Source organism: Medicago sativa, chromosome 4, assembly GCF_051527215.1.
Source record: "Medicago sativa cultivar Bolivia chromosome 4, Bolivia_mono, whole genome shotgun sequence".
Classification (NCBI taxonomy): Eukaryota; Viridiplantae; Streptophyta; class Magnoliopsida; order Fabales; family Fabaceae; genus Medicago; species Medicago sativa.
In genome coordinates this window covers 75590060-75711957 of record NC_140752.1, presented here as the reverse complement: position 1 = coordinate 75711957, position 121898 = coordinate 75590060, and the positions used below count along the sequence as shown (strand labels likewise).

Here is a 121898-nt window from a genome sequence, read left to right as displayed (position 1 = left end):
TAATACACCTGGTCTTCCAAATCACAAACTCAGGTTAAAGGTTGGTGTTCCAGTGATGTGGTTAAGGAATACAGATCAAAGATCAGGATTATGCAATGGCACAAGACTAATCATAACTAAAATGGGTAAATTTGTGCCTGAAGGAAAGGTCATATTTCGAAGCAATATATGCAAGAAAATTTTTTATACCAAGATTATCTCTTACTCCTTCTGATGTCATGATACCTTTCAAATTTCAACGGAGACAGTTTCCGATAGTTGTTTCTTTCGCAATGACTATTAACAAAAGTCAAGAACAATCTCTGAAGAAAGTTGAGATATATTTGCCAAGTCATGTGTTTTCACATGGTCAGTTATATGTTTCAATATCAAGAGTTACCTCCAGAGATGGATTGAAGATGCTTACAATGGATGAAAATGTTCAAGATGCCAATGTGACTTCAAATGTAGTATATCCAAAAGTATTTCGTAATGTAAGATAAGTTGTGCTAAAAATCAATGATTTTTGTACGATATTTTGATTTATTGCATTCCAATGGTAGCAACAAATTATATTACTAAAGTCACCATTATGCGACTAATATTTATCGTAATTGGAATTTTATAAAATATTACTTACATATTGATTCAGTTATAACCAATTAATATAGGAAGAGACTAATAATCGTAACTTCAAACGCGCATGTGTAAGCTGGTAGGACCCGTGCGGAGCACGGGTCGATGGTCTAGTAAAGAAAATTACAAGTCAGTGAGGCAAATTCCCCCCAAATATCCCCAATATAGAAGATTTTTCCATGGCCATAAAAATGACTACGAGCCACGTTGCGTGGTGTTTCTCATACGGCACAAAATTCCGAGGGACCTAGACTGATAAAGAAACTCCAACGTTCATTCATCTTGATTGAATAATTCTTAGGGGAGGCAAGTCACTCTAATTCAAAGGAAGTTGTCCAACCAAAGTTCTCCATCATATCATCAAGAATAATATTGGCATTAATTTTATTTGGAAAATCAGTCAGCAATACCACCAAACTCTTCGGCGAGAATCTAATCACGACTAGTGTCGACTAGCATGAAAAAAGAATCTGATCACGACAAATGTTTCTAAAAAACAACAATAAAGTAGTGTTTATGGTGATGTAATCATGTAACCAACATTTTACATACAAAAAGAGACTACTAATATCTATGATGGGAATATAAACTAGGTGTTTTTTTCTTCTTCTTTCTAAGCTTCTAACAAATAAAAATGAGGTGTTTATACTTGACAAAAAAAACAGGTGTTTATAACTTCAAATTGAATTAAATTTTAAAAATAAACCAATGAGGTTGATTCTAATAATAGAAGTTAGATTTTTATAACATGACGAACAAACTTTTAAATCCCGACTAAAGAAGATATCTTTCTATAATTTATTGTTTAACACACTTCGATGGCCTTTCATGGATGGAACTTGCAAAAAAAGAAACTGCGGATGAAAATTTATTTTTAACGATTAATCAATAGTATATATATAAAGTAAGGTTTTTTATGCCACATGTCACTTCCACATTCATTCTCAATATTTTTATTATTTTTTCTATTTTATTTAACATAAATATCTCAACAAACTACACATCAATCAATCAATAGTATATATATAAAGTAAGGTTTTTTATGCCACGTGTCACTTCCACATTCATTCTCAATATTTTTATTATTTTTCATATTTTATTTAACATAAATATCTCAACAAACTTTTGATCTTATGCACTCAGTATTTTTTATCTCAACAAACTACACATCAATCAATCAATATCAATAGTATATATATAAAGTAAGGTTTTTTATGCCACATGTCACTTCCACATTCATTCTCAATATTTTTATTATTTTTTCTATTTTATTTAGCATAAATATCTCAACAAACTTTTGATCTTATGCACTCAGTATTTTTTATCTCAACAAACTACACATCAATCAATCAATCAATAGTATATATATAAAGTAAGGTTTTTTATGCCACGTGTCGCTTCCACGTTTATTCTCAATATTTTTATATTTTTTCTATATTTTATTTGGCATCTTATTTGACATAAAAATCTCAGCAAACTTTTGATCTTATCCACTAAATATTTTATTTAATTTTATATTTAATTCCTAATATTTTGTGTAGCCAAAATATCTCAACAAACTATATATAATACTTTCAATACTATCCATTAAATCTCCCTTTATTTTTTTCTTTCTTTTTTTTAGGAAAAGAAGTTTCAATTAGTTTTTTTCATTGAGGAAAAAAAGACTTCGATTTGTTTTTTTTTAACTATAAATAAAGGAGAATTTTTTAATCACGTAAACACATATTTTGAGCAGAAACTGAAACTCAAACCTTCTTTTGATCTAAGCTTTTTCTTTCTTCAAGTTTGACAAACACCTATACTATTGTTTCTTTTACTTTCTTCAAGTTTGACAAACACCTATACTATTGTTTCTTTTACTTATGCTTAGATTTTTATTTTTATATATAATATGAGAGGGAACTAACACTTACGAGTGAGTTTACCGATTGTTTTTTTCTTTCAGGTCTTTAAACTATTGTTGCTGGCATACATTACAAACACCTACGAGTTTCAGGTCCTTGAACTAACATCTATACTATTGTTTTGTTTCAAGTCCTTGAACTAACACCTATACTATTTTTTTTTCCTTTTCGTTTCAACAGTAGCGTTTTAATATTATTAATCACCTATACTATTATCACCTATACTATTTTTTCAGGTCCTTTTCGTTTTAATATTATTAATCAGTAAAGTTTTGATTTTAATAATAATATTTCAGGACCTGAAATATTTTTATTTAATTTTATATTTAATTCCTAATATTTTATGTAGCCAAAATGTCTCAACAAACTATATATAATACTTTCAATACTATCCGTTAAATATTTCTTTTTTTTTTTTAGGAAAAGAAGTTTCAATTAGTTACTATCTCTTTTAGCACCATATTATTCAATTAGTTTTTTCCATTGAGGAAAAAAAGGCTTCGGTTTGTTTTTTTTAACTATAAATAAAGAAGAATTTTTTAATCACATAATCACATATTTTGAGCAGAAACTGAAACTCAAACATTCTTTTGATCTAAGCTTTTTCTTTCTTCAGGTTTGTCAAACACCTATACTATTGTTTCTTTTACTTTTACTTATGCTTAGATTTTTATTTTTATATATATAATATAAGAGGGAACTAACACCTACGATTGAGTTTACTGATTGTTTTTTTTCTTCTTCAAGTCATTGAACTATTGTTGTTGGCATCCATTACAAACACCTATGAGTTTCAGGTGCTTGAACTAGCACATATACTATTGTTTCTGTTTCACGTCCTTGAACTAACACCTATACTATTTTTTTTCTCTTTTCGATTCAACAGTAGTGTTTTAATATTTTTAATCACATATACTATTATCACATATACTATTTTTTCAAGTCCTTTTCATTTCAATATTATTAATCAGTAGCGTTTTGATTTTAATAATAATATTTCAGGTCCTAAAATATTATCATTTCACCAGTAGTGTTTTAATATTATTAATCACCTATAGTATCATTTTATGATAACACCTATACTATTATTTCAGGTCCTTATTTCTAAATAATTATTATATACTTATATCAACCACTTTTTAATCCTGCTTTTTAATATAACATGTTTCATCTTTTTGTTATTTTTATTTTTTGATTTTTGTAGACGAATTTTTAAATAGCATTTTAAAAATTTCTAATCATGTTTACGCGCACTTGCAATACCTTCATTCAAATTTGATTCCTATTTAACCAATAAATTTCATCAGTTTGGTTTCTAATTTTCTTTTTCAGAAATTATGGCTGCAAAATTTGACATCATTGATAGCATAACAATCAATAATAAGTGCAGAGTATGGAGATTCAAGATTAGGATCATTAGAATGTGGAGAATGCCAAACTTTAATGATAGAGACCAGGTTGATTTAATCGATATGGTTTTCATGGATGAAAAAGTATGCATCGGTTCTTTTTCCTTATTAACTTTTACAAACTAACATGATTTTACATGATTTAAAGTTATTTTTTATATTATCATTATCTTTACTGGTTTTATTTGTTTTGTTTTATTATTGTTTTATTATTCACAATTTTTGTTGACTTTTGTTCTTTCTAATATTCCAGGGGAGCAAGATTCAATGTACTGTGTGGAGTGACAAAGTTGCAAAATATCAATCTATGTTGGTTGAGGGAATGTGTTAAGAGATAACAAATATCTCAGTTTCTAAGAACAACTATGAATTTAAACCAACTTGCCATGACTATAGACTATTTTTTAAGGATATGACGACCGTCGAGCCGGTTGATGACTCAATTGTTCCTTTTTATGCATTCAAGATCACATCATATGATGAAATTTTTAAGGCTAGGAATGAAGATTCACAACTAATTGGTATTTTTTAATGATTTAATTCTTTTTTTTTAAGAAGCTAAATAGCCCACCTAAATTGGCACCGGAGATAATCGAACCTGAGACCTTGCGGAGGAGCACACTCCCAAGACCCAAGCCAATACCACCAGACCAACCCAAGTGGGTTTTTTAATGATTTAATTCTTATATTTATTGCATATTAATTTGTTATAGTTTTGTTTTTTTATTGCGTTGGATATTAACTTCACCTTTCACATTTTTGTAAGATATTATTGGAGTATTAGCTGCAAAGGGGGAACTCACAGAATACAAAAGTCGTGTTCAATCAACCAATTTTTTGCCTCTGGAGTTGGATGATCTTGAGTAAATATTATTTAATGTTTTTGTTCCACGTTGATAAACTTCTGTGATTTATAATTTAATTTATTTGCAGAGGAGGGGAGAAACTCAGGTGCACTTATTATATTTTATTTTTGCATACTACACTTATTAATTACTACTTTTTTATTCCAAGATTAGATAGCTTATTTTATGTTCGTTAATAATTTTTATTTCTAAATTTAAATCATTTCAATTTTTTTCATGTATGTGTCCATGAACATAACCTTATTTAATATTTTCTATGACTATTCCGGGCAACGCCGGGTCACTACACTAGTGTTAATATGTTTATGTATATTTCAAATTTATAATGTGAATCTGGCCAAAGCACACAACTTTCTGTCGCTTTATTTCTTAAGTTATCACTATACCAACCAAGTCAACATTATATCTCATGTGGATCTATCAATTTTAATACTTTCAAACCCGTTGTCTAAAAGATTTTTACTTCACATGCATTGTTTTTTTAAAAAATAATTCACAATTTCATATAAATTGTTAGTACTTTATATTGTCTATCAAATATAATCGTCAATCATAAATTTAAACTATCAGGTAGAACAACATAAACATTTATCATTTGATGGCCATATTGTTCTCCTTAAGTTTATCCTGATTTCTCTCCCTATCTATGCTCTTTCCTTCTTCAAGGTTCACTTAGGTATCATTTTCTTTATTGAATCTATTTTAATTATTTTTTGTAAGCGAGGATCTTAGGAAATTTTCTTTGGTTGATTTGGACTTTATCTGTTTGGATAAAGAGCGTGGGGGTTTGGGGATTCGAAGGATCGTGGAGTTTGTTGGGGTAGGTGGTTGGAGGATGGTGACTAATAGGGGTGGTTTGTAGTTTAGGGTGTTGTCGGCGAGATATGGAGTCGAGGGAGGTCGTTTGAAGGAGGGAGGAAGGGAGGGGTCGGTTATGTGGAGGGAGTTGGTTAGAATCTACGACAGAGTTGATTTTGAGGAGGCGGGTCTGTTTGATGAGAATTTATGGAGTAAGGTTGGTAACAGAGATAATACTTTTTCTGGACGGATAGGTGGTTAGGGGACATGCCTTTACGTGATGGGTTTCGTAGACTGTTTGATTTTGCTACAAGTTAGTGGACGACAGTTAAGGATATGTTTGATTTAGGTTGGGTGATGGAGGTGAGACTTAGAAGTGACGGCGAAGATTGTTGGAGTGTGAGGAGGCAGGGGAGTGTATGACTCTACTTTCTCACTGTGACTTTGTATGTTGATATCCAGGATAACTGACTTTGGATTCCATAACCAGACGATGGTTATACTGTTCGCGGCGCATATCGTTTGCTTACTATTGTGGTTCCTCGTCATTTTGCTCAAGCGTCCAAATATGGCATAAAGATGCTTCCTTGAAGGTGTCTTTGTTTGCTTGGTGCCTTATTTGTAATAAACTCCCCACAAAGGACAATTTATTACTAAGAGAAATTATCCCGCAAGACTCTTACATTTGTGTTAGTGACTAAGACATTCGGAATCAACAAATCACTTGTTTTTTGTTCTTTGTGGTATCTTGGGTGACGTTGGCTAGGATTTTCTTCGGTCGCTCATGCTTGTATTTTTGATCAGTTATTACAGTTTGGCAACTTTGCATGTGTTTCAAAAGTAAGGCGCTCCATTATGCTTATGATCTTGCTTGGGTTATTTGGAAGTAAATGAACAACAATAATTTTAATAACAACACAAGCTCAACTCTTAAACTTTTAGATACTATTAAGCTTCTTTATTCTTGGTGGCTAAGGGCAAAGTTTGCTAATGTTGCTTTTAGTTACCATAGTCGGTGGCTTAACCCTATTATGTGTTAGGGTATTGACTGATTGTTGTGTTTCCTTTGTTTCGTTCGTTTGTCCAAATTATTGATGTTTCTGTAACTTTTGCTTTCTTCTCTGGTTCGCCTTATGCGGGAAAGAATGCATTTTGGTAGTAATATAATTTATTTTGGTTCATTAAAAAAATCCTTAATCATAAAAATTATTTGATTTTAATTATAATTACTTCTAAAGTCACACATATAATAAAACTAATTGTGATTTATGGTGTAAAACTCTCTACACTAACAGTGTATTAAAAAATGAAATCCTTGTTTGAAATATTTATATTTTTCCATTAAATTCATATACATGGTGGATTCAAAAACTTTTTTACACTATCCGTTAATCATAATTGTCATATCAATAAACTAGTGAAAGATTTTCTAACGTAGTTATGGATAATAATTTTTTTTTTATTTTGACACCAAAAAATATAAAAGATATATTTAAAACTTTCAAGTTAAAAGATCATGGTGTAGCTTTGCATAATTTTTTACATTAATTTCTATACACTATAATATAAAATGTTTTATGTCGTAACTCGTAAGTAAATTATAATTTATGATATGTGTGACCTTAAAACCGTTTTTAACCCTTATATCACGGGTTATTAAAAAATGATTTTGATATTCAAAATCAAAAGTAAAGTTGATTTTATTTATTTATTTTATTAAAAGAATCAGTTATAAAAAATGATCTTGGGAGAGCCTTGGATTCTTAATCGTGAGGAGAAAGTCTATCATGGTCACAAATATAAATGTACAGTGTTTAGGCACACACACATAAAAATATTTTTTCTAATAATAAAAAAGAACTTGATAATAAAATGATTTAGTCTTTTGAGAAAAAGGTTTTTGATGTGTGTGTGACCAAATACTATGCATTTATATTTGTGTCCATGCAAGAATGCCTCAATGGTGAGTGTATTGATATTAATATTGAGGGTGCACAGTTAGTGACGTGACAATTGACAATTTGATGCTGCCACATGAGAAGAGATGGAATGAGAACATTATTAGACAGGTTTTCAGTGTCGACTTAGCATATAAAATTATAAGCATGCCTCTTGTTGCTCAAGTACAATCTGACCGGCTGATATGGAAAGCTGAAAAGCACAGAAAGTATTATGTGAAAAGTGCTTATCGTTTGTGTGTCGAAGAACTTATTGATTCATCTCATCTTCATCGTCCTGGTCGTTGGTCGTGCATTTGGAAACTTAAAGTACCCCCTAAAATCCGAAACTTAATTTGGCGGATGTGTAGAGGTTGCTTACCTACCCGAATTCGCCTTCATGATAAAGGAGTACAATGTCCTACGAATTGTGTGAGTTGTGAGTCCAATTATGAGGACTTGGAACACTTATTCCTCGCGTGTCCTTTTGCTATACAAGTCTGGAGGTCCTCAGGACTTTGGACTCAAGTTCATAACGCAATTGTGGACAATGCTAATTTGTCCACAATTGTTAGATTACACGTCGTGATTATAATTTGAACTCTGACTCATTCACTTACGTGTGCATGGGTTAATAATGACTTTAACATTTGCTCTACATTTATCTGTTGTTTTTGAAAGAAATTAATTTATCTTATGTAACGTTTTTTTGATCAAAGCACTAAAATATAAAAGAGGAGATGCCTGGACCAATACAAGAGTCACATCGCGGAGAACTTATGAAAAGAAAAACCAGATCTATCCTTAGAAAGGAAAGATCCTAAAAAACTAGGCAGTTTATGACCATAATGCCACAACAACTGCTACAAGACTACCATCCCTCTGAAAAATTATATAAAATAAATGACATTTCTAGCTATTCTATTGCAATAAAACCAGTTATTCCGTAGTTGCCAAGTCTATTTTGAATGTACCCTTTTGGGCACGGGTCCTCATGCCGGTTGAGTTAAAGCTAGCAGGCTTCACTTTGCTCGCATGTTTCTTCTTCTTTTTCTCTGCTTTAGTGCTCTCCGATAGGCTGGGATAGTGATGCTCAAAGTCTGATACAATGGCTTCATCGTTGTCCTCTTCTACATCACCCTCTTCTACCTCATCCCCCCAAAATCTGGAAAAAATCTGCACACTTTTTTTGGCTGCAGCAGAAAGGGGTTTGGAAGCAGGGTTAAAGGTTTGACTTGAAGGGAGCTTTGTCACTAGTTAAACTAGCAAATTTGGTGGTTATACGTTAATTTGTCTTTTGCTTAAAATTGTTGTGAGACTAAAAATTGTTAGGATCAAATTTAGAACTATACCTCCAACAAAAAAAAATTGTAGGACTAATTTAGTCATTAACAAAAACAAAATCTAAATTCACCTCCAAAAATAAAATAAGATCTAAATTAGTCTCTTTTTTTTTTGACAAAAAAATCTAAATTAGTCTTAACATTAACCCTACTAATGGGTTTTATGTGTTTGTGAGAAACTTAAATTGATCTCACCAAAATCGTGAAGAATCAAAAGTGAATTTTATTTTTGTGTTTATTGACAATTGTTAAGACTTTTCTTTTGGTGGTGAAAATTAAACATACAATTGTTAAGACTTAAATCAACCTGAACGAAACAGCCACCGAGAGCAGAGTGTATCAGAAATGGCAGAGACAGATTCGTCGCCATCTTCTATCGGAGAAGAATCATCATCCTCACCGGCACCGACACCGACACCCGCATCGCCAGTGTCGATGGCAGAGATGTATTCGTTGCCTTCTATTAACGGAGAAGACACTTCATCCTCCCCTCCACCTCCCTCCGCATCACTGGCGTCGATGGCAGAGAATTTTCAGCGTTCCGCAATTGAATCTGCTCGTACTATGCAACACAACTCTACCACCCATTTTCGTACCTTTCAGGTTTCCTCTCCTTTTCCTTTTCCTTTTCCCTGATTCTTCATATTCGTTTCGCCATAGATTATACCAGATAGCTTTATTTTTTCTATTTCATTGATTAATTTCATTTTAATTTGGTAAAAAATGTTAATGTTAATTTTCACTGGTTTTAATTGAAAGATGGTTGGGACATTGACATAGTTTAAGAAGGATATCGTCACTGATCGATCATCACTACTGTTACCATCTTTGCCACTCTCAATACCATCACCAGCATTATGTTAGGGGACCCCGATAGAGGCAGTTAGTAATGTAGGGGGTTGGGGGTAGCTCAACCGGTTAGAGCTAAGGGATTAAAGTAGTTTAAGAGTGAAAGGTCCAGGTCCAAGTCTTGGCAATGAGGAAATACACTAACATAACAATTAACATATTAATATTTGTCGTAAAAAAAAGAAAGAGGTTGTTAGTAAGAGACGGAGAGAGGGAAAAATAGGATATAATAAGCAATAAGAGGAAAGATAGAGGGGAAGATTTGTTCAACCGAGTGTTTTGGGGACTTTGGGTGGGGAGGAACAGATTCCCGAAGTTTTACAATATTCTGATCTTTGTAATTGGGGAGTTTGTCTCCATTTCTTGGAACGATATACTTTGCTTCTATCAACTGTTATCGAAGTTACGATATTGACGCTGTGGGCATTGAATCTTGAAGATGATTCCTCCAATATTTGATGCTTTGATGGAGAGGATGCTTATTGGACGGCTTACCAATTGTGGAGTAGTATCTTGTGAGGCCATTGGAATACTTCAGGAGGATAATATATCAAGTTCAATGGCTGTGAAGGCTTTAAGAAATGGTGCTATCAATTTGTTGTTATGCTAGAAATAGGGCAACTGGAATGTGATGTTGTGTGGACTCTGGAAGCAATTCCTGTGTGAATACGACGCACACCTTCCGGTGCCTGTTTGGGACGAGGAAACAGAAAGTGAATTGGAATCAGAAGTATTGCATTTCAAGATGAGAATAAGGAATCAGAAGCCAAGCGCCCATAATCATCTATAAAAAAGGATGAAGAGCCCTGCGAGCTAGAAATCCTGGAAGTGGAGAGGCAAAGACAACCCAGGTTTGGGGCAACAAAAGCAACAAATCCACAGTTTGGATCAAGGAGCAGAAAAGAAGAAGCAAATACGATGGGATGAAGAGGGGAACCAAAAACCATAATGGTGGAGAAACACAAAAGAATGACTGAAGGGCTAATGCAGTTAGGATGGAACTGGAAACCCCCACTCCCTATACTACAGAATGACCCTTGTTTTAGGGACGTTTGACTCCAAAAACCTATACACGATTGTTCTGTAGGCAAAAGGACAAAAAATAGGGGGGCGCGATCTAATGTGACTTGTCGGAACCGCTAGAGTAGTCTAGCCTGCCACCACTGCCAAAGCAATAAAATTAGAACTAATTATAATTGAGAGCAAGTTAGAATTGAAATTATAATTTTTATGCACGACTTTCACTTTTGTTATCCAAATATATTTGACCAGATTCAATCCAGGAGCCTAAGTTATACTAGATCAAATTTGATCCAGAAATAACATGTCATATTGGTTTTCAGTTTCATTTTTTTTTTTGAGATGTTGTCCCCTGGTTCAACCTGCAAAATTTGTCTATAGTTATGAAGCTTGATTAGTTTGGGATTGTTTCTCTTTTATATCATAGAAGGCCAATGCTAACAGTTATTGATATATAAGAAAATAGTAAACATAGTCAAACCATTATAAAGATTGAAGCAAAGTTATTTTCATGATATCTTTGAATATTGTAAATAAATATAAGGTGCTATTTTGCATTTCCTTTTATTAACTGGTTGGTGAGGTTCTTGCATTTACTTTCCTACTCATTTATCATAGCTTCTTTTCACGCTCTCTTATTTTTATTCTTTCCATGTTCTGTTTTGTCTTGTTTAATATACTGGAAATTCCTGACCATGTGTAATCCCTTTTCTATCTCAATAAAATATGATTGGCTCCAAAGCTCATGTAGATTATGTCTGATTCTTTGCAGAACTTTTTACCAGGAGCAGTGTCACAGTATAGAACTTATGAAGATGCTTTCTTCAATAAAATTAAAGGTGATTAGAATTTACATAGTTTCAAACTTATGAGCTGTGGATTTGTTCTTCAACTTTAAAGCACCTTTTAATGGTTTGGCAAAAATATGGTTGAACTTTTGTGGCCATGTATAATGTATGCATTTATTAAAATTTGGTTGGAGAAAATTGCTTTCATAGGGTTATATATATTTGTGGCCTCTATTTGGTGTTCAAACTATAGTTGTTTATTCAATGGTTTTTTGACACTGATATGCGGAGAGATTGCATGGTTTTCACCCTACTTGTGAAGGACTCTAGCATTTGGAGGATATCTCTAATTTGTTTGCAATTGAAAAAGCAAAGTTTTTCCTGGGCTGTGCGGTGGATGATCTTTTATGTATGTAGAAGCACGACCAATTTATGATCTTAATCCTTTTGCAGATGGAGTGATGGTAGCAAGGGAGAATCCGGCTATAGGCATTGGTCTTGCTGTTTCTACTGCCCTTCTTGTTATGAGAGGTATTTTCCCATCTTTTGCACAGACAAGTAATGAGTTTTCCTACATTATACCACTTAAAAAATTTTCTTCAAATGTTCAATTAACAACTTTTTCATCTTTAACTTTATATTGTCAGAAGGTATTACATTGTGGCGAAATTGGGTAAACTTATGCAGGATCAATGCTGATTTCTTTGTATTTGTGTATGCTTTCCTTTTTTTTTTTTTTTTTTTTTTTTTTTTGTGTTTGATGTAGTTTTTATTTTATTAAAGAGTCACATGACTAGCATCTATCCTTTAAAGGACTGGATAGCCAAGTTTGACTATATATATTTTGGGATGGCCTCAGTAATATACAGTATTACAGATAACCTGGTATAATAGCCCCTGGAACTTGTATTAAGCTTTCATATGATATATACTCCCAGATTTTAACCACGAGTCTATTAAGAAGCTGTTGTTCCTGTGTTCCTTGCAGCGAGTGATATTAAAAGTTAAAACCATGGTGAGGATTATTAGAGTAGAATTAGATTTGTTGTGATGTACTGTTATAGCAGAAGAGACTGGATAATTAGCTTGGGATCGTTGCAGCAATTAGCAAGTTAGTAGGGGGAACAAGTTCCACAATAAATAGTGAGATGCAAGGGTAGAGTAGAAGGATCGTTGAGATTTGTTAACATCTCTGTAGCATGGGTGCTTGTAAAACGGTGAAGCACTCATATTGGGTACGTACCAGGTACTGGTACGCGTATGGTACTTGTTCGGTACTCCATTTTTTCTTGTTATTTTGTTTAGAGTGAAATTTGTGTTTTTCTCATATATTAATATAATAATGCAATATTACTTGTATATTTGAGTTTCTTTGTAACCAAACACAGTTTTTGACTTTTTAAACTTTTACAGTTTACTATGATGTTTTTGTTGTGAATTAAACAATTTAGGTCTTCCATGTTATATCATAACAAAACTCGTGCTTTTTATTGACGTACCCGTACCTTATTTATTATTTTTTTAAAATAACCGTATTCTCATACCTGTACCCATATCATACCGAGTGGCGAGTACCGTATCCGTACCTATGCAACATATGTTAACATTGAGCAAACAGTAAAGTCACCCTTTTCCTTTTTCTATTTTCCACTGTGGGTTCCTAACACATGTTATTGAAGATTTGTCATGTTTAAACACGCTTTGAAGTCCTTTCAGAAGGGGAAAAAATTGCTTTGAAGTAGCATGGCAAGCATCGTGTTGAGAGAGCCTGCCTAAAACATAAAAAGGCAACCTTGACCTTATAGGCAATTTGGAAAGTAGTCTTAAGTAAGATAGCATTGTAGAAAGGACTTTTAAACTGATCTATGATATCCAGATGAATTATGGATCCTTAAAAGGAACCTGATTAATCACATCAATAGTTCAGCCAATAAATGCATTTTTCATTGATCCAATCAAGAAAACACTCTACAAGTGGAAGATAACATGCCATATCAATGGCTCCAGAAAATTGTTCATAATATAATCCTGCAAATTTAAGAGGAGAATACAAATTTTTGGATCCATACCTTTTAAAATTTTCGGAGTTAGAAAATTTTGATTTTACTTTATTCAGTCAGATATGCTTCATTTGATACTTTCAACAACTGATTGATCAAGCTAGTATGGAAAGGATCCTGATTTCTCAAAATTCAGAGAAGAAGTCAGGAAATAATTCTAAGATTTTTCAAATATTCATGTTCATTATTGAATATTTATCAAATTTTCATTAAATATTTAATTTTGGAGTGGAAGATTTCATGATTGAGCTGAAAACTTTAGGACAGGTTTCTTTTAAGGTGAAGAGGATGTGATTGCGAGACAATGGGGATCAATTAAAATTAACAGGGGAAGACCTATTAAAACTTTAGAATAGTCGAATTCTCCATTTGGTAAACGTAAATTTCATTGTAAATCCTTGCTGAGGTTGGTGGTTCTCCATAATTTTACATGGGTGTGTGCCTCCCCTAGTCTAAGTTTTCTCATTAATAAAAACTTTAGAATAAACCAATAAAAAAGACCTTGCTCAAATTGGCCTTTGATAATGGCATTGATTGATCCATGCAGCCGATCCCACTTGGTGAGGTATAACCTGGTTGTTGCTGTTAATGCATATCTTGGGAAATGTGATCATTACGACTCTTGTACTATAATATTGCATTATGATTCAAACCAGTCTTACCGTGTGTGTGTGTGTGTGTATTTCTGTCTCAAGTCAGATGAATTTGTAATTTTCTTGTATGTTATTTTATTTTAAAGTACTTAATCTTCTTGCAGGTCCGAGAAGATTTCTGTTCCGCCACACATTGGGTCGATTTCAAAGTGAGGAGGTATTATTCAGTTGAACAATCAAGATGAATCCCTAACCTACGTTCTTACATCTCTTCATCTGTGATATAAATCTTAATATGCTTTTTCATTATATTGTAGCTTAATATTTAGGACATTCTATCTTGAGATCTTAGACAGTTGTGTCTTAAAATTCTGTTTTTTGTTTCACCTTTTTGCATTAATACCTGTGAAGGCACGGTATGCAAGTGCAGAGAAGAATGTGAAGGACTTGAACCTTTCAGTAGATTTGTTGAAGAAGGAGAGCATAAAATTGCTTCAAAGGACAGCTCTTGCTGAGAAGGAAATGAAATATGGGCACAGCGAACTAATGTATGTATTATTAGTCAGTCAATGAAAGGACGTATGAGTTACTTGATTATAGTTGACGTATGCCTGAATGTTTTACTCCAATGATTCGTAGGAACACTGGAGCCCAATTACAACGCCTGGCAAAATCATCATACAAGGCTGAAGCCCGAGCTACTGGTATGCTATATAGAAACAAACTTAATTAATTTCATCTCTCCTTTTGTGCGATCAGATGTTTTTTTCCTTATAAAAAGCAGGGGCTCCTTTTATGATTATTTTATCCCTTTCATATTTGCTTTGGGGATGTGTCATGATATTTAATAATAAGCCCGAGCTACTGCTGCTTTGAAATTTACACTCAATTATCATGCTGTAGATTTAATAGACAGGCTGCGGGATATACCTAGTCGTGAAGCCCTGACACTTCGAGCTGAGGCAAGTCTATGACTCTGTATTCTTTGTTTTCCAAACGTGCTGTAACTTGAAATTACTTATTGTTTCTTGTCCACCACAAAAACATAACTAGGTTGCGTCTTTGGCTTCAAGTTTGAAGCGGCAGAGATCTGTGCTGGACAAACGGATAATGAAGATCTCCGAGTTAGGGATTTCTGTGTGAATCAGTGGACAAGTTTTGGTCCTTCCCTTAATGCACACCCATGCCAATCATTGCATTTTATTTTAGATAAATTCTCCAAAGAGTGGATAGCTTTACTTATGATGCAGACCCATCCATTGGGGCATCTATTTTTTGTTTGGTCAATTCAATGAATAGGTAGATGGGGTCTTAATAAAAAGGTGTGTGACTGAAAAATTATCTTTGGATATTACAGCTTTAAAGCAGTTCAAATTGAAAGTGACCTTGGAGTCTATTTGTTCAAGTTTTAGGCTGCCGCTATTGTGGAACATCATTATAGGTGGTCTAAGATTGATCACATTTTAATTTTGCAAGTCTATCAGATCTTATAATGCTGCATCTATGTAAAATTTCCCCTATTTTCTTTACCCATTTCCGTCTCTTTCATTATCTCCACTTCAGATGCTATCAATGAAGTCGGTGAGGAGCGTATTTCTTCAATCTCTCCTCATAATTGTTCTCCGTCATTTCCATGGTCATCACAGATGACGGCACAAAACTAACAAAATAATAGACTCAAGAATTTTCCAACTAAAAAACCGCACCCTTATTTTCTAAAAAAACCCAACGATTGTTACATGCCATGTATTCTCTGGAAATTTGAAGGTGCTTCTTGGATTGATATTGACTGAGACACCACCTTTGGTACTTCCTTTATCCCTAAGTTTTGAATTTCCTAGCTAGTTTTTGAACAGATGGCATTTCGGTCTTTGTTTTTACAATCAAACTTTGAATTTTTTGGGGCTTGATATTGGATCTTATATAATAATACTAGATAGAGCTAAAGGTATAGATGAATTTGAGGATTGAACTTTCATATGAAACTTGCATACTCAACTAAGAAGAGTGAAATTTGGAGGTGTAGCCGTGTAGGAACTCTTGTTGAAAAATTGGAAATTATTAAGCGTCATTAACTATTCTTTCAAAGAAGCCACATTTTGTACCTATAAATAGAGAGACTTGTGAGGAAATTCATCTAACAAACAAATTCATCTCTAAAGAATGTAGGATCTCTTCTTGAAAAATTGGAAATTATTAAGCGTCTGTTAACCATTCTTTCCAAGAAGTCACATTTTGTACCTATAAAGCGAGTTCTAGTGATATTCTTCAAGAGAGTTGTATATCGCGAACCGTCTTTAAGAAGGTGGAGTTAAATGAAGTTCTCGTGTATCAAAAGAAAATCATTGTAATCATACTTTCAATGCTGGTGAAATTGCTTTTGGGACTAGGTTTCATGATTTTCATTTCAACATTTACACACACAAGAAAGCTTTGATTACTTATTTTCCAACAAGTGGCGTTAGAGCTCGATTGGGGTGGTATCATCCAAAGTGGTTTAGGATGGAGGGCAGGCTCCAGGTTTAGGATATATATAACTCTCTTGAACTTGTCAAAAAAAAAAATATAACTCTCTTGAAGAATATACATGTAATATAGAAGCAATTCACTTATTCAGTTACTAAGATGGGAATTGACATGTGCATTTAGGATGAAGACGTATGCTATGTTCTTACCAAGTTTGTCTGGTTTTCCCCCACTTTGTTCTGTAGAGATGGGGAAGTCTTGAGCCTCTATAATGCCTTAACTTGAGTGGTTGACCTTCATGTGACAATATGAATTTCATTCGTGACTTTAGGAAGGTCGTAGACTAATTTAGTGTATGGCAGCAAAAATACCATTGGATTTGGTTGTATTATGAATGCCCGTAAACAATTATTTATTATTAAATTTTAAAGTTTTTATGTCGAGTTTAGTCAAATGCAAATTAATGAGGTCTCTCACACCTTAACGAAAGTAGTCCAATTTTATACTAGCTCTCACATATTTCCTGATGTGCCGTTGTGTAGTTGTACCTCGATTTTTAATGAAATGTTATAAGTTTGCTCATTTCAAAAATAAAAAATATTCAAAATTAACCGATTAATTAAAGAAGAAAAGTTTTTACTATATTTGTATTTGTCAACTGAACAAGTAGTATCAAATATAAAAGCATAAAGGTTAACATACCAATAAGCTTATAAAATTGAAATTTAACACTAAAGGAATAAATCATAACCTTTACGTTATAATTTTCTTGCTCCCCAATATATCTTCCAAAAGTAAGAGATTAATCGTTGAGATACAATACAATAATTAGTTAATTACACTCCCCTCCCCTCAAAGATGCTTGAATTACACTCCCCTTCCCTCTTATGTTAAAATATACACTCCTCTCCCTTGAAAATTAAAATATATACTCCTCTCCCCTATAAGATGCTTGAATTACAATCTCCTCCCTTAATAAATAAATATGAACTACATTTTAATCTATTTTAACATAAATACATATTTTTATGATATATACTAATTTTGAAACACTATTTAAGAACATAAAATTTAAATGTCAATGATAATTAAATTTAAATATTTTGCTATTAATTTTATAATTTAGAACATAAAATCAACTTTAAGATAACCGTAATTTATTGTCTTTATAAATTTTTCAAATATTTTAATTTTATTTTGGCTTGTTTCATATTTTATAATAGGGGTTAAGACTATATGTTAATGAAATTTTGAATAAAAAGTAGCAAAAAATATGTATTCAAATTTTGATTATATTAAAATAGACTCGCAATATTATTTTTTTCCGAAGTGTGTTAGATTAATATTATTTTGCTAGATTATTAGAAATAAAAAAAATATAATGAGGGAGTAAAGTGTAGATTTTAACATAAGAGGTGAGAGGAATGTAATTCATGTTTCTCTTAGGGGAAGAGACTGAAATATTTTCTAATATATTTTGAATAAGAGGGGAGGAGAGTGTATATTTTAATATAAGAGGGGAGGGGAGTGCAATTCAAGCATCTTTGAGGGGAGAAGAGTGTAATTTACTCTACAATAATCTATTTAGATATAATAATTTATTTAAGGGGATGTATGAGAATGAAAAGTATAATTTTTAATTTTGACAATAAATAGTATCCGAAAGTAATTTTATAAACTTGTACTAAAGTGTAAAAAGATATATTTTCTAAAAAAAATATATTTATACAACCATTTTCTGACAACTCTTTCTTTAAGAGAAATGATATTACTTTCTTTCATCTCTTTCTTTATTGTTTTTAACTAATAAAAAAAATTTGAAAAATTATTATAAAATAATTATACAAAGGAAAATCCTAACAAATGGCCTTAAGACATTATTTGAACATTTAAAAGTAATAATTTTTACGTTAGAAATTACATAGTTATGAATTTTACATGAGTTTGATTTATTTTTCAAGATAAAGTTTCTTTTTACAGATTTCTTAAACAATGTATTTAGAGTACTTTTTTTTTGTTTTGTTTTGAGGGAGTATTTAGAGTACTTGATTAGCAAGACTTTGTACAAATATACTCGTATCACATAGAGTTACACTTACATGCTGAGATGTGAAAAACAATTTTAGTAAAAAGTTTACTCCAGGTTATTTATTGATTTGATTTATTACAGTAGTAGGAATTAGGAGCAGTGTCACTGTGTTTGACAGGTACTACAAAAGGAGTAAATTACCGATTCTTACAAAATTGACTTATTGAGGTTAAAACAAAGATTCACTCATTCATTCATTCATTCATTCATGAGATGGATCTACAAACGACATCGTGAATGACGTCCTTGTAGTTGTAGCTCCACCCACCCAACAAAAGCCACTTCACACTCCACTCTCCACATCTCATCCCAATTTCATTGCACCTTCCCAACCCTAAACTCAGATCTGTTTCGTCTTTATTCAATTTCATCAATTTTCTGATTCCGTAATTGGATATTGGCATAGATGGAGGGAAGCTCCGGGGGTGGTGGTGGCGGCGGTGGTGGTAGCAGCGGTGGAGGTGGTGGTGGTGGTGCTGACGTGGAGCTTCTTTGTAAGACGTTACAAGTGGAACACAAGCTATTTTACTTCGATCTGAAAGAGAATCCTCGTGGTCGTTACCTTAAGATTTCTGAAAAAACCTCTGCTACTAGGTCTACCATCATCGTTCCTTTCTCCGGCATTTCCTGGTTTCTTGATCTCTTCAATTATTATGTTAATTCTGAGGATCAAGAACTTTTCAGCAAGGAATTGCAGCTTGATACCAAGGTACTCATAATTCACTTCACTTGGTGCGTGTTTGGTATGTCAGAATCATGGTGATCCACCGTGATTTTGCAGAAGCTAGAGTGTAATTTTTGGAAAATCACTGTGGGTCACTCTGATTGTGATTATGGCATACTCAGGGTGATACCAAACATACACTTAAACTAATTTCTTCCCCTCCTTTTTCTCACATGATTACTAGAGTGTAATTATTGTTTTATGTTTCAGGTTTTCTACTTTGACATTGGAGAGAATAGAAGAGGCCGTTTCTTAAAGGTACTTACTTTTCACACTCTCTTTCGCTCGAATTGGAATTTTGCTGTTGTATCAACTGATTCTATTTATGGCAATATTTTTCTATATTTGTGATGCAATGAAATTCAAAGCAACTAGGCTTTGTGGGGTTTTCAATTGGCAATTTTAGCTTGCAAATGTGTTTCTTTCTCTCCCATGAGGTATAAGGAAATTGAGTTATTATGCGGGTTCAATCTCTGGCCCCGCCTTTTACCGCAATGAAGAATATTTTTAACTAACTATTTACCATTTCACAACTTGTTTGTTTGCGAGAAATGGAAATTTTATTTGGATTTTGCAGTAAATGCTGGGTATCTTGTTAGACATTCCTAACGTGGTTGCTTGAAATGCATAATACTACTGTAAGATCTAGGAATTCTAATTTCACATCATTCCTGGTCATCATGGTGGGTAGATAGAGAGTAAATTGTGCTTTGAAGTGTTTGAGACTTATTTTGGTGCCGGTGGAGATCAAACCCCTGCATATCATCATGTTCTCGATTTGTATCGCCTGAATTTTGCAACTGCAAGTAAAACCCCTGTTTATGATGAGAAATTAAAATGCATCATGTTGAAGTCCTTCCGTGGTGGAATTTCTGATTTATCTTAGGCATTGACTTCTGAAGCTTAGTTTAGTTGTCTGTTTGATGATGATATGCTTAAAGGCCATAAATCTTCAACAACTTCGCTTTCTTCTGAAGACTTCACTTAACCTTCAACATGTATAAATCACACCACAATACTAATGTCATACCTATTACCTACACAATTGATTAATCTTCAACTTTTATGTTCAATACATTGATCTTTTATTCCTTCCTCCTCCTCCTCCTCCAAACCCCGTTTCCCACTTAATTTCTCTTCTGACTCCTAGATAGAGCCTGGATTTTTTATTTTTTTTTGAAGTTCCCCCTTTATTGCACAGTACATAATATATGGACCTTCTATTTTCTCTGTTTAAAATATTTTACGTTGAGTATTTTAGGGGTATCTTCAATATCTCCTTTTATATTCATGTTGCCAGATTATTGTTCCTATCCGATGCTTGCCCTTCAATGTGGGTTTGAAGGTAGGAAAGGGGAGGGGGTGAAAGGCGTTGAAAACCAGGTGATCATTTTGTATTAGAAGTTTAGGGATGTTGCCATTATTGGCCGCTTTCTGTTGTTTTTGCATGTGCTGTTACACAAGGGAAAACTCTTCTATTTTTGGTGCAACAACATTTATTAGTCTTGTCCTAGAATTGAACAAAATCAAGCTTTAACACAATGTAAGACTCTACGTAGACTCGCGAAGGGTCCTTAAACTTGAGACTCGTAAGAGTTTATGGAAAATAAAAAATGACCCAAAAAACATAACATAAAAATTACTATTTCAAACGGTAACAAAACAAAGGGACATTTTAAGACATGCACAAATGGGACAAACTGTAACAAAACAAAGGGGCAGAATGCTTCAAGAAAACAGAGCATAAAAAAAAACAGTAAAAAAAATGCTATTTTTGGAGAATGGAAATAACTTTTATGTTTCAACTTTCAAGGCATGCTTCAAACAGTAAAAATGACTCGCGAGTTTGACAAGCATGCTTCAAGGCATGTATCACACTGGAACATAAGAACAATAAAACCGGTCTGCTTTACAAGGAACTAGCTATGCAGTCAACTGTTATATTCTGTAATTCCTTAATATTCTATATAGGTGTCTGTTAATAAAGTGGCATTTGAATTTTGTGACGGGTGACACTAGGTAACATCTGCAAAAACGTTTGCAATCAACTCCGGTATTGGTGTTTCCAATTAACCTAAACATGGTAGTCAAAATCCCGATTTTAATCCCAAAATCCTAGGATTTTGTGATTATTCTTGCCCTCACCAAGTACGAGTATACACAAAATCCCAATTTGGTGGAATCCTGTATAATCCACTTTTCTGTGAAATGATTCTACGATTATGGTCGCGGTGGTGGAACTACAAAAGGCAGTTTTAGTTGCTGTTTTGTTAGAGACTTATGACTTCGATTTAATGTATTAATTACATAAGTATTTCAAGGGTTATATTGTTGATATTTTAGTGTTAGTGTCTTAATTACAGAAGTATTTTAAGTGTTAATTGTGTAAGTGTTATGCAACTATGCTATTATGTGAGTTATGCTTATGAATTTAAATTTATACGAGTATTTCAAGTGTAATTATAGGTTTTTTTATCTTATCCATGCTATTTTATATGCATGTATTTGAGTTTTATGAATTTTGTATAATCCTACGATTAATTTAACGATTCTACGATTTTACACCCCCTTACCAATTATACGTAAAATCCTGATTTTGACTACCTTGAACCTAAATTGTTTTAATGAGGCTACATGTAGTCCCTCCCTCATAAAAAGTTGTTATCTTGTTTTGCATCCTTTTAGGCTTACGTATTATGTGTATTTGGGAATTTCTATCTAATGGACTATATTACATCTATCATGTATGCTTATTTTATTTCAATTTAATGACTCTACTTTTTTTTTTGCGAAGGTGTCTGAAGCTTCTGTCAGCAGGAACCGTAGCACTATAATTGTTCCTGCAGGAAGTTCCAGGGATGAAGGGTGGGCAGCATTCAGGAACATTCTGGCAGAGATTAATGAAGCCTCGAGGCTTTTCCTTCTTCCGAATCAGGTTTCATTCTTTTGCTAGTAGACAGTTTTTTTTCCCCCTGCTTAGGCACCAAAACTTTCCAAGTTATCTTTTTTGATGTGTTAAAACTCATCTGTTTGTCTATATTTTGCAACAGCAAAATTCTGAATCCTCGGAGCGACTACTTTCAGATGATGTTGGTGCTGGCTTCATATCTGGTCATAATACTACACCTGCCACCTCTTCTGAATTGAATGTGGACAGGTCGGTTGATTTGCCAGCTCAGGATGAAATTGGGAACTTGGGGGTCTCCAAAGTGATCAGAGCTGATCAAAAAAGATTTTTCTTTGATCTTGGGAACAACAATAGGGGCCATTTTCTAAGAATATCTGAGGTGTGTTGCCATTATGTTTTTATTGTCCTTCTTCCTTTATTTTGTTGTAGTTTGGGTATAAGATTTTCTGCTGTAAATTTTTGTTATTTCATTGCAGGTTGCAGGTTCTGATCGATCCTCAATCATTCTTCCATTGTCGGGGCTCAAGCAGTTTCATGAGATTGTTGGTCACTTTGTGGAAATCACCAAGGACCGAATTGAGGGTATGTCAGTTGCTAATGTCCGCACAATTGATCCCCCTCAAAGATGAATGCTAAATTGGGGCTTGTGGTGACAATAAGTAGTCCCCCTCTGCCAAGGTTTCGTCAGGGATATAAATGGGTGTTGTCTTTGAATCTGATCTGTGCTATTTTATTTATATTTCTGTAGCCTCTTCCTTTTTCTCATATTGTTCTGCAATTAATGCTTTTAAAATAAACCAAACACTTGTTGGTCAGCATAATAATGGGAATATATGTACAAGGTTAATTTAAATAGGTAATAACAGAGGAAAAAGGGACCAGAGACTTGTACTTGATTGGATAGTTTGGCGATGGGGCTATACTTTGTAATAATGATTGTTTATTTTGCTTTGCTGCACATATTTCACATGGATTTAATTTTAATCTTGCTAACAAGTACCCTAGTTAAGAAAACAAAAAGTAGAAACTTTACATTGAAAACAACTTTTAAACATTCAAAAAGTTGAATATACACTGTTTATATGAGGAATGCTAAGCACAACCGCTTAGACACTCGCTATTGGATACTTGCTTTATTATTGGTCCAAGTCACTATTATTAAAATGGTCTGCAACAGGCAACCGGCTAAGTTGGTAAAGAGAGAACACCAGTAATAAATTAAGTGGTCCAAAGGTCAGATCTTGTTTTTTAGGATATAATCTTGTTTTAGCAACTCTTAAAGGTCAGATCTGGGCGCAAAGAAGGACATGGATGCTGTTTTTTTTTTTTTTTTTTTTTTTTAAGTTTGAATGGAAGAAAGATAGTGAGCGTTTGTAAACCAGCAGTCCAGGTTAACAGGTAATTGGTTTAAAAAATTTAATGACGTGGACCAATGGATGAGGGAGTGTCTGAGAGAGAGTGTAAGAGAGATTGCACATAGCATTCCTCCTGTTTATAATGTCCCAAAAGAATATCTCTATTTTAATTTTCTTAACAAATGCTCTAAAGCACTCTTTTAACATTTCCTTTTAAGTTTTTCATACACGCCATGGTATCAACCATGTATTCAGATCATACTTCAGGTTTTACTATTATTTACCTATTTTGTAGAGTTATTTTGTTATTTCCCATCCGCATGAAATGAATGTTGTTCTTTTCTTTGTTGAAAGGTGTGGAAGTTGAATCCACAATCTTTTCAGGGGAATCGGGGAAACTAGGAGTAATTTAAATTTTTTTAACATGTCAAAACACAAGAAATACTAAAAAGATGTCCAAAAACAAGAAGAATGTTTTTAGAGGACATAACCCCTTGAGATCACCAAATACAACAAGGATGCTAAAGAGCTCCTAAAGGGATATCGAATCTCGAACACCAATATAAGCCCCCATTCGAACAAGTTGCCAAAAATTGCTTGGGAATCGAATCGAATTAAAAGAGATTCCTTAGGTACTCGCTCCAAGCCACTAACGAGCTACCGAAAAACCGTAGACAATGCAAGGAATATCAACTACTACTCCGGAGCCAAACATACAAGGATTTTAAGATACAACCAAGAAAGCTTTTAACACGTGATCCCTTAATACAACCAAAAATCACCCTTCTCAATTTTTAAAAATGAATTTACCACCGAGATCACTTATGCACTTATGCTGCTGCCAATTAAGTGAACAGCAATGCCTCCTATTCTGCATGACAAAGAGAAGCATCTTTTCTTCATTAAAATTTGCTCTATCAATCTGATGCCTTCTCATGCCTTTATCTGCACTCAAAATGAAATGAAACATAATTCCCTGCTGCCCTACAATACACACTTGCGCCTGATTACAGAAAAAAACACTATCAAATACCAAAATTAGCATTCATGCTAAAACTGCCGCCTCCTCTTGCTGCCCAATTCTAACAGACTTAATTATGGCTACACTTAGCACCACTATACTCCCTCTACTTCCGAGCATAAACCCGATACGCTGAGAAAATCTCCACTGCATCAGATCAATAACCATCACAACCAACATCAGCTAGAAAACGCCTCAAACAGACCCCGCCGCAACTAAACTGAAATTGACTCCTGACTGAATTTGTAAAGGATTAACGGCATGTTGGGATTGTCCTCAAGAATGTTCACAACTGGAATTAGTTTCGACCTTTTTGACTATTTTTTTCTTTCCATTTTTTGTTCACAACTGGAATTAGTTTCGACCTTTTTGACTATTTTTTTCTTTCCATTTTTTGAATACATTAAAAATATCCAAAGAAGAGCAAGGGAAAATAGTTTTTACGTTTTATTTGTTTTTAATTAATAAATTATTTAGAGGGAAACTGTATAGAACTATTTTGGAAGAATTAAAGTTTGAGATGAATCAAAGGATTAAAGATTATAATCCACTTAAATTGGGTTAATGGTGTTGACTTGAGACATTGAAGTGTGCTTCTCTTAAGGTCTTAAATTCGATTTTCCTCCTGTGTCAATTTTGGTACACTAGTCCATACGGAGTTTTGCTTTAGCTTTAAATGGTGCTTCCACAAGTGAACAGTGAGACTAAACTCCTCGAATTAGTCGGTCAAATCCTTGGACCACATACCAAGTTTTTCTTTTATTAAAGAGAAGAATAAAGGTTATGAGTGCACTTCATTTAGTTGTTTGGGAAATTAAGAGCTTGTTTTGGGCAATGGTTTTTCGGGGAAAAGAAAGAGTTTTTATGTTTGTATCATGAGTAGGGGTGGGAATAGGCCAGGCCGTCCGACAGGGGCCTACGGCCTAGCCTATTTAAAGCCTAGCTCGGCCCAGCTCGTTTATTAACAAGGTCAGACTCAAGCTTTTTATAAGGCCTATTTAATTAAATAGGCCAGGCTAAGGCTTGCAAAAAAGCCTATTAAGCCCATCGAGCCGGCCTATTAAGCTTTTCATATATAATATATCTTCCATTATTGATATTTTTGAAGTTTTTTTTCCATAAACACAAGCCTTCATATGATTGGTTATTTAGTAGCTGATATATTGATGTGATTAGACCTTCGTAAGAATTCATTATTTAGTAGCAAACATATTTGTGTGCTTTAGGCCTTAATAAGTTTTGGCCTATTTAGGAGTAGGCTTACATGTGTTGCCAGACCTTAGCATGAAATAGGCTTTTAAATAGGCTTTCAGGCTTCATCAGGCCTTTAAAAAGGCCAGGTCAGGCCTCGAAAATGAGCCTATGACGGGTAATAGGTCAGGCTCAGGCCTAGCATTTTTGAAGTAGGCCAGGCTTAGGCCTTACAAAGCCCGGCCCGGCCTAGCCCATTTCCACCCCTAATCATGAGTGGTTTGTTAACCCTCAACCTCAAGATTGTATTTTGAGGTAGATTTTTTTGGCTCTTGTTAGGGGGTGGTCTTTAGATTTTTTCCTCTCTTCTCTTAGTTGAGTTGAGTACTAATTGTTTTTTTTTAAGAAGCTAAAATGGAATATATTACCAACAAAAAGTGTCCTTCTTAGCATAAGGTGCACTTAGGAAGAAACAACAAGGTCCAAACAATATTTACAAGAGAAACAGTTTACAAAAAAAGCTAGACCAGCGATAACTATTAGCTTATGCCCAGCATGGTGAACGGACTAAGCCACCAACCATGAAAATTGAAGGGAAGAGTGGTAAACTTCGCCTTCAACCACATAAAAGTGAGGGACTTAATCTTGTCAACCACCTGAATTACCGAACATGTTTTGTCTGTAAAAGCCTGTTATTTCTTTCTTTCCATATTTCCGGGACGGGTATAGCAAACCATATAACCTGTAAAATGGACTGACAAACCTTTGATGAACCACCAATATAACTGAATTGAATAAAATGATCCGGCAAATACTGAGGAGCAATCGCAGAAATTCCCAACCAATTATATATTAGATGTCAGACAGACCTAAAAACATTACAGTGTAATAATAAGTGAACCGACGACTCAGCCTAGCCACAGGCAGCCACGCACTCCAAGGAATTTTGATCAAGAACACCACGACGAAATAGGTTGTCATTTGTGGACAACCTATATCGGAACAACCGTCAAGCAAACAACACAACTTTTAACGGGACATCCTTGTACCAAAGAGATGAAACGAGCACCAAAGTATCAGTAGCAAGTTGAGCTGTTATATAATTGTAGACACTACGAACCGAAAATGATTTAGAAATTTCCAAAGTTCATAACCATCGATCATCCTTATTAACCTGCATTGTAACGTCAAGAAGCAGTAACATAAGTTCCCCCACCAACTCCTCCTCCCACGCAAACAACCTCCGCCTCCAACTCCACGCCCCTCCATCCTCCCCCAACCTAACTGACTCATATCAAAAACCGACTCCACCTTAAATACCGTCAAGTCATATAACCTGCTGAACCTGAAACTAAACGACACTCCACCAAGCCACACACATCCGTCCAAAAACGAGTATGTTTTCCGTCCCCATCAAGTTGAGTACTAATTTCACTTTACGACATTGGTAGATTTAGTACCATTTGTTGTTATCATCACCTAATAAATAAAATTTTGTTTGACGTTATAGAAAAGGATCCAAACATGAAAATATTATTAATAGATAAAAATATTGTATTTTTTTTTTGAAAGAAAGAAATATGCTTATAACATTTCATTAATAATAAGAGATTCAATACAATCGGGTATGTTAAAATAAACAACGGGACTAGCTAGAAATGTGGCTTCTCTTGCAAGCACATGAGCAACCACATTTGCTTGTCGCCTAGCAAACTCCACCCTAGAGTTGGTAAAAGAAGAGCTGAAAAGAGATCGACAAGAAGAAATAATTCACCCAAATTCAGAAATGTCGTAATCTAAAAGTTTGGGATGATGTCACGGAGGTAAGTGCCACGGTTGTTGAGCGTGCAAAGAATTTGGTCGACGATTGGCATATTGCAAACACCTCTAGCATAGCTGCTCCCGCAACTCAACAGCAAACGCAACAGCGTCATGGTGGGGAGCATTCGGCCGTAACTTTGGATACAGGTAGCAGTACGACACCTGTGGTTTCCAATTGCTGGCAACATCCTTTGTCAGGAAGGTATAAGTGTAACATCGATGCTGCATTCTCATCTCGTCTTAACCGAACTGGAATTGGCATTTGTGTTCGGGATTCTGAAGGTACGTTTGTCTTGGCAAAAGCTGTCAGTTTTCCATGTATTTACTCGGTTGATGTTGGTGAAGCATTTTGGGGTTACATAGTGCTATGCAATGGTTGAGTGATATGCAATTTGACAATGTTGATTTTGAAACCGACTCCAAAAATATTGTATAATAAGTAAAGGTTACACATATTTTTCATCGCTATAAAATTAACATTTTTTATTCCCTATAGATATTTTTTTCAAACATTGGTAAGCCAAAATGTTTCTGGCAACAAATTTAGTTTTTAACGTTTATCTTGTGTGAAGAAAACTTAGAATTCACAATTCATTAAGTATTTTAATTAATATCAATTACATATTTCTAAGAAAATAAATTAATTTAAATTGAAAAGTTGTAGCAACTTATTTTTCTCATAAACTAAAAGTTTATTTTTTTTTCTCATAAACTAAATTGGGTCTTGTAAATTTTCTCTGAGACCAAAATGAGTCTTGACTCTATTATTGATTATTAAATTGAAAAAAAATCTTTGATTTTTATATAATAATAGATTTTACCTTTTTATTTTATTTTGTTTATTTTTTATTTTATGTTTAGGAATTTTCAATATTTTTACCAAGCGAAAACAATAGTAACTTAGGAATTTTATTTTGAACGGAACCTATTATAGTAACTGAGTCTGAACCACAAAGTTTCTTGCCGTAAACAATCTCGATTGTTGATTTTATATTGGACAATTTAGATTGCACAATTAAATTTTACATAGGCAGCTGATATCAGCCGTTGATTCAGATTGAACGGCCAAGATACAATACTTTATGTGACACATTATTGCATCCAATTCAAATCCATAATTTTTTATGCTGTATTTTTTCTTTTTAGGGAAAAAAATATAGATTGATAAATGTAGAGAGCTAAATAAAGTAAATACGTTTTTTCTCCGTGTTTTTCTAAAATCAAAACAAGAAATAACAAACAATAAAAGAAAAAGTATAAATAAGAGACGAAAATAGAAATTCAAAGAGAGAAACATAAATGGTGGAGAGACATATAAGGTACACCAAAGATGAAGTGTGGTTGAGAGACAAGTTCGATGTCACCAAATTATTTGTGGTAAAAATAGGTTTGGCAAAGGCATATATAAAGGAAGGATTATGTTTGAGTAAAAACACAGAAGAAGAAACATCTATCTTCTTCCAATCATAATTGAAAGGAAGGAGATAGGAAAGGGTTGAATAAAGTTTACAATATATATTCATAACAAAAAAAAATTGTTTTTGTTGTCTTTAGAAAAAAAACACAAAAAATAAACATGACTCGTGGGGCTATTATAGCTTTGATGGTTTGCCTTATGGCAACAGCAGTGAGGTCTGAAGATCCTTATGTGTATTATACATGGAAGGTTACCTACGGTAACATTGCACCTTTGGGTACACCCCAAAAGGGTATTCTCATCAATGGTCAATTCCCGGGACCTGAGATTAACGGTACCAGCAACAACAACATTGTAGTTAACGTTTTCAACAACCTTGATGAGCCACTCCTTTTCACATGGAGCGGTATTCAACAAAGGAAAAACTCGTGGGCCGATGGAACACCGGGAGTCCAATGTCCTATTGCCCCGGGAACCAACTACACCTACAAATTCCAGGTTAAGGATCAAATCGGTAGTTACTTTTACTACCCTACCACCGGTCTCATGAGAGCTGCTGGTGGTATCGGTGGAATTAGAGTCTACAGCCGATTGTTGATCCCTGTCCCGTATGCTGATCCCGCTGACGAATATTGGGTTCTTATGGGTGATTGGTATGGAAAGAGTCACACTCAATTGCAAAAGTTTCTTGACAGTGGCCGATCCATGGGAAGACCTGATGGAGTCCACATCATGGGAAAATCCAACAGTGCTGAGCCACTCTACAAAATGGAGCCAGGAAAGACCTACAAGTACAGACTCTGCAACGTTGGTCTCAAGAATTCTCTTAACTTCAGAATCCAAGATCACCCAATGAAGCTCGTTGAAATGGAAGGTTCCCACACCGTTCAAAACGTTTATGATTCCCTTGACGTTCACGTAGGACAGTGCTTCTCTGTCCTCGTGACCGCTGACAAGGAACCCAAACAATACAAAATGGTCGCTTCCACACGTTTCACCAAGACCGTTCTTACCACAACTGCTGTTATCTCTTACACTAACGGTAATGGCCCTGCCTCGCCTGTTCTCCCACCTGCGCCAGTTGGTTGGGCTTGGTCTTTGAACCAGGTTCGTTCTTTCCGTTGGAACTTGACCGCAAGTGCTGCTAGGCCCAATCCTCAAGGTTCTTACCATTACGGTCAGATCAACATCACCCGTACCATCAAGCTCATTAACAGTCCTTATGGAAAGCTTCGTTATGCTATTAACGGAGTTTCCCACGTGGACGGTGAAACCCCACTCAAGCTTGCTGAATACTACGGTGTTGCTAACAAGGTTTTCCAATACGACCTCATCTCTGATAATCCCCCTGCTGTCAACGGTAACTTCAGACAGGAAGCTAATGTCCTCAACATCACTTTCCGCACCTTCGTTGAGATCATCTTCGAGAACCCCACAAAGGTCATCCAGTCTTACAATTTGGATGGTTACTCTTTCTTTCCCGTCGCTGTTGAGCCAGGCAAATGGACACCAGAGAAGAGAAAGAACTACAACCTTTTGGATGCAGTGAGCAGGCACACAGTGCAAGTGTTCCCCAAGTCATGGGCCGCAATTATGTTGACATTCGACAACGCTGGTATGTGGAACTTGAGATCAGAAATGGCTGAGAACAGGTACCTTGGCCAACAAATGTACATCAGTGTGTTGTCCCCTGAAAAATCCAACAGGGATGAGTACAATCTTCCAGATACTCATCAAGTTTGCGGCATCGTCAAGGATATGCCAAGGCCTGCACTACAATACACTTAATTTCATCATTCAAAGATGCATATATGGGCTGGTTTTCTTTGATTTTTATTCTTATTGCATGTTAGTTGATGTATAAATCAACCCTTTCCTATATATGTACTACGATTTTACCCACAATATGTACCCATGAGAAACATATCAATGTAAAATTGGATCTCCTTCCAATTTTCTTTCTATTCTTTGTTTCTTTCATTTAAGTTATGAAAATTTATTAATTATTTTAAGAGCTAAACTTCCATTTCCTCTAATTCTTAAGATGAAATTACACTAACTCTAACATATTTGTTTCACTTCAAAGATTTTTTTAAGCAAACATTTAGAAACTTCATTGATAAAAAAAGAGAGAATAACAAAAACAAAATGGAGTAAACATGAATATGAACATTAAAAAATATGGGATGACAATACAAAAACTCATGGTAAACAAATTTAAGAACATCTCTAACTTGGGAGTTGTATAACTGTGCTTTTAGAGAAAACTTCAAATGTTTCCTCAATTTATATGTTTTTTATTTCGATGCTACAACAACAAATTGTATTTTAGCTGCAATATCCTCAACATAAATTGAGTCGTTGTCAAAATAAACTTTATCCTTAGCTTTAGAATATTTGACTAGTATTTCCAAATCATGAATAACTTTGGAATTTGAATTTTTAAAATCAACCGAAATTAAATACGAGTGATTTCCAAAATAATAAAATCACATGAGACTCTTTGGAAGATCCAAAATCAAGCATATGATGCAACAACGTAAAGAAATAAAAAAAAAGTACAACACAAAGGGCTTGAAAATAGGCGACATGTGCCCAATCTTGGTTTGAGGCGCTAAGCGACCTGGCTCTGCAGAAGGAGGGTTCTAAGCGCTGCCTTGGGTGCTAGGCTCCTGGCCTACGTGAAGCATCCAACACTAGGTAGTCAAAATCTTGTGCTTTTGCGGTTGTCTCATGTCTTTGGGTCCGAATGTTATATATATTCATATATCTGATTAAGATGTGTTGTTTCATGATCATTACTTGACTGAAAGTGAACATGAACAACTTTTAATTCAAAAATCTGAATTACTTATGATTCTGACTCTTGGTGAAAGGTTGCTTTTCATATGTGACATGGTGTGTCTTCCATTATTAATGCATGGTTCTTGCACATCATTAAAGGTATGAATTTGGATTTTAATCTCAGCCAATTCTCCATCATTTTCAATATCTAAATTAACATTCTCTTCTATGATGCATCATCAACAACACTCAATTAAGTTTCAATCCTTCAATTACGGATGCCTACGTTTGGCCGCAAAATAAGAATGGAATTTACACTTCAAAAAGTGGATATAATTGGTTGCTTTCCCTTCATGAAGCTGACAATCATTCTAGTGTTTATTGGATTTAGATTTGAAGATTAAAAGTCCCTGAGAAAATAAAATTTTTAATTTGGCTGGCTTGTCATGATGCTACTCCCACTTTAGCATTGCTTAATCACAGGAACATGGTAAACTCGACTATTTGCTCAAGATGCGGTGACCAAGATGAAACTTTCCTTCATTGCCTGAGAGATTGTAATTTTTCCATCATTATTTGGCAGAGAATCGGCTTTGCATCTCAGCCTTTCTTCTTTTCCAACTCGGTTACTGACTGGTTACAAGAAGGTGCTAAATGCTCCTGAACATCTGTTTTCTTTGCGACTTTTTGGTGGCTTTGGAAACACTGTAACCTTATGTGCCTCAGCAATGAAACCATGTCTGTTACTCGCTTATGTTGTAATATTTTTAGTTATGCAGAATCCATCAGCACTAGCCTGCGCAATCCTTCAAGCGCTCATGCCCCTGCAAGACTCATTCGATGGAACAGTAACAACCATATGTGCACAATATTGAACGTGGATGGTAGCTTCAATGGTGATCCTATCCGCACAGGTTTCGGAGGAGTTATTCGCAACAACTCGGGAAATTACATATCTGGGTTTTCAGGCTTCATCAACAATTCTCAAGACATCATCTTCGCTGAACATACGACACTCCATCAAGGTCCAATTTTGGCTATCAGATTAAATTGCAGTATCTGGCTTGCTATTCTGACTCCCTACTCACAGCCAACCTCATCAAGGATGATCTTCCTTAGTATCATGTTTATGTTGTTCTTATCCAGAACATTAAGGACCTACTCAACTCTAGAAACTACTCTCTCCAGCATTTGCGTAGAGAAGGCAACCAGTGTGCGGACTTCATGGCCATCCTTGGAGCTTCGACTGATGACATTTTTCTATCCATTCCTCCCCTCCTGAGGGTCTGCAACCGCTGCTAAGGATGGATGAATTATGATCTCTTTTTGTTAGGCAATAGTTGCCTTTCTGTTTCCTATTTTTTTGTTTCTTTTTACTATTTCTTTGATTAGCCTTATAACCAAAAAAAAAAAAAAAAGAGTGTATGATACATTATTGGTTTAAATAGGTCTTTCGTCCCTGCAAATATAGACCATTTGAGTTTTCGTCCCTGAAGTTACTAATCCTTCCAATCTGCCACTGCAAATATTAATCATTTGAAAAATGGTCCTAATTACATCTGATTAGTAACTTCAGGGACGAAAATTCAAATGACCTATATTAGCAGGGACGAAAGACCTATTTAAGCCAACCACCTCGTCCAATCATCACTTGCCACATGTGCACCACGTCGCTAATGACAGCCCACCTCAGCAAAAAAACCTAATTAGGACCAAAAGTCAAATGATTAATATTTACAGTGGCAGATTGGAAGGATTAGTAACTTCAGCGACGAAAATTCAAATGACTTATATTTACAGGGATGAAAGACTTTTTTAGAAGGGATTTTCTATCGTGAGATATGTTTGGTGTGTTTGCAAAAGCACGTCAAGGTTACTAAAAAGAATCTTAGAAGGGATTTTCTAGTCATTCAATATACTCATATTGGTGGGAGCAAATCGAATCTCAAAGTTGATGTGGAAGCACACACTTTGGTATTCCCAAGTACAGTCTACATCAGTATCTTCATTGTTTGTGTGTTCCAGCATCTTTTTCAACAATAATTTTTTGACAATTTTTAAGTTCAATTATTGTTTAATCAACGATAGTATCTTTAAAAAAACTGACTTCTAGGTTTGTGAAATTGGAGAAATTTGATGGAGACATCTTTACCTGCTAGCAGTTTTTTTTTCTCACAAGAATCACTTTAATTCCGACCTATAAGAACAATATGGATATACAACTCTTTTCAAAGATATACAAAATTGTGCAAATTATTGGGAGATTAAAATTACGAGTCAAACCATGAAGTTATGAAAAAGGCTAATCAAACGAAAATTAAAAATAGAGACTAAAGTTACTGATGTTGTACTCGACATGGTGTTGGGCTCTAACGAACCAACGTGAAATTAAGCTAAGTGTAGTATAGATGTGAATATTATGTTGGAAGTGTGATAAGACTAAATATGATATGACTAGAAATTACAATATTAAAGAGAGAGCTAAGATAACACCTATAATATCTAGAAAAGCTGGTGGGAATTTGGTTTAAATGTTTTGAGCATGTAGAGATAATACTTTCTGTAGCAAGAAGAGTAGACCAGATGAAGTTGATTCAAATCACTAGAAGAAAGATCATGAGATTATCAAAACCTTTAAAAAACATAGATCTTGAAATTAATGAGTAGAATATAAATATGTTATTTGGTATAACATTATGATATTGTGTGATCAATGTAGTCGATCTCATTTATGGGATAAGAGTTTTTTTAATGTAGTTTACCCTCAAGTTCTCAGGGGAATAAGGCCTTAATAATTCGGTGTTTGATCTAGAGGTAAGTAAAGCCTAGCGTAAAATTGTTTCACCTAAGAATTAAACTCATTTTCTCTTGAATAATTTTGTTTTGGGAGTTCATTAACCATTTAATTTTTATGGGATACAATTTGATTTTAGTTGTTGCATTTATTTTAATATTTTTGTATATAATTACAATATAAAGGTAGGTATTATAGATTTATTTTACCACGTTTAAACTAATAATATTTTTTGATGGTTTTAAACTAAAAATATGATATTTATTTTTGTTAAAAAAATGAACAATTTGGACAAAAACAACTTAAATTTTAAAATTATAAAATTTATTCATAAGAATAGTAATGTAAAATTATACTTTATCTTAATAATATTACATATAAAAATAATATTTTTCTTATATTCAAATTTATTTGTGAATAACAAAGTTAATATTCTCTTTATCACACTCATTCAAATGTCTGAGTTTATCCACTTGAGCTTCGTCTTGGAGACTAACATAACATGCTAACAATTAACATTTATCTATAAAAACCACAACCGCAATACATGCAATCGTAGTTTCACCCCACAATCACATATGCGACCGCAACTTTAAATCATCAAGCTAACCATATTCGTCCATGCGTTAAAATTTAGCTAGCACCATGAAGTCGACAAATACTTCTGCTTCATGTGCAAAATGAGCTTGAACTTCTCCTAAACCTCAACTGGTAAAACTTGGTTTATAGATCAAACTTTAAAGTGGTGGACAACTTTAACCGAGGTGTGTAAGAAAGCGTTGTTTCGATCTCAACCAAGGAAGAGACAAACCATATCTTTGCAAATCTTATTTTGACATAAATTGATCTTATTTTTTTTTTTGAAATATATATTTATTTGTCAAAAATTTATAATGAGTTTTTACCCTGTGTAATGCACGAGCTGCTACACTAGGGCCCGTTTGAATAGGCTTATTTTGAGCTTATGTGGGCTTATCTACTCCCATAAGCCTTTTTAAAGGTGTTTGGGTAAATAAATAAAAATAGCTTATCATAGTTTCATAAGCTGCTTATGCCATATTTTAATAAGCCTAAATTTTCAGTCTACCCTCCAGCTTAACAAGGAGCTTATGAATTTATGCAACCTCCTTCGATTCTCTCTGGATCCACTTTTTCGAAACATATATTTTAATTATAATGTTAGTTATCTTTGGCGGTGCTTGAGTAACAAAATTGCTATATACTTATCTTAAGTAACACATGTAACTAAGATTTTTATTATTTTTTTTAAGGAAGATTTTTATTATTTTTTTGTTACGTAACAAAATGAAACTGAATAAAAAAACAAACTTAACTTGTCTTTTTTTGGTAACAAACTGTACACTAATATCTATATATATGGTAAGTTTATTTACACCTCTAATGATATTTTTTTGGGTTAAATATGTTTTTAATCCCTGTAAATATGTCAACTTTTTGTTTTAGTCCCTCTAAAATTTTCCTTCAACTTTTAGTCCCTATAAAATTTTCAATTTTCACTTTTGGTCCCTCTTTTAAAGTAAACTCATATGTAGAATTCATATTTTTTAATAAAATTTTCCAGAAAAATTCAAAATATTATAAGAATCACGACAAAAAAAATTTGTCCTCGTGAACTTAGCTCAGTTGGTATGGACAATGCATAAAATATGCAAGGTCTGGGGTTCAAACCCTGGCCACCACCAAAAAAATCACGACAAAAAAAATTTAGAATTTTTTAACAAAACATGAATTTAATATGAATTTTTATATTTTTTACGGTTAAAAATTCATATTTAATTTGTACTTTGTTAAAAAATTCTAATTTTTTTAAGAATATTTTACACATTTATGCACAATTTTATTAAAAAATACAAAAATTAAATTAAAAATAGGGACCAAAAGTAGTGATTGAAAATTTTATAGGGACTAAAAATTGAAGGAAAATTTTAGAGGGACTAAAACGAAAAGCTGACATATTTATAGGGACAAAAAACATATTTAACCCTTTTTTTTAAGGACGAATATTGATTATATTATATATATAATTATAATTAATATATTATAATATTGTTTTTTACATCTTGATTAATTTTATCAAAAAAATCTTGATAATTGTGCTTCGATTCTTTGATTTTTTTGTTAAATTAAAAATATTTAAAATTTCGATAATTGCTTATGTAACGTCACATCCAAACACTTCAATTTATGTAAGTACTTTTTAGTGTACATATCCAAATATAAATTGCTTATCAAGTATAAGATCTTATGATGTAAGCTCTAATGTTATAAGCCCTAATGCTATAAGCATCTATATAAACTGTTTATCCAAATGGGGTGTAGTTGTAATTGATAACAAAAATCTACAATATCAAACTTTTATTTGGAGTCATATTAGGATTTGTTCGGAAATGGTGAGGCTGTGTTTTAAATGGTCTTATTTCAAACTTTTATTTGAAGTTATATTAGGATTTGTTCGAAATGGTGAGGATGTGTTGTAAGTGGTCTTATTTAGAGTGTTATTTAAGTAGTAGTGGTTAAAACATTAATACAGTAGAAACTCTTTAATTTAATACTCGGTAAATTAATAAACTCTCTAAAATAATAAATTTGTCCGGTCCCGACTTGGGCCAATGTAAAAAATTGAAAAACTCGATAAAATAATAAGATAATAATTTTTCGGGAGATCCCTTTATAATTTTCGGTCCCAAGAAAATCATAAATTAATAATTCATAGAAACTGAAAAAGATATATTAAGAATACATTGAACACATTTGTTCCTTTTGTTTACATTTACTGTACTTCAAAAGTCATTATTGATTTCCAATGCATATAAACACAGTAGTTACTAATTTACGTTGAGTCACAAGGTTCGCTGCAACGTAATTCTAAGAGGCATAGACTAATTTGCCTTTTTGTTTGGTATGTACAATATAATTACTTAAAAACTCTTTAAATTAATAATTATTAATTTATCGATAAATTAATAACTCTTTAAATTAATAAATTTCTCCGGTCCTGACATTATTAATTTATAGAGTTTTAACTGTATTTACGCATTCAATGTCATTTCGTATAATTTTTCAACGCGTGTAGGTGAGAAACTTTTGAAAATCATAATTGTAATTGTTATTTTATTTAAAGTCTTGGGTGATATTTTCTTCTCGAGTTTGAATCTATTAATATTACATATTATGGTTAATTATCTTGCATCTCTGGATTCCAAAACAATGTTTTACTTAAGTGGCAAATTATCTCAGTTTTTCAAATAAAATAATCACTTGTTCTTGTGAGCTTAGCTCAGTCGGTGTGGACAATGCATAAAATATGCAAGGTTTGGATTTCGAACCCCGGCCACCACAAAAAAAAAAAAAAACTTGTTTGGTAACACAAAAAAGCTAGCTTATAACTTGTTGGACTAGCTTATAAGCTTGTTGGATGAAAACGTGATGTGTTTGGTAACAAGCTTTTCTCACGAGCTTATAGCTTTTTTTGAGAAGCTATTTCAAGTAGCTTTTTAGCTTATAGCTGATAGCTTTTCACATTTTCTTCCATTTATACCCTTTAATATTATTTTTTATTGAAAAAAACTACCCACGATAAAGAAAAAAACTTCCCACGTTGTGTTAATGTTTTTTTACGGTTGCCTTATAAATTGCGTTCAATTTGAATTTTTATTTATTGTTTGGTTGGAAATATGGTTCTTAGGTTATTGTTTTTAATTTTTTATACGGTCTCATGTTGCTTTCTATTTGAATTTTTTATTTATTTTTTTAGATGGTTCAAAATATCGTTCTTAGAATCTTATATTTTGGGCAACCATCCCCTTGCATTATCCATATGTACCACTCATGTTGTAGTTTTTTTTTTATATATTTTCTTTGTTCACTTTTTTTTTACGTTGCTTTTAATTCATATAATATAATATATAATTTTAAAAAAAAATCTACAATAAATAGTGAAGTCATTTTAGTTAAATACAAAATATTAATTGAATTCATAAAACACATTTATCATTTTAGAGATGAAATTAATTTGAAATGAATTTAAATATTTAAAAAGAATTGAAAAAGTAAAAAATTTATTAAATAAATAAACAAACAAACATGTCCTTTTATGTCATTTTATATTAATTAGTCACTTCAACAACTAATTTTATCAAACACATTATTTTTAATAAGCGAGCTTTTCAGCTATAAGCTATCAGCTATCAGTCATCAGCTATCAGCTAGCTTATAACTAATTTTTACCAAACAGAGCCTTTGTCGCTCATTATAATTCAATTCAGTCAAATAAAACGTGAACATAAAACGTGCATTGAATATAAATCGTCCAATTAATTTAAATTATTTGTCCACTTAATGTAAAATATTACATATTTTATTGGCCCTTTTTCGTGATTTCTAATTCGAACAACTAAATTAAATAATCAAATTTATTTTAATTAAATAATAAATTTCATATTTTATTGAATAAAATCTTATCATACAAGGCACACATTAATAGAGAATTTCACTCCCCTAATATTAAAAATAGCGACTTAAAATGGCCAAATAAAAAGGAAGATGTCACAATTTTATAATCCAGGAGATTACTACGAAAATATATTGCTCGTTAAATTATACCTCTCTTAAACAGTCTCAATACTTTAAAACATCTATCTATGATTACTCTTCTTTTTTCTATGACAGTGGTGGTCAGATTATTGATATGAAGTAAATATAATATTGATTGATGGTGGTTGGCGGTTGTCAAAGTGGTATTCAATAGTGGTCATGTAGAAGATTGGAGGTGGATGTAGAGGTGGTGGTCAGAGTGGTGACCTATGGTGATAAGAATGATGGTTGGAGTAGTGGTCTGTCGAGGGTGATGTGTTAGCATTAAAATGAAAACGGAAATTACAAAATATAGTTTTGTGGTTTTGAGATTTAAGTGAAAACTGTTTTCAAATTTAGTAAAAGAAAATCAGAGTTAGAATCCTTTCCATTACTAAAGTTTTTAAAACGTAAAGTAACGTTTTGGACCAACTTGAAACTTTTAAAACGTAAAGGACCAACTTGAAACGTTTAAAACATAAGGGACCAATTTGAAAACTAAAATAAACATAAGGGATCAAACATGTAATTAAGCCTAAATATTTTGAGGTGTATAAAAAAGGAGTCAGGGTATGCTCCATTTACTATATGCTTAATTTACCCCATTTAGGGTTTTGAATGAATGACATGTGGCTAAAAAATATTCAAGAGTTGAGATTTAAAATTAAAAAATAAGTTTTATTTAATAAAAAATAACGTGAATTATGCTTTCTCTCATCGGAAATCTTCACCCTCTTCCTCTCATAAGCCTTTCATCACTGTTATTTGCACAAACCAATTCCTATTCACAATTTAACAGGTTATGAGTTCATACTGCTACATCTATTTGATTTAATGATGTTTTTGAACATAATTTCCAAATCAATTGTAAATCCAAGGTTGCTCAAATTATTACAAAGGATTGTATCAAATTTTAATGGTTTGGTAACACACACGGTGGAGGTTAGAACAGCGGCGTTCAAAGCATAATAGAATTTACCAGGAGAACAGTAACAACAACATCAACAATGGGTCAATTTTTGACGGCGATGGCGAGACAACGATGGGATGATAAAAGTGATGACGCGAGCAAAAACCAGAGGAAGGGGAAGAGATGGGCGTTGTGATTGACGGTGGTGGACGGAAGTTGATGCGGCAGCGACGTTGAGAGGAAGAGGGAAAAATAGTCGTGCGTACAGAGAAAGAGGGAACAAGAGGACATAATTTTTTTATTTATTAAATTAGGCTTAAATGCATTTTTCACCCCCGATTTTCAAAAAGTTGCGATTTTGGCCCCCTATAAAAAAATGGATATTTTGACCCCCTAACTTTTGGCCTTCTTTTGATTAGCTGATTTTGATGGAGATTATCACAATTTCTCAGTCTCTGATGGTGTAAACTGGCATGGGGATAGAAGGATGCTGATAAGTGGAGTCCAAACTGGCAAGGTGTAACTTTTGGCCCCCCTAAAGAAGGATCCACTTATCAGTTTGGACTCCACTTATCATGTCAGTTTGGACACCATGCAAGTTTGGACTCCACTTATCAGCATCCTTCTATCCTCATGTCAGTTTACACCATCAGAGACTGAGAAATTGGTATAAAATCAACTAATCAAAAGAGGACCAAAAGTTAGGGGTCAAAATATCCATTTTTTATAGGGGGCCAAAATCGCAACTTTTTGAAACATAAAGGTGAAAAGGGCATTTAAGCCTAAAACTTATTTTTTAATTTTAAATCTCAACTCTTGAATATTTTTTAGCCACTTGTCATTCATCCAAGACCCTAAATTAGGTAAATGGAGCATACCCGAACTCAAAAAAAAGATTTGGACTCATTTTTGGTCCCTAAAATGTTTAAGAAAAATGACACAGGGACTAAAAAATGTGATTTTATTTTGTAGGAACTAAAAACAAAATTCTGAATATTTATAAGGACCATTTACTTAATTAACCTATTATTTAATACTAGCTCCGTCCCTATATGTAAGCACCCTTTTATTAGAGGCAAAAGGTGCTTACATATAGGGACGGAGGAAGTATACACTTTAAAACTATAATAATGGAGAGGAGAAATTGAGAGGATTCTATCTGTATACACTTTTGTATTTATATTTCCAAAATTATAGTGATGGAGGAGATGAAAAGAATAGCCTACAACGAAGAATTTGAATTACCTTATAAAATTATAGAAATTTCTCATCTTAACACTTTATTTGGTTCTTCATGAACGCTAACTTCGATCTCAGGACTAGTAGAAGGTTGAAAGAGCATAGGTCTAAACCAATCATTCATTAGTTGAAATCGGCCTCTCATACAATCTTACAGAGCAATTTTGTAGACAATGTTTATTGAAGTAAGAATTTGAAATATACACACACATCACACATGAGTTAGGATCAAATGACATCTTGATGTCAAAATTAGTTTGACACCCTTAAAAAAAAAATTAGTTTGACATTAAATCTCATCTATCCTTATTATCTAAGGGCTTTTCTAACCTATGCAACATTGCATAGGATAAGGTGCAATAAATGTACCTCTTTTTTCAACAAAAACTATCATATTAATTATCCTTTTCTTGAAAAATGATAATTTTCTCTATCATATTAATCATTCACTATTTTATTTTTATAACTATTTTTTTAAGTGCATGGAAATTATCCATGAATTAAATGGAACGCTAACTGCATAGATAAAATTTATTTAGATATAGAAGCCAGAAAAAAGAAGAAAAAAAACGCAGAAGATTATGAAAGCAACAAATTATGGAAGGACTTAGATAGCAAAGACCAAATTTAACTCTGAAAATTTAGATAGTAGCAACAAATTCAAGGACTAACCATTCCTTAAAAAAAAAAAAAAAAATCAAGGACTAACCATGACCACTCTTTTTTGTTGTAGTTTCATGATACAACTCCAAAACTAAGACTTTAAATATAAAATAGGATTTAAATTTTGTTGTGCTTGAGCTTCATTCTTCCTCTTTTTGATGGTTGATGACGGAACATAACCTTCTTTGTCCGGACAAGTTGTAACATTGTGACCACTTCTATTGCAAAAGCTACAACTTCTTGCTTTCCTTGACAATTCGATTCCACCTTTTGATCGTTTTGTTTTGGGACGACCTTTTGTTATTGAACGTGGAGGATTGCTAATAAACTCTACTGCATTCTCCACATTCTCAATATATGGACCCTTGCCTTTATGTCCTACTTCACTAAGCATGACATTTACTTCGACTGGTCTTTGAAATTCATCACGACACCAACGTAATGGCAGATACCTTGTTGGAATTTGAAAGCAATCTTTATGAAGAAATATTGTCAACACATGACGACAAAGAATACCCCAAAACTCAAAATGCTTACAACTACAACCAACAACATCACCATCCCATAAGACTTTATGCTTTTGTGAATGTTGCTCCTTGTAATATTTCACAGTAAATTCTACATGCTTTTCTTCACAAATCTTGTATTGAGTTGCCCTCTCAAACTCCTCCTGGAACTTCTTAAACGCAAAATTTGTGAAAATACTTTGAACTTGCTCCTCTATAGGGGATAATGATCGAAGTGAAGATCCCCTATATGTATCCAACATGGTGTGATGTAGTTGTTGTTTCCCAATGTCCTCAATGGCAAGATCAACCTAAAATATTAGATAAAAAAATTAAACATGCCATTAGTTATTAAAGTATCATTTTCTACATTTTTTTAATCAACAAAATTTTATTCATGCATAGCTTGAAGATGATGCACCTAACAGATGCATAAACCACACTTGTGAAGAGCAAAATATCTAACAGAGACATAAAACATGCTAGCCAACTCCTAACAGATGCATACTACACGTGCTCCTATTGTCCAAAACTATCCTCCAAAACATAGTATAAACACAGGGAGGTTTTTACTCTACTCAAACACCAAGGTGAAAACATTAACAAGGTGACTAAGCTAAATTAGCATATAAATACTTACTTGTTTGAAAAGTTGAAATAAACTTGAATGAGATGAAGTAAAGCGTTTCACCAACCCATTTATACTCTCTGATCTTCCTGTTGTTGTCATACCCCCAAAGAAATGTCCACGAAGATAAGCCGGTACCCAATGTTGCTTAAGTTCATACAAGCCTATTATGTGTTTGTTTTGCTTCTAGATTGTACTTGGAAACAATTATAAACCATTCTTCTTCAAAATCGTCAACGTTGTCAAGCTTGTAAAGTTTATAAAAATCAGCACACCATGAAAAATATTGATTTCGAAGAATTGAAGTAAACCAACCACTAAATTTAGCAGTAATATGCCATATACAAAAGGCATGTTTTGTGGATGGCATTTCAAAAGCAATTGCCTGAGTCATCCATGGATCTTGATCGGTAATGATTGTCTTTGGAGACTTCTTCATGAGAGTAACAAAAGTCTGAAGAAAAAAAAACAAATAGAAAATACATGGGGATACTATTAGAAAAGATGAAAGAAAAAGTTTACCAAAGTTAATAGAAAAAAAAGATGTATATGAACTAACTTTCATTAACCATCGAAATGTAGACACAGTTTCATTTCGAATGAGCGCGCAACCAAACAATATTGTCCTTCCGTGATTGTCGATTCCAACAAAAATGCCAAAAGGCATATTATAAGAATTCACCTTGTAGGTAGTATCAAATGCAACGACATCTCCATACTCTTGGTACAACTCAAAGCAATGAGGTGGAGACCAAAATATATTCTCTAGTCTTTTTTCTTTATCAACAGTGAATGCAAATTGGAAGCAAGAGTTTTCATCCTTGGCACACTTACAAAATTGTAAAAGATCATCAGCATCACCATCCAATTTACCTTGGTGAATCTTATTGAAGAAATTATGAATATCTTTCCGAAGAAATGGAAGATCACCATACTTAACATTTTTCTCAAGCTCCATAACACGCATTATTTGCTTGACTGAAAGATCAGCTTCTTTTAATAACGAAATTCGCTTCTCATCTTCCTCAGAAATGTTGCGGTAAGATGCAAGGAAGCGCACTTGATCTGGAGGTAGTAAATCATGATTATGATTGGATATAAGTTCAATAACTTGCCATTCTTTTGGAAAAATCTCAAAGGATTTCTTCAATTTGATTGTCATGCCCGCTTTGCATCCACACCTTGAAGATTGTCTATTTCGTTGTTCTTTAGATGGATCATGATATTTTTTTTCTGGAAATCCTTCTCGGTGACAGAAAAAATCCCTCCTATGTATCATCCCATTTTTTTTAAGAAATCGACCTTTCCGGATTGAGAACCCACTCCTTTTGGCATAATTCTCATAAAATCCGAAAGCTTCTTCCTCACTTAGAAAACATTTTCCAATAAAAGGTTCAAAACAATTTTTGATAGTAATTGTTTCCTGCTCGTCGTTGCTCAAATCAATTACTTCATTTTCTGAATTATCACATGGTTCATTATTTGGAACATTGTTCAAATCAATTAAATATGTGACTCCTAACCTACACAAATAAATTCATATTACTACTACATAGCTAAAAAGTAAAATGATAACACTATTATTTATCCACAAAATATTATTGTTGAATTCGTATATAAGGAATTAGGGGTGAAATAATTACAGAGCAATAATATGCATTTGTGACATAAAGAATTAGTTGAGAACAATATAAGAAAACGGTGAAAAAATTGAAAGAAAGTAATTATACTACTTACTGTGCTATAGCTGCCACATGAGAACAATTGATTGAGTTCTGAGCACTTGCCATATCCATGAGAAAAAATGTAACGCAGAAGGAGGGAATAGTGGAGGGAAAAAATGTAACAATTGAGGAGAGAATACCGTAAATTAAGGAGGGAATACACATTCAGTGGTATTTAGAATGTGACTATTTAGTTTTTCACAAATTACAATAAATAGAGTGGTTAATAGTGGAGAGAGATGGAGGGAAAATAAAATTATCATTTTTCAAGAAAAGGATAATTAATATGATAGTTTTTGTTGAAAAAAGAGGTACATTTATTGTACCTTATCCTATGCAATGTTGCATAGGTTAGAAAAACCCATTATCTAATCCTAATGTACAATGTAAACAACTAATGCAAACCCTAATCCTAGATTATGGGCGGGAAAATTTTCCTATAACTACATTTAATGTTAAATTCAAATTTCAAATCCCTTCCGCTCTTAACTAGGTATTACAGTAAGTGTAGACTCTTCCTATTCATATACCACCAGTAATGAATGTTTTCATTTTTCCAATGTTTCAAATAAGGAAAGCCATTTAATGTTTTCATTTTCCTATCTCTCATTTTTTTGTCTACTTTAATTTACTTCTTAAAAATATGATCATAAGGAAAGCCATTTCTATTTCCTAGGCGTGCCGCTTTGAGAGGAAGGTAAGGCTAAGGACAGAAACACAGTGAATGAATGCTCTTCCCTCATCAGCACGATTGCATTTATTATGATTATATCACATCAATCTAATATACACCTGGTGGTGCTGCTATTGCAAAATGTTTAGTTCTTTGGATATGTACTAAGTAATAATATGGCGGTCCTATCTATTGGTTGACAAGCTGCCACTACTATAGGATACAAGCAATCTCCATTCATTTTTTCCTTCCATGATTGTAAAAGTAGCTGTAAGTTATAACAAAAGTTGACATTTTTCTTACTTTCTTTGGGTTGAGGCTGAAAGGATATTGGGATAAGCGCTATTGTTTCATAGCTTTTGCCACCAATATGATCATATGAGAATTGGTGGCTGAACTATTGGGTAATCGTATAGTATTCAAACTATTGTCTTTTAATTTTTATCGGAATGAATGACACTGGAGTGATTAGTTTTACTTTTGTATGCTATGAGCTAAGTCTCTCTAACACTTGACAAAATTCTATATTTTGGTGGCTGAACTATTAGGTAATTAAATGGTATTGTATATTTTGTAGTCTTTTAAATGGGGATAGAGCAATTAGTTCTACATTTAGTATTGAAAGAATTAGTATGGTCTTATTAGTTAAGTTAGTTCCGGATTCTATATTTTTTTGGCTGATTTCTTGATCTGCAGACCATGCTTCGGTTCCTGTTGGATCCATCTCATATGATTGGGTGTGGTCCTTTTGCTTTTGCTTTTGCTTTAGTCTGTTAGTGTGTTCCAGTTTTAACAATTTTGATATATCCATATTGTTTTAGGATTTTGGAAGCTATATCTTGAGTAGGAAGCTGCAATATCACTATCAGCAGAGATGCAGCTTGCATACCGTCCATTTCATGATGTTTTTATGCTCACCACATTCATTTGGACTTGCTATACTTTGTGAGAGGTGCCTTATAAATGTGGATGCTTCTACCAACTGCTGGCCTATTGTAATTGAGCTATATAATATCATTGTACTTTTCTCTTTTGTTAAAATTAGATTGCTGCTCAATGTAACTAAAAATATTTTATAATTTTTGTATCTTTGTTTAAGTGATCTATAATATATAATTTTTCAATGTAATTGACTCTCGAGAAAAAGAGATGTGTGTAGTGTTTTTGGTAAAATCTCTTTTGTTATTAAATTATAGATTGCTGCTCAATGTCACTAAAAATATTTTGAATAAATTATACAATTTCCTTTTATAGTTGTATTTAAAATTATGGCATTAAAATTATATGTTGGGACTGTACTATAAAATTTTTCTTTTGTCTACTACATTTACAATGTATATGACCCGTACGGCAGCACGGATGCAAGATCTAGTTCGTTTCATTTAATCAAATGGCTTAAAACTATCACTAAGTTAATTAACATACATCAAATATATCCCTATCACCTAATTAAAAACATATTTACCATCATCAATTCATAATTAATCATTCCCTTTTTATTTTCCACTAATTTATTTATTTCCGTAAGCACATACTCAAACTTTTTTTAATTTTTACAAAAAGCATGATAAAGCTCATACTTATTTCATAACCATAATTTTTTTATAATAAAAATAAATTATATTAAGAAAAGCAAACAAGCTCGGCTAAATCATTAGCAGAAACAACAACTACTATCAAAACATCCAAATGATTCTTGAGTTCTTCGTACTAATTAGATTATTTTGTCACTCATCGTATCTTATGTTTAACAATATTTAGCTTTATCATGTTTTTCATAAAAATTAATAAAAGATTGAGTTTGTGCTTATGGCCGCAAGAAATAAATTCGGGAGAGGGGGGGGGGGGGGGGGGGGGGGGGGGGGGGGGGTAAAAAGGGAATATTTGAATCTTACCGAAGATAAAAAGGGAGTGCTTGATTATGAATTAATGATGATAAATGTGTTTCTTAATTACGTGATAGAGAGAGTATTTAGTGCATGTGAAATAATTTGGTGATAGTTTTAACTTTGAAGCCTTGATATGCTGTAATTTGATCCTTTCTCTATGTATGGTTGATATAATGTCTATTGGAAGTATAAATTTGTCTTTTCAATGTATGAGTAATAACTCCATGAATTTTAACAAAAAAAAATATATGGATGCTATATATTGAGATAAAACAAAGTACGAGTGACACACGATACATGGGAAGGGTGGTTTTATATTTTTAAGGTAAATAAAAGTAAAAAAAATTTTAATCTAAAGCTTATCCTACGGTTTACGTCAATTCGTTGTTTTTCGTGGGCTAAGCTATCGCACTAACAAGCTTTTCCCGAAAGAAAAAAAAAAGAGCATATGTGAACCGTGTATTTCTTTTTTAACGAGGTCTAAAAATAAATACTATAACAAAAAACAATTGGTCAAGAAATATTGAAAGCATTGATGGAGTTTGAATGGCCATGAATGGATCTGATGGTTAGTTAATTTGGTTGTTTTATTCAAATGTCAACATTCTAACTATAGACATGGTGAATGGGTTAAACACATTAACCAAACTATTTGTGGTAAAAATAGGTTTGGCAAAAGCATATTTAAAGGAAGGATTATGTTTGAGTAAAAACACAGAAGAAGAAACATCTATCTTCTTCTAATCATAATTGAAAGGAAGGAGATAGGAAATGGTTGAATAAAGTTTAGAACATATATTCATAACAAAAAAAATTGTTTTTGTTTTCTTTAGAAAAAAACACAAAAAATAAACATGACTCGTGGGGCTATTATAGCTTTGATGGTTTGCCTTATGGCAACAGCAGTGAGGTCTGAAGATCCTTATGTGTATTATACATGGAAGGTTACCTACGGTAACATTGCACCTTTGGGTACACCCCAAAAGGGTATTCTCATCAATGGTCAATTCCCGGGACCTGAGATTAACGGTACCAGCAACAACAACATTGTAGTTAACGTTTTCAACAACCTTGATGAGCCACTCCTTTTCACATGGAGCGGTATTCAACAAAGGAAAAACTCGTGGGCCGATGGAACACCGGGAGTCCAATGTCCAATTGCCCCGGGAACCAACTACACCTACAAATTCCAGGTTAAGGATCAAATCGGTAGTTATTTTTACTACCCTACCACCGGTCTCATGAGAGCTGCTGGTGGTATCGGTGGAATTAGAGTCTACAGCCGATTGTTGATCCCTGTCCCGTATGCTGATCCCGCTGACGAATATTGGGTTCTTATGGGTGATTGGTATGGAAAGAGTCACACTCAATTGCAAAAGTTTCTTGACAGTGGCCGATCCATGGGAAGACCTGATGGAGTCCACATCATGGGAAAATCCAACAGTGCTGAGCCACTCTACAAAATGGAGCCAGGAAAGACCTACAAGTACAGACTCTGCAACGTTGGTCTCAAGAATTCTCTTAACTTCAGAATCCAAGATCACCCAATGAAGCTCGTTGAAATGGAAGGTTCCCACACCGTTCAAAATGTTTATGATTCCCTTGACGTTCACGTAGGACAGTGCTTCTCTGTCCTCGTGACCGCTGACAAGGAACCCAAGCAATACAAAATGGTCGCTTCCACACGTTTCACCAAGACCGTTCTTACCACAACTGCTGTTATCTCTTACACTAACGGTAATGGCCCTGCCTCGCCTGTTCTCCCACCTGCGCCAGTTGGTTGGGCTTGGTCTTTGAACCAGGTTCGTTCTTTCCGTTGGAACTTGACCGCAAGTGCTGCTAGGCCCAATCCTCAAGGTTCTTACCATTACGGTCAGATCAACATCACCCGTACCATCAAGCTCATTAACAGTCCTTATGGAAAGCTTCGTTATGCTATTAACGGAGTTTCCCACGTGGACGGTGAAACCCCACTCAAGCTTGCTGAATACTACGGTGTTGCTAACAAGGTTTTCCAATACGACCTCATCTCTGATAATCCCCCTGCTGTCAACGGTAACTTCAGACAGGAAGCTAATGTCCTCAACATCACTTTCCGCACCTTCGTTGAGATCATCTTCGAGAACCCCACAAAGGTCATCCAGTCTTACAATTTGGATGGTTACTCTTTCTTTCCCGTCGCTGTTGAGCCAGGCAAATGGACACCAGAGAAGAGAAAGAACTACAACCTTTTGGATGCAGTGAGCAGGCACACAGTGCAAGTGTTCCCCAAGTCATGGGCCGCAATTATGTTGACATTCGACAACGCTGGTATGTGGAACTTGAGATCAGAAATGGCTGAGAACAGGTACCTTGGCCAACAAATGTACATCAGTGTGTTGTCCCCTGAAAAATCCAACAGGGATGAGTACAATCTTCCAGATACTCATCAAGTTTGCGGCATCGTCAAGGATATGCCAAGGCCTGCACTACAATACACTTAATTTCATCATTCAAAGATGCATATATGGGCTGGTTTTCTTTGATTTTTATTCTTATTGCATGTTAGTTGAGAAACATATCAATGTAAAATTGGATCTCCTTCCAATTATCTTTCTATTCTTTGTCTCTTTCAATTATGCGATGAAAATTTATTAATTATTTTAAGAGCTAAACTTCCATTTCCTCTAATTCTTAAGATGAAGTTATACTAATTCTAACATATTTGTTTCACTTCAAAGATTTTTTTAAGCAACATTTAGAAACTTTATTGATAAAAAAAGAGAGAATAACAAAAACAAAATGGAAAAAGTAAACATGAATATGAACATTAAAAAATATGGGATGACAGCACAAAAACTCATGGTAAACAAATTTAAAAACATTTCTAACTTGGGAGTTGTATAACTGTGCTTTGAGAGAAAACATCCCTAATTGTGTTTCCTCAATTTATGTTTTTTATTTCGATGTTACAACAACAAATTGTATTTTAGTAGCAATATCCTCAACATAAATTAAGTCGTTGTCAAAATAAATTTTATCCTCACCTTAAGAAAATCTGACTGGTATTTCCAAATCGTGAATAACTTTGGAATTTGAATTTTTAAAATCAACTGGAATTGAATAAGAGTGATTTCCAAAATAACTAGTAGCATTCCAGTACTCCCTCCGTTACGTTTTATAAGCAAAAGCCGTCATTTCACACTTATTAAGGCAAATGATTGTTCACATTAACTATGCTTCATTTCAGTCTGAAATGTACCAAAATACCCTCGAATTAAATTAAAAGGAAAAAAATGGCATTTAATAAATTGAGTTATTTATTGATACAAAACCAAAACCAAAACGCGTGGAAAGTTGCAGCTCGTTGGATTAAAGCAGCTTAATCATAAAAACAAATTGAGCAATTAATACTTGTACAATTATCAAAACAAGCGAGGGCCAATACCATGCAAGGAGACTAACGTGCCAGTGCCACAATAAGAATAACAAAGGAAGTTGTGCAGCTTCCCATTACTACTTGATTGTATCAATATCAATATGCTAGCATTAATTGTACCTACTTTGAAAATAAAAATGAAGGGTATTTTTGGTACATTATCAATAAATATCAAGCAAATTGTCAACTTTTGCTTATATTTTGTAACAAGCAAATGAAGCAAAATTTGCTTATAAAACGTAACGGAGGGAGTATTTGTAAAATATTTTCTCATATTGTAGATTATCAGTAGTCTGAATTTAATTAATGCCAATGAGTTGTTAGTCAATGAATTCATACATTTCCATTGAATTAGTCCTCTTTATTCTTTATTTTTATGATAGAACTAGTAACAAACCCGTGCTGACGCACGGGTACAGTAAACGTTTGTTATTTGTAAAAGATCATAAGAGTTTTGTTGTAAATTAATTATTTATTTATGTGAATTATTTATGTGTTGTCCAATTATTTGTGTATTAGATGTTTGATGCTATTGTATCAAAAGATGTTTGATGTTATAATAAACTAAATCGCCTTGATTATATAATTTATACTTCTAGGAATAAGTAGAAAACACTTAATTTCAATTATAATGTATAAAATAGAATTGCTAGTAATGTTAATGTATTGGTACAATCTTAGGAATACAACAAAGTCATAAATAGACTAATATAAAATAACCCACATAGTCCTATTTTACATGAAATACATGACAAACATAACAATTATTGATCGAAAATTTAAATATGACAGTGCATCTTGGCCGGAATTCATTAGTTCGGGCGAATTTATTCCACTTAGATCTAATTCGTGTAGTGAATTTGCGATCATTATTGACAATGATGTTTAAAGTTTGGTTTTCTCCATTGTCTCTACATAGAATTAGGTTGTCGCATATGTTGTGCTTTAGAAAATTTGCAAATTCACGTGGTAATTTCTGCATAAGAAAAGTCATATATTAGACGAAGTTAATATATTATGAATAATTATCACAAGTATAACAAAACTTATAGACGAAAAGTGGAAAATGTAGAAGTCTAGAATAGTTTGGATTGTTATAGGTGTTTCCCCAATAATAACTTCTCTTGTGTATAATAGTTAGTTTAGTCAATGACAATTTATCCCGTGCATTTGAGTTACTTCTAAAATTTTACTCAATGATCGCTTCTCCCATGCATTTTATTTATTCACAATATTTTAGACAACATCCATTTATCCCTTGCATTTTAGTTGATGAGAGTTCAATATAGTTGTAGAATGGAACCAAGGTGATATTCTAAATAGTATAAATGTTTTCGTAAGAACAATTTTTTGTAAAGAACAACTTCTCCCATGTATCAAAGTTAATTTAGGGGGTGACAATTCCGTGCATTTGAGTTACTTTTGAATTTTTGTCAATGCCCGCTTCTCCCGAGCATTTTTTTTATTTAAGATATTTTAGACAATCTCACTTACCTCGTGCATTTTAGTTGATGACAATCTCACTTATAGAAATATATGATTTGAAATAAGTGAAGAGGGGAAAAAAAATTCGAATTTGAATTGACATTGGGAAATGTAATAAGAGTGAGGTATTTGATTGAATGTAGTGTCTGATTTGTAGACTTTAGTTGCAAAAGAGACTTTTTTTTTTTCATTTCCCTTCCAACCGTCCGCAAGCTGTCATGTTTAGTTGGTATGTAATGTAAATGCTTTTTTAAAGAGGAAACAAACTAAACTAAAACCTTTTTGTACTTAAATGACATCATAGTAGTTAAGTGACATCATTTAGCTAGAAAAAGTAAATTTAAGACACAATTTACCCTTAATAGTGAGATGTGGCAGCCAACCATTGATGGGCAAAAATAAGTTTTCCACAACATCTTCTCTTCTTATATTAAGAGAGATGAAATCACATGAGACTCGTTGGAAGACCCAAAATCAAGTATATGATACAACAACATAAAGAAATGAAAGAAGTACAACGCAAAGTGCTTGAAAATAGGCGACATGTGCCCAATCTTTGTTTGAGGCGCTAAGCGACCTGGTTCTGCAGAAGGAGGGCTCTAAGCGCTGCCCTGGGTGCTAGGCTCCCGGCCTACGTGAAGCATCCAAAATCTTGTGTTTTTGCCGTTTTCTCATGTCGTTGGGTCTGAATGTTATATATCTTCATATGTTTGATTAAGATGTGTTGTTTCATGATCATTACTCAACTGAAAGTGAATATGAACAACTTTTAATTCAAAAATCTAAATTACTTATGATTCTAACTCTGGTGAAAGATTACTTTTCATATGTGACATGGTGTGTCTTGCATTATTATTACATGGTTCTTGCACATCATTAAAGGTATGAACTTGGGTTTTAATCTTAGCCAATTCTCCATCTTTTTCAATATCTAAATTATCATTCTCTTTTATGATGTACACCCTCCGGTCATAAATATAAGCAAAAATCCATATTTTAGATTCATTCAATAAATAATGTATGTGGTTTTTATTGTAGACAACATACATCATTTATTGAATGTATCAAAAATATGAACTTTTGCTTATATTTGTGACTGGAGGGTGTATGAGTAGCGTGTAAGATACATTATTCTATAAATTATTGTTGAGAGATATGTTTGGTGTGTTTGCAAAACCACGTCAAGGTTACTAAAAAGTATCTTAGAAGGGATTTTCTGGTCATTCAATATACTCATAGTATGTTGGGAACACACACTTTGGTATTCCCGAGTACAGTCTACATCGGTATCTTCATTGTTTGTGTTTTCCAACATCTTTATCAACAACAATTTTTTGAAATTTTTTAAGTTCAATTATAGTTTAATCAATGGTAGTATCTCTAAAAAACCGACTTTAAGGGAAATTCGATGAAGACAACTTTACCTGCTAGAAGAAAAAGAGTCCTTACTACTTTGAAAGAGGTGTTTGTTTTGAACAACACAAGCCCACTAGATATCTACCAAAACAACGACATCGGTATCTTCATTGTTTGTGTTTTAAAGGAGGGAGGGAGGGAGGGAGGGAGGGAGAGAACCAACGACATGCCATGTTCAATATCTACCAAAACAACTCTTTCATAAATATATTTAGGGAAATGTTAACTTGTGCCCTCAGGGCACAAGTTAATGATTCAAATATAGAAAAAATTTATTGAAATGTGTGCATTTCATTTAATATTTAACTTTTTAATCATTTAAATGTACAAAATTTTATAGGAAGTTTCTTCTTTTAGGTTTCTTAACATGTGCCCTAAGGGCACAAGTTAACACTACCCATATATTTATGGGATAAACTGAGTCAAGATACACATTATACTATAAGTATTGAAATGGGAAAGCAAAACGATGACTACATATGAATTAGACGTATACTCAACCATGGGCGTTTTTACCCCCCGGCTAGCTCGGGCACACGCCCGGGATCAACCCATACCTTCTTTGTATCGTTAAAAGAAATTTACAAGAAATTTGACTTATAGTGACAGCCAAAATCCGTCACTATAGGGCAAATTTCCGTAGCTAAATCTATTGCCAAATGGTTGTCCTTGCATGTTTTCCACCTTTACCTACGGACAAAACGTATGTAATTCTAAGGAGACCATTTTAAACACATTATGGACTTGTACCTACGGTTTCGGCTATCACTAAAACTTATCATTGTTTTATTTTTTTATCATATTTTCTATTCTACTATAAATTCTAAAAATGAATAATTTATAAAATTACCACTAAAATTAGTTTAATCAATATAATAAAATATTATAATCAATATCATTGGAATTTGAAATTGATTACTATAATCAATTTTTAGAATAAATTATTGAAGTGACTTAACTATAATAATTCTCCCTAACTATAAACTATTATACCATTCACCCAAACCAAATACTCAATACTCACAAAAATACTTAATACTCACATAAATCAAAATCTATATATACTCCATTGCTCATTTAATTTATGGTAACAAAATTTGAATCACTATTCATAATAACTTATTAGACAAAATGACATAATATCAAGTTACAACTTACAATCACTTCATACCTAAAAAAAACTTACAATCACTTCTACAACAGGGCATAATAAATCAGATTTTAACTTCTAACTTGTGGATCTTCAACAATAGTGGGTGCACCAAAGCTATTTTCAACATCTACAAAAGTTGAAAGTCCACCAGTTATCAAGCCCTCTCAATAAGCTAGTAAAATTAAATAATCTTATAAGTCCGTGAGAAATAATTGTTTCCAACAAGATTAACGATGTGTGGTTCAATTACTTGATGATATGTTACACCAAGCGGAAGATATTCAAGTCACATGTTGATATTATTCGAACATTCACCGCAAAGAGGTTTCGGAAAGGGCATTTACCTCCTAATTTTATTTAGCACACTATTGACATGTTATGTTTCATCTCTCTTGTTTCAAACTATACTTTTATCGACAAAATGACGAGCCTATTTTATTTCAATTTATGACTATTTATATATTGTGTCACATGTGAATTTGCGGACAAAATTTTGCCCAGGCTCAATAAAATTCCTGTCTCCACCACTATATTCAACGATATGTCATGTTCAATATCTATCAAAACAACTCTTCCGCAAAATATCCATGGGGTAAAGTAGAGTCAAGATACACGAAAGATAATAATATGAAGAGAAAATGGTAGATAATAAATCTGTTGTAGAATAAATACATGAAAATGAATGTAATCTCGATAACTACAAACAAAATAACATGCATATGATATGAATGAAACTATTATTTTATCTTGGTTAAACTATTCATTTGGTCATTGCAAATATAACGAGGTTTGATTTTGATCGTTGCAAAAAAAAAAAAAAAAGATTTATACCCTGCAATTTCTAAAAAAAAGTCCTTAATATGATTTTCAGCCAATGTGGCCTATTTTGATTGACGTGGCTGCCTATCGATTGTATTAATGATGCTGGCTATTCTTTTTTTTATCATTAGAATAAAAACCTTTTAATTAATTCTTTAAACAAAATAAGTACATTAACTAATTATATATATATATATATATATATATATATATATATATATATATATCAATAATATTGATTCAATATATTTGAGTTTCGCATTTATTATAAATTAATGTACTTTACGTGTAATGTGTTGCATAATGTGTAAATTTTGACGAATTTCAAATAATTGTGAAACGTTAACGCATTATCGGTTTTGTGTAATGTTACCGAATAATTGATAAACTATGAAATGTTGATGTTTGTCATTGCTGGATATTGTTGTTTCGGTTTGATTTCATGTCAAATTGTCGTTTGAAATTACAGGTACAAACAGGCCAAAATGGCTGGAAAAACCATTGTAGACTGCACAGGTTCTGTTTACTGGTGTGAATTTTTCTATGACAGAAAAGCAATAGGTTGAAAGAGAATAGGTCTAAACCAATCATTCAATAACGGAAATCGGCCTCTCATCTCATCTTAACACACATGAGTCATGATCAAATGGCATCTTTGATGTTTTTGAGGGAAAGTGACATCTTGATGTTTCTTTTTTTTTTTTGACAAAAATGACATCTTGATGTTAAAATTAGTTTCACACCAAATCCTATCCATTTGATTTATTTAATCTAATGACTATTATTACTAAGTTAATTAACATACACCAAATATCTCTCTATCACCTAATTAAAAAACATATTTACCATCATCAATTCATAATCAATCATTCCCTTTTTATTTTCCCCTAATTTATTTATTTTCGTCTGCACATGCTCAAACTTTTTAATTGTTTTTTACAAAAAGCATGATAAAGCTCATACTTATTTCATACCCATAATTTTTTATAATAAAATTAAATTATATCTGGAATAGCAAATAAGCTCGGCTAAATCATTAGCAGAAACCTCCTCGTGAGCTAGGAACAATTATGCAAAAAATAATCATTAGCAGAAACAACAAATACTATGAAAGCATCCAAATGATTCTTGAGTTCTTCCTACTAATTAGATTATTTTTGCCACTCATCGTATCTTATGTTTAACAATATTTAGCTTTATCATGTTTTTCATAAAAATTAATAAAAGATTGAGTTTGTGCTTATAAAAAGGGAATATTTACCGAAAATAAATTAAGGGGAAATAAAAAAGGAAATATTTGAATATACCGAAAATAAAAAGGGAGTGCTTGATTATGAATTAATGATGATAAATGTGTTTCTTAATTAGGTGATAGAGAGAGCATTTAGTGCATGTGAAATAATTTGATATGATGTCATTTAATCCTTTCTCTATATATGGTTGATGTAATTAGGGGTGTTCAAAACCGAACCAACCTAATAGAAAAACGGCAAACCAAATCAATCCAAACCAAAACCGCAAAAATCGCATTTGGTTCGGATGTAATCAGATCATTTTCTTGCTCAACCTCATGATTTGGTTTGGTTTGCGGTTTTCATTTTACCAACCAAACGAAACCACAACATAAGAAAAATGTTAATTAAACATATTTTACTTGGACCAATACTCATAGAAACTCAATTGAAACTTTTATAGAATGACATTTTTTTTTCTCTTGTTAGATTCTTTCTTTACTTTTTATTTAAAAAACGTATTTATGTGCTACTTGAAATTTTAGAGAATGATAAAATCTTAGTCTTTTGCATTTCTTACAAAATAGGATTACATTTTGTCCATGTTTTTAACTTGGTCTATGTTGTTGGAAACATTGTAAAATGAAAATGAAATTGTAATATTTGATGAAATTCAAAACATTGCTGAAAATATGTTGTGTTTAAGCTTTTTAACTTGATTTTAATGTTGGAAACAAATAATTGTTCGTCTCAAAAAACCGCACCAACCGATCCAACCAAACCGCATTGGTTTGGTTTGGTTTAAAGTCAACTGAACCAAACCAAACCGCATGTTTTTTTATCTTGCGGTTCGGATGACTTTTATCTTCAAAACCAAACCAAACCGCACCGCGGACACCCCTAGATGTAATGTCTATTGAAAGTATAAATTTGTCTTGCAATGTATGAGTAACTCCATGAATTTTAAAAATATTAATTTTGAATATCAATAAGAATAATTAAATATTAAAAATATATATTGTTATTAGAATTTTATTTATAAATAATGTATCAAGTGCTATACTACTAGAACAAGAAAAAGGATATTAAAAAACAAAATGATAAACAAGACCATGATTTAAAACAAAAAAAAACAAAAACAAAAAAGAGAGCATATGTGAACCGTGTATTTCTTTTTTAACGAGGTCTTAAAAAATACTCTTAACAAAATACAATTGGTCAAGAAATATAGAAAGCATTGGTGGAGTCAATTTCTTTGGTGGTAAAATCGTAGGGACTGATTGGCCATGAATGGATCTCATGGTTAGTTTTGTTGTTTTATTCAAATGTTAACATTCTAACTATAGACATGGTGAATGAGTTTAACACATTAATAGGTAACATGTAAGAGGAAGCACGCAATCTAAGGATCATAATCAATGGTAAGTTAGAGAAGTTAACGGAGAGTTTGAATGGTTAATAAACACTTACACATATGTATATAACATGACAAATCATTGAGCCATCATGTAAATGTTCTCATCTTAGTTCTTTATTCCATTACAACATAGTATAAGATAGTAATTGTTAATCACGATCAAAGCAAAATGGAGAGAACAACGTTTTTGTTTATGTTATGTCTCTTGATTGGTACAACATCAATGGTAATGGGTGAAGACCCTTACTTTTATTTCACATGGAATGTTACATATGGTACACTCTCCCCTGCTGGTGTTCCTCAACAGGTTATTCTCATCAACAACGAATTTCCCGGACCCAACATCAATTCCACCAGTAACAATAACCTCGTTGTTAACGTCTTCAATGGCCTCGACGAGCCTTTGCTTTTCACATGGTATTATATACATACTCATTTCATTTTCAAATTGCGACATTATATGATTTTTATTTATTTTGATGCCTCTTAGACTATAACACGACAATTGTATTTGATCGTGATTGTCTAAGAGGCATCCTTGCGACAACGTGACACTGATTTAAAATTTGTTTATTTTGTTTTTGATTTGATCCATTAATAAATGAAATCTAAGCAATGTATAATCAAAATTTACAGGGCTGGAGTTCAGCAAAGGAAAAACTGCTGGCAAGATGGTGTGCCAGGAACAAACTGTCCCATCCTACCAGGAACAAACTTCACATACCGTTTCCAAGTGAAGGATCAAATCGGTAGCTACTTCTACTATCCTAGCTTGGGGATGCACAGAGCAGCTGGTGGTTTCGGTGGCCTCCGCATCAACAGCAGATTACTCATTCCCGTCCCATATGCTGATCCCGAAGATGATTACACCGTCGTGATCGGTGACTGGTTCACCAAGAGTCACTCTGCCCTCAGCAAATTACTCGACAGTGGCCGTGCCCTCGGAAGACCAACCGCTGTTCTTGTTAACGGCCAAAACGCCAAAGGTGATGGATCTGACAAACCACTCTTCACAATGAAGCCAGGAAAAACCTACAAATACAGAATCTGCAATGTTGGTCTTAAAAACTCCCTTAACTTCAGAATCCAAAATCACCCAATGAAACTCGTTGAATTCGAAGGATCCCACACCGTCCAAAACAGTTATGATTCCCTCGATGTCCACGTCGGACAATGCTTTGGTGTTCTTGTAACCGCAGATAAAGAACCAAAAGATTATTACATGGTCGCTTCAACTCGTTTCACTAAAACTATTATCACCGGTAAAGGTATTATCCGTTATGCCAACGGTAAAGGTCCTGCTTCACCTGAACTCCCTGAAGCTCCAGTGGGATGGGCTTGGTCTTTGAACCAGTTCCGTTCTTTCCGTTGGAACTTGACCGCTAGTGCTGCTAGGCCCAACCCACAAGGTTCTTACCATTACGGTCAGATCAACATCACCCGTACCGTTAAGCTCATTAACACCGTTAGCAGAGAAGGTGGAAAACTCCGTTATGCACTTAACGGTGTCTCCCATGTGGATCCCGAAACCCCTCTTAAACTCGCAGAATACTACAATGTTGCTGAGAAGGTTTTCAAGTATGACAGTATTCCTGACATGCCAGAAAACCTTGGAACCAGTGTTACCTTGGCACCCAATGTTCTTAAATTTGCACACCGTACTTTCATTGAGATCGTTTTTGAGAACCATGAGAAAAGCGTCCAGTCTTATAATTTGGATGGATACTCATTCTTCGCAGTAGCGTGAGTATACATATCAATATATATTTACATACTATACGATTTTTAATTTGGTTAAGCAATTAACGCGTTTATTTATTTATGTAAATTGCAGCATTGAGCCAGGAACTTGGACACCCGAGAAAAGGAAGACATATAACTTGCTTGATGCTGTGAGCAGACACACCATTCAAGTGTTTCCAAAATCATGGGCTGCAATAATGTTGACATTCGACAACGTTGGAGTGTGGAATTTGAGGTCAGAGATTGCTGAGAATCGTTACTTGGGACAACAATTGTACATTAGTGTGCCTACTCCAGAACGTTCTCTTAGGGATGAGTACAATCTGCCAGACAACAGCTTGCTCTGTGGAATTGTTAAGGATCTTCCAAAGCCTCCTTCATACGTCTAATTCATCAATGTTTGAAGCAAACTCTGCATTCTTTTTAAGTTATATATGTATGTAACTAGATTTCCCCTGTGAAATTCCTCAGCAAGATGAGCTAGGTATTTTGTAACAGGGTGAAAAAGAGAATAACTGGGGCTTTTGAAGCATTATAAGATCTTGTTGATCACTTTGTATTAACTTCTTTAGAATTTTCATTGCGTTTTTGTACTTTGAGTAGGTGTCTTACTCCTACAATTTTATAATAGAAAATGTACCCCTTTCTTTTTATCTATTATTGATTTCTCATAAATATTCTTATAATGTTTTTTTAGAGGTATAAATGGTTTTTTGTAATTTAATCTTATTATTAAAGAAGTTATATATAATTAGGATGTAAAAAATGGACATGGCTTTGCTGGAAAAGACACTGATATATTTATAATCATTTACCACGTTTCTCCCAAACACATTCACATTCACTACTGAATCTTATATGAGTTTTGGACATGCAAGAGTAAATAAATATTCAGTCTTCCTAAATATATGCAGCCTGGCCTACAAATTTAAAAGAGCCGTGAAATTCACTACATGTCTACATCCATAGTTATTACAAAGGGTAATGTATTGATATATATATGTTAATAAGAGTTCCATCCATATTTTTTTTTATTTCGTTAAAGTTAAAATGCGATATCTGAATCTTTGAAAATGTTAAATGTGATTTAATTAAGGAATAAATTATAATTACAATGTTAATTTTAAAAACTCATAACATTGTTTTTTGTCAAAAAAATAAATAAATTCATAACATTGTTTCTTTACCAACAATTAATCACAATTTTTATCTTGTTTTTTTTTTTTTTGGATCTACATCACAATTGTTATTATAGTATTACAATTAGCTTAAGTAGAACTGAAGTAGGATACTTTAAGCAAGGTCTCGTCTAGACAAGTGGACGGAAAAAAAAAAACATAATTGGAAGAGAATATCTCACTAAAAGTGTCCCTCAGCAAAAAAAATAAAAAATCTCACTAAAAGTGGTCAGTCAACCAACTTTTCCCGCAAAGATCATTCATTGATACTTAACACTATCGGTGTGTTTGAGGGGTTATGATCCTCTCCATTTGTAATTTGTTCCATTTGTTGCAATTTGGAGAGAGATAGACACAAAAAAATTAATGATGGTGGGATCCACTTAGTGATAGGACCCACCACTTATTTTTTTGTGTCTATCTCTCTCCAAATTGCAACCCGTGTTTGAGGTGCGGTATGAATTGGCTTTAAGGCAAAATATCATCAAATCTAAATATTATAATCATACACAGTTTAATTTGGATGAACTCTTTTAGAAAGAAAAAAAATCTGAATCGACCGAATTGAATGTTGTTTAAATTAAATCGATTATAGGTTAATAAAGTTGAAAGAAAAAAAATCTGAATCGACCGAATTGAATGTTGTTTAAATTAAATCGATTATAGGTTAATAAAGTTGGAAAAATATTATATCAATACTAAAATTATAAAGCCACCATAAAGTGACATGTTTGATGAAAAAAATATAATACATTAAAAATTAACACTATGGAATAAAAATTTATTAATTATTATGTTTGAAACCTATGAAATAAAAAGAAAAAAAGTGAGAGAGACTAAATTAAACTAACAAGTATAACTAAAAAAATTAAAAATCAATAAATAATATATTAGTACAATATGCATATACATTTAATAGTCTTGCTTTGCTGATTTGAACCAGAAAAATAGTTTACAAAAGAATATGTTCCCATTTGATCAACAAAATTGAAAATAAATTATGTTTCTTTTCCAAATCAGCAATGTCACGTCATCAAATATAATTGAAATCATTATTGTAAATAATTTGTCATAAAATATCGTGAGGAAAAAATCCTAAAACTTGTGGAAAAAATGATTAGAATCTCATATTTAGAGAAAGTTACTAAATTCATGTTTCAGGGCAACCAAATGATTGTGCTCAAGTGGTTAATGAGCTCCACCAAAATGCTAAATTCATGTTTCAGGGCAACCAAATCGTTTGACAAAATCCGAGTTTGATTCTTAGATACAATTTGGTTCTGTTTTGACAAAGGGATTCGAACAATTTTCACAAAATGGATATCCAAAACATTAAAAAATATTCAGTTTTGTATGGTTTTCAATTATTTTAGATCAGTTTGTGGTTTCAATTTAGGTAAGTTTGGAATATGAACACCTGCCAAAAATTACATATCCTATTCAACAAAGTGGTTGTTGAAAACGAGAGTGAGAGCTTAATTTCCTTTAAGCTGATAAATAAACAAATCCCTTCGGTCAAAGGCAGTATAGTAGCACCAGGCATAATATATATATAAAGTAGTTCCAATCCAATTCATATATAAAAAAATTTAAATATAGTCACATTCATTTTCATGCCAAAAAGATGAGTCCCACATGCCCAGAGAAAATAAAGAATCAACCAAAATTTGATTTCCTACAAATCCTTACACTGCCTGCAGACGCCTGATTTGCTGCTCGATTACTTCCAAAATTCTTCCGATTTGATTCCCTCGCAATTCTAGAACCAAACTACACCAATACATCAAAGACAAATCAATCACTATGCAAAAGAGTTGTAAAGCAAAATTTTGAAGTGTAAAGTTTTGGAGTGCACACCTGGATTGCCCGCTTGGGAAGAACCGCTGCTTCATATAAACCAAGCAATTGTGCAACCTTCAGAAAATATATTGACCATGAGATTTAAGTTTGGGAGTCCATTTTCTATGTTGGATCTTCAGACAGAAAAGGGTTTTATTTTGGTAAAATAGAAGTGCATCTATAAAATATCGCAAATGGTCCATGGTGTACCGGCACTTGAAAATCACCAGAAACTCCAACAACGACTCATGGTACATCGGTATTTGTCGGAAGTAGAAGTTCGCGGTCCTCTTCATCCTAATGAGTGAAACAGTGATCTGATTGGTACGAGTTTGGAGAAAACAAATATAAGTGTCTCCAAAATCAACGCATATTTGTTTTCCTTTATTTTTGACGAACCGGCACCGATCAGGTCAACGCCTCTCATGAGAACATGGAAGAACATGAACTTCTACTTCAAAGGGGTGACATAGTTCATCGTTGGTATTTCAAGTTATTTTCAAGAACTGGTCTACCACAGACAATTAAATAAACTGATCCACAGTAGAACCCGCCATAAAATAGAGCTCTTTCTGATGAAACTTGAAACACAAGTATGAGTTCAGTTCAGGCAACATCACTGGCTTCAAGTCCTTATATTCATTCATAACTCGTAAGATATATGAGCATGTTACCAAAAATTTGGATCACTAGTTTGAATCAGCTGAGTTAAGATGTTAAGTTATTCAAAAAGGTCTTGAGAAAGTGTTGTCGAGTCAGCCAATAAATGGTCAGACAAGATGTAAATTGATACATCAATCACTTTATAGCAGTAGAAAACAAATAAACCACTCAGTCAATAACAATACCTCTCTTAAAATCTTTTTATCACCGATGCCACTAGGTTGATCAAGGTTGGCAACCTCCCACAATGGAATGTTGAGTAAAACCCTTATAACATCCTCATCCAAGAATGGAAATCTAGCCTAAAGAGAAAAACAAATCAAAAAAATGACAAGTAACTATGAGATTAACAAATTAGGGATCAGTATTGATTCTTGCTATCATTTGAACATTACCTCCTTCCCGTTATCAGCAATACATCTATCATCTCTCCCTAAATTTCTCTTCCAAATTCTTTGCATGTCGAGTTTCATTTCCTCATCTAGCCCCAGCCAACTGATTAAGGCATATTATACCGTCAGTCCTTTAAAAGAAAATGCACATGTAGTCATAGTTCATAAATCAGTACTATTAAGTTAACACCAAGGTGACTTAAAGAATTTTGAAATGTCAATCATCTAAGTAGAAGTATATCAAAATACCACATAAGATACAATGAGTCTTCCAACCTATCAATCAAAAACTTTAAGTCAGGTTAATATTTTAGAAAGAAAAAAAAAACCCTATTAACTTTGTTGTTCATAGATACAAGTGGTGTCAATTGGGTCCTTAAAATACCCTTGCTATCAATTTAGTTTCTATCAATAATGTAAGATTCATCAATTAAGCCCCTCAATCATGGAAACTCTCGTCAAATTAGTCCCTAAATTAGGATTCCATTAAACTCATTCCTCAAATCCAACAAAGGAAGACTGACATTTTGAGTAATTGAGAAAATAAAATGATGGTAAAAATATTTAGGATGAAAGTAATGATGTGTGTAGCTTTGGACGAGAAATCAGGGGTTTAATCAATATTTTTATTTAAACAGTGAGCTGAATAACATATTAGACCTGAGGTAATTTATTAAAGCCATAGATTGTAAGCTGTATGGTTCTTATTGTAGTTTCATTTGCAACATATTCTTTTCTGTGGAAAGGTACATCGATTAGCATTTATATACACATATTCTAAAATTTAATTGGCCACAGCTAAAGCAAAGAAGAAAGAAAGGAATTACATTGACATATGCATACAACTTGAAAATTACAGGACCCAAGCTAATGGACAAAAGGAAAAGAAAGTTGTATTCAACAAGATATATAAAGAGCAGAACATTATCACTTGTAAGTTGTAAACATATGTATAATCATAAAATATGATTAACATTACCATAGTGATAATACCTTCCTCGTCTAAAACTTGTTCTATGTCTCCCATAACCAGCACACTGTTCATCAGCACCAGAACCAACAAGGAGAATCCTTGCATTGGACTTGTATTTAATCCGTGCATGAGTGTCATCATTATCATCTGCATCAGACACCCATCCATCACCACCAGAAGCGAGCCATAAAGCTATTCCAATGTTAAGGTCCTGAAAAGATATGTGCAAACCAATCATCAAATAATGTCAAGGTGTTTGAAAACTTAGCTATAGGCTTTTCAATCTGAGGATTGATTAGTACCATGTAGGTGTTGGAAGGATTTATGAGTGACATAACATGACTAGTCTCAGACACCAAATCTGACAAGTCAGCATCAATCTCCACGAGTCTCCACCTGCACTTTCAACAGATGCTTTTAACCAACTGAACATGACCGATGCTATAAAAGATATCGACATAAAACACGTCCAATAGAACAATGTTGTCAAGATCGATATCTTGACTTAGACTGGAAGCAGGTAGCAAGATCGCAACATGTGAGGTCGTAACTAGGATCTTACATACTACCCAAGTAATTACGAAGGATCGGGAGGCGGGTAGCAAGACTGCAAAACGTAAGGTCCTACATGTTGCGATCTTGCTACCTTCTCCCGATCTTAGTCAAGATCTCTATCTTGACAACTTTGTTGACAATGATTTGTTATTTTAGAAAATAAAACTTGATGCCATAAATTTCATGTTGATGCCAGTATATTCTTCCATGAAATTATACAAACAGCAAAATCTGTTATTATACGCATTGCAAAAAGTTTGCAAAGCACTGAATGAAGGAATGAATTATGTCAAGACATTTTAAAACAATAGGTCAATTATTTATTATACATATTTCCCGCCTACTCACACATTTATTCACTTTGTAACATTCAGTGTAGACTCATATCTGCAAGATTTGATTCACTATTTTCAATTTGAAATTAGGATGTAGTAATTTCACACAATCATTGAATAAAATTTACATGTCAGACCATGTCATTAATCATACAAGAAATACGTGTTTCAGACCACTTTCAATGCCTCTAACAATGAAAAATATATGCATCTTAGAATTCAGCAGGAAAAGTTTATGGCTACCAAAAAAAATAAAATTCAATATCATATGGCATAAATCTATAATTACTCAATATACACTGTCTTAAGAGACTTCATTTTCGTACACAACAATTTAACATTGAAAGAAAAAAAAAAGTCCAATTAAATGTTTAAGGAAAGGTTTTTTTCTTATACAAAAAGCAACAAAAAAGATATAAAGTAAACATGGATTGCATACCGTCTTGACGGTGCAACTCTTTTTAGTTCTTTCAACCCTGCCTTGGCAGATTTTCTATCAGGAGCTAACTCGCCATCAAAGCTTACAGTAAGTAGATCAATTTCATCTGTCAATTAAAAAGAGGTTAGAGATTCGACTCATCTAAAGGTTTCTAAAATAAAACATGTAAACTATAAGAACTCGACCAGTCTACTTTAGGTGATTCAACACCAAACAAGGAACTTGTTACATATAATACCATTCATATGATTTAATCCAATGGCTTAACCTTTTGGGATGGAATGGTTGATTTTCGACATGGTAACAAAGCCTCTATGACCAGTTGACCACGTGGTCTAGAATTTGATCCTTCTTATCTCATTCTTCTAAATAAAGATTCAAGGTTCAGCATGTGCATTGTCTATGCTTCAAGCCCAAAGAGCTCTTGTGTAAGGGGGACATATTAGATAAAAATCATTCATGTGCTTCACCCAACAGCTTAAGGTTCTAATATAGTTGGTGTCAAACTCAAAGAAGTTTAGGTCTGAAACTGTGTGTTCTCCTCTGGGAGAATTATCATATACATAAAATTTAATTACAAGACTGCGACTGATTTTCTGCCCTATAAATCTGCAACTATCATATATACATTGATTGTGCAGTTTATTATCCTAATTAATTGCAGTTTGAATTATCCTAAATAACAGTTACAGATGCATAGCATTTGCAAACATTAAACCTGTTGGCAGTTAGTTCATGACATAACTATTCAAGACTGTGTAGAATAATCAAGATAGAAGAAGGTAACTTGAGCTTATAGGGAGCACTCACAACTGGGATCCAGGCATTGATCCAGTAATGCCGCAAGTATCATAGAATCCAGCCCACCAGAGAAAAGAATTGCAACAGGAACAAATTTCTCTTGTTTGATACCAGATATCACAGCCTATGCAATCAAATCCAAAGAGTCATGACAAATATAAAAGAAATCTACTGAAGGAAAACAAGGTCAGGTCTAGAATAAATAAAATGTCGTTAAAGAATCTAAAGGTAATCCCATTAAAGAACAAATGGTATATAAATCCCTACAAAACATATAATAGAAATCCAAATTCAATTATTAGAATTTTCCAAATATGTCAAACACAAAAGGTTGGTGAACACATTTAGTTACAATTTGCATATGGGAAGCACGTGAAACTTATGATTATTTGTTTCAGAACTTAGTATTGTTGTACCAGACTTGAAATATTTGGTTGAGCATACTTAAAATAAGCATTATCTCTAGTAACAAAACTTTAGGAAGTTTTCCGGTATTCACCTTGTTTTTTGAAATTTCAAGAAACACATTAAAAATTTTGTTATATAAATAAAAAATACGATGACTTATAACTTGCAAAGATGATTATAAAGATAAAAAATAAAACTCGTTAAAGAATACAACTCTTTCTTTTTTTCTCTCCACTTCCCATCGTTCCTGTGCAATACCCCCTTGTCTTGTCTTTTAGCCATCTCTATCATTCACTTGCATGTATAACTTTTTCTTCAATTTTATTTTTACTTTTTATACACATACAAACAGTAACCATGATGCAACAGTTGAAGTTGTTGTCGAGTGACTATAAAGGTGACAGGCTCACAAGTTTGAGTCGTGGAATCAGGAAGCTAATAAATAATTTAATGTAAGATTCTCCCCAGTGTCAATTTAGCTTCTTCAAAAAAAAAAAAATTAATGTAAGATTCGATTTTGAATCTCGAATTATTCATCGCAAAACTTTTTTTTATATTACTCAATCACAAACTATTTGATATCCCCAAAGTTGAAAACATCTTATTAACATCATACAAACGGGTGACGATACATAATACCTTTGATGTTAGCCAAAAAAGGAGGTATACATACAAGATCTGTCATCCAATTTCAACTAAGTAGCTTACCTGATAGATAGTATACAATGACGTACGTCGTATCACAGATTCCTTTAAAACATTTAGCAACATATGAGCTCGCATTGGAATTGAATTTTGAGTTGAGCCTGCTTAATCAAGACAGACATTGTCAAAAATTTAAGGGATACAACAGAACTGTGAATTAATACTAAAGGTACCAGAATGTATGGGAATGACAATTATGTATTTGGATAAATAAATAAATCAATAAATGGAGCATTATGATGCTATCACGTAGTAATAACCTGCTTCGCATGGAACTGTCTCTAAAGAAGCTGAATGTACATCTTGTTGCCCCCTAGAAAACTTAGGGCAGGATGTCTGCAGGTTTTCAGAGCTTGGTACAACAGAAATTCTCTCCCACTTGATAAGTTCCTTCAATGTTGAGTTTGTATATTCATGTATCTGAACTTCGCCAACCAGAAATCCGTTTGAATTCGAAGCATCCACGTGCATACTATATATTCCACATGGTAGCTCTTCCCAGTAACTAAGATGTTCAATTCCATTATGAGCTTCATTTTCTGCAGAAAATTAATATTAGTAAGTCTAATTGTTGAGTTATGACAACGGGTCTATTCGCTGGGGGAGTTAGAGTGGTGAGTAAGATATGATTAGTTGTGACTGAGATAGTAAGAGAAGTAGGCCATGCTGTATATAAATAAGAGGAAGGGATAGAGGGAGACTATCTAGTGATTTGAGAAAGTGTTGAGGCCTTAGAGCAGGGGTGAGCGACCCCTCAAAACTATGAATTGGTGTTCTGTAATCAGGGAACTTCCTTATTCCATAAGCAAGATAAGATACCAAGTTCCCATCAACTAGTAGGCTAGTGGCAGGGCTATGATCTTAAAGCTATGGGTATTGCATTTTGAAGATGATTACAAAATATGGAGCGAAAACTTATCGGTGGCTAATTAATGCAAAAGTTTGAGGCCAATGAAATTCTTGAGATAAATAGCGTCAATTAAAGAGGCACGAAATATCCTACAAACAGTCATACACTTTCTTGTTTATTTCTTCTCATAATGACATATCCACCAATGTCAATGATAACGAGTACATAGTTTATGCAGTACATTCTGGCTAGCACAAATTATAATAATTGTAAGCTTTTTTACTAAATGACAATAGGCTCTATTCAGGTCATTCTATTTCACAGAAATTGAACCATCAGAGCAAGACACCAGTAGTTGTTCCATTCCAATTTCATGTATTACATACCAGTGGCCTGCTGATCTGGAGCAACTGGCGATACAGAAGAAAGAAGAAAAGTTGAATCATCTTCTGTAGGCCAGTGAACAAGAAGGCTCCGCCTACCAAATGCATCTCGGCCAAACCAAAGGGTCCTTGAACTATCCTGCAATAGAAAAAAGAAAGTATCACTACCACTTATGACTCCACAAAGAAAGCGAATAATTACTATAAATTTGAACACAGAAACTTACCACTTGGAGTTACCTGCCAATAGATGATAGCCCATGGTCCTTTAATTGTAGAAAGAACATCTGTAATAGAACCTTTCCCGCATTTAACACAGTTACCAGTCAAATAAGAACCACAGGAGCAACAATTCCCAAGAGTCTGCATAAGAAACTCGGCATCGTTGCAATCACTAGCAAGTTGAAGTCCTCCGAAAATCTCACCTGAAGAACATAAAAAAAATTAAAATAAAAAACATCTTACTGCAAACATCATGGTTCTGAATTGCAGTTGCAGTTATGCTGCAAACCTTGATACTGCAATAAAATGTGGCCGATACAACTAGAATTGCAGTTGCGGACCACAGTTTATAACTATGTTTCAACTTTTGCACATCAAATAACACAAACATTACGCACTAATAACGAATCTATCCCTATTGTAGAAATGTTGATATCGTATATTAGCTCTAACAATGCAAAAATAATGAAGTATTCTATAGTAACAACAAAACAACACAACGAAGTCTAAAATCAGAGGCAGTTGCAGGAAGTACCATTATACACCAGAATGTTTCGAGAAGCATCCACTAAAGGCTGAACAAGCGGAACAATTCCCCTAAGCTGCAAAGTTGCACCGATGAAATGAAGTTCTCCGTTACTGTCTTCATTTGCAGAACACAATAACGTTTCGTCGTGTTCTATAAAGGATGAGATTTGGTTTTCATTGTGTTGCAGAGTAACTTTCTTCACACCCAAGCTATCAGGACCTCTTCTCCGCAGAGCTTCTTTCAGGTCATCTAAAGAGATCAACAACTGCACCAAATCAATCACACAGTAAAAAAAAAAAATTAAGTAAAACAAAAAGTTATGGTGTTAATTGTTTGTTTCTTATAACCTATGAAACACTGAGACACAGACACCGGATACGACACCGACAATAAGTTGAGAAAATGAATTAATTGAACGTAAACATAAGTGTTAGACAAGCATTCAATCAGAAGTGTCCGAGGTACAATTAACTTACATTTTCAGATTGGCGATTTGGGGAAGTTGAGTGGAATGGGAGAGAGGAGATGTTAATTCGAATGCCTGAGACGGTCAATGCAATTCCACACATCTTCGTTTCTGCTTCTAAGCTTTTCTATGGGGGAATGTGGTTTTTGTAGGGCTTTTGACGGCTTAATTTGCTTCTAACTTGTTTTCATTTTTTAAAATAATAATTTATTGCTTTATGGACATGATTGCTTCCGTAGCATAGTGGTAGTGCGTTCGCTTCGTAAGCGAAAGGTCGTGAGTTCGATCCTCGCCGGGAGCTTCCTCTTTTATCCATCTTTTAAAAAGTAACATTTTATTTTTTATCCATCTTTTAAAAAGTAACATTTTATTTTTTATCCATCTTTTAAAAAGTAACATTTTATTTTTATTTTAACCATCTTTTATTTTAAAATAACATTTTATTTTTATTTTAAAATTATCCATCTTTTAAAAAATAACATTTTATTTTTATTTTAACCATCTTTTATTTTAAAATAACATTTTATTTTATTTTAAAAAAATAAAAATTATCCATCTTTTATTTTAAAATTTTTATTTTAAAATAACATTTTATTTAAAAAAAAAAAATTATAATTATAAGGCGCGTGTGTTAATTTGTGAAGGTTTATTTAATTTTTAGGGTTTCATTTCATTGCGAGTGAATATGGCGGGGACAGAGGAAGAAAGCGCAGTGAAGGAGCCTTTGGATCTCATAAGGCTCAGTCTCGACGAACGTATCTACGTTAAACTCCGTTCTGATAGAGAGCTTCGTGGAAAACTTCATGTAATTTCTTCTACTTCCTTTCATCTCTTTTTTCTTTCACACTTTTTTCAGTGCTTGATTTCAATTTTAATTTCAATTTCAATTTCCAGGCTTATGATCAACATCTTAATATGATTCTTGGTGATGTTGAAGAAATTGTTACAACGGTTGAAATTGATGATGAGACATACGAAGAAATTGTCAGGGTAAGTCATAATCAAAACCAAAGCTAAATTGTAGAACTGCGAACAGTTGTTGATTTATTGTCAGGGTAGTATATGTCATTGATTGATTACCTTCTTCAGTTTGATAAAGGATTATTGTAGTTTGTAAGGTGTTTTAAGGTTTTGACTGTGTGAGTTAAGAACTATGAGGCATTGATACGGGCACAGACACACATGACACTCACATGTCGACATCAGTAATAATTAAGTAATAATTATTGAATGTAACCACATATGTCAGCTGCTAGACACACCTTAAATCTGAATTGTTGGTGCTACACTCGACATGACACTAACACTTCAATACCGGTGATGATTATTGAAAGCAGCCACATATGTCAGCTACTAGACACGCCTTCAAGCTGAAATGTTGGTGCTACATAGGTCAAGAGGGGTAGGAAGGAGGAGAGGTAAGCGAAAGAGAGGATAGTCTCCAGCCTTGCTTTGCGGTTTATTTTTCTTTATAAATTTAAATTCTCCAATTTGAGGAACTAAAAAATTGAAATAGCGGAGGGCTTTCGAGTGTTTTGGTTGACCTTGAAAAATTCTCCTAAGCATTCCCCTCATTTTATAATACTCTCAACATAAACAGAATATTAGTTATAAGATTTCACGTCTCAGCTAGAAACACTCTCCCTATCAAGTTGAAGGATTCTCCTTTCTTTCCCTCCACTTCAATCCCCTTTGCCCAAATCCTTTCCCATCGTGATTCCTGAACAAAGCCGAAGGAGAAACTTTTGAATAAAATTTGGTTGTGGAAACGTCTTTGTTAAACAACTAAACCCAGATGCAGTGCTCATTGATGAGCATGATAGTAAAAGCTAGATATGTGTCTTGCTATTTTTTCGATTAGATTGCTGGCCTTTTCTTTCAACTATTGACCTTATTTTTTCAGAATTGTGATATCTACTAACTTGTGATCTGGGAAAATTGTCTTTCCCAGATAAGAAAAGGATCATCTTTGGAATTTTGTTCATATCTATAGTATACTATATGCATATTTACAATCTCCAATCTGCGCCAACCATCAAAATGGTCTATAAAAAAAAGGCTACACTTGCTTCATTTATTTTGAAGATACTTTTCCTTGGATGATTTTTGTTTTTCTTCTGATTGCAGACTACAAAGCGGACAGTTCCGTTCCTGTTTGTTAGGGGAGATGGCGTGATATTGGTTTCTCCACCACTGAGGACTGCATAACATGGACTGATGATGAATTATGTAATCATTTTAATGACAACTATCACAAAAATTCTATAACTTCTTAACTAGTGTCCTCGTTCCTTATGATATTAGATTATCCTCAACATGCATGTTTGCTAGTGTTTTATGCTGAACATTCAATTTTCATGTTCTCTTTTTAGCATGAGAATCATGGAATGCTCATGAACAAGGGTTATACTTATGGCAGCTTGAAGCTGTTGTTACATAGAAGTGGCTCCATAAGCTTAAACGCCAATGATTCTTGATTTGTTTCATTTTCTTTCTTTGTTTTTTTTTTCAACTTCTAAGTTCTAGTTACATTGGAGATCTTGAACCTGGGATGTTTGATGGGGTGTTTGATTAGGTATATGTGTGTTGTATTCCTTCAAAGTTTGTAGACTTCCTGAATCCTAAGTTTGGTTTAGCTTTTCCCCAACTCAAAGCGTCTTTATGGTCTACTTTTTTTTTTTAAGATAAACTCATACTTTTTTAAAAATTTTAACAAAATCAGTTTTTTTACATGTGAAGGATTTTGTTAGTTTTTAAAAACTTATCTCAATATTATTATAAAGAAATTTATTGTGAAGGATGTCGGGATATAAAGCATGTTATGCATGATTTGAATGATCAGTCTGTATCCCCTCCATTTCCAATCCCTCTTAGTCCTGTTTTTTAACAAGAGTATTACTTTTCCCACCCTATGGTTTTCCTCGCGCGTCCTATTTTTTTTTTCCAATTTTACACCTAGTCCGGATTTCGTAATCCGGAATGTATTGTTAGTAATTTTCAGATGCTCCGGATTATAAAATCCGGATATGTATTTTAGCAGAACTTTTGCAATTTTAAGCTCTACAATTCGTAAAATAAAATGCGAATAAAATAAAAAACATAAATAAAAAGACACAAACATAAAAACAACTCATTTTATTAATATATGAACAATACATTACAATAATTTTCAAGCTTTTTAAGCTTATTACATAACATTCTAAATCTATTTCTAATCTCCCAAGAGCCTAATTCTAATCTCCTAAGAGCCTAACCACTGCTATGTGATAGGACATAGCAGTAGCTTGGCTATTGGAGGAAAACCGGAGGAGGGGGAAGAGGAGGGCGGGAAGAAGAAACCAATGCCCCTGAGGGAGGTCGGGGGTGCTCAGACTTACGCCCCGACAGGCGAAGCTAATAACCACACTGACCCACATGACCCTCAGATGAACCGCCCTTCGTTGCAGCGCGGTTCCATCCTCATTGACCGTTCATACAAACCCTGAAAGTTTTCAACGAGGCCCTTATCTATGAAAGGCCAACGATGGAAAACCATGGTAGTAGAAGGAAGAAGAGGAGGAGAGGGATGGTGTGAGAAATGGTGGGGTTTGGAAGGGTATTTATAGGGAGGGGTGGGTGAAAAATGGTTGGGAAACCATTAATGCAGTCAAAAAACGTGGTAAAACACGTTTTTTTGACTTGACCACCGACAAATGCGTGTGGTGCAGACCACCGGCCATGGCACTGAGGCGTTCCGGAATATACAATCCGGAATGCACCTTTGAATTCCGGAATATATTTTCCGGATTGGTGCGATTATGGTGCTCTTATGGTGAACGAGGGGAACGTTTGCACTTCTTTGTAGGGCTAAGGACATTCCGGAATGTATAATCCGGAATGCTTCAGCATTGGCTTCTTTTGAAAAATTGCTTGGCTTCTTTTGAAAGAGTGTCATCAATTAGTGGTTGGACGGTTACAACTACTAACACATTTTCATTGACTGTATTAATGACCTAGAATTTGTTTAAGGCTATAAATAGGCTTCCATCTTCAACAAATACATTCATTCTTCACTTCACCTCTTCCCTTCCATTTTCTTCAAATTTTTTAAGTATTGTAGGAGTGTCGGTGGTGTCATGGTCATTGTTGACCGTTCCTATGAACCCTGCAATAGCATTTCAGCTTGTGTGGGGTTCATATAACGGTCAACAGAGACCCTTGACATCAAAGAAAGACACAAAATATTCATTTCGTCTTTGTTCGGATTATAATTTCCGGAACTCTCTTCACCTCTTTTCTGCCATTCTCTTCAAATTTTTTAAGTTTTGTAGGAGTGTTTGTGGTGTCATGGTCATTGTTGACCGCTCCTATGAACCCTGCAATAGCATTTCAGCTTGTGTGGGGTTCATATAACGGTCAACAGAGACCCTTGACATCAAAGAAAGACACAAATATTCATTTCGTCTTTGTTCGGATTTTATAATCCGGAAACACTAACAATATGGTCCGGAAAACATAATCCGAACCAGGGGTATTTTTGGAATTTTTGCAGGGCGCGCGAGAAGGCCATAGGGTGGGAAAAGTAACACTCTTTTAACAAATGTTAGCCACTTATTATAAAACTTTGAAAATTGGCATTTTCGAAATAAAACAGAAAAAATGTTGGTCAACTAAATGTTTGAATAGTAGTTTGATTTTTTTTTTTAAATTTTACTTAACTCCTTTCTCATGAGTAAGAGGTCCGAATAAATGAGAGCATGTTAAAGTTTGTTTTGATATTGTGATTGCTGCGCTTAAATTACAAAAGGATATTTTTAAAAGAGGAGTGTTAGAAGAAGAAGAAAAAAAAGATCCTTCTCCTAGGGCTCCTTATCGGCCTTGATGCTGATTCAAGATTCTCTCTACGTTGTTCTCCATTTCTTCCATTTAGAGAGACAAAGATACAGAGTTTTGAAAAAAGTAAAAAATAATTAAATATATTGGAACCCATTTAGCGGTATGACTCATATCCTATTATTTTGTGTATCTCTTTCTAAATGGTATTCTCCATTTATTTTTATAAATGGAAAAGAGAGAAATACTTGCTTAGACACAACACTAAATATTACATGTTAGGCACACACTCATGAAACTAAAAAAATTAGAAAGAAAATGATTAAAGTAATATTGATTGATGTGACTATTTTATTTATCTTTTAATTTTTTTATTTATGTGTGTGTGCCTAAATGCTTGTGCCTACACAAGACTATCTCATGGAAAAGATCCTTAGAGCATCTACAATAGAGACCCTCAATTTGAAGGTCTTAAACGGGTCCCACTTGTACACATAACTTTTTTATTATTTTTTAATAACAGTACCTAATAGGTACTCATTCACTCTAATGGAGACCTTCTTGCAAAAAGTCTAAATGGGTCCCACAACTAACTCTTCCTCATTTACATTTCACCACTAACATTATTTTAATAAAAAAAGTGTGTTGGGACACTAAAAGATGGGGGTCTTAACTTAGACCTGGGTCTTAGAAGACCCTCAAAAAAATTTCCCACAGTGAGAGTACCTATTAGATACTAGGTCTTAAATGGTGAAGACCTCACCATTGTGGATGCTCTTACACCTTGACGCTCGTGGGTTGTGCATTGTATCCTGTTGGTGTGTATGATAGGCACAAATTAAGAAGTGGGTTGAATAGATTCTCTTTTTAAAATTCAAGCGGAAACGTTTGGAAAAACTTTTCTCAAGCAATTATGACTATTGGATTACGTTGAGTAAAATTGCCACAACTCAAATACAAAGCTTAAAGGATGAATCCAAATAATTTTATTTTGAACAAATTGTTCGCAATTGAATCAATGAAACAATCAAGATTAATACTCCTAGTTACAAAAACTTTACAATGTAAACTCAGAGCTGATTTTAACAAGAAAAAACTACTAGCACAACAGTAACACATTGAATATATAACATATATGCAATTAGGATGATTACAAATGTAATGAGTGATTAAGTAGGGAAAGTTAAATTGAAATAGTTTTCTAAATCTTCTTAAGAATTCAATCACTACAAAGCAATGTGTAACCAAACACATGCAAAGTTTATCATAATTTCAATTCAGTTTTTCAAGGAAATTTAGAGTTGAGAGAGGTGGCACTATGATTTATAGTGGTTTAATCCAGTTGTCCTCGCTATAGGTTTAATCCACTCTCGACGAATCAATCTACCAAAATTATTGTTTTTCTCAAGAGAAATGATATTTGAACATCCATTTAGTGACAATTTTTGCAATAACTTTCTCTCTCATATTCACATATTACTTTTTACTTTATCTCTCTATTGTTATGGTTTCCGTGCTAATATCACTTTTTTCTTTGTAAAATAAGGTTGTCAAATAAGTTATCACCAAATTGGTTGTTCAAATAACACTCATCTTTTCACAATGAATGATTGATGCGTAAAGTGCTTATGGGTTTATACAAGCAACTAACTACCAAACAACTATCAAATACCTAGGTTCTAATTCTTGATGGAAACTCATCAAACCAAACCTCAAACCCTTGAGATTGATTACCAGAACCTTCTAATAATTTACTTCTTCCGTTTTAAAATACATATCACAATTTTTTAATGTGCACTATTCACAGGACTTACTTTGACCATACTTTTTGACAGATATATAAATGCAAATTGAGTGTTGCTATTTGTTATGAAGGAATACACGCATGAAACGCAAGAATAACTCAATGATTTCTCCCTCACTTGCGTATGCGGCCTTATACCTTCCGCCTTTATTTGACATCATGTACATTTGTGTGATTAAATAAACGTTCGTGCATTTCTTGTTTTGTTTCTTTCGTATAAAAAAGCATTTTTCATACAAATATTAGCGTGTAAGATGTTTAATTTGTCTCGATAAATATTTTCAAAATATTAAATTTTTATAACTTTTTACTTTAGATAATTAAAGATATTAACGCTTAAAGTTGTGCATTGACGTGTGTCTAGTTAAATGCGACATGTATTTTGAAAAGAATGGAGTACAATCTTGTAATATCTTCAACTGTCTTCTCCAAGACACGTTCTAATAAAGATGCTTCTTCGATTTCCTTCGGTTTTGAATGCTTCAAGAAAATTTCCCCAACCCTCCAAGGATAAAAGAATTTTCCTTCCTTTTGCCTTTAGATCGTCAAGCCTCAAATGAAATCCTTAAAAGGAAACAACTCGTACGATTTCTTATTGTTTCCATCTATCTAAGAATCAGTTCTCAAATGGTTTGGTGAGAAAGTGTTTTCAAAGATAGTGTTTGAGAGTAAGAGAGTTGAGAGAGAGTGTGAGAAATGTTTTTAGTAGTATGAAAATAATGAGGGAAGATATATTTATAGGTGGAGAGTTTTGGAAAGATGAAAACTAAAATTATGTGAAAATACACCATGTGAATCAATTCATTAAATGAACAAATTGATTCATAAGATGAGCGAGCTCTGTTTCCATGTGGAGAATGATTTGATTGGAATGAGTCATCCTCATGAAGAATGAATATATTCATAATATTTTGTACATCATATGAATTGATTTGAAATTATCCCAAAATTTATGTTTGTAACAAATCGATTTGATATGTCCTTTGCAACATATCAATCGATTCATGTGAGTAAAAATGCTTTTAAAACATGTGTAAATTTCATTTTGACCCTATACTTGATTTAAAATAGTTTTTCACCCCAATATTTGTTTAAAATTTATTTCAAACCAAAATTTTACGCAACTATGCAAAATATGATTATGCAAAGAGAATTGATTCTAAAGTAGAGGGATGCATTACAATTTAAACCATCATAGGAAATAAGTCATCACTCAAAAACCTGAGACTAGTTAAAAGGTAAGTAGATTACATACCTATAACTTGGTACTCAACCAAAGACCATATAAATCTAGAGGGCGACTAAATTGGGGAACAAGGCCTTTGGCATGGCCGAGTTGAACCTATAACCCAAGGAGGGAACACATTAAGAGGTCGGCTGACCCCGACGTCCCACCTAACACAACCACGTTGTGCTCAATCATTATCCTACATGATGGAATATTCCTTAGGACCCCATGTTGTATGAATTAGCCAAGACACTGATTGGGGAGGTCCGTACGAGGATAAACCATGTGGCAGGAAATATAAGGGAGGGGGTCCACCTTCTAGGGTGAAGAATCACATCACATTCTATTACACGTTTAACACACATTTAAAACACCTAGGCACTAATCCCTTGTTAGGGGTGAAACCTTAGACTTGTGTTGTTGACCAAAATAGTGATAGTGAGGAAATCATGTGTGTGTCATGTGTAACACCCCGTTTTCCCAACGTAAAATTTTCATAAATAAAATCAGAGTTTGCATCATAAAACGGAATGTCACATTTCTTAAAAATCATAAATGGAATAAATAATAATTTATCCTTCAAAACGTTCAACAACATAATATTTAAAACTTCGCAGAGGAATAGTTTGACAACTTAAATAATCTTTGGCACAAGGGCCTCAATATAAAATCTCATAAAACTTAGTTCAACATCAATTCTTGAAAGATTCATAAAGTAATACGTAAGGAACAGAAAGTAAAGACATAATCCCATCCCGTTACGTATCAGAGCACCTAAGACACACACACTTGTGAGGAGTCCACTAACGACCGCAACTAATCTTGGTTACCTGCAAGTTACCCATACGAAGAGCAACATTTTCAAGCAGAAGGGGTGAGATTTCACAAAACAGTAATATTAGGCATATAATTCAACAATTATATCTAACATCTTAAACTTCATTAACTAGCATCATTAATCTTCCTACATTAGTCATAAACTTCATCATAGATCATCAAAAATACAATCATAAACATCATCATATATCTTCATAAATATAATCATAAGACATCATCTTATAGCATCATAAGTACAAACATAAACGTCATCATATATCATCATAAATATATTCATAAAAGCATCATCACATATTATCAAATACTAATCGCAAACAATCATCACATATCATCAAATAATAAACATAACATCGTCACATATCATCAATTAATAACCATAACATCGTCACATATCATCATCTAATAGACATAGACATCATATCATAAATCATATAGCATCATATCATAAATCATATAGCATCAACATAACATCATCATCATAAACCACTTCATAATCAATCATCATAAACATCTTCATAATCATTCATCTATAGTCACTTCGTTAAAACATCACAACTTAACATCTTGACTCGACAATGCATCTAAACTCGACTAGGCAACTCTTAACGTCTTATGTTGGAACAAAATGTGTTTAACAATGAACCTTAAAGAGTTTTGATGATAACAAGGTATTAAAAATTGTAAATTGGACGAGCTAATATTTGTTCAAGTGTACAGGACCATAATTATAAAGTTACATCATCATTGGTTCTGAATGAGCAAATAAAGAGCAAAAGAAAATGAAGCTTAGATGATTCTGAAGGCAAAGCGCTCCTGAAGTCAAGCTGCTCCTGAAGAAATAGCGCTCCTGAAGTAAAGCTGCTCCTGAAGAATAGTGCTTCTGAAGACAAGAGGTCCAGAAGCTGCAGAAGTCATGTCATCAGAAGCTGCATCATCAGAAGCTGCCTCATCAGAAGCCATTTCACCAGAAGCTGAATCTCAACTGGATTTGCAAAGAATCAAGAATTAAAAGTTTTATCAATGCAAAAGCTGTCTATTGGATTCGAAAACACAAACAAAGGATTAGTGGAATTTTGCAACGGTCATTTCAAAGGTGTTTGAAGGCGTGTGCTTGCAATTTGGACGAAAGCGTTGACATTGTACTTTGTACGAATTGTACAACCACGTTCTCCACTACTCTGTTTTGTGTCCACGCTTCAAGACAAGAAAACAGCTCCAGAATACGGTCTCGCCTGCATATATGTTCCTTTGGATAAGGAATGGATTTCAAATTGGTTCTTCATAGGACAACAACCAAATCAGGCAAAAGATCATTGGTGAAAGATCAAGCTTCAACTAACGACTCTTTGGTGTGCTGGCAATTTCACAACGTCTCTTTCACACCTCTATATAAAGGAGTGAAGACCTAGAGTTTTGGCAATGCAAGAACGCTAAACGAAAGACTCACAAGATTTTCACAAGTACCAAACCTCTGCTGAAATTGTTCTGCATTCACTTAGAATTTCTGTGTCTCAAAGTCATATCTTAGAAATTCTTAAGTCCATTGAGTCTGTATCTGATTTGTATTGTGAGCACCTCTGATTGTATATCAAGTGTTCAACCTTAAACAATTTTCTGTGTAATTTTGTTTAGTTAGGAAGTCTCTAGCAGTTGTGCTTGAGCAGGAAGTCTCTTGATTGTGTTCTTGAGCAAAGGAAGTCTCTTGCTTGTGTGCTTGAGCATTGGAAGTCTCTTGCTTGTGTGCTTGAGCATTTGTAATCAGATATTACTCATAGTGAAATCTCCTTGGAAGTGCAAGGGGGACTGGACTACTTCCGGATTGTGGAAGGAACCAGTATAATTGCTTTGTGTCGTTCTTCTTCTCTCTCTCTGTTTTATTCCGCTGCATTTAGATTCTGATTATCACTTCAGAAGCTGTCTCACCTAGCTTCTGATCAGTGTGTTCAGTTTTTAGGAGAAAAGAAGAATTTTTCAAAACACAATTCAACCCCCCTTCTTGTGTTTTTCTCACCTTCAATTGGTATCTAGAGCCTTGGTCTGTTGTGTAACACTTAACCGTGCAACAGTCAAAGATCTGAGAAAAACATGTCTACTCCTCCTCCTACTGGTTCTAGTGATACTAGCTATAAACATGTCTCACATGATTATAGTGATAGTAAGAAAACCAGTGTTGGAAAAGTTCCAAAGTTCAATGGAGATGCTGAAGAGTTCTCTTGGTGGAAGACCAACTTTTACAGTTACATCATGAGCCTGGATGAAGAATTATGGGATATTCTGGAAGATGGTGTTGGTGATTTAGTCCTTGATGAAGAAGGAGCTGCTGTGGATAGAAAGAAACATACTCCAGAACTGAGGAAACTTTACAAGAAGCATCATATTATCAGAGGAGCTCTTGTCACTGCCATACCCAAAGCAGAATACATGAAGATGAGTGACAAATCCACTGCTAGAGCTATGTTTGCTTCTCTCTGTTCAAATTATGAAGGAAGCAAGAAGGTCAAAGAAGCAAAGGCTCTCCTGCTTGTACATCAGTATGAGTTATTCAAGATGAAGGATGATGAAACTATTGAGGTGATGTACTCAAGATTTCAAACCTTAGTTTCTGGGCTACAGATTCTAAGGAAGAGCTATGTTGCTTCTGATCATGTAAGCAAGATACTCAGAAGCTTACCTGCCAGATGGAGACCAAAAGTGACTACCATTGAGGAAGCTAAAGATTTAAACACTTTAAGTGTCGAAGATCTTGTTAGTTCTCTCAAAGTTCATGAGTTAAGTCTTAATGAACATGAGTCTACTAAGAAGAGTAAATCAATAGCTCTTCCATCCAAAGGCAAGTCATCAAAAGCTCTCAAAGTAGTTGAATCTGAAGAGGAAGAACAATCAAGTTCAGATTCTGAACCAGATGCTGCTGAAATGGCCATGCTCTCAAACAGACTTCAATATCTGGCCAAGAAGAACAGAAAGTTTCTCTCCAGAAGGGGTAACTCCAGAAGCTCAAAGAAAGAAGATCAGAAGGGATGCTTCAACTGTAAGAAGCCTAGACACTTCATTGCTGAATGCCCTGATCTTCAAAGAGAAAAGTCAAAGGACAAGTCAAAGAGGTCTACATTCAAACCAAGCAAACTCAAGAAGCAGATTAAGCAGAGTTTAATGGCAACCTGGGATGATTTGGGTAGTGAATCTGGATCTGATAAAGAGGAAGCTGATGAAGATGCAAAGGTAGCTGTTGGGTTGGTAGCAACAGCAACTTCAGAAGCTGGATCAGATTCAGACTCAGAAGATGAAAACGAGGTATATTCCAAAATTCCCAGAGATGAACTTGTTGAGTCACTTAAAGAACTTCTTACACATTTTGAAGTAAGAACCAATGAGTTGAAGGATTTAAAAGAAAAATATGCTGATTTGGTACAACAGCAAAAATCAACTCTATTGGATCTGAAAGCTTCTGAACAAGGACTTAGGGGCTTTGACTTCATGTGTAAAACATATGAAGATCAGCTCAGGTTCTTATGTCAGAAGCTACAAGAAAAGTGTAATGAAAAACCTTTAAGTAACCATGAAATTGCTCTTGAAGATTTTATTATATCTGGCATTGACAGAAGCAGAGTAGCTTCTATGATTTATAGCATTTACAAGAACAATGGCAGAGGAATTGGTTTTCCAGAAGTGAAACTTGAGAAAACCAATCTAAAATCTTGTTGTGAATGCATCAAGGAAGGTCTGAAAACATTCTTTGTACCAGAAGGGGCTGAGTTGGAAACTGTTGTTCAATCAGAACCTGAAGCTTCTAGTCCTAAGGTTAAGATTACTTCAACGCCAAAGAACTCTAAGTCAAAGGCTATGATCAAATCTGATTCCAAGACTTCAAAGGTCAGGATCCTGAAAAGATCAGAACATATTCCTCAGAGTCTGGTGAAACCAAAATCTGGGGTTCTGAAGTCTAAGTTTCAGAAGAAGATAGTTACTGCTTCTGAAGTACCAAAACCTAAGGTGATGGTTAATCAGAAGCAACCCAACTCACAGCACAAGGTACAAGAAGTGAAGAGTAAAGCCTTAAGTACTAACCTTCCAGGACCCATAGAACAATGGGTACCTAAATCTAAAAATGTCAATGATGCAGGTATGTCTAAGAGCAGTGCCAAAGCAAAGATCATGGAACCTAGACAGCGGTTGCTCAAGACACATGACAGGAGACAAGTCCATGTTCCTCAGCCTAACAATGAAAGAGGGAGGAAATGTGAAATTCGGAGGCAACCAGTCAGGCAAGATCATAGGTACAGGAACTATTGGTAATTCCTCTACCTCAATTAATAATGTATGGTTGGTAGATGGTCTTGAACATAACCTTTTGAGCATTAGTCAATTTTGTGATAATGGTTATGATGTGCTTTTTGAAAAACCCAACTGTACAGTAATCAACAAGGAAGACAAATCCATTGTGTTCAAAGGAAAGAGAGTTGACAATGTCTATAAAATCAATTTTTCTGAACTGGCTGATCAGAAGGTGGTTTGCCTACTATCAGTGAATGATAAGAAATGGATGTGGCACAGAAGGTTGGGACATGCTAACTGGAGGTTAATCTCTAAGCTTAGTAAGTTACAACTTGTGAAAGGGCTACCAGACATTGACTATCATTCAGATGCACTCTGTGGTGCATGTCAGAGAGGGAAAATTGTGAAATCATCTTTTAAAACCAAAGACATTGTTTCAACCTCAAGACCTTTAGAATTACTCCATATTGATTTATTTGGACCAGTGAGTACTGCATCCTTATATGGAAGTAAATATGGATTAGTCATTGTTGATGATTACAGCAGATGGACTTGGGTGAAATTCATAAAGAGTAAAGATGTTGCATGTGATGTATTCAGTAGCTTCTGCACTCAAATTCAATCTGAAAAAGAATCAAAAATTTTGAAAGTCAGAAGTGATCATGGTGGAGAATTTGAAAATGAGCCATTTGAAGCTTTTTGTGAAAAACATGGAATTTTCCATGAATTCTCTTCTCCTAGAACACCACAACAAAATGGGGTTGTAGAGAGAAAGAATAGAACTTTACAAGAAATGGCCAGAACCATGATTCATGAAAACAATTTACCAAAACATTTTTGGGCAGAAGCAGTGAATACAGCATGCTATGTTCAAAACAGGATCTATATTAGACCTATTTTGGAGAAAACAGCATATGAACTCTTTAAAGGAAGAAAACCCAATATCTCTTACTTTCATCAATTTGGATGTACATGTTACATTCTGAACAACAAGCTCCACCTAAAGAAATTTGATGCCAAGGCCCAAAGAGGAATCTTTTTAGGTTACTCTGAAAGGTCAAAGGCATACAGAGTGTATAATTCAGAAACACTCTGTGTTGAAGAATCTATGCACGTTAAATTTGATGACAAGGAGCTTGAAGATAAAACTTCAAAGCAAGGTGAAAGTTTTGCAGAGATACAGGTTCCTGAAGCTACTCCAGAACCTGATCAGATAGCTGAGTCTGAAGATAGTCCAGAAGCTGAACCCACATCAGAAGCGCAAGATGAAGCTGCTTCTGATGAAGCACAAGATGGCTCACATCAAGCAGATCCTCCCAGAAACACATTTAAACACAAGTCTTCACATCCTGAGGAGCTAATCATTGGAAACAAAGATAGTCCAAGAAGAACAAGATCACATTTCAGACAAGTGGAGTCAATGATTGGACTAATCTCAATGATTGAACCTACAACAGTTGATGAAGCACTTTCAGATGATGGATGGATCCTAGCTATGCAAGAAGAGTTGAATCAATTTCAAAGAAATGATGTGTGGGATCTGGTACCCAAACCTCAGCACAAGAACATTATTGGAACAAAATGGGTATTCAGAAACAAGCTGAATGAGCAAGGTGAAGTAACAAGAAACAAAGCCAGGCTTGTTGCACAAGGGTATAGTCAACAAGAAGGCATTGATTACACTGAAACATTTGCTCCAGTTGCAAGATTGGAAGCAATCAGGTTACTTCTTTCCTATGCAGTTAATCATGGCATAATATTATATCAAATGGATGTCAAGAGTGCATTTCTAAATGGCGTCATAGAAGAAGAAGTGTATGTCAAGCAACCTCCTGGATTTGAGGATATTAAATATCCTGACCATGTTTTTAAACTGAAGAAATCACTATATGGCTTGAAACAAGCTCCCAGAGCTTGGTATGATAGACTAAGTAATTTCTTAATCAAGAATGATTTTAAAAGAGGACAGGTTGATACTACACTCTTCAGAAGGACCCTTGGGAAAGATATTCTTGTTGTGCAAATATATGTTGATGATATAATATTTGGTTCTACTAATGCATCTCTTTGCAAGGAATTTTCCGAGTTAATGCAGGATGAATTTGAAATGAGCATGATGGGAGAGCTGAAGTTCTTCCTGGGCATTCAAATCAATCAATGCAAAGATGGAGTCTATGTTCATCAATCAAAGTACACAAAGGAGCTTCTGAAGAAGTTCAAACTTGAAGATTGTAAAGTGATGAACACTCCAATGCACCCTACGTGCACCTTAAGCAAAGAAGATGAAGGAGCTAAAGTAGATCAGAAGCTGTATAGAGGTATGATTGGTTCTTTGTTATACCTCACTGCATCTAGGCCAGATATTTTATTCAGTGTATGCTTGTGTGCAAGATTCCAATCAGATCCTAGAGAATCTCATATGACAGCTGTCAAGAGAATCTTCAGGTATTTGAAAGGAACAACTAATCTTGGACTCCTTTATAGGAAATCCTTATATTATAAGCTAATTGGATTCTGTGATGCTGATTATGCTGGTGATAGGATTGAAAGAAAGTCAACCAGTGGCAATTGTCAATTTCTGGGTGATAATCTTATATCCTGGGCTAGCAAAAGACAAACAACTATTGCTATGTCTACAGCAGAAGCAGAATACATTTCAGCTGCAAGTTGTTGTACACAACTACTTTGGATGAAACATCAGTTGGAAGATTATCAGATAACTGCTAACAGTATTCCCATTTATTGTGATAATACTGCTGCTATTTGTTTGTCTAAAAATCCAATTTTGCATTCAAGAGCGAAGCACATTGAAATCAAACACCATTTTATCAGAGATTATGTTCAAAAAGGAATTTTAGATATACAATTCATTGATACTGAAAATCAATGGGCTGATATATTTACTAAGCCTTTAACTGTTGAAAGATTTGATTTTATAAAGAAAAATTTGAACATGCACTTTGTATCTGATTAAATGCTTGCTTGCTCCTGAATAGGATTTTAGGTTCTGAAGTTAGTTCAGAAGCGGTAGTCCATCAGAAGCTCTCTATTGAGGTTCTGAGGAAAACTCGCTTCTGATGATGACGTCAGCATCTGAAGTCCAGAAGCTGGATTTGTTGCTTCTGAATAGTTGAATTAGTGGAAACGTTGGAAGTTACCTTTTAAAAAGTAACTTCTGGCCCACTAACTTGGTAGTTACTATGTGAACTTCTTACGTGGCCTGTATGTGTTGGTGTATAACTAAAAGGGCAATGATGATTCAATAGCTTTGAAAGTACTTTTCACGCGCCCCCAATTTTGTCATTAATGTTATGTTTGTTTGTCTCTTTTGAATTGCAATCGTTTTACTTTTAACACTTTGACAATTCACACACTACTCACTCACAACAAACACATTTGCTCTCAAACCTCTTGCGAAGTAAGCGCATTCTCTAAAACTTAGAACCCTAAAATCTTCATCTTCTTCAAATCTTCTTCAATCATCAAATGGCATCATCAAGCTCAAAAGTTTCAGAATCTACATCAAACAAGCAAAGCGTATCAGTATCTGGGTCCATCTACAAAGAGAAGACTGTGGATATTCCATGGAAATCCTTAATCGTCCAAGTAGAATCACCAGTGGACTTCACTTCACTCAAGAAGTACGAAGTGGACATGGAAGGCTACGTAGAAACTCAGAAACTGTCTGGCTACTTCAACATGCTAAATGGGCCAACATATGTGAACTTGGTCAAAGATTTCTGGTTAAGGGCTGAAATTGTCAATAGAAAGCCTGTGAAGGCAGCAGATAAACCAGCTGGGTCGAAGAAAGGAAAGAAGGAGATTGAGTTGAATCCCACTTCCTTCAGTAGCCTTGAGATAAGGTCTGAAGTGATGGGTATTCCCGTAATCATCACAGAGGAGATAGTTGCTAAAGCTTGTAGAATGGAGGCAGAAGGAAGGTTTCAAGAAATTGTTAAGAAGGATGATGTCCTTCTGCAAAACTACTACAACACTCTTCTGGGTGGAAACAAAGATGCTAAGCCTTCTGAAATGGAGATTCACAATAGAATGTTGGTGAAATTCAGCAATGATTGCTTCTTTCAAAGAGCAGGTGGGTCGGATCAACCCAACAACCAACAGAAGCTAGCAATCTATTTCATGACCAATCTGGAAAAGATAAACTTTCCAAGATATGTATTGGATCATCTCTGCTGGGCTATTAATGAAAGCACAGTCAAAGGAAGGAAACAAGTGCCCTATGGAAGATTGCTCTCTGAGATCTTTTATCAAGGGAAAGTGCTGGATTTGTTGAGAAGAACAAGGGATGCTTCTGATAAATGCTTCGAAGTTTCTACTGCAGAGAAGACTATCAGTAGCAAGACTTTGCATTCAATGCACTTTTTCAAGACAGCTCCTAAAGATGAGAAATGGTTGGAGTTGACCACAGAAGAATCTGAGATTATCAGGGACTTTCCTTCCATAGTTAAGGAAAGTAATCCTGAACACTTAGCTAGATTAGTAGCTGAGTACGTCTTGGAAGAAGATGCGAGGTCTCAGGAGGAAGCTGCTCTTGCTAAAGGGAAAGGCAAGAAGGCCAAAGCAGTTGCTGTGTCAGAAGCTGCTGTTTCTGATGCACCTAAAGGGAAAAGGGCCAGAACTAGTTCTGAATCTGATGCTGCTCCTACTAAAGGAAAGAAGGCCAGAACCAGTACTGAGTCAGAAGCTGCTATTGCTAAAGTTGCTAAGTCTGAAGCTAAACCTGTTTTTATCAAGGATAAAGGAAAGATGCAGAAGATTGGTGCTGCTTCTATTCCTCAGAAGAGAAGAAAAGGTAAGGCAGACTTGGTAATCACTCAAGAGCAGCTGGAGGAAGCTCTTGAAGAAATGGAGAAAGAAGAGGCTGATCCCAAGCTGAAGAAGAAGAAGGCTCCCCTTCAACTTGTGAGTCCTATGGTTGAGATGACTCCAATAAGGAAAAGGATGGCAGATGAACGTGCTTCTGAACTTATTTCAGACAAAAAGGATCTAAAAGCACAATACACTCATCAAAGAGATGAAAAGCTCAAGGCTTTGGGATTGGAAGACTGTGATAGGTTCTACAAAGATAAATTGGCTGAACTAAGAGCCATTGCTGGTAAGCCCACTGAAGACAATGAGGAAGACGATATGATGCTCATTTTTGAAAATGCTCTAGAAGAGGGAACTTCAGAAGTAGTTCCTCAAGCTGCTGATCCACAGAAGATCACTTCTGAAGCTGGCCCTGCAGATCAGGTAATTCAGATTCCAGTCACCTCTATCCCCATTTCACCTTCTTCACCATCTGTACCTGAACCAATAGAAGACACTTATGTCTTAGACAATCTTGCTCTCCACTACTCAGGTGAGTTACCCATAGACAAATCTACTTCAGAAAAGGCCTCTGAAGCAACTCCAGAAGCAGCTGCTTCTGAAAACGTTGTTTCAGAAAACCCCCATCAACAAACACCTGAACCACATAAACCCACAACACCCCCACAATCACCAACAGCTACCATTGACCCCCAACTCAACACTCAAACATCAACTTCACCACAACAACCACCAACTGAAACTGAATTTCAACCTTTACCTGAACACTCCCCAGAACCAACTCCCATGGATGTTGACATCTCTCTAGTCAATGTTCAAGCCTCAACCTCTACCACTCACATTGCCTCTGACCAGCCTTCATCTTCAAACACACAAACACACTTTACCATTCCAATTCCTAACCCTGTTCAAGATCTGGAAATCAGTGATTCTGATCTTGAAATCCTTGAACAACCACCCACAAACATCCTGGAATCTGGATATATTAATTCTGAGCTTCTCACAATCCTGAGTCAGTTGCATAATCTTGTGGATCAATGAAGGACAATTGATCTCACAAGTGCATATGAAGACTCCTGGGCATCTCTTCAGAACCGGGCAGCTGAGCTTATTGAAGAGATCAAGGCTAAATGCATCAGAGTCAAGCAAGCATCAGTCAGAAGGCTAATGGAAAATCTGAATCAGAGTCTTAGAGTAAGAAGTTCTACACTGCTCCTGGCAAACCAGCCTTTCTTCTCAGAAACGGACTACTTGACCAGAGAAGCCAGGTTGTGTAAGCTTCTGAAGAAACAGATGGCACAGCAGCAGCAAGAAGCTAAGGAAAGGGAACAGGCTCTTCTCCAGAGGCAACAACAGCTTGAAGAACTGTTGCAGAAGAAGATTGAAGAAATGGAGGAGATGAAGAAACAACAACAAACCAACCCTTAGTTGCACACCCTTGTGTTTTTCTTTTTGTTTGTTGTTTGTTTTAAATTCCTAGTCCTTGCTTCTGAAACCATTCTGTTTTAATTCTCTATTACTTTAAAGTCGCCATTTCTGTCGCGTCATTTTTCGGTCGGTCAAAGACCCATTTTTGATTTCACGACTGAACATTTAATTCTTTTCAAAAGAAAGTGGAAAAAGGTTCAAATACCACGTTTTTAAAGGATTAAGGGTTCGGGGGTTAGTTATATTTAGGGAAGGTTTTAAGCACCCTAAATATTCGTAGTACTCTACGAGAACCTCTTGATTTTATTTAACTTTTGTGCTATAAACTTGCTTGCTTTTAAAAATGGAATTTGAAATGATAAAAGAAAATAGAGACCTAATTATCTACATTTTTTATTGATTTGGAAGGACGAGTGTCCTCTGCCTACGTACCCGTGAAGGATCAAAACCTCGTAGTTCGGGGTAGAAATTGACGTTTGATTTGTTTTGTGTTTTTTTTATGTTTTTGAAAAGGTTTTAAAATAAAAAGCCAAATGGCAAATAAGAATTTGTTTGTGTTTTTTATATTGAAGGCAAAATGACTCAAAGTAGAATTAAATTGATTGATGATTTGATTAAGAAAGAAACATAAAAAAGACGTCACTTGATTTAAGATCAAGGTTTGTTTATGAAAATATTTTTGTGATTTTTGATATTTGAATGTTTTTGTTATTTTAAAAATTAAACTAACGGAGCAATAAAATAAATGCGCGTGGACTTTTGTGATGATATTGGATTACCACAAAGTCCTTAACAATGATATATAAAGCGATGAACAAAGTGCGGTGGTGTCGGTGCTACTTCTCATTTATGGATATTTACAAGGAACCTAAATACATTCTATGGTCTTTGACAAAATATAAATGACAAGAAAATAAAACACATAAATTAAATTACATTGAGTCCTATTATACATACTAAGAGGATAAAAATAAATTATATGACAAGAATTAAAAGATGCATGAGGAAATAAACAAAAGAAAATAAAATATGCATGTAGGGGGTGCAGGAAGTAGAAATGGGGAGTGCGTAAATGAAACAGAAAGCAAGTTGGGCTTAAGAGGAACAGATGGGACGCTGGGCTTATGGAGGTGGACCGGTTCAAGCCGGTTCAATGGCTGAACCGGTTCGGTTCGGTGCTACATAAAAGGATAGGGGAGCCGGTTTATTTCATTTTATACAAAAGATCCTCTCTCTTCTCTCAATGTCTCTCCTTCTCTCTGTTCCTTCTTCAACTCTCGACACTCTCTCTTCTCCAACTTCTTCTTCTTTTCTTTATATCTTTTCTTACTTTAAAACAACCTACAAAAAAAGAACTTAGAACTATTTCACAAAAAAAACACTATACCTTTTGATGCCCTTTTTATAGACCTTTCGATGGATTTGATTTGGTTTTGACTGGATTTGGGTGAGATGGTTTGGCTGTACCAATTTCTGCTTTGTGTGGTTTGAAGGATTCAGTTGAATGGTTTATGGTGTTTGATATTTATGGGTGCGTGTTATGTGATGGATTTGATTCTGTGATATTGGTGATGAAATTGGTTGTAGATTGTGGGTTGATTTCTTTGTGTATGCTCTGCGTGTGTGTATGTGTACTGGTTTGTGGTTCGTGGATAAAGCTGCGTGAATTGGCTATGTGTGTAAAGGATAGATTTGCGATGGGTTTGGTTGCTGGATTAATGTCTCTGTTGTGTTATGTTCGTCTCTTTCTTGTGCAGGTTTATGATTCAAAGGAAGTTGTGTCTTGTTTCTGTGTGAATTGGTTCTTTTGGTGCGCAAAAATTCTCTTTTTTTCATGTTTGTGCTGCAGCTTCCTTTTATAATCTAAAGATTTGAAGTTAGGGACCGTTAACAGAGCAGACAGTAGTGGATTATTTTGCTGTATAACATGTGCACAGGCTGGTTTGGCCTCGGTGGAGGCGTGAGTGAAATGATGGTGGCATATTGTGAGTGAGGCGTGGTGGACAAGGACAGGGGAAAAGCTTGCTAGAAACGTGCATGATGGACCACATAATAATAATAATAATAATAATAATAATAATAATAATAATAATAATAATAATAATAATAAAACTCAATAATAATAAAAAACGAAAATTGGAAAAAAAAGTTAATTAACTTAATAAAAGAAATTAAATAAAAGATGGAATTTTAAAATGTAAAACAAAAATGAAAGAAGAGGGCCCGACACGAAACCAAATATGAGATATTTTAAAATACCTCTGCTGAAATTTTTCACTGAAAGGTTAAAGATTGATCATGGTCAAAGGACACATGTCAGTGGGACCTTAGGTCAAAAATTGGGGTATGACAGATGCCCCTATTTAAGTTTCTTCGTCCGGAGACTTGAAGATGAAGTCTTTGATTTGACGGACCGAAGAGACTTAAATACAAAAGTACACCAATTTTGGACCTAAGATGTTGTGAAATGCTCATGATGCAAGTATGAATGCAGGACGGCGATGACGATTTGATTGGGGTGGAAACAATAACGGGATACCCAAATTCGTGAAAGAAAGGGATCCGACTCTGCTGGGGAATTATAGTTCCACTGGGGAAGAGACTGTCTGCTACCGTATCGGTTTGGAACGATAGCTTAATGAAGACAAAACTTTTTAGTGACATCTCTTGAACAGTTAAACTAGGGATGACACTGAAGAAAAATGAAATGTGATTTCAAACTGAAATGTGACGAAAGATAAACCCAAACGGTCCGTTGTTTTGGACTTGCAGCTTGAAACGAGATAAACTCAAGCGGTCCGTTGTTTAGGACTGGCAGCTTGAAACGAGATAAACTCAAGCGGTCCGTTGTTTAGGACTGGCAGCTTGAAACGAGATAAACTCAAGCGGTCCGTTATTTAGGACTGGCAGCTTGAAACAAAGACAAAAGGTAAACTCAAACGGTCCGTTGTTTAGGACTGGCAGCTTGAGACAAGATAAACTCAAGCGGTCCGTTGTTTAGGACTGGCAGCTTGAAACGAGATAAACTCAAGCGGTCTGTTGTTTAGGACTGGCAGCTTGAAACAAGATAAACTCAAGCGGTCCGTTGTTTAGGACTAGCAGCTTGAAATAAAAAAAGGAAAACTCAAGCGGTCCGTTGTTTAGGACTGGCAGCTTGAAACAAGATAAACTCAAGCGGTCCGTTGTTTAGGACTGGCAGCTTGAAACAAGATAAACTCAAGCGGTCCGTTGTTTAGGACTAGCAGCTTGAAATAAGACAAAAAAGGAAAACTCAAGCGGTCCGTTGTTTTGGGCTGGCAGCTTGAAACGAGATAAATTCAAGCGGTCCGTTGTTTAGGACTGGCAACTTGAAACAAGATAAAAAGATAAACTCAAGCGGTCCGTTGTTTAGGACTAGCAGCTTGAGACAAAATAAAAGGTAAAGTCAAGCGATCCGTTGTTTGGGACTGGCAGCTTGAAACAAGATAAAAAGATAAACTCAAGTGGTCCGTTGTTTAGGACTGGCAGCTTGAAACAAGGTAAAAGGCAAACTCAAGCGGTCCATTGTTTGGGGCTGGCAGCTTGAAACAAGATAAAAAGGTATACTCAAGCGGTCCGTTGTTTAGGACTGGTAGCTTGAAACGATTGAGGACTGAGACGAGAGGACACGACTAAACAAGACTTTGGGTGACTGATGCAACCATGTGTGAATTGATATTATGCATATGTTGTGTATGAATATGTGAATGTATAACGCATGAATGTATAATTGCATGGATGTATGAATGAATATATGAATGTAACTTGTATATGGTATGTGATAGGTGGACTCGATGAGACTAGAAAGGACTGGTAAGGTGGGAAGTGGACCGACATTGCAGCACTACACACTCAGCAAACTTCATTGGGGACAAAGTAACAACTGATGTCTTCTATTGAAAGTCGGGAAGAAATAGCCATTTTTGTAAACCGACACAGAATGCTCTTTCATCAACATATTTTAGTCGTCGTGCCTTTTCTTTGTTTTTTTTTTAATTCTTCCCACAGTGTCTAGCCATGCTTGTTGAGTAAGGTTTAACCACCTATAATGCATTTATTCGTTTATGCTTTTTTTAAGAGATGTGAAAAAGTTTTTTTTTTAGAATTTTGCTTCAAAATATTATCATAGAAGAAACTTTGGAAGAACGAAATAAATGGGAATTCCAAATAAAGGGGCAAAGGCTCAAATTTTATTGATTGAATGGTGGCCTGCCAATGGCGACTCCATAGATCTTTACAAAGTTTGAAAAAATGGTAATTTAAAAGTGGAGAGGTACATTGAACTTCATAACCCTATATTCCCTAAAAACTTTGAATTCCGCTGCTTTTGATGCTTCAGATTGGAGATCCTTTGATAGCGGGTATGCCCCAAGTGGATTGTGCCAGACTGGATGCAGTTACTTTGTCTTTTATTTTTATCCTTAACTTTTGCACAGACCGTCCTTTCGGGTTTTCAGCCTATCAGGATGATTTTCTGTTTAATGTCTCTAACTTTTGCCTGGACCGCCCTTGTGGGTTTTCAGTCCACCGAGACGCTCATTTTTGCCTAAGCCGCCCTTTCGGGTTTTCGACTTACCGAGCTGTTCTTATGACTTTTAGACAAAGTATTTCTTGACTGCATCCGTGTTTACAGTACGTGGAAGTTCTTCCCCATCCATGGTTTGAAGAGTCATGGCACCACCAGAGAAAGCCCTTTTGACAACATATGGACCTTCATAATTAGGCGTCCATTTGCCCCTGGAGTCAGGTTGGAAATTAAAAATCTTTTTGAGCACCAGATCACCTTCTTTGAATTCGCGGGGACGAACTTTCTTGTCAAAAGCCTGCTTCATCCTCTTTTGATATAGTTGACCATGACACAGGGCCGTCATGCGTTTTTCTTCAATCAGATTCAATTGATCATATCTACTTTGAACCCATTCAGCCTCCGATAATTCAGCCTCCATCAGAACTCTTATTGAAGGAATCTCAACTTCTACGGGGAGTACCGCCTCCATACCATATACCAAAGAAAAAGGGGTTGCCCCTGTTGATGTGCGTATGGAAGTACGGTAACCATGTAATGCAAATGGCAGCATCTCATGCCAATCTTTATAAGTCACCACCATCTTCTGGACGATCTTCTTTATGTTCTTATTTGCAGCTTCGACAGCACCATTCATTTGAGGTCTGTAAGGCGAAGAATTATGATGCTCGATCTTGAAATCATCACACAACTCTTTCATCATCTTGTTGTTCAAATTCGTCCCATTGTCTGTAATGATGCGGTTAGGGACACCGTAGCGGCAGATAATATGATTCTTGATAAACTTGACTACCACTTGCTTGGTCACATTAGCATAGGATGCAGCCTCAACCCACTTGGTGAAATAGTCAATAGCCACTAGAATGAAGTGGTGCCCGTTTGACGCTTTTGGTTCAATCTTGCCAATCACGTCAATGCCCCACATAGAGAAAGGCCATGGAGATGAAAGAACATTGAGTGCAGTTGGCGCCACGTGAATCTTATCGGCATAGATCTGACACTTATGACATTTTCTGGCATGCTTGTAACAATCAGCTTCCATCGTCATCCAGTAATAACCCGCTCTTAATAACTTCTTAGCCATTGCATGTCCGCTAGAATGAGTTCCGAAAGAGCCTTCATGTATTTCATGCATCAATAAATCTGCCTCGTGCTTGTCCACACATCTGAGCAACACCATGTCGAAGTTTCTTTTATACAAAATATCCTCGTTTAAAAAGAAATTGCCACACAATCTTCTTAGAGTCTTCTTGTCTTTGTTAGAAGCTCCAAGTGGATACTCTTGACTTTGAAGAAAACACTTGATATCATGGAACCATGGCTTGTTATCAACAACTTCTTCAGTAGCGAATACATGAGCAGGTCTCTCAAGACGTCTGATACGGATCAATGGCACTTCATTCCACCGATTTACTTGGTACATCGAAGACAAGGTAGCTAGAGCATCTGCCATTTGGTTCTCATCACGAGGAATGTGGTGAAGTTCGACTTTGTTGAAGAAGGTCAGTAATCGTCTTGCATAGTCTTTGTAGGGGATCAAGCCGGGGTGACGAGTCTCCCATTCTCCTGTGATTTGGTTGATTACGAGGGCCGAGTCACCATAAATGTCAAGGATCTTGATTCTCAGATCAATGGCTTCTTCGAGGCCCATAATACATGCTTCGTATTCTGCCATGTTGTTTGTACAGTCGAATGTCAGTCTGGCAGTAAAAGGGATATGTGTACCCTTAGGAGTAATAATGATCGCCCCAATTCCGTTACCATAAGCATTAACAGCTCCGTCAAATATTAGACCCCATCTTGATTCAGGATCTGGACCTTCTCCGAATAGCGGTTCATCACAATCTTTTATTTTCAGATACATAATCTCTTCATCAGGAAAGTCGAACTTGATAGAATGATAATCCTCAATCGGTTGGTGAGCCAAATGATCTGCAATGATACTCCCTTTGATTGCTTTCTGGGTACGGTATTCGATGTCATATTCAGATAGCAACATCTGCCACCGGGCAATTCTTCCTGTTACTGCGGCCTTCTCAAAGATGTACTTAATCGGATCCATTTTAGAAATCAACCAAGTAGTATGATTAATCATATAGTGACGAAGGCGTTTGACAGCCCAAGCCAGAGCACAACAAGTCTTCTCAAGCATGGAATATCGAGACTCGCAGTCAGTAAACTTCTTGCTCAAATAGTAAATGGCGTGCTCTTTTCTTCTGGTTTCATCTTGTTGTCCGAGCACACAACCCATGGAATTTTCTAGCACAGTCAGGTACATGATTAATGGTCTTCCTTCAACTGGAGGGATAAGAATTGGAGGCTCTAGTAAATACTCTTTGATACTGTCGAAGGCTTTCTGGCAATCTTCTGTCCACACAACACCTTGCTCTTTACAGAGTAGCTTGAATATCGGCCCACATGTTGCAGTCATATGGGAAATAAAACGGGAGATGTAATTCAGTCGTCCAAGAAACCTTCTTACTTGTCTTTCTGTTTGTGGAGCGGGCATCTCTCTGATAGCTCTGACCTTGTCGGGATCTACTTCAATACCTTTCTGGCTGACAATGAAGCCCAGAAGCTTTCCGGATCTTACACCAAAGGTACATTTGTTAGGATTCAGACGGAGTTGATACTTTCTTAGACGTTGGAACATCTTCAACAAATACTCGACATGCTCTTCTTCGGTACCTGACTTGACAATCATATCATCCACATAAACCTCAATTTCTTTGTGTATCATATTGTGGAAAAGAGTAGTCATACCTCTCTGATAAGTAGCACCCGCATTTATTAACCCAAACGGCATTACTCTGTAACAGAAAGTGCCCCAGGGTGTAATGAAAGATGTCTTTTCTCTATCTTCGGGTGCCATCTTGATCTGATTGTAACCGGAGAAACCGTCCATGAAGGAGAAAACTTTGGATTTTGCAGTGCTATCAACCAATACATCAATGTGAGGCAATGGAAAATCATCTTTGGGACTAGCCTTGTTCAAATCACGGTAATCAACACACATTCTGACCTTACCATCCTTCTTCGGAACAGGCACAATATTGGCAAGCCACTGAGGGTATTCTGATGTGACGAGGAAACCTGCATCGATCTGTTTCTGCACCTCTTCTTTAATTTTGAGGGCCATATCAGGACGGGTTCTCCTCAACTTTTGTTTGATTGGCGGGCATTCAGGCTTTAACGGCAACCGGTGCACCACAATATCTGTATCTAGACCCGGCATATCTCGGTAAGACCAAGCAAACACATCAACATATTCTTTGAGAAGTTCTATCACTCGTTTCTTGACACTTGCTTCAAGTGATGCCCCAATCTTGATCTCTTTCTTGTCTTCTTCAGTACCCAAGTTGATCACCTCTATCGCTTCACCATAAGGCTGAATGGTCTTTCCTTCTCGTTCAAGTAGTCGAGAGATTTCGTCGGGAATCTCTTCATTCTCTTCTTCTTCCGCCTCATACACAGGCGATTCAAAGTTGGGAGAGATCATAGGGTTACGTTGTTCAAAGGGTTCATTGATGTTTAATCTGCACATATGGTTGATGTTTTTTTTAGAAAAATAAGTAAATGCAGATTTTTTTCGAAAGTATTTTTTTTTTTGTATTACCATTTTTCGGAAAAAAAACACAAAAGAAAAAATACAACAAAAGTCGGGAACAAAGCGACATGTTTACTTGATTGATGATGATTTCTTGAAACAAAAAGCCCAAGATAGATTCACTTTCGCTTGGGGCGGGACGAAAGGATTTTTTTTTTGAAAAAAAAAACATAAAAACAAACAAATGCATTACTTGGACAAGTGAGAAACAAAAGGAACATCTACTGCAACCCAATTGTGGCTAGTCCCTCCGTGAGTTATGAAGCTTTTCGGTATCCCCGTAGGATCGTCTTCAATGATGGCATTGGCTTCTGACAGGACATTAATAAAGCCCGCACTGTGGAAAGTACCTCTTGCTGGCACGACGACGTTCCAGGGCAAATCAGCTGACGGAGCGAAACCCAGACCTTCTCAACGCTTGTTCTCTGGCAATTCTATCAACTTTCCCCAACTTGCAGACCCTCCAGCTTGTATCACGTTCTGAGCATCTTTTAGAGAGGAAATATATGCCCCACTCTTCTTGGTATTCTTTTCTTCCACAGCAAGTCCTTGGAATGATGTCCCCTCAACACTGTCAGCCCCGATGAAAGAGAAAGACGACAAATGGCTCACTAGCAAAGCTTCCTCACCATTTACGGTTACTAGCTTTCCATTATGCACAAATTTTAACTTCTGATGCAATGTAGAGGTTACTGCCCCAGCTTTATGAATCCAAGGGCGGCCCAGCAAGCAACTGTATGATGCTCGGATGTCCATCACTTGAAATGTAATCTGGAAAACCTGTGGCCCAATCGTAATAGGCAAATCCACCTCCCCATGAACATCCTTCCTCGAACCGTCAAAAGCCTTCACCATTACTTCACTTCGTCTTAAAGGTGTACCCTTAGAAGAGAGCTGGTCATAAGTTGTTTTGGCCATCACATTTAGAGACGAACCGGTGTCTATCAGCACATTTGACAAAGTGTCGGTCTTACAATTCACAGATATATGCAAAGCCAGATTATGGTTCCTTCCTTCTTTCGAAAGCTCTTCATCACTGAAACTCAGGTTGTTGCATGCAGTGATGTTCCCCACTATTCCTCCGAATTGACCAACAGTCACATCGTAGTCCACAAAAGCTTGTTCCAGGACCTTCATTAAAGCCTCCTTGTGAGCATCAGAATTCAGCAGTAGCGACATTATAGATATCTTTGATGGAGTCTGCATCAGTTGATCAACCACCTTGTACTCACTCTTCTTGATTAGCTTGAGAATCTCATCAATCTCAGAATTTGCATTGGTCCCACTAGACTGACCGATATCTTTGACTGCACTGGGATCTTTAGCTTGGGTCTCCTCGATTACCGGAGCACTAGCTTTCTTTGGGAGCACCACAGGAATAATACGCCCATTTCTTAGCACTCTACTGACTTCAGCGACCTTCCCTACAGACGACAAAGGTGGTATTGGAACTTCACGACCGTCCTCTATCATAGTGGCATTGTACTTATAAGGAATGGCTTTCTCAGAAGCATAAGGCATCGGACCAGGCAAACAGATCACTAGAGGAGCAGCAACTGACTTTCGACTGTCGTAGAATATCTCCAAAGGCTCCTCTGAAGTTATAACACATACATCATCACACTTTCTTTCAACAACAAGTTCTCCTTGGTCTAAAAGTCCTTGAATATCATCTTTTACTTTCTGACAACCTTGAGGATCTAGAAGACACACTTCACAGGCGGCATGATCATGTTCAAAGAGAGACGCTTGACACATCTTGGTATGTAAAGGGACCAAAGGTGTCCGGATACACTGAACATCAAGGATGAGATGAGTCTTTCGGCAATCGTTGATCATGTTGACAGATGCAGCACCATGGTTTGGGAATGGATTGGTTTGAACATTTGGTGCTGAGTCTGTGAAGGTTATCTTATTGTCATTGATCAGCTTCTGGACTGCATTCTTCAAGGCATAACAGTTTTCTGTATCATGACCTGGGGACCTTTGATGAAAGGCACAAGTCTGGTTAGGTTTATACCATGCTGGCGGTTTCTCTGGTACTGGAAGAGGTGCTCTAAGTTGAACCAAATTCTTGCTGAGCAACCCTGGGAGTAACTCTGCATATGTCACTGGAATTGGGTCAACCCGTAATCTGGTATTTTGTGGTCGAGGCTGTTGTTGTTGATATGGTTGTTGTTGTTGGGGATATTGAGGGTATGGTTGTTGTTGTTGGGGATATTGTTGTGGTTGGGGATATTGTTGTGGAGGATATTGTGGGAATTGAGGATATTGTGGGAATTGAGGTTGGCCATTTGGTGGTTGGATGGTATTGGCGGCAGGTGTGATGGCAACGTGTTGATAGGCTGAATAATTTTGTTGAGGCCCCCCATGAGCCACCATACTGACCTCTTGTTCTTTCTTTTTCGGGAGGTGGTTCCCAGACTTCTTGGCTCCACTTGCAGATGCTCCTTCTTTTACTAAACGTCCTTCTCGGACTCCTTCTTCCAGCCGTACACCCGTAGCAACCATTTCAGCAAAGTCCCTAAGGGTACTTCCGACCATATTCATGTAATAGAATTGACTGAGAGTTTTTAAGAAGAGCTTGGTCATCTCCTTCTCTTCCACACGTGGGCTGACTTGGGCAGCAGCATCCCTCCACCTTTGGGCATACTCTTTGAATGTTTCTCTGTCTCCCTGAGTCATAGCCTGAAGATCACTTCGGTCTGGGGCCATATCCACATTGTAACTGTATTGTTCCACAAAAGCATCACACAGATCTTGGAAAGTTTGGATCTTTGTTTTGTCTAGATTCATGTACCATTTTGAGGCAGGACTAGCCAGACTTTCATGAAAGAAATAGATAAGGACCTTGTCATCCTTGGCATCCTTGGCATATGCTGACATCCTTCTCACATACATTGTCAGATGCTCCTCAGGGCAAGATTTCCCTTTATATTTCTCGAAATCCGGGACTTTGAATTTGTGGGGTATTTGGACGTCCGACACCAAACAGAGATCGTAAGCAGTCTTCCCAAACCTTTTCTTTCCATGGAGGGCTTTCACATCTCGCTGAATTTCATCATATTTTTGTTGTAAGTCATTGACTCTATCATAGGCTTCCATATCCCCTGAATGGTAGATGGGTTCTTCATCTTGTGGAACGGTATGCATCACAGGTGCTGAATAGGTCATAGCGGCTGGGGGCACTCTTACAAGAGGAGGAGGAACATAAGCTGCATTTTGCCGAGTAGGCACCGGAACTTCTGAAATGATAGGGCGGAATACTTCACTGAGACAAATAGGCACACCCCAAGGACGACCTTCTGGTATAGAGTTTGAAGTTTCACAAACAATAGGACGGAGTATTTCGCCAGCAGTAAAAGGGGAAAATCGAGGCATGGAACGTTGCGGAGCAGAGTATGTCGGAGTCTCGACACACATCGTCCATCCAGGGGCAGCGGATGTTTCATCCTGAGTTCTGATTGGAGGAGGAGGCGGTGGTGCTTGTGCTTGAGCTAGCGCTTGAGCTTGTGCTTGAACCAGCGCTTGAGCTTGTGCTTGAGCTTGGACTTGAGCTTGGACCTGTGCTTCCGCCATTGTCTTCATTATTTCAGCCATTTCGTCCATCTTAGCCTGCATGGCTGTCATTTCTTCACGGAGCACTCGGTTTTCATGTTCGAGAGAATCCATCTTCTTCTTAACGTTTGCTCAAGTGTAGATAGTGCGAGTAGGCTTGTAGATGATACGTGGGGCCACCTTTTGAAATGGGTTGACTTCCTTTAAAAGAAAAATTGTGTGAGACTCGGATTTGAGACATTGAAATGCAAGATGATGCATGATATGTTTATGCGAAAATGCTAATTTTTTATTTATCGAAGGACTTATAAAAGCAAATTTGTAAACATCATAATTGAAAATTCCATTGAATAATCAAAGTACTACAAGATAATTCCCTTTTAACAAAACTGAGCCAAGGGATAGACTCCAAAGTACATCACAAAAAGCTAGAAAATAACATAAAGTGGTGAAACAACTGGGAAACTCTTGAGCTCTTGTAGTAGACTACTCGAAATCTGGGTGCGCCCCTACGAAGAAATCCATGCACTCCTTTTTGCTGATGAATTGCGCAAGCCTCGCACTTTGGGCTTGAATCTGAGCATTTTTCTCAATCAATTGTCGCTCTTTGTTGAGGAGCTCATGCTTGAGCTGCAGTATTTCCACATTTTTATCCCCTACTTCAGACATAGCTTCCTCGTTCTTCCTTTTCCAAGTGGTACACACACGGTTTAAGTCAGCCATTTGCTCCTGGTACTTCTCCTGGGTACTAAGGGGTAAGGGTAAAGGCATTGTTGGAGGGGTTGAGGACAAGTACCTCGGTATAGGGTAAGGCATCATATACTCAGCAGCTCTATCGATAACCCATTGGGTATAGGTTTTATAAGTGAGGTCTGACTTATCCCCCAATTGATTGCTGTTTTTTCTGCGGATAGTATGCCAAGCTTTCACGAATTGATCTCTCATACCCTTGCTGTCGGTGAGGTTGAGATAGAATGTGCCCTCTAGTGCAATGTTGCGAGGCTTTTCTTTCATAGGATACCCGAACTGGCGTCTAGCTAGGGCAGGGTTGTAGCTGATTCCCCCATGAATACCGAGGAGAGGCACATTACCGAAGTCTCCACACGAGTCAATGATGGTTCCGGTATCGTAGGCTGGGTTGTACCAAACTACGTCGGCTGGAGCAAGGGACATGATTTTCTCTGAGTATATAGCTTTGTCTTTGGAGAGGTAGAATTGGGGTAGGTGTGAGATGTACCACCTATAGAGTAAAGGTGCACAACAAAGGATGGTTCCGCCCTGCTTATCGGTTCTATGATGGATGGAGTGGTAAGTATCAGCAAGGAGAGTTGGGACAGGGTTTTTGGTGAGGAAAATTTGGATGGCATTAGCATCGACGAAACCATTAACGTTGGGGAAAAGCACAAGGCCATAGATGAGCAAGGCTAGGATGGACTCGAAAGCAAGGGTATTCTTTGATGCAACAAAAATGTTGGCTTTACTGATTAGGAATTTGGAAGTTAGTCCCTGGATTTTCTCTTTCCCTTTGGTAGTGAGGTTATCAGTTATGTCGGATATCTTGAGGTGAAGGGCTTTTGCAATATCTGATGCCTTAGGGGCCCCCTCGAGACCACTGAAAGGTACTATATCGAGTATGGGTAGACCGACCAAATAAGAATATTCTTCAAGGGTGGGGACAAGCTGGTAGTCCGGGAAGGTGAAGCAGTGGAGGAGAGGATCATAGAATTGGACCAAAGTTTTGAGGATCCCTTCGTCGAACTTTGTGTTGAGAATCTTGAGCAACTTCCCATGATGAGCCTGAAAACCTGCTGGATTAGTGATGACATCTCCTAAACTCCTCAAGCTTTCCAGATCTTGGCTTTGGAAGCTATACTTCTTAATACTCCTAGTAGTTATATCTACAACGTTTACAATAAAAACTTGTTTAAGTCCTTCGATATTTTAATGAGAAAAAGTTTTCATGAATGCATGTATGCATGATTTATGCTAACACAAACGGTGAAAACATGGTGAGGTTAAGTCCACATGTTGGAGTCAAGGGTAACAACGCCATTTGGTAAGGACTATGGTTTCAGTTGCACTTGTAACAAAGGTTCTACCAAGTTCCCCAAATTACAACTACCCTTATGAATATATCGGTGTATAGGAATGCTCCTAGTCCAATATAATCCACAAGGAAGTCTAGTTTGAGTGTAGTATCGCGTGACAACTAAAGTCAAGAATGCTCTTGGTTTAGCCACCGCACTACGTCCTAAAAAGGCCAAGATGGGTTAAGGGTTACTAAGGTCCACGGCTTCGACGGACACTCACCTTGAAAGTAATAACGTTGACATGAATGCTCATGACAACAAGAGTACTACCTTCTGCGAGGCCTCCACCGAGTAGGGTTATCACATGTGCACATGGTCCAAGAATGCTCTTGGTATGACACTATGATTATACCCCGTCCTATCTTATATTTCTCTTAAGTCCGGGTTAGGACTTATCTCACCACTCACGTTTAAGAAAGGAGAAAGAAGAAGGAAGAACAAATATATACATGAATTTCCATCTTTTATTTTTTTTTTGATTTTTAAGCAAGTTTAAAGCACAAAATTTTAAACAAAACCAAGTTAGGCTTAACCCTCTTAAGTGTCCCCAGTGAAGTCGCCATTTCTGTCGCGTCATTTTTCGGTCGGTCAAAGACCCATTTTTGATTTCACGACTGAACATTTAATTCTTTTCAAAAGAAAGTGGAAAAAGGTTCAAATACCACGTTTTTAAGGGATTAAGGGTTCGGGGGTTAGTTATATTTAGGGAAGGTTTTAAGCACCCTAAATATTCGTAGTACTCTACGAGAACCTCTTGATTTTATTTAACTTTTGTGCTATAAACTTGCTTGCTTTTAAAAATGGAATTTGAAATGATAAAAGAAAATAGAGACCTAATTATCTACATTTTTTATTGATTTGGAAGGACGAGTGTCCTCTGCCTACGTACCCGTGAAGGATCAAAACCTCGTAGTTCGGGGTAGAAATTGACGTTTGATTTGTTTTGTGTTTTTTTTATGTTTTTGAAAAGGTTTTAAAATAAAAAGCCAAATGGCAAATAAGAATTTGTTTGTGTTTTTTATATTGAAGGCAAAATGACTCAAAGTAGAATTAAATTGATTGATGATTTGATTAAGAAAGAAACATAAAAAAGACGTCACTTGATTTAAGATCAAGGTTTGTTTATGAAAATATTTTTGTGATTTTTGATATTTGAATGTTTTTGTTATTTTAAAAATTAAACTAACGGAGCAATAAAATAAATGCGCGTGGACTTTTGTGATGATATTGGATTACCACAAAGTCCTTAACAATGATATATAAAGCGATGAACAAAGTGCGGTGGTGTCGGTGCTACTTCTCATTTATGGATATTTACAAGGAACCTAAATACATTCTATGGTCTTTGACAAAATATAAATGACAAGAAAATAAAACACATAAATTAAATTACATTGAGTCCTATTATACATACTAAGAGGATAAAAATAAATTATATGACAAGAATTAAAAGATGCATGAGGAAATAAACAAAAGAAAATAAAATATGCATGTAGGGGGTGCAGGAAGTAGAAATGGGGAGTGCGTAAATGAAACAGAAAGCAAGTTGGGCTTAAGAGGAACAGATGGGACGCTGGGCTTATGGAGGTGGACCGGTTCAAGCCGGTTCAATGGCTGAACCGGTTCGGTTCGGTGCTACATAAAAGGATAGGGGAGCCGGTTTATTTCATTTTATACAAAAGATCCTCTCTCTTCTCTCAATGTCTCTCCTTCTCTCTGTTCCTTCTTCAACTCTCGACACTCTCTCTTCTCCAACTTCTTCTTCTTTTCTTTATATCTTTTCTTACTTTAAAACAACCTACAAAAAAAGAACTTAGAACTATTTCACAAAAAAAACACTATACCTTTTGATGCCCTTTTTATAGACCTTTCGATGGATTTGATTTGGTTTTGACTGGATTTGGGTGAGATGGTTTGGCTGTACCAATTTCTGCTTTGTGTGGTTTGAAGGATTCAGTTGAATGGTTTATGGTGTTTGATATTTATGGGTGCGTGTTATGTGATGGATTTGATTCTGTGATATTGGTGATGAAATTGGTTGTAGATTGTGGGTTGATTTCTTTGTGTATGCTCTGCGTGTGTGTATGTGTACTGGTTTGTGGTTCGTGGATAAAGCTGCGTGAATTGGCTATGTGTGTAAAGGATAGATTTGCGATGGGTTTGGTTGCTGGATTAATGTCTCTGTTGTGTTATGTTCGTCTCTTTCTTGTGCAGGTTTATGATTCAAAGGAAGTTGTGTCTTGTTTCTGTGTGAATTGGTTCTTTTGGTGCGCAAAAATTCTCTTTTTTTCATGTTTGTGCTGCAGCTTCCTTTTATAATCTAAAGATTTGAAGTTAGGGACCGTTAACAGAGCAGACAGTAGTGGATTATTTTGCTGTATAACATGTGCACAGGCTGGTTTGGCCTCGGTGGAGGCGTGAGTGAAATGATGGTGGCATATTGTGAGTGAGGCGTGGTGGACAAGGACAGGGGAAAAAGCTTGCTAGAAACGTGCATGATGGACCACATAATAATAATAATAATAATAATAATAATAATAATAATAATAATAATAATAATAATAATAAAACTCAATAATAATAAAAAACGAAAATTGGAAAAAAAAGTTAATTAACTTAATAAAAGAAATTAAATAAAAGATGGAAGTTTAAAATGTAAAACAAAAATGAAAGAAGAGGGCCCGACACGAAACCAAATATGAGATATTTTAAAATACCTCTGCTGAAATTTTTCACTGAAAGGTTAAAGATTGATCATGGTCAAAGGACACATGTCAGTGGGACCTTAGGTCAAAAATTGGGGTATGACAGCTAGTATATAGTAGCTTCACAAGAAACGTGTGTCTATTGCTCTCTTAAACACATAAACAAACAAAGGCTTGATCTTTCCATAGCTAAAACAAAATAGGCAGCGAGAGATGGAGGTCTCTGTAGTCCACACCCCACATCTCTCGAAGGTTTGAAGCTGTCAGTCATGACTTTGTTAACGATTTTTCTAACTTGACAACTAGTCATGCAATCATGAACCAAATCAAGAAAGTTTTAACTAAAACTAATATATCTTGCATGCCAACTACATGACTCCATCAACCTCCTTTCAATACGATTTTATAGAACCCTTTTCACATCAACATTGATAGTTTTTTGTTCTTCTTCGTAAAAACACTAAAATTATATTTTGTACCGATCTATAATCAAAATCGAAAATGAATCAAATTTAAACTGATTTGAAACCACTGCTTACTAACAAACCGATTTTTACGACATATAGTTTGATCTATTGAATGAGAACATGGGTTCATACAGTTTGATTAACCAGACACACCCCTACATACCATTCATGTATTTTGATATTTAAAGAAGACAACTCATCGATCTCATAAGATGAACTTGAAACTCAAATCACATTAGCAAAATCACATCACAAAACCTAATAAACGTGCGTTTTAAATCTCATTCACACCGATTTAATAGGGATTTCATCCATCTGGGTCCCATACAATTTGAAACATAAATAACCCGACACACACAAGAACACGAGGAAGGAAGTAACCAAACAACATTGGGCCTGGTCCCATCTCAAGTTAGTGTTCGTAACAAACTAAACCGGGTTATATTATCTTACCTCAAAAATAAATAAAAACCCAATAATGAAAAATTGTACTATAAATATTTACCAATAATTTTACCCTCACACACTTCACTTCGCACTTGCACTTGCACGCGACAGATCCCAACTCTCTCAAACTCACTCATCAGCCGCATTCTTTGTTTCTCTCTTTCTCTCTCTTTGATCTCTCCATCGCTTCAACAAGGAGGTGCTCTCTTCGATCTTTCTCTTCAATTATTCAATTCAATTTTTGATTTTATTCTTGTGATTTTCAATGGTTATTTAGGGTTTCGATGTTAACTTTGTATTTGAGATTTAGGGCTTTTCAATTCAAGCTTTTTTTCAATTAAAAAACCAATCTTTATTGTTTTATTTTATAATTTTTAAGTTGTTTTAATTGTTGAAGTTCCGGTTTTTAGTTTTTGAATGTTTTTGTAATACATGACATTTGTTTTATCGGTGGATTCGAGGGCTAATGATGATTGAATGTTTGTCGTGTATTATTTGAGGTAGTGTTTTTAATTTGTGAAAAAAACTGTTTTTAATTCGATTATGAAATTAACTTAGTGTTTGTGAATTACCCAGGTTTAATGATTTTTTTTTTTAATTAAAAAACAAAGCTTTATTATGTGATGTATTTTTTATTTGAATGTTTTTGTGTTACATGGTTAGGTTAGGTCATATAAATTGGTTAAATTCAAGACATTTGTTTTAGGATTTGAAGGATTTGCAAGGTACGTGTAAAACAGTTTTACTCCGACATTCAATCTAAATCCACTATTTAGTAAGAGTCGTCAAAGTATTGTGATCTCTCATTGGATGTCAATGTAAAATTTTCACTCTGTTGGTGCATGCCAATTAAACTATTTATTTTATCGGTGGATTGTATTGATGGCCAATGATGACTGAATTTTTGTCGTGTATTTGTAAATAATAACCCCGTGTTTGTGTGTTTTTGATTTTGAAAGTAACTTGGTATTTGTAAATAAACTATTTTGTTTGTCATGTTGTAGAGATGGCGGTACCTGAAGCAGTTCAAACCCCAACCTCTCAGATGGTTGGCAATGCTTTTGTGGAGCAGTATTACTCAATTCTGCACCGCGACCCGGATCAGGTTCATAGGTTTTACCACGACTCAAGTGTCATGAGTCGACCTGAAGAAGATGGTACCATGACAACTGTCACCACCACTGCAGTAAGTTCAAAAAATGGACTTCAATCACTAGTTATAACATATATATGCGGAAACATATAAGTGGAGTTTTGTCTTAAATCCGTACTTTATTTTCATGTCTCAAGTTGCTGTTAATGCCAAAGTAGTAAATTGCGTAACTTTAATCAATTGTTGTCGTTTTTTGAGAAAACGAGTCATGTCTGATTAGATTCTAAGCACCATAATCAGCATTAGGATGACGCATCCTATTTTTTAAATCCAAGCAGTAAGTCGAAGATATCATTCATATCCTGCCAAATTTGCACTTTGTCCTTTGCTGTTTTTCTCTGTGTGTTACGACTATTGAATTATAGAATATTAATGTATCAATAATATAAGAGAATGTTATGGAAGTGATGAGAGTTGAGTAGGGGGCATCTAAGACTGTGAGCATAAGCATTATGGATAGTACCTATACTTATGAGCTTAGTTTACTACCAACCTTGTGCCATGATATTGCATCAAAACAACAATATTTTTGCTACACTTTGGTCCTCAAACCTTAACACTGGTTCCTGGGCAAATCTATAACGTATTATCATCTTGGTTGGCTACTGAGTAATTTTTGTTCCCATGAAAGCCCAAAAATATTGAAAGTTATCATGATTCAGTTTGTGATTGACATTTGTGAATTTCACAATGAATGCAGTATTTTCAATACCCTTTTTACGGTTCAAGTTCATGTTTGGTTGAGTTTATTTTGGTGCACTAATTCGGGTTTGCTAAACTCTCTCTCGAGATTGACTATGGTGTATTGCAGCAAATGATTTAACTCTGTCTGACTTCTATGATCTTTATTTTGATGCAGGAAATTGATAAAAAGATACAATCTCTCAAGTACACAAGCTTTAGGGTGGAGGTTCTGAGTGCTGATGCTCAGCCTTCATATAATAATGGAGTGATGGTTGTAGTGACTGGCTGCTTGACTGGAACTGACAATATTAAACGCAAGTTTACGCAGTCATTTTTCCTGGCTCCACAGGACAAGGGATTCTATGTTTTGAATGATGTTTTTAGATATGTTGATGCGTATAAGTCAATTGATACCGAGTCTGTGCCAGCAAATGATGCTGATGAAAGTGCTCCATCAGAACCTATTATTACACCCGAGCCTGGTAAATCACATCACATCTAAATTAATTTGAGAAAGTTTTTGTGGCTTTTAGAAAATAAATAGAATTGTTATTAATATATTTATAAACAGAACACAAGATTAATAAACACAACTTATATTTATATATTTATAGGATAAGTATTAAAGATTCTTCAATCCTTATGCTTGAATCTACAGAGCATTTGATTATTGATTCCTTATGCTATTTACTGCTAAATATATTATTCCATTTAATTTGATTTCGTTTTTTGTTCCTCTTATAGGAATATTTTTATTGTTTTAAATGTGGGTTTTAAAATTTTGCTTTTGATTTTTGACTATAGAGCCTGTTCATGTTCCTGAAGTCATTCCACCCACTCAAACTGTTGTTCCACCCGCTCAAACTGTTATTCCACCCACTCAAACTGTTATTGCTGATACTGAAACTATCATCAGCAAAGAAGTGAGCTTGCCACTGGAGAATGGAAAATTATCAGTTACTGAAAATGTGATTCCTGTTATTCATGTTAAAGAGTCAAGTCATCATGTTAAGGAACTGGAACAACCCACAAGCATTGAGAAAGTTGCTTCCAATACACAGGAGGATACTCCAAAAAAGTCCTTTGCATCCATTGTGAGTTTTACTTATTTATTTATTTACTTGTGTCTTTATTTTTTTTATCCAAAAATAACTTTTCTGCAATCATTTGTTCAAGGTGAATGCCTTGAAAGATAATTCTGCTCCCTTCCATTTGAGGGCTTCTCCTGCTAAACCAGCTGTGCACCCACCCCGTGTACATAGCGTGGCTGCTCCTGAAGTACCAGCCCCTAACAATGACATTCCATTGGAAAAGAATAATGAGAACGCAGGTAATTTAATTTTTACTTTACTATTACTCTTAAGGTTAGTTAGTTATATAATTCAGTATAAAGTCTTATTTTAAAAGGATGTTCTGTCATAACTTCTTTAACTTGCCTTCCTCAGGTAGGGCTCATGCAATATTTGTTGCGAATTTGCCTATGAGTGCAACAGTAGAGCAATTGGATCGGGCTTTCAAGAAATTCGGGCCCATTAAACGTGATGGTATTCAAGTTAGAAGTAACAAGGTTCGTCTGTTTTCAGCATTTCCAACACCTAGTTTACTAACTACACATCAAATACGACTATTCATACAATGCTTGTTTCTTTTACAACAGGGGTCTTGTTTTGGTTTTGTGGAGTTTGAATCTGCTGCTTCAATGCAAAGTGCCCTAGAGGTATGGAGTATTTCTATCAATAGTTTTTATCAGCAAGGCTGTAAATTGAATGTTGGTTGGGTTTTATAAATCTTTATGGGACTTTTTTTTTTCCTTCTTTCAAACTTTTCAAGGGGACATTTCTTTCATTTCTTTATTAAATCATTAAGGTCTAGCTATATTTTCTAACCTGTGAGAATTTTACGATGCCTTTTGCTTGCTTCATATGAATTTTTTTATGTATTATTTCAGGCCTCTCCTCCTGTTATGTTGGACAACCGTAGACTTTCCATTGAAGAAAGGAGAGGCAAGTGTGCCATATTTCTCTTGTTAAATTTGAACCTTTAATCTGCAGATTTTGCTAATCTTCTCCCGTACTGCTGTCTTTCACGAATTTATGCTCTTAATATGTTGAACAATTGTGTGCTGTGTTGTATTAAGCACATTATTTGCTTATGATGCTCTTAAACAGCGCAATATCTAAAATTTTCTGCTGATATTCCTGCCATTCTATTACTTGTATATTGTTTACCACAGCTAACAATGATAGGGTGTGATATTCCTCAGGGCGTAGTGGATACCGAAATGACAGAAATGATAACTTCAGGGGTCGTGGCAACTTTGGTGGCGGTCGTGGGGGTGGCTTTAACGGAAGGAACGATTTTGAGAGGCGAGGTGAGTTCTCTGGCCGACCTCGAGGAAGCCAGAATGCCGGGCGAAGCAATGGAGATGCTGTGCCAAGGAGTTATCAGAATGGAGGAGGAAAAGTCGCTGCTCGTCAACCACCAGTGAAAGTTCAATAAAGTGCTTCTTTTTCTTGGTAATTGAGAGGCAACGGGATTTTCTTAGTAGATAGCGGCATCTAGGGATTTTGATTTGCATTTTGGTTTAGAGTCTTTTCCTTTGTAGTTTCTGTGATCTTTTTCTGCGTCAGAGTTCTTGGTTAAATCAATTGTTTCTCCATACTTATCTCTTCTTATTTCTTAATCTCTTCCAATTTTGTTTACCTACTGTATCTAACTTTCTAGTATGATTGATTTGGAATTGGCCAGTTATATACCATTCTTGTTGAAGAAAGTTATGTTCCTTGTGGTATGTTTATTAATACATGCAAATTTATACTTGGATATTAATAGTATAGGAATCCATTCTCACACAGTTTCAATGTTGGAGGAGGCTGATCATTCTGTCACGTAGAAGAAGGGTTCTAAGCAATCTTTTTCAAGAGTAGAATAGATGCAAATGAAAGAGAACTTGAGGACAAAGTTAACATTTCATTATCCTTTGTGAAACAAATGATATAGGTTAAAGAAAATACTTCAATCTACCTTTGGCACCATATAAATGAAAAATTGATTCAAAGGGAAGAGAATAAAAAATCATTTCTTGAAGTATGTAAAAGGGAGTCAAACAATGTTGCAATCGAACCTACTCCCTTTTTTTTTTGTCCACGAGTCTTGTTATTTATTACCGCCACAGTCCCTAAATATGAAAGGAGCAGATTTGATTATAAATACTTTTTTGATGTATTATTATTGGCAAAATTATTCACACGCCAAATAGCCAAATATACAACTTGTCATTGCACAACTCAAACGCAATGCTAAAAGAATAGTTTGTAACTACTCTAAATTGTCACCTATGTTGCAAATATGAATCGTTCTACAAATAGGAAAAGCAATGTCACCCAATATGTACCAAAAAAAGGAGGAATTGTCGCCAAATATTTTGTTTGGTAGTTAGACGAAATGGAAGGTAGATTAAATATCTTCTTACTTTAACAACTCTTCTTACTATAAAAAAACGCTAACACTATTCTGACCCAACCCTAAATTATTCAAATTTACACTTTTCACATTGCAAATTAGAATATGCACAAGTCCAATACGTGAAAATTAGTAGTTTAAATTTATATTTTTAAGTTTTGCTTTAGTCACTTGAATATTTTTGTTCGATTTTAGACAATTAAATTCTAAAAATTAAATGAGTTGGTCACTTATGTCAATTTTTCTCGTTTAAATCAAAGAAATAAAACAACAGCAACAACAATGATTAAACTCACTTGCTTTTGTTTTCTCTATCTCTTTTGTAATCAATCATTCTCTTTCGTCAAAGTAATTTATTTTAATCATTTATCTATCATTATCTCTCATCAAAATACACGAAAGTCATCAATGTCACCAAAACTCAAAAATCATCCAAATGGAACCCGATGTTTTATGTTTCTTTTAGTTGTAATTTTAAGTTCATTTACATACAAGAAAATCAACAAATTAAATTAATTTCGATAAAGTTATTAATATTTTTTTTAATATTCTTAATTATTTATTACCATTTAATTTCAATTAGCTTTCTCTCTAGGTTAAATATAGTTAAAAATTATTGATAACATAATAATTAGCACTACATTGAATTAAAAGATGAATAAATAAAAACAAGTTATTTCTGCTAAAGCGATAGTAAAAAAAAAAAAGAGGGTAAGAGTATATATAATTAACATTTACAATAACATTTCATTAATAACTTGATTAATTTGAGGCACTAACATATACAACAAGAAGTATATATGAGAGAAAAGAAATGAAAACAGGAGCAAGAAACAACATCCTCTTTGGCATAATATCTAAACTTTCAGCTCCTTCTTCAATGATAGGTTCCAACCTTGGAAATTTAGAAGAAGAGCTTTTTCTAGGGGTTATGAGGAGAGCAGGTGCAACCTCACCACAATTTTGGATGCCTCTCATTTCCATCTTCCTCATCTTGATAAATTAATCTTGACCACAAATTGTAATTAACTAAAGCCCTTGTATGTTTTCCTTGACCTTTTTGTTAATCAAAGAAACTAATTAAGTTTTGCAAAAAAGATGATAAAAGTAGTTGGGGTATCTCAAAGAAAACAGATAAATTAAATGGTTTAGACTTTAGAGGAAATAGCAAATGGACTATGTATTTATATAAATTGGGGGAGTGAATATTTTGGTTGGCAAAGCCATGAGAGTCGTTGGTTGAAAATAGGGACAACTCATAAGTGCTTAAACTTGAAATTCACAGCAAAGCTTTTATTTTAATCATTCTAGAAGCAAAGCAAAAATAGCAAAATGATGTGTACAATGGCTTAGAAAGTAAACGTTCTAGATTTAGATATTAATTAATTAATGGTGTGTACAATTTGTTCTAGATGTGCAATTTTTTTATTTTTATTTTTGGTACAAATCTAGATGTACAATCTATCACTGCATACTAAATCGAAGTTTTATTTTCACGCGTCACCTTTCTTTCTTTCTTTTTTCTAGAGTTTACGCACCACCTTAACGTGTAACTGTTATGAAGTCCGGATACGAGATACGATACGGATATGGATATGATACTGCACCGATACACTGATACGGAAAAATTTCAAAAATCAAGATACGATACAGCTGAAATACGTTAATAAAAAAATTATATAATTAAATGCAGGGCCGTCTTAAATAATTTGGAGACCCCGTTATAATTTTAGAAGTTGGCCCCTGATAAAAGTCACAACAAAAGCAATTTTTTATAAAAATTACAAATAACATCCAAAAAATTTTAAAAAAAACGTCAATTGTATGTTGCGTATTACGGTTATAATGTTTCTATTACTTAAAGTTGCAAGGTTTTTTTTAATTAAAAGTACCTAGTGGGTGTTGAACCAAAGAGCTAAGAGCTAACGGCAAAATGGAGGATGCTATACCACTGGAGCATAGCAGTGCCCCTGTACATGTTTTAACTTCGCTAGTATATAGCTAATATTTTTGGGGTTTATATTATAAAAAAAATATTATGGGCCCCTAAAATTTTGAGGCCCGGTGGCCTAGCCCAGCCTCGACGGGCTATGGGCCGGCCCTGATTAAATGTACAATATAATTATAACCATTTTTTTAATATGAAAATATATATTAACAAACACAATAAACTAGTCATAGGCTCATAACACATCAACATAAATATAAATAATATTGACGATTAAGAGAGTGATGATTAATCAATTACATATACAATATATCCCAAAAAGAGCACCATCAGTGCTATACTATATCGATCCAAAAAAGAAGCACTATATCCAAAAAAGAACACATCAGTACTCAATAGTTAAGTTATTTTAGTTAACATTAATTGTCTCAATCTCCTCTCCTCCATTCCCGTCATCAAGATACAAATCAACTTCCAAATCTGGTTCATCTAAAGACAACTCTGTTAACTCAATTCCAACACCATCAAGCGGTTCATGCGCATCTCCACTACATTCTAGAAATCAAAATAATATAAAAAAAACACACGTATCCGTGCGTATCGGACCACACAGATGTATCCTTTGCATATCCGGGACGTATCGGAAAAGTATCAGATAATTATTTTAGAAAAAAATAAATTTAAACTTCGGATACTCTCCTGATACGTATCGGGAAGTATCAGACAGATATCGGTGCAGGACGCAGGGGATACGATACGTCATCCATTTTGAAGTATCAGGGCTTCACAGCATGTAAGTAATATTTTTTTTACTGAAGTAGTAGATTTTAATTAATGGCTATGATTAAAAGGTTTGCCCGTTTCTCTAGTGTCTTTTCATTTCTATTTTTTTTTTCATCTCCTTCGCATCATCAAACCACTATACACCGTATTGTGTTTCCTCTCCACTTGCTTCTTCACTATGGTCAAGCTCGTCTTATATCTAGTTTCCCCTCCATTAGAGTCAATTTGTAAATAAACGAGATCAGTGCAATTCGACACAGAGAGAAAAGCTAAAAGGAAAGAAAAAAAGAGGAACAATTTGGAGAGCAACAACAAAACATGGGCGATGGTTACTCTTTTATTTGAGTCCAATAATAAATTTGCGGGCACATCACATAAAAAGGAAGAGGTGAGTTAAATTGAGAGACCAATCATTGATCTCCACATAAATTATTAAGTAGGATCCAAGATAGAACAAAAACAAGTGAAAAAATTTGTTTATCATGTAAACCAATTTGCTTGATTATTATCAATTTCAAAGGGTATTAGCTCATAATGTTAATGTTAAATTTTAAAATGGAATGGTAATACTTTCAATTTGATTGAGCCCAATGAAGAGGATTAGATATGTGAAGAGTACTAAACTTTGTGGTTGGGTCTAACACAACCCTACAAAACCAGTTTATGAGGCAACGACTATCCCCTCTTATAAACACTTTTTCAAGCAATCTCTCATCCATTGTGAGACTCTTTAACACCTCCATTACACCCAACGCTATTAGACTTGATCTATGGATAAAAATGGTGGGTTGTTCGATAGTAGAAACATGATAGTAGGTGGCCCAATGAATTATGGAGAAGGTTCTGATACTCTGATACCATATCATTTATGGTTGGACCTACCACGGTCCACAAAATTGACTTGTGAGGTAAGGACTGTCCCCGTTTATAAATACTTCTTCAGGTCATCTTTTATCCAATATGAGACTCTTAACAAAGAGATTCCTCAAGTAAGGTCTTAGACCAAAATGGAGGAAGGATTATGAGGTCCCTCACAAGCCCAAGTAAATATCATCCTATGTTCTCATTAGCTGGGATAAAGTAGTACCTTTAGACGGACTTAGAAGGTCTATCCCTTTGTTATGTAATCTCGTTTTCATGTGTTTTATGACCATTTTCTGATTCCTTTATATGTAATGAAGGGTGAATGAAATAAAACAAGGCAGAAAAATCACTAACTTTTTATTTAGGAGGACCTCCCCTCGAAGGAGAATATTTTCTATCTTTTTACTTTTTGTGCAAGATAGTAGGGTTACATGTTTATGGTACGAGAAATGTTGGGTCACACTCTCTAATACATTCTAACAAAATTTATAATGATTATAATTGCTTGATGATCAATATTTTTCTTAATATTTCGAGCTCCAAAATATCAGATTACTATTAGGGTTGCATATTATTATAATTTAATGCATCTCATCAATTATAATCAACGTGAATCATATTTTTAGGTCTTGAATAAAGATACACAAAATAAAGAATGAAAGTTTACTCAATTGATAAGGAGATGAATCACTCGCAAAGTCATGGACTCAACTCCTATTGAAAACATAAAGACCTTTTTAATATGAGATTTAACAATGGTTTATGACCTAGATCCTATCTAAGTTCCACTATAGAACCCATAGTAGAATGGCGGTTGGAGTCTTGGAGACTAGCTGACGAAATAAAGTAGCTGTATGGCATGACTTGCTTTATGAAATAAATGCAAAGTTTGGCATTATTCCTTTAAATTCAAAGTAATCAATAAGGGCACGTGATTCCGTTAATTTTTCCACTCCTGAATGAGATTGCATTGCAACGGTTGCTTCTAAATGCAACCATCTAAAGATTGGATTAAAAAAAGTCTGGATGACAAGTGCCATTGTAGACTAGTTAAACAAGCTAAAAGTTGTGCATGTGAGTTTATCTCAGTTGATAAGGACAATGCATAATATATGCAAGGTTGGGGTTCGAACCCCGAACACCATAAAAAAAAAGTTAAAAGTTGTTTTACATTAAAAACGGTAATTTTAAATTTTTTATAAAGTCGAATTCGTCATTTTCAACATATTATTTTTATAATGTTTAAGGAACACTCTTCGGCATTTCCTTTAAGAAAAAGCTCTAGAATACAAAATTTTCATCAACTTATTTTGCCTTTTTCTCTAATTGAATATATACCCTCAATAATACGGAATGCATTTATATATATAGGTTCCATTCCATGTCTGCAGGGGCGTAGCCTTTCCTAGCCAAGGGGTAGCGCAAAAAATATATTATTTTTCAAGTAGTTGGTATAAATTTATACCCGGCTACCCCAAATAATAAACATTGAGCTATCCCAAACAAATTCAGTTGCCGAAAATTAACATAAGTAAGGAAGTAAAAATATTATTACATGATTGATAGATTTATTTATATTCGTTTGATACTTCCGGTCTCAATAACAATTATAGAAAAAAAACTTTTTCAACAGTAAAAATTATTAAGACAATAGTCATAAGCAAATTAAATATCTATTTGTTTACATCGAAAAAAATGGATAAAATTGGCTTCTTGAAATGCATTTTACCCAACTTTTTTAAATAGCTATTGTTAATTTTATCCTTTGCCGTTGATTTAATTTACATTTCATATAAGTAAAAAAATTTATGATTTAAGTTAAGTTTTTAAGATTTTGTTTGATTTTAGTCCTTAATTTTTTGTTAGAGATTAAATACAAGACTAAAACACATTCTTTTTGTAAAATTTTATAAAATCAAGACAAAAATTGAATAAATTTTCTGTAAGGACTAAACCTAAAAAAGTATTATCTATGGGACTAAAAACATTTTTATCCTTAGATTTAACATATCCGCTTTAAAAATATTTTATTGTTCCTTTATAGTTGGCCCCTGCGTAAATTTTTTGCTAGCTTGGCCGCTGCATGTCTGGATATTAGTTAGCCAGCACTCTTTCTTTGAAGCTGCATGTGAAAATGTTGGTGATGTTGCCATGTAAACTTTTGTGGCCAACATGTTTAATGCATATAATTGAACATGATTAACCATTTCTTAAGCACCTCAAAAGCCAGTCAAAGTTACTAAACCGCCTCAACGTTTAAAAATTTCCCATTAAATTGCTGCAAAAAGTTGGGAGGAAAAAATAAAACAGAAATTAACCCCATCAACATCCAAGTCAAAGTCATTTCCCTACTTGTGGAAGAGTGTTAAACTGCTAGTGCTACACTGAAAGGTCTTAAAGAAAAGTGCAATTTGGAACTCAGTGTATCCAACAAAAACCGTATCTTAAAGGATATATAAGAATTTCAATCCAAGTTTTGGCACTTACGAAACACTGTCCCACAACAGGAAAATGTCTTGTAAGTTAGTATAGCATCACATTTAATAGCAAAAGCTGGAGGTGGCACTAACAAATAAAAATTGATTTAAACCTCAAAGATTAAGACACTTTCACTCAATTTAAGCTTAGTTCTTCATTTCTAGCCACCCTTATAAATTGAACCGTGCCCTAATGCTTCATACACATCCTTAATACAAAACATTTCATTCCCATAGCTACCTTTTCCCCTAAACACTTCAAAGATGGCGAATTCTCGCATTGCAAGGTTTTTCATGGAGGTGGCACCACCACAGTATGTTAGCGTGATGAGGCGTAGAACATCAAAGATGATGGAAACAATCACTGAAGAGGATATGGAAATGAGTTCAAATGATAGTGTAATTCCACCACCTAAAAGTTCATCAACTTCATCACTTGCTGCTTCTGCATGTGCCTCTTCTACCAATGCAGTTGTTAATTCTAGGTACTTCCTGAAGGAAGTTCATAGAACACTCTCAAGTTTGAATCACTGAAGCATGTAATTTGAGACAAAATTAATGAAACAAAACAATCTTTGGTGGCTGTTTCATAATTCTTTTTGTTGTTCTTCTTCTCTTATCTTTTATGTATTGATATCCTGTTGGTTGTTTTGGATAAACAAGGATATATATATAGTTGAGAGTCCAGAGTTTAATGTAACATTGATAGGGATTCTTGTATCTGTATTTTTCTATGAAGTACATGCTCATAATTTTCTATCAATAAAAACTCAAAACTCTGCCACAAGTTTTGGCATGCATATCAAATGTGTAATAGCCTATGAAGTTCAAGTGAGTATGGTCGACATCAATAATAATTTTTATAAAAAAGATATAATTAATTGTAATGATATTTGTCGGTGTCGAGCACTATCACATGTCAAAAACCGGACACACATTCGAATAGAAGTATCGGTGCTACAGGCTAATAGCATCTTTCTTACTACGTGTTCTAAGTGGAAGGATCCACAAATTTCATAGCATGGTCAAATTCAAGTCATGGCCTTAATAATAAGTGGTTAATTCAATCTATTTTACAGTATATTCTTCAAATTTCTGCATTTACTACTTAACAATATTAATGGTTCCAGAGGCCCTTCCAAATTTCTGTATTTACTACTTAAGCCATAGTCAAATAATTTGTAATTTGAGTTGGTACGTGGGACTAGCAACCCCGGCCCTAAGCATGTGCAAGGCGCTCAACGATGTCGGGCCTCACAATTTTGATTCTCAAAATTTTATTTTATTTTCTTAGTAATATTAGTTTTAGTCAATTTAAACTTAAACATAAAAACTGTAAAACATAGATTTGAACCTAGTACAAAAGTCTCAATTACATACAAAATCAAGAGGCCATTACAATTGTTTGATCAAATTTACAAATTAACACGCGATCTAGACATACCATTTGGTATGAGTATGACTAAATATAAAAAAAAACTATGAACTTACATTATACTAAAAATAAGAAATAACATTTTTTGTCTTTAGAAAGCACATGAAAATATTTCTTCGTCCTATAAACAGGAAGTTTGTAAGCATAATAATTAATTAGCATTCTTTAAAAAAATATTAATTACCATTCTAAGGAAAATCAAAACAGGATTCAACAAAAAAAAAAATCTTCTAGGAGTTGAAATGATGCTCGCGCATGCAAAGCACACACCCTTCCACTGGACCATTGAAGCATATATATTATTTATTGACGTGGTAAATTAATATATAATCAATGATTAGAGTCTCGTAACAAAAAAATTATATTTTTTGGGTAATAATCTGGCATGGCTATAGCCACACTCAACCATACAGTGGATTCGTCCTTGAATTCAAAGTTCTCTACTGAATGTAGAAAACTATTACATGCATTGAATTTTTTGTCATATTTGTTTGTATTAACACAAATTAAGTCCCTTAAATAATTAGCATTTTTTGTTTGTTTTAAGTTTAGTCATGCATGCTAATACTAGTTTGTTACTATTTTCTTTTCCCCGATTATGACACTAGTTTTGTCACTATATTCGGATAGCAAGGATCAATGCATTTTTTTTAAGCAATAAGAAGGTCTATTCTTAATATTTGAGCCCTTGTTGAGATGCATTGAATTATATGTCCCCGTGCGTTTAGCTTAATTGGTAAGGACAATACATAATATATGTAAGGTGGGGTTCGAATCCCGGACACCACAAATAAAAAAAAAGATGGATTGAATTATATTAATATGAGCGACATTGTGCAACCCAAATAATTTTTTTAGGGTTTGTGCGACCCGAATTGTAAATTGATATTTTGAGTCTCAAACTATTATGAAAAATAGTATTTTAGTGATATGGAAGCAGATAGTTTGGTCCGAATTGACTCAAGTATAGGCAAATTGAACACAGATACACGACAGTGGCTTATTGTTATTGGACCTGATCCTATCTAAGTTCCAGTATAGACCACATATTGGAAAGAAGGTTGGAGATACACGAAAAAATGTAGCTGTATGCATGACTTGCTTTGTGAAATAAATGCAAAGTATGGCATTATTCCTTTGAATTCAATTTAATCAACACTTGACAAGCCTACTTGGTTCCATCAATTTTTCCACTCCTGAATGATTCCAACGGTTGCTTCTAAATGTGGCCATCTAAGGATTGGATTAAAAAAGCTCTAGAATACAAATTTTTCATCAACTTGTCTAGTCCTTTTCACTCTTGCATAATTGTATATACCCTCACTAATACGGCACACATATGTCATGTTTAATTATAGCAAGGAATTAAGACCGTGCTTATGTTCCGTATTCTATGTTAGCTAGTACTCTTTCTTAGAAGCTGCATGTGGCAATGTTTGTGATGTTACTATATCCTATTTTAG

General features: G+C 34.8%; 11 protein-coding genes, 1 long non-coding RNA gene, 1 other non-coding gene and 1 pseudogene across 17 annotated transcripts; 9 read left to right on the top strand and 5 right to left on the bottom strand.

Annotated features, from left to right (window-relative positions):
- The first annotated feature begins 9152 nt into the window (after positions 1-9152).
- LOC146931952 (chromosome-associated kinesin) lies at positions 9153-15714 on the top strand. Its single transcript, XM_085703517.1, has 8 exons — positions 9153-9478; positions 11517-11583; positions 11986-12063; positions 14350-14402; positions 14597-14733; positions 14825-14889; positions 15089-15147; positions 15239-15714. Exons 1-8 carry the CDS (start codon positions 9221-9223, stop codon positions 15326-15328), a joined length of 807 nt encoding a protein of 268 aa, XP_085559643.1. The 5' UTR covers positions 9153-9220; the 3' UTR covers positions 15329-15714.
- A 3230-nt stretch (positions 15715-18944) lies between these two features.
- On the top strand, positions 18945-23332 carry LOC146931951 (purin-rich alpha 1). The gene is made up of 5 exons (XM_085703522.1): positions 18945-19449; positions 19675-19722; positions 22259-22399; positions 22515-22751; positions 22849-23332. The coding sequence occupies exons 1-5, from the start codon at positions 19147-19149 to the stop codon at positions 22999-23001; spliced, it is 882 nt and encodes a 293-aa protein (XP_085559648.1). The 5' UTR covers positions 18945-19146; the 3' UTR covers positions 23002-23332.
- Positions 23333-29189: 5857 nt separating this feature from the next.
- Positions 29190-31197, top strand: LOC146931950 (L-ascorbate oxidase homolog). Its single transcript, XM_085703521.1, has one exon. It carries the CDS (start codon positions 29337-29339, stop codon positions 30963-30965), a length of 1629 nt encoding a protein of 542 aa, XP_085559647.1. The 5' UTR covers positions 29190-29336; the 3' UTR covers positions 30966-31197.
- A 10821-nt stretch (positions 31198-42018) lies between these two features.
- Positions 42019-42991, bottom strand: LOC146931949 (protein FAR1-RELATED SEQUENCE 7-like). The gene has a single exon (XM_085708351.1). The coding sequence runs from the start codon at positions 42927-42929 to the stop codon at positions 42252-42254; it is 678 nt and encodes a 225-aa protein (XP_085564477.1). The 5' UTR covers positions 42930-42991; the 3' UTR covers positions 42019-42251.
- A 455-nt stretch (positions 42992-43446) lies between these two features.
- On the bottom strand, positions 43447-44604 carry LOC146931948 (protein FAR1-RELATED SEQUENCE 11 pseudogene; annotated as a pseudogene).
- A 1357-nt stretch (positions 44605-45961) lies between these two features.
- On the top strand, positions 45962-46789 carry LOC146931947 (uncharacterized). The gene is made up of 2 exons (XR_015006885.1): positions 45962-46095; positions 46513-46789. It is a non-coding gene; the product is annotated as an uncharacterized LOC146931947 (long non-coding RNA).
- A 1487-nt stretch (positions 46790-48276) lies between these two features.
- On the top strand, positions 48277-50234 carry LOC146931946 (L-ascorbate oxidase homolog). Its single transcript, XM_085703520.1, has one exon. It carries the CDS (start codon positions 48435-48437, stop codon positions 50061-50063), a length of 1629 nt encoding a protein of 542 aa, XP_085559646.1. The 5' UTR covers positions 48277-48434; the 3' UTR covers positions 50064-50234.
- An 8374-nt stretch (positions 50235-58608) lies between these two features.
- LOC146931945 (L-ascorbate oxidase homolog) lies at positions 58609-60920 on the top strand. Its single transcript, XM_085703519.1, has 3 exons — positions 58609-58937; positions 59157-60263; positions 60355-60920. The coding sequence occupies exons 1-3, from the start codon at positions 58690-58692 to the stop codon at positions 60650-60652; spliced, it is 1653 nt and encodes a 550-aa protein (XP_085559645.1). The 5' UTR covers positions 58609-58689; the 3' UTR covers positions 60653-60920.
- Positions 60921-62951: 2031 nt separating this feature from the next.
- Positions 62952-71120, bottom strand: LOC146931944 (Asparagine synthase family protein). Of its 4 annotated transcripts, none has more exons than XR_015006888.1 (14): positions 71012-71120; positions 70542-70800; positions 70025-70209; positions 69788-69923; positions 68812-69090; positions 68555-68652; positions 67448-67562; positions 66638-66743; positions 65611-65704; positions 65315-65519; positions 64339-64438; positions 64129-64245; positions 63299-63355; positions 62952-63211 (listed from the first exon to the last, which is right to left on the bottom strand). XR_015006888.1 is itself a non-coding variant. In XM_085703518.1 (14 exons), exons 1-14 carry the CDS (start codon positions 71102-71104, stop codon positions 63098-63100), a joined length of 1944 nt encoding a protein of 647 aa, XP_085559644.1. In that variant the 5' UTR covers positions 71105-71120; the 3' UTR covers positions 62952-63097. The 4 variants fall into 4 exon arrangements, 1 of the variants encoding a protein (XP_085559644.1); XR_015006889.1 differs by having other exon boundaries at positions 64129-64240; XR_015006887.1 differs by having other exon boundaries at positions 64129-64240; positions 65329-65519.
- A 110-nt stretch (positions 71121-71230) lies between these two features.
- On the top strand, positions 71231-71302 carry TRNAT-CGU (transfer RNA threonine (anticodon CGU)). The gene has a single exon. It is a non-coding gene; the product is annotated as a tRNA-Thr (tRNA).
- Positions 71303-71639: 337 nt separating this feature from the next.
- On the top strand, positions 71640-73316 carry LOC146931942 (sm-like protein LSM3A). The gene is made up of 3 exons (XM_085703514.1): positions 71640-71806; positions 71896-71991; positions 73129-73316. The coding sequence occupies exons 1-3, from the start codon at positions 71687-71689 to the stop codon at positions 73207-73209; spliced, it is 297 nt and encodes a 98-aa protein (XP_085559640.1). The 5' UTR covers positions 71640-71686; the 3' UTR covers positions 73210-73316.
- A 21366-nt stretch (positions 73317-94682) lies between these two features.
- On the bottom strand, positions 94683-102264 carry LOC146931941 (uncharacterized). The gene is made up of 3 exons (XM_085707713.1): positions 98779-102264; positions 98556-98673; positions 94683-98291 (listed from the first exon to the last, which is right to left on the bottom strand). Exons 1-3 carry the CDS (start codon positions 102032-102034, stop codon positions 94826-94828), a joined length of 6840 nt encoding a protein of 2279 aa, XP_085563839.1. The 5' UTR covers positions 102035-102264; the 3' UTR covers positions 94683-94825.
- LOC146931940 (uncharacterized) lies at positions 102188-104610 on the bottom strand. Its single transcript, XM_085707712.1, has 2 exons — positions 104607-104610; positions 102188-103851 (listed from the first exon to the last, which is right to left on the bottom strand). Exons 1-2 carry the CDS (start codon positions 104608-104610, stop codon positions 102407-102409), a joined length of 1449 nt encoding a protein of 482 aa, XP_085563838.1. The 3' UTR covers positions 102188-102406.
- A 3095-nt stretch (positions 104611-107705) lies between these two features.
- On the top strand, positions 107706-112239 carry LOC146931939 (nuclear transport factor 2-like). 2 transcript variants are annotated; one of them, XM_085703508.1, is made up of 10 exons: positions 107706-107828; positions 108293-108354; positions 108634-108815; positions 109642-109948; positions 110271-110560; positions 110643-110796; positions 110912-111033; positions 111124-111183; positions 111415-111469; positions 111730-112239. In XM_085703508.1, exons 3-10 carry the CDS (start codon positions 108636-108638, stop codon positions 111963-111965), a joined length of 1404 nt encoding a protein of 467 aa, XP_085559634.1. In that variant the 5' UTR covers positions 107706-107828; positions 108293-108354; positions 108634-108635; the 3' UTR covers positions 111966-112239. The 2 variants fall into 2 exon arrangements, with proteins under 2 accessions (XP_085559634.1, XP_085559633.1); XM_085703507.1 differs by lacking the exon at positions 108293-108354.
- The last annotated feature ends 9659 nt before the right edge of the window (positions 112240-121898 follow it).

Bases quoted from the DNA above. Each gene is read 5' to 3' on its own strand.
- LOC146931952 (XM_085703517.1), top strand. From the start codon at position 9,221: ATGGCAGAGACAGATTCGTCGCCATCTTCTATCGGAGAAGAATCATCA. The intron at 9,479-11,516 runs GTTTCCTCTCCT...GATTCTTTGCAG, and splicing joins CCCATTTTCGTACCTTTCAG to AACTTTTTACCAGGAGCAGT. The intron at 15,148-15,238 runs GCAAGTCTATGA...AAACATAACTAG, and splicing joins CCCTGACACTTCGAGCTGAG to GTTGCGTCTTTGGCTTCAAG.
- LOC146931951 (XM_085703522.1), top strand. From the start codon at position 19,147: ATGGAGGGAAGCTCCGGGGGTGGTGGTGGCGGCGGTGGTGGTAGCAGC. The intron at 22,400-22,514 runs GTTTCATTCTTT...ATTTTGCAACAG, and splicing joins TTTTCCTTCTTCCGAATCAG to CAAAATTCTGAATCCTCGGA. The intron at 22,752-22,848 runs GTGTGTTGCCAT...ATTTCATTGCAG, and splicing joins ATTTTCTAAGAATATCTGAG to GTTGCAGGTTCTGATCGATC.
- LOC146931950 (XM_085703521.1), top strand. From the start codon at position 29,337: ATGACTCGTGGGGCTATTATAGCTTTGATGGTTTGCCTTATGGCAACA.
- LOC146931949 (XM_085708351.1), bottom strand. From the start codon at position 42,929: ATGTTGGATACATATAGGGGATCTTCACTTCGATCATTATCCCCTATA.
- LOC146931946 (XM_085703520.1), top strand. From the start codon at position 48,435: ATGACTCGTGGGGCTATTATAGCTTTGATGGTTTGCCTTATGGCAACA.
- LOC146931945 (XM_085703519.1), top strand. From the start codon at position 58,690: ATGGAGAGAACAACGTTTTTGTTTATGTTATGTCTCTTGATTGGTACA. The intron at 58,938-59,156 runs GTATTATATACA...CAAAATTTACAG, and splicing joins GAGCCTTTGCTTTTCACATG to GGCTGGAGTTCAGCAAAGGA. The intron at 60,264-60,354 runs GTGAGTATACAT...TGTAAATTGCAG, and splicing joins TACTCATTCTTCGCAGTAGC to CATTGAGCCAGGAACTTGGA.
- LOC146931944 (XM_085703518.1), bottom strand. From the start codon at position 71,104: ATGTGTGGAATTGCATTGACCGTCTCAGGCATTCGAATTAACATCTCC. The intron at 70,210-70,541 runs GTACTTCCTGCA...TATGTTCTTCAG, and splicing joins AAACATTCTGGTGTATAATG to GTGAGATTTTCGGAGGACTT. The intron at 69,091-69,787 runs GTATGTAATACA...AATTTTCTGCAG, and splicing joins TCCAGATCAGCAGGCCACTG to AAAATGAAGCTCATAATGGA.
- LOC146931942 (XM_085703514.1), top strand. From the start codon at position 71,687: ATGGCGGGGACAGAGGAAGAAAGCGCAGTGAAGGAGCCTTTGGATCTC. The intron at 71,807-71,895 runs GTAATTTCTTCT...TTCAATTTCCAG, and splicing joins AGCTTCGTGGAAAACTTCAT to GCTTATGATCAACATCTTAA. The intron at 71,992-73,128 runs GTAAGTCATAAT...TTCTGATTGCAG, and splicing joins CATACGAAGAAATTGTCAGG to ACTACAAAGCGGACAGTTCC.
- LOC146931941 (XM_085707713.1), bottom strand. From the start codon at position 102,034: ATGGATTCTCTCGAACATGAAAACCGAGTGCTCCGTGAAGAAATGACA. The intron at 98,674-98,778 runs GTTGAGAAGGTC...ATGTCCTGTCAG, and splicing joins AGAATTGCCAGAGAACAAGC to AAGCCAATGCCATCATTGAA. The intron at 98,292-98,555 runs GTAATGCATTTG...CCATATGTGCAG, and splicing joins TTTGTTTCTCACTTGTCCAA to ATTAAACATCAATGAACCCT.
- LOC146931939 (XM_085703507.1), top strand. From the start codon at position 108,636: ATGGCGGTACCTGAAGCAGTTCAAACCCCAACCTCTCAGATGGTTGGC. The intron at 109,949-110,270 runs GTAAATCACATC...TTTTGACTATAG, and splicing joins TATTATTACACCCGAGCCTG to AGCCTGTTCATGTTCCTGAA. The intron at 111,470-111,729 runs GCAAGTGTGCCA...GATATTCCTCAG, and splicing joins TTCCATTGAAGAAAGGAGAG to GGCGTAGTGGATACCGAAAT.